This window comes from Lepus europaeus, chromosome 9 (genome assembly GCF_033115175.1).
Source record: "Lepus europaeus isolate LE1 chromosome 9, mLepTim1.pri, whole genome shotgun sequence".
Taxonomy (NCBI): domain Eukaryota; kingdom Metazoa; phylum Chordata; class Mammalia; order Lagomorpha; family Leporidae; genus Lepus; species Lepus europaeus.
In genome coordinates, this window is record NC_084835.1 from 95,402,410 (window position 1) to 95,506,225 (window position 103,816).

Here is a 103,816-nt window from a genome sequence, read left to right on the forward strand (position 1 = left end):
AAGCACTATGGTATATAAGCTTGGGTCAACTGACAGAATTAAGAGAACCAAAACAAAAATCGCAAACCCCGCCCCCACGCTCTACCAATCATCCCCTCTCGGTCTCCTGATTGGCCAGTGTCCTGCAAACGCTCTGGGTCCTACAAGTTTAGTTTTACATTGATTGGCAGGGTGAAGACTCCATCTGTGGCCGGTGATTGGCTGATCTGTCTAGGCTCTAGCCAATCCTGAAAGGGGCGGGCTGGTTGAGCGTCGGGTTTCCCGGAGCCGCTTTCCTCAGACATACTGGTCAAGAACTGACTCCCTTTCTACCTCCTCTCGAGCCCTAACACAGTGTCCGATGGAGCTTTCTTACCAGGCCCTGAAATTCACGCACCAGGCGCGGGAAGCGGTAAGGACAGTAGGAACTCCTCCCTCAGTAGCCGCCGGCCTGGTCGCACGTCCCCGGTTGCTATGGCGACGCAGTCGGCCGCCCGAATGGCGCAGGCGCAGTGAGAGGCCCTGGGTCCCCCCTGGGGCTGGGCTTGAGGCCGAGGTGACCGGAGGATAAATCTGGGACAGAGGCGGGTTTGGTGAGAGGGAAGACTCGGCCGGTTTGCGATGGAAGGGAAGGCGTAATCAGGCTGGATTTGGGTGGCTAAGTGGGTTTGAGGAGTGGTGACTACCGGCTTGTTGAAGGCGGCGGCTCAGACGCCCGCGACCCAAATCCGAGTGCCTGGGTTGAGTCCCAGCATCGCTCCCGATCCCACCCGCCTGGTCATGTGCACCCTGGGAGCCCTGCCATCCACGTGGGGAGATGTTGATTGGGTTCTGGGCTCCTGGCGGCCCTTTCCAGCTGCGACGGTTGTGGGCATTTGGGGAGTGAGCCAGAGGATAGGACATTCCACCTGTCACCCGCCTCCGAGTGTGTGTCCCTTTGCCTTCAAAATAATGAAGTGAAATAAAAGAATAGAGGGGAAAAAAGGCAGGAAAGCACTGAGCTGAGTTAGGATATGCTCTCCTGCTTCACCACTACCAAGGCGAGAGACCTTAGGCATTTAATTCCCCTCCTGTTTCTCAGCCCCCCCGCCCATGCCTTTCAGATGAAGATTATATGAACTTTACAATATACTCGCTAGTTCATTAGTTTCCTGCTGTCTGTGTCATCTGCTACTGGCCAGCAGTACTTCCCACAACAACAAACATGAACATGCTATATGCTGGGAAATTTAAAAAGAATTTAAACACACGGTACCAGCCCTGTGGTACCCTGGGTTAAGCCAAGGCTTGTGAACCCAGTATCCCATCTTGGAGTGCTGATTCAAGTTCTGGCTACTCCGCTTCTGATTCTGCTGCTTGCTAATGGGCCGGAAAAGCAGCAGATGATGGCCCTAGTATTAGGGACTCTGACATCCATGTGGGAGATCAGGATGGAGTTCCTGGCTCCTGGTTTCCACCTGGCCCAATCCTGGCCATTGCAGCCATTTAAGAAATGAACCAGCAGAGAGCAGATATCCCATCGCATCGCATCGCATCGCATCGCATCGCATCTCATCTCATCTCTCCCTTCCTTCCTCTCTCTTTCTGTCACTCTGCCTTTCAAATGACAAATAAATAGTTCTTTTCTAAAAATAATGCAGTAGCCGCAGCGGCCATTGGAGGGTGAACCAATGGCAAAAGGAAGACCTTTCTCTCTGTCTCTCTCTCTCACTGTCCACTCTGCCTGTCAAAATAAATAAATAAAAATAAAAAATAAAAATAATGCTGTAGGAAGGAATACATAGAATTAACATTTAAAAAATACTGATATCTGAGACTCAGTCCTAGAGATTCAGATTTATTGGTTTGGAATGGACCCTGTGCATTAGTAATTTTTTATAAGCTTAACAGGGGATTGCAATGTGAAGCCAAGGTTATGAACCACTGATCCAAATGTCCCCCACCTTTATAATAGTAATCATACAAAAAGATAACCCTGTATTTATTATCTAATTCCTCTCTACCTACTAACCTCTCTATATATCTCAGCTTTTATAAAAAGGTAGCTCTACCTACTGTGGCTACTACCTCGCCTCTGAATTCTAGTTACTTCCATTCCATCTGAGCTTGAGTTATCTGCATCAGAATCTTTTCAGGAGTCTCATCACCAAGCAGATACCTGGGTCTCCCTAAGATTTACCGAGCCAAAAACTCTTTACATTGTAAGCCTGCACTCCATGTTTGAAAACTGCAGCCCTAAATGGTTCAATGTTTTCATGGCTTCAGTACCATCTATAATACCATTTATAGTACCAGACTTCTGTAATACCATCTATGATACCAGACTTGTTTGTGGAGTCCCAGAAGATGGAATTTGGGGAGGACCATAAAACAGCAGATAGCTTGGCATATCCAGTGAGGTATCTCAGGGATCTGTATGGTTAACTTGTTTAATACCTTACTCTCCACCTTCCTTTGCAAAACAAAACAAAACAACTTTACCTGCTATCAGGAATGTGAAACCATCATCCACCCAACTGCTCAAATCAAAATTCTGAAAGTAGTACTTAGCTCTTTCTTCCTCTCAGGGTCTCCCCCTTGTCCTCTGTGTAAGGAGGACATCACAGATCTTGATTCTGCTTCTGTAGTGTGTCTTTAATAATACTTATCTCCATCTTGATCAAAGCCACTGTAATCTCACCTGAACCACTTCAATAGCCCCGGAGCTGTTCCCCTGTTGTTCTTTTGCTTCTCTTCAGTCTATTCTTCAAATAATCAGAGTGACCTTAAAATTGTGTCACTCTTGGGTCCTGTGCTGCAGTGCAGTGGATTAAGCCACTGCCTACAGCGCTGCATTCCATATGGGTGCCGGTTTGGGTCCTGACTGCTCCACTCCCAATCTAACTCTCTGCTGATACACCCGGGAAGATAGTGAAGGATGGCCCAAGTGTTTGGGCCTCTGCACTCACATGGAAGACTCCGAAGAAGCTCCTGGCTCCTAGCTGTGGCCTGGCCCAGCTCTGACTGTTGCATCCATTTGGAGAGTGAACAGCATATGGAAGATCTCTATCCTTCTCTCTCTCTCTCTTCTCTCTCTCTCTCTCTGTAATTTTGTCTTTCCAATAAATAAATCAATCTTTTTTTTAAATTGTGTCACTCTCTCATTGGGACCTTTTAGTGGCTTTCCACTACACTTGGGGAAGAAAAGAACCTTGACCATACCTATAAAGTACTGCAATGATACTGCCCAAATTCTGCACCAGGATCTCCCTCACCACCTTCTGCTTTGCCTCTTGCTGCTCCAACCACATTCCTTCTCTCTCTCTCTAAAATTATTTATTTATTTATTTAAAAGGCAGGGTGACAAAAGGAGATAGAGAGAGAGATCTATGCACTGGTTCACTCTCCAGATACCCACAGCAGTGATGGCTGGGCCAGGCTGAAGCCAGGAGCCCAGCTCTCCATTCAGGTCTCTCACCTGGGTGGCAGGGGCCCAATCACTTGAGCCATCATTTACTGCCTCCTAGGATGCATTAACAGGAAGCTGGATTGGAAATGGAGCATCTATTGGAAATGGTGTTCTGGTAGGGGATGCCAGCATCGCAAGTGGTGGCTTAGTTCCCTTCACCACAACGCTCGCCCCAGCCTCATTCTTGCCAATCTGACAATTCTGAGCTCCCTCTAGTCTGTACTATGTAATTGAATACTTACTTGTGATTCATTTATATTAAATCTGTTGCCTACATATTACATAGCCTCCTAACATTTCTTGTTCACTTCTAGGTAGAGACCCAAGTTTTATTTTTTGTTTTAGTCCCTAGATGGCGCTAGGGCAATATTTAGGTGTGCACACTGATGGCTTCATTTTCTTTGTGCGAGGAATTGTGCTGATTAGGGGTCTGGGGAAGGGATTAAGCTGGAGGTCAGGAAGGTGATCTGGTGAATTGGTTAAAGAGAATTGCAGGTCCACAGGAATTTGGATCATCTGCATCAGCTACTGTATTAGGACTTCCAGAATATTTCCTTTTCCTGTTTTTTATTTTTATTGTCTCAAATTGTGTATATATACACATATTTTCAATTAGATTTTTAGTTTTTTAGTAAAGTAATGTGAGCATGGCTTATAATTTTAAATCATTCAAAAGAACTGGGGCTGTGCACAGTGGGTTAACGCCCTGGCCTGAAGTGCTAGCATCCCATATGGGTGCTGATTCTAGTCCCAGCTGCTCCTCTTCCGATCCAGCTCTCTGCTATGGCCTGGGAAAGCAGTAGAAGATGGCCCAAGTCTTTGGGCCCCTGCACCCATGTGGGAGACCTGGAAGAAGCTCCTGGCTTCGGATCGGTGCAGCTCCAACCGTTGCAGCCATTTGGGGAGTAAACCATCGGATAGAAGACCCCACTCTCTCTCTCTTTGCCTCTCTTCTCTCTGTGTAACTCTCTGACTTTTGAATAAATAAATAAAATCCTTTAAAAAAAAAAAAGAACTTAGACTCCTGCTTTACTTCATCTGCCCTTAATCATTGCTCCCCCCAGAAGCAAGCACTTCGCCCCTTGCAGCAGCCTCCTCAGATAACACATTCACACTCCTGCAGCTTGGTTTTTCACCCTCAGATGTGAGGTACTCACTTTTAGGGAAAATGAGCATTTGGCTGTCTTCTACGTCACCCAACCCCTCCACTCCGCGCCCCCATCAGCACATTCATTTCTTCCCATATTCCAAGATGGAGAGAAATCCCATCACCGTTTTCACTGAGTCACTTTTCAGTGTTCAGAGGAATACTATTTACAACTAAGCCCTACAATATACTGAGGTTATACTTTGTTTTTTTATTTAACTTTTGGAATAAGACAGTCATATCTTAACAGATGTCTTATTTTTTGGCTTATTCTCAATGTATTTACATCACCTTTTTTTTTTTTAAAAGTTTTATTTATCTTGAAAGTTGGAGTTAGAGAAAGAGGGAGACACAGAGAGAAAGGGAGATATTCCATCTGCTGGTCCATTTCTCAGATGGCCACAGTGTCCAGTGCTGGGGCAGGGCAGGAGCCAGGAGCCAGGAGCCAGCAGCTTCTCAGGTTTCCATTTTTGTGGCAGGGACCCAGGCATTTGGGTCATCATCTGCTGCTTTTCCAGGCACTTAGCAGGAAGCTGGATGGGAAGTGGAGCAGCCGGGATCTGAGGGATGCCGGCATTGCAGGCAGGGGCTTTACTTGCCACACCACAATGCCGGCCCCAACACCACTTCCTTTCAAAACTTTCTGCCAGAACTGTAAAATTCTTCTAAATATGGTGATGTTCACCAATTTCTGAGCCCATGTTTGTTTATTTCCTGGTGGCATCCTTTCTACACTTCCCACCTACTCTGCTGTGTGACCCGGTTACTCTCTGGGTTTGCCACACAGTTTTCTTCTGAGAAATCCCAGTCCCTCTTGCCCATGTCAGAAATCCTATTTCCTGGAGCTGGTGTTGTGGCATAGTGGGTTAAGCCTCTACCTGCGATGCTGATATCCCATGTGGGCACCAAGTTGTGTCCCAGCTGCTCCACTTCTGATCTAGCTTCCTGCTAATGGCCTGTAAAAACAGTGGAGATGGCCCAAATGCTTGGGCACCTGTACCCATGTGGGAGACATGGATGAAGCTCTTGGCTTTGGCCTGGCTCAGCATCAACCATTGTGGGCATTTGCCGTAGCCATTGTGGCCATCTGGGGAGTGAACCAGAGGATCGAAGATCTCTGTCTCTGTCTCTCTTCCTGTCTTTCCCTTTCTCTCTGCAACTCTGCCTTTCAGAAAATAAAATAAATCTTAAAAAAATACATTGAGAATAAGCCAAAAAAATAAGGCATCTGATAAGATATGATTGTCTTATTCCAAAAGTTAAATAAAAAACGAAGTGTAACCTGGGATGCATCCATATTGTAGTGAAACACACCAGCTAATCATTTCTTGAGAAAAGGTACATGGATGGCAGGTAAAGTTTTTGAAACAGGGTATATATGAAGCTTTATTCTCCTTTCACTTTGATTGATAGCTTAGCCAAGATTAATATTCTAGAGTGGAATCGATTTCCTCTCAATTGAGAATATGTTGCTCCATTACCTTTTAGCTTCCCATAACTGTGAGAAATATGATTCTATTCTTTCTCTGAAAGCTTTTAAAATCATCTCTTTAACATTCCTAGGTTCTGAATTTCCATGAGCTGTTGCTTATTGAGAATCCTTTTCCATTGCTGGTATGGTGTTATGGGACATTTACATCAGGGAAGTCATGCTGTCGATTCTGGAAAAGAGTCTTGCATTATTTCTGTAGACAATTCTCTCTCTTTCTCTCTCTCTGAAGTCCTATTCTTAGAATATTTGACTTCAAAATTGAGCTTCTGGTTGTGTGTGTGTGTGTGTGTTTTACATATCTCAATTTTCTCTTAGTTTACTTGTCAAGAGATCGTCTCAACTTTTTATGCCATTCTATTTATTGAATTTTTAAAAAGATTTATTTATTTATTTGAAAGTCAGAGTTACACAGAGAGAGGAGAGGCAGAGAGAGAGAGAGAGAGAGAGAGAGAGAGGTCTTCCATCCAATGGTTCACTTCCTAGATGGCCACAATGGCCGGAGCTGTGCTGATCCGAAGCCAGGAGCCAGGAACCTCTTCCGGGTCTCCCACATGGATGCAGGGGCCCAAGCACTTGGGCCATCTTCTGCTTTCACAGGCCATAGCAGAGAGCTGGATCAGAAGTGGAGCACATGGGTCTCGAAGCGTCGCCCATATGAGATGCTGGCTGGGCCAAAACCTGGAGCCAGGAGCTTCATCCAGGTCTCCCACGTGGGTGCAGGAGACCAAACACTTGAGCCGTCCTCCCCTGCTTTCCCAGGCGCATTAGCAGGGAGTGGAGCATCCAGGACTCAAGCTGGTGCCCATATGGGATGCTGTGGTTGCAGGCAGAAGCTCAATCCTTTATGCCACAACATTGGCTCCATATTTATTGAATTTTTAATTTCTGATGTGATAATTTTATTTCCAGGTGCTTTCTTGTTCATTGTCTGAGTGTGTCTTTTTTCTTTCTTTCTTTCTTTTTTTTTTTTTCAATATCCTGTTCTTGCAAGAGGCCATGGTTCCTTTTGTTTTGCAGAGGAGGCTTCCTTCCTCCCTCCTTTCCTTCTTCTTCCCTCCCTTATTCCTTTTCTTTCCTTCTCTCATTCTCTTATTTTTAGACTTCTTTCATTCCCAGCCTTTTGTCTATTACCCCCCAAGTTCCTCTTTGCATTTTTTGCCTTGTGACTTTGTTTTTCATGTGGGAGATTCTCCTCAAAAGTAAGTGATCCTTGGCTGTTTGGTTTTAAGAATGAGGCCCTTGAAAGTGGCTTATAATCGTGTTTAATAAAGGTGGGTTTCTCTGTAGCCTGGGGCCTCTTCACTGGAGGATTACCAGAAATCTGCATCTGTAGGTCTTTTCTCTGTCTTCCACATGCCCTGGGAGAGATCCTCTACATTCTATTTTAGGGGACAAGAGCAGAGTAAGTTTGGTTGCAGTGTTGTTGGAGCTGAGCTGGGCAAGACAGTTGTGAAGCTGAACAGGTGCAATGGGCACTGGGATGTGGGGCTTTGGCTCCCTGTTCAGTGTATTTGATGACTTCCAGTTACTCCTTCCTAAAGGTAGGGTTGCCTTCCTCAACTGCAAAGTCTCTCTGCCTGAGTTTCCTCCGAGAGTCAGCTCCCAGTCTTCTGGCTGGGGTTGGGGGGGATTGGCACATGATTGGGTTTGGGGAGGAAGTCTGCCAGGCTGTGTCCATCTTGTCCCTCAGGTCTTCTTGCTGCCTTTGGTGGCACCTGGTGACTCCTGAGGACCCTGGTGCTCTCCTTTCCTACAAGTGTCCAGGGTTCTGTCATTGATATCTGTTTGCTTCTTGTTGGCTTCTTCCTCTGTAGCTGTTAGTTTTCATTATTTTTTATTTTATTTACTTTTGGCTTCTTCCTTTGGTTTCCTAAGTCAGCTGCCTTTTATCTGTTAAGCTTTCCATCTGTCAATTTTATTGGCATTATCTGTCCATCATCATCTCCCCTTCTGGATTCTTTATCCTTGACAGGCTGTAGATTTTTATTATTTTTGCCATCCTATTAATATGGTTTGGGGAGGGAGCAGAGACCAATGGCTGGCACTGGGAACAATGACTCATACCAGTTGCAGGTATGGGGGTAGTATCAGAAAAGTGAATATTAAAATACAGACTGATATATGATTCATACCTAAAAGTTAGCTTTATTTCTTGTTGATTTTGAGATAGACATTCATCATATGTATGTTTATATGTTCAAATTTAGTTTTTTTATATATTTATTTTATTTATTTGAAAGTCAGAGTTACACAGAGAGAGGAAAGGCAGAGAGAGAGAGAGAGAGAGGTCTTCCATCCGATGGTTCACTCCCCAGATGGCCGCAGTGGCCTCAGCTGTGCTGATCCAAAGCCAGGAGCAAGGAGCCAGAAGCTTCTTCCTGGTCTCCCACGTGAGTGCAGGGGCCCAAGGACTTGGGCCATCCTCCACTGCACTCCCAGGCCACAGCAGAGAGCTGGATCTGAAGAGGAGCAGCTGGGACTAGAACTGGCGCCCATATGGGATGCAGACGCCTCAGGCCAGGGCTTTAACCCACTGCACCACAACGCTGGCCTCCAAATTTAGTTTTAAATATGGATATTTCTTTGGATATGAAAACTGAAGCTGAGGATGAGTGTTAAATGCTTTTTTTTTTTTTTTTTTGACAGGCAGAGTGGACAGTGAGAGAGAGAGACAGAGAGAAAGGTCTTCCTTTTGCCATTGGTTCACCCTCCAATGGCCGCCGCGGTCGGCGTGCTGCAGCCGGCGCACCGCGCTGATCTGATGGCAGGAGCCAGGTGCTTCTCCTGGTCTCCCATGGGGGGCAGGGCCCAAGCACTTGGGCCATCCTCCACTGCACTCCCTGGCCACAGCAGAGAGCTGGCTTGGAAGAGGGGCAACCGGGACAGAATCCGGCGCCCCGACCAGGACTAGAACCCGGTGTGCTGGCGCCGCTAGGTGGGGGATTAGCCTATTGAGCCATGGCGCCGGCCGTTAAATGCTTCATATCCTGGTTTTCACTTGATTAGCACTTAGGTAAATATGCATTTATTCATTGACTCATATTAAACAATATTTAGTCCCCCAATCTATAAAACATGGTGCCAGTATATTGAGATATCTGTAAATAGAAGCACTGAAACTGCTGATTATTCTTAGGAACTCCCTCTTCTCTCTCTCTCACTCTCTCTTTTTAAGGATGTATTTATTTATTTATTTGAAAAAGCAGAGTTACAGAGAGGAGGGAGATCGTCCATCTGATGGTTCACTCCCTAAATGGCCACAACAACCAGGGCTGGAGCAGGCTGAAGCCAGGAGTCAGGAGCTTCTTCCAGGCCTCCCACATGGTGGCAGGGACTCAAGTCCCAGGGTCATCGTTCACTGCTTTCCCAGACGAATTATCAGGGAGCTGGATTGGAAGTGGAGCAGCTGGGACTGGAACCAGCTCCCATGTGGGAATGCAGGCACTGCAGGAGGTAATTTTACCCCCTGCACCACGCACTGGGCCCCCCTCTTCTTTTCTTTGCAGGATACTACAGTCGCCTGGCTTTTCTACTTTTCTTCCTGGTCTCCTTGATGAGCTTTTCTTTCCCTAACACTTAAATTCTTGCCAGTTTTTTAGGATCTAAATTTGTCTTTCTTTGCCAGCCCCCTTACCAGTGTGATAGAGTCCCTTCTTAGAGCAGTGAGTAAACATCACCACACCACCCTTTATCCCAGGAGATTGTAATTGGATATTTACTTGCTGGTTCTCCCCCCCCCCCCCCCACTAGAGCAGACTGCAACCTAGCTCCTGACTGATAAATTGATCATGTTTTTACTGTGCACACTAAACACGTGAAATGTTAGAAAACTCAGATTCTGGCCTAGTAGTTTAGAGGAATGGTACGAATTGTGATTGTTAATTTTACAGCTCAACTCAACTGGGCCAAAGGTGCCCAGAAATTTGATTAACACAATTGTCTGTGAGGTTGTCTGTGAGGGTGTTTCTGGGTGAGATCAGCATTTAAATCAATAGACTCACAAAAGCAGATGGCCCTTCCTACAGGGGGAGCCTCCATAGAACCAAATGGATGAGCCTCCTACAAGTAAGAGTGAATCCCTCCTGTCTTATTGCCTTCGAGCTGGAACTTGGATTACCCCCTGCCTTTGAACTCCATCTGAAATACTGACTTTTCCCGAGTCTTGAGCCTGTTAGCCTTAGACCACCTGCCCCGTCGGCTCTCCTGACTCCACTTCAGACTCCCCAGTCTGCAGTTCTCCTTCTTCATAATTTCATGAGTGAATTCCTTATAATAAATCTCTCTCCACATGTGAGGAAGGTCTTGAGAAAGTTCATAGAAATGCATATGATGAAAAAATGATACTTGGATTCCAAAATGTTCTTTGCATCAAAATACACTTTTCATGTCATTTTCTATGAACATTTCGGAGGTACCCTTGTGTAAATTCACGTACGCACATATATATACACAACTATGTAGGCACAAGTATGTATGTATGGGTGTATATTAGTATAGTTGGCGCTCTGGGTCTAAAAGTTCCAAATGCTCAGATTCAACCACACTTAGGTTAAAAATATGTTTGGGAAAAAAAGTGTCTGTGTACAGACTTTTTTCCTTGTCATTATTCCCTAAACAATACATTATAACAACTTTTTATGTAGCACTTACATTATATTAGTTGTTATAATTAATCTGGAGATGATTTAAACTATACAGGACATGTGAGTAGATTATATGCAAATACTACACCATTTTATATGAGAGACTTGAGCATCCAAGGATTTTGGTACCCATAGGGGTTTCTGGAACCAATCTGCCACAGACACTGAGGTATGATACACACACACACATACTCTCTGTCTCTTTCTCTTCAGATATTTTTATGCATTTTATGTTTTGCCTCTCTGGAGAATCCCAATAAACAAAGCTTGTGTCACAAGCTCCAGGGGAATATTGATGCTGATGCTGATCTTTGAGTAGCAAAGTTGTAAGAATGGAGAATTTTTACTTATTCTACTTAAAATTTAGTGTTTTATTAATGTGAGACTATCTAATCTGTTTATCATGCTATTTCCTTTTTTCAACCTGAATGCCAGAATCCTCTAAAATGCCCTAAAGTTAAGCAAGCTATGAGGAGCAATGGCCTCAGTGGGTTTTTTTTTTTAAGATTTATTTATTTATTTGAAAGGCAGAGTTACACACAGAGAGAAGGGGAGGCAGAGAGACAGAGACAGAGACAGAGTCTTTCATCCACTGGTTCACTCCCCAGTTGGCCATAATGCCTGGAGCTGCACCGATCCGAAGCCAGGAGCCAGGAGCTTCTTCCTGGTTTCCTATGCAGGTGCAGGGGCCCAAGGACTTAGGCCATCTTCTACTGCTTTCCCAGGCCAAAGCAGAGAGTTGGATCAGAAGTAGAGCAGCTGGGACTCGAACTGGTGCCCATATGGGATGCCAGCACTGCAGGCGGTGGCTTAACCCACTCTGCCACAGTGCCGGCCCTGACCTCAGTGTTTTAATTTGATCACACAATTAAAAACAAATAATATTTAGTATCAATGCATAGGGGTGTTTTTTAGAAAGCATTACTTTATCCACACCTTCATGTGTACACACAAAATCATCATAAAACAAAGTTACTTTTATTTATTCTCCAAGTCATTATATGGACTTCAGAAAAGTTGCTACTCTGCCCAGGTGATCATTTTATATTAAATGATACCTAGTGTAAGGGTTAGCCAAATAATGAGGCAGTTGACTAGTTTTTAAAATGAGCATAGTTAAATGCCTTAGCTTTTATTAATTGTTTGGGCCCCTAAAAAAACCAGAGTAATTGAAAATTTAATTACATCATTGTTTTTCTTCAAAGAACTGAAGCTTATTAAACTTTAAATGTTAAAAACATTTAAGTATCTATTGAAATACCAATAGCTATACACAATGTGCAGTTCTAAATACTAATTAAACAAACTCTAAATCACCATAAAGCTAAGCTGAATTTTAAGTAACTATTATGCTTTAAGTGCTCGGCTCTTACACAAGGAAGATTAACCATTTCACTACTGACCACTGCTGCAGCCTTATGCCTCTCTTTTAAAATGCTGTGGCTTTTTGTTGAACCACATTCTTCCCCAGCCTGGAAGAATGAAGACAGGGAAGCGAGGGAGACTGATTAGTAAACTGGAACACTATGCTAATGCCACATTGCTACTCATAGAGACCCCTCCTCATACCCCTCCGCTCCCCACCCTTACTCAGCCGTTCTATTCCCCAGCTCTCACGTCTCCATCCATGCCAGTAACTGGGATTTATTACAATATCCTTACTGCATTTCTTTTCTAAAAATTAAATTTTGTTAGTTCTTCATTTAAATACCAAAATTATAAATCTCATCACCATGATATATTTGTAACCATGCTTTTTAAGGGTGGTTTAGGTTTGAACTAGTGCATATATGGAATGCCAGCAAATAAGGAAGTAGCTTTACCAAGGGTACAAAGGCTGGCACAAGATGCAGGCTTTTACTTGAAAAATTCACTAGAAAAACATAGAAAGTGGATAAGTCATTGCATATGATGACATGAATGATGAGAAAAAATCCCCCCAGACTAGCTAGATTGAAACACACAAGAAAAGACTGCCAAAACCCTAAGAATTGGAGGTGACGGGAACCAGCTTCAAAACTGAACAGACCACGCTCCCGTGGAGTCGCACCCTTGGATAGAAGCCAAGGAATTGGGGCCTCCGTCTCCGTGGAGGGGCCTCCGTGGTGTGCCATGCACCGGATCAGCGCCTGAAGGCACAAGTCAGCCCCGTGGCCGGGAGGCCGCCGCCCCCCACCATCCCATGGTGGGAAACAGTGGGCCACGGAGCCATTCTTCTTGAGGGAAGGGATGGTCCTTCTCTTCTCTCAGATGACCTGAACCTTAGTCCTAGAGCCTGAGCCAGACCCCAGCATTCCCCTGCTCCTGTTGTAAGGGGCTTTAGCCCTCTGCTTTCCACTGGGAGGATGCCATGGGTACCATCCCGGCTCCCCTGCTGGGCGAAGCAGAACACGGCACTACATGTCGGGATCCACTGTTTGTTTCCCCTACGGGCTGCTGGATAGACTTGGAGCTTGTCATCATGAGAGAAGGCGCTCCACTGGGGGGTGGGACACGGATGGGGGTGAACCCGAGAGGAGCCTACGACGTTGCTGCTGTTGCTGCTGCTGATGATGACAGAGTTGGAAACCGGGGTGGTGGTGGGGGGGTGGAGGAGAGATTCAGGTGGTGAAGTTGGGCCAGGAAGGGCCAGAGAGCTGGGCTGGCGAGTTCAGCTGCTGCCTGAGCCATTGGCATCCCATTGGAACCCAGAGAAGGTCCAAGTCCTTCCCAAGGATCACAGAAGGCAGAGCAGGCAAGCGGAAGGGGCTGTGGGAGGCAAGAGCTCTAGGATTCCTCCGTGGGGGTTGCTGATCCTAAGCGCAGCCGCGTCAAGTCCGACGCGAAGCCGAGCACGACCCGGTACCTGGGAGCCCCGAGTGAGCTGCACGGCCACCCGTGTGCCGCTCACGCGGGGGGACGGTTCCTTCGGACCCGGCTGAGTGGAGCAATCGGATGGAAGAGCAGAGCCCTCAGCAGAGATGTGAGCAAGGCTGCGCCTTGAGAGCATGCCAAGTGAGCCCGAGAAGAAAGGCCGCTCGCCACGCCCCCTTCTCTCCTGGAGCTGAAAAGCAGCTGGGAGTGGATGCAGCTGATGTGCAGAGAAGCAAACCCTCAGCTTCAGCAAACAACCACCTCGTTCTTCTTGGCGAGGCTTCTTGTCTTTCTCGGACAGATGGTGACAGAGAAGACAGAGGGCTTGCAGCGGCTGGTCCCAGCGAGCAAACAGAATGGCCAGGGCAGGTCCAGACGGAAGCCAGGAGCCAGAAACTCCCTGGGAGTCTCTCGCCCTGTGCGGCAGGAAGCCAAAGACTTGGGCCATGTCCCGCCGCTTTCCCTGGCGTCACTGTAGGAAGCTGGGTCGGAAGCAGAGCAACTGGGATTGCACAGGGGCTTGGCTATGGGATCCCAGCCTCTCGAGTGGCAGCTTCACCCCCTGTGCCAGAATGTGTGTCCCGAAACACGACACCCATCCCAGAACACAGTCCAATGCAGGTCTTGCCAAGCTTGGCATCCGATGAGAAAGTGCTAAGCAACAGGAGCAGGTGACCCACCACACTGGGACAGTGGAAATCGATCGATCCGGAAGTGACCGAGAAGATGAGATGAGGAGACAGGACCTTGAAAAGGGGCGAGCCTAAAGATGCTTCAGGAGTTCCAGGAGAACAGGTGCACCAAGAGAAGAGACACAGAAGGGGTCATCAGAAGATCGAACCAGAAAAATGGGACTTGGACTCTAGAGAGATACAGTACACGTTTTCTTTTCTTCCTGCCTTCCTCCCTTCCTGCCTTCTTCCTCCCTCCTCCCTTCCTCCCTTTCCCCCCACCTTCCCCCCCCACCCCCAGCTCGCTCTCTCTCTCTCTCTCTCTCTCTCTTTTTCTCTTTCTTCAGATTTTGACTGGTTTATTTGGAAGTCCGAGTTCAGGTAGGGGGAGAGACCCAGCGGTCTTCCTTCTGCTTGTTCACTCCCCCGTTGGCTGCAGTGGCTAGCACTGGAGCAGGCTGAAGCCTGGAGCCGGGTGCTTCCTCCAGATGTGCCGTGTGGCTGCAGGGACCCAAGCCCTTGGGCCACCCTCCGCAGCGTTCTCCAGGTCTTTAGCAGGGATCCACATTGAAAGTGGAGCAGCCAGCACTTGAAAGACCGGGTTTGTTTCCAAGAAGGAGAAGGACAAATCTACTCTCAGGAGAAATCACACACATACACACACACACACACGCACACACACAGAGTGAGAAACACACAAAGGCACACACAGAAACGCACACACAGAAATACACAAGAGGTTCAGGTTGAGTGCTTTCTGTCTTTATTAGTCCATCCATGTCCAATCCAGGAATACGCATTCCCTTCAACCATTGCATACTGTACAAAGGAACCAGTGAAGAACTCGAGGCCAGTTGATCCTAATCGCCTCGGGGAATCTAAGGCATGCCACCCTCGGAATCCGAGTGTCCCCCAGACAGGATCCCAGGAGAGACTTTGAACTTGGCAGGATTCAGAGCCCACCCACCGTTGCCCCAGAGCGACTGACTGACTGACTGACTGACTGACGGTGGTTTCTCTTGGGAGTTGTGTGGCCCCACGCACACTGCCTTGACTTCCCCCACTCGCCGCACTCTGTGTCCGCGCCGAGTCCTGGCTTCACCTGCGGGAGAGTGTCTTCTTGTAGTGTCGGATGCTTTTAGCCATGAGAGGGGCGATTTTCTTGGGCGCCTGCTTTCTGGTGCTGCCCCCAGGCGCCCAGGGAGCAAGTGTTGTGCTTGGGCCCAGCTGGGCTGGCCTGTGCACTGGAGGGGGAGAGAGGCTGCAGTCCCCGTGCTGTGTGCTGCAGGAAGGAGCCCGGTCGCTTCCTGCGGGGCCCGGGGCACGCGGGGCACTCGCTCCTCCTGTTTGCAGCGCGTCCTGCCTCCCGGGAGCATCCCCAGCAGGCCCGGGCAGCCCGTGGAAATGGATCCTCTTGGCTGGCCGGCCTTTGGGCTTGCTGGCGTGTGTGGATGTGGATGGGCTGGTGGCTGTGAGCGCTTGCAGGCACCGCTCTCGGGCGCTCTGAAGGCGCAGGTCCATCTGCCGCCACGACTCCTGCCCCGCCGGTTGCTCACCCTGAAAGTCTCGGTGACAGTGCCTTTTCCATAAGGGATCTGTTTCTTCCAGGAGTTCGGGGTTGTCTCTCTCTCCAGGCTGCAGCTCTTCAGGCGTGTGCTGCTCCGGCAGAGGCCCGGGGAGGCTGGGAGGGACTCCTCTGCCAGCAGAGGGGGACGCGATGGGTTCCAGTCCCGGGATGCACATTGGGCTCTCCGGCATCCCTGGGGTTGCGTGCTTGGCACCGGCATAGACTTGCATCTTGGGATGGATTCTGCCACCCGACAATCCAGCGTCTTCCTCCTGCTGGGCTGCAGAGGGCGCTTCTGTCCTGGGTGGGCAGGAAGGCATCGGGTGAGAGGGCCAGTCCCTGGCCTGGGTGCTGGGCGCGGCGGCAGGGGCCGAGTCTTGCAGCGTGGCCGCATGGGCCCCAGCCGGCTGCAGCTTCCCTTGCTGGCCGTGGGTCCCCTCGGGGCATTTCTGAAGCCAGTGGGCTCCTGGACCGCGGCTTGGGGGCTCTGCTGGCTGAGGGCCTTTCCCTCGGAGGGCGGCGGCCCAAGGTCTCCCCGCCTTTCTCTGTGTCTTCTCCAGGTGGTCGTAGGTCATGTATGCTTCAAAGGACACGGTGGGCTGGTGCGGTAGCTCCTGCCCGCCGCCTCCACCGCCTCCGCAGGCGGGTTGCGCCTCAGCCTGCGGGAGGAGGCCTCCCGACCCCCTGGCCAAAGCAGCAGCTGCCAGGTGGGCGTGTGCGGCCTCGACGTGGGTGGAGATGTGTTGGAGCCCGGGCCGCGGGTCTTCTGGCCCGGGGCGCAGCTGGCTGCTCTGGGGGTGTTGCCGGGTCTTTTCTGCCCGGCTTGCCCGCGGCTCTTTGCGCTTGGCCTTGCCGGGCTCGTCTGCAGCCAGCTGCGGGAGGGACCAAAGTGGAGTGCGGGGGCGTCCCGAGGCTGGGGGCTTCCCCTTGGCGCCGTTTTCCTCGCGGGACACGCCTCTGGCTGAGAGCTGGCCGAGGGAGGCGGGAGGCGCCTCCCCTGCCTTGGCCCTCAGCGGGCCGTTCTCCCTGGGGGTCCACTTGTGGGTCTGGCCTTGGCTCAGCGCCGCTTTGCCCTGGGCTTCTTCCCGGGGTGCTTCGGGCAGGGGGCCGGCGCCGTGGTGCGGGGCCCTCGCGGGTCCGTGTGCGGGCTGGCGGAGGCCCGCGGCAGGGTCCGGGTCCGGGTCCTCCTCGTGCCAAGTGCAGGTGTCCGCCCACTCCTGGGCTGGGCGGGCAGAGCGCGGCAAGGCTTGGCGCGGGCGCCAAGGAGACTCGAGTGTCCGCGGCTGGAGCTCGGAGAGCCTCCTGGGCCTTTTGCGTCCGTGGGCAGGCTTGGCGGGCTGGCTGCCGACGGCCGTCCCGGGTTCTGGGGCGCCTCGGTCTGCTTGCTCCTCCTCCTCCTCCTCCTCGTCCTTGTCCTCCTCTTCCTCCTGGTCCTCCTTCTCCTGGTCCTCCTCCACGTTCTCCTCCTGGTCCTCTTCGTTCTCCTCCTGGTCCTCTTCGTTCTCCTCCTCCTCCTGGTCCTCCTCCTCCTCCTTCTCCTCCTCGTCCTCCTCCTCCTCCCTCTCGTCGTCCTGATCTTCATCAAGAGCAGCCCAAGGCCGCTTTCGCGAGTGGCTGGGTGGCGAGTCTTGCTGGGCCTGCCCAGGGCTTGGCTGCGCGAGAGCCAGCTTCTTCCACTGGGCCGCCAGGTCCCTGGCCACGCTGCCCACGATCTCGTATCTTCGCAAGGCCTTCACGGTCTTGCGCACGCGGGTGTGCGCCAGCAGGTCGGCGGTCATGGGCAGGGCCGAGAGTCTCCTGAGATACTTGTGGAGCTTCCGGGGCTTGGTGCTGGCGGCCAGGCGTGCCTGCAGCCGCCTGACCTCTTGCAGTGGCCAATCTGCATCCATGGCTGTGGGTGGCCCAGCTCGGGGAGCGGCTCGGGGCAGCGGCTGGCTGGATGCGGGGCGCTGGGGTCTTGCTGAGTGCCGCTGGGCTGGCCTGCTCCTGGGCCCTCGGGTGGCAGGGCCGCGGGTGCAGGTGGTGCGCTGTGGCTGGCGGCTCCAGCGCTCTGGCTTTGGCCCCTGGCCTTAAATAGCCCTAGGCTCCACCCCCTGCCAGCGCCAGCGGGCCACGCCCTGATTGAGGGATGCCGCCCCGGGCGGGGGTGGGGGTGGGGGGCATCAGGCTGCCCCGCCCACTGCCCGAGGCCCTCCCCGTGCCTGATTGATCCATTGGTGTAGCAGTCGGGACCACGGTGAAGGCCGAGCCTGCACAGGGTCCTGCTCCAGCAGTTCTGTGGTTCCCCCTCGGAGATGCGGCAAGGGGCTCTGGGTGGTCGGGGAAACGCGCGCCAAGTCCCCAAAGAGTGAGAGGCTTAGGGAAGGGAACCTGACACGAAACTCAACAGCCCAGGCCCCCTGGAGTCGCAGCCTTGGATAGAAGCCAAGGAATCGGGGCCTCCGTCTCCGTGGAGGGGCCTCTGTGGTGTGCCGTGCACCGGATCAGCGCCTGAGGGCACAAGTCGGCCCTGTGGCCAGGTGGTCGCCGCCCAACCCCGCCCCGCCCCATCCCATCGTGGGAGACCGGGGGCCACAGAGCCATTCTTCTTGAGGGAAGGGATGGTGCTTCTCTTCTCTCAGATGACCTGAACCTTAGTCCTAGAGCCTGAGCCAGACCCCAGCATTCCCCTGCTCCTGTTGTAAGGGGCTTTAGCCCTCTGCTTTCCACTGGGAGGATGCCATGGGTACCATCCCGGCTCCCCTGCTGGGCGAAGCAGAACACGGCACTACATGTCGGGATCCACTGTTTGTTTCCCCTACGGGCTGATGGATAGACTTGCAGCTTGTCATCATGAGAGAAGGCGCTCCACTGGGGGGTGGGACACGGATGGGGGTGAACCCGAGAGGAGCCTACGACGTTGCTGCTGTTGCTGCTGCTGATGATGACAGAGTTGGAAACCGGGGTGGTGGTGGGGGGGTGGAGGAGAGATTCAGGTGGTGAAGTTGGGCCAGGAAGGGCCAGAGAGCTGGGCTGGCGAGTTCAGCTGCTGCCTGAGCCATTGGCATCCCATTGGAACCCAGAGAAGGTCCACGTCCTTCCCAAGGAACGCAGAAGGCAGAGCAGGCAAGCGGAAGGGGCTGTGGGAGGCAAGAGCTCTAGGATTCCTCCGTGGGGGTTGCTGATCCTAAGCGCAGCCGCGTCAAGTCCGACGCGAAGCCGAGCACGACCCAGTACCTGGGAGCCCCGAGTGAGCTGCACGGCCACCCGTGTGCCGCTCACGCGGGGGGACGGTTCCTTCGGACCCGGCTGAGTGGAGCAATCGGATGGAAGAGCAGAGCCCTCAGCAGAGATCTGGGCAAGGCTGCGCCTTGAGAGCATGCCAAGCGAGCCCGAGAAGAAAGGCCGCTCGCCACGCCCCCTTCTCTCCTGGAGCTGAAAAGCAGCTGGGAGTGGATGCAGCTGATGTGCAGAGAAGCAAACCCTCAGCTTCAGCAAACAACCACCTCGTTCTTCTTGGCGAGGCTTCTTGTCTTTCTCGGACAGATGGTGACAGAGAAGACAGAGGGCTTGCAGCGGCTGGTCCCAGCGAGCAAACAGAATGGCCAGGGCAGGTCCAGACGGAAGCCAGGAGCCAGAACTCCCTGGGAGTCTCTCGCCCTGTGCGGCAGGAAGCCAAAGACTTGGGCCATGTCCCGCCGCTTTCCCTGGCGTCACTGTAGGAAGCTGGGTCGGAAGCAGAGCAACTGGGATTGCACAGGGGCTTGGCTATGGGATCCCAGCCTCTCGAGTGGCAGCTTCACCCCCTGTGCCAGAATGTGTGTCCCGAAACACGACACCCATCCCAGAACACAGTCCAATGCAGGTCTTGCCAAGCTTGGCATCCGATGAGAAAGTGCTAAGCAACAGGAGCAGGTGACCCACCACACTGGGACAGTGGAAATCGATCGATCCGGAAGTGACCGAGAAGATGAGATGAGGAGACAGGACCTTGAAAAGGGGCGAGCCTAAAGATGCTTCAGGAGTTCCAGGAGAACAGGTGCACCAAGAGAAGAGACACAGAAGGGGTCATCAGAAGATCGAACCAGAAAAATGGGACTTGGACTCTAGAGAGATACAGTACACGTTTTCTTTTCTTCCTGCCTTCCTCCCTTCCTGCCTTCTTCCTCCCTCCTCCCTTCCTCCCTTTCCCCCCACCTTCCCCCCCCCCACCCCCGGCTCTCTCTCTCTCTCTCTCTTTTTCTCTTTCTTCAGATTTTGACTGATTTATTTGGAAGTCCGAGTTCAGGTAGGGGGAGAGACCCAGCGGTCTTCCTTCTGCTTGTTCACTCCCCCGTTGGCTGCAGTGGCTAGCACTGGAGCAGGCTGAAGCCTGGAGCCGGGTGCTTCCTCCAGATGTGCCGTGTGGCTGCAGGGACCCAAGCCCTTGGGCCACCCTCCACAGCGTTCTCCAGGTCTTTAGCAGGGATCCACATTGAAAGTGGAGCAGCCAGCACTTGAAAGACCGGGTTTGTTTCCAAGAAGGAGAAGGACAAATCTACTCTCAGGAGAAATCACACACACACACACACACACACGCACACAGAGTGAGAAACACACAAAGGCACACACAGAAACGCACACACAGAAATACACAAGAGGTTCAGGTTGAGTGCTTTCTGTCTTTATTAGTCCATCCATGTCCAATCCAGGAATACGCATTCCCTTCAACCATTGCATACTGTACAAAGGAACCAGTGAAGAACTCGAGGCCAGTTGATCCTAATCGCCTCGGGGAATCTAAGGCATGCCACCCTCGGAATCCGAGTGTCCCCCAGACAGGATCCCAGGAGAGACTTTGAACTTGGCAGGATTCAGAGCCCACCCACCGTTGCCCCAGAGCGACTGACTGACTGACTGACTGACTGACGGTGGTTTCTCTTGGGAGTTGTGTGGCCCCACGCACACTGCCTTGACTTCCCCCACTCGCCGCACTCTGTGTCCGCGCCGAGTCCTGGCTTCACCTGCGGGAGAGTGTCTTCTTGTAGTGTCGGATGCTTTTAGCCATGAGAGGGGCGATTTTCTTGGGCGCCTGCTTTCTGGTGCTGCCCCCAGGCGGCACCTGCTTTCTGGTGGTGCCCCCAGGCGCCCAGGGAGCAAGTCTCGTGCTTGGGCCCAGCTGGGCTGGCCTGTGCGCTGGAGGGGGAGAGAGGCTGCTGTCACTGTGCTGGGTGCTGGAGGAAGGAGCCCGGTCGCTTCCTGCGGGGCCCGGGGCACGCGGGGCACTCGCTCCTCCTGTTTGCAGCGCGTCCTGCCTCCCGGGAGCATCCCCAGCAGGCCCGGGCAGCCCGTGGAAACAGATCCTCTTGGTTGGCCGGCCTTTGGGCTTGCTGGCGTGTGTGGATGGGCTGGCGGCTGTGAGCGCTTGCAGGCACCGCTCTCGGGCGCTCTGAAGGCGCAGGTCCATCTGCCGCCACGACTCCTGCCCCGCCGGTTGCTCACCCTGAAAGTCTCGGTGACAGTGCCTTTTCCATAAGGGATCTGTTTCTTCCAGGAGTTCGGGGTTGTCTCTCTCTCCACGCTGCAGCTCTTCAGGCGTGTGCTGCTCCGGCAGAGGCCCCGGGAGGCTGGGAGGGACTCCTCTGCCAGCAGAGGGGGACGCGATGGGTTCCAGTCCCGGGATGCACATTGGGCTCTCCGGCATCCCTGGGGTTGCGTGCTTGGCACCGGCATAGACTTGCATCTTGGGATGGATTCTGCCACCCGACAATCCAGCGTCTTCCTCCTGCTGGGCTGCAGAGGGCGCTTCTGTCCTGGGTGGGCAGGAAGGCATCGGGTGAGAGGGCCAGTCCCTGGCCTGGGTGCTGGGCGCGGCGGCAGGGGCCGAGTCTTGCAGCTTGGCCGCATGGGCCCCAGCCGGCTGCAGCTTCCCTTGCTGGCCGTGGGTCCCCTCGGGGCATTTCTGAAGCCAGTGGGCTCCTGGACCGCGGCTTGGGGGCTCTGCTGGCTGAGGGCCTTTCCCTCGGAGGGCGGCGGCCCAAGGTCTGCCCGCCTTTCTCTGTTTTTCTCCAGGTGGTCGTAGGTCATGTATGCTTCAAAGGACACGGTGGGCTGGTGCGGTAGCTCCTGCCCGCCGCCTCCACCGCCTCCGCAGGCGGGTTGCGCCTCAGCCTGCGGGAGGAGGCCTCCCGACCCCCTGGCCAAAGCAGCAGCTGCCAGGTGGGCGTGTGCGGCCTCGACGTGGGTGGAGATGTGTTGGAGCCCGGGCCGCGGGTCTTCTGGCCCGGGGCGCAGCTGGCAGCTCTGGGGGTGCTTTCGGGTCTTTTCTGCCCTGCTTGCCCGCGGCTCTTTGCGCTTGGCCTTGCCGGGCTCGTCTGCAGCCAGCTGCGGGAGGGACCAAAGTGGAGTGCGGGGGCGTCCCGAGGCTGGGGGCTTCCCCTTGGCGCCGTTTTCCTCGCGGGACACGCCTCTGGCTGAGAGCTGGCCGAGGGAGGCGGGAGGCGCCTCCCCTGCCTTGGCCCTCAGCGGGCCGTTCTCCCTGGGGGTCCACTTGTGGGTCTGGCCTTGGCTCAGCGCCGCTTTGCCCTGGGCTTCTTCCCGGGGTGCTTCGGGCAGGGGGCCGGCGCCGTGGTGCGGGGCCCTCGCGGGTCCGTGTGCGGGCTGGCGGAGGCCCGCGGCAGGGTCCGGGTCCGGGTCCTCCTCGTGCCAAGTGCAGGTGTCCGCCCACTCCTGGGCTGGGCGGGCAGAGCGCGGCAAGGCTTGGCGCGGGCGCCAAGGAGACTCGAGTGTCCGCGGCTGGAGCTCGGAGAGCCTCCTGGGCCTTTTGCGTCCGTGGGCAGGCTTGGCGGGCTGGCTGCCGACGGCCGTCCCGGGTTCTGGGGCGCCTCGGTCTGCTTGCTCCTCCTCCTCCTCCTCCTCGTCCTTGTCCTCCTCTTCCTCCTGGTCCTCCTTCTCCTGGTCCTCCTCCACGTTCTCCTCCTGGTCCTCTTCGTTCTCCTCCTGGTCCTCTTCGTTCTCCTCCTCCTCCTGGTCCTCCTCCTCCTCCTTCTCCTCCTCGTCCTCCTCCTCCTCCCTCTCGTCGTCCTGATCTTCATCAAGAGCAGCCCAAGGCCGCTTTCGCGAGTGGCTGGGTGGCGAGTCTTGCTGGGCCTGCCCAGGGCTTGGCTGCGCGAGAGCCAGCTTCTTCCACTGGGCCGCCAGGTCCCTGGCCACGCTGCCCACGATCTCGTATCTTCGCAAGGCCTTCACGGTCTTGCGCACGCGGGTGTGCGCCAGCAGGTCGGCGGTCATGGGCAGGGCCGAGAGTCTCCTGAGATACTTGTGGAGCTTCCGGGGCTTGGTGCTGGCGGCCAGGCGTGCCTGCAGCCGCCTGACCTCTTGCAGTGGCCAATCTGCATCCATGGCTGTGGGTGGCCCAGCTCGGGGAGCGGCTCGGGGCAGCGGCTGGCTGGATGCGGGGCGCTGGGGTCTTGCTGAGTGCCGCTGGGCTGGCCTGCTCCTGGGCCCTCGGGTGGCAGGGCCGCGGGTGCAGGTGGTGCGCTGTGGCTGGCGGCTCCAGCGCTCTGGCTTTGGCCCCTGGCCTTAAATAGCCCTAGGCTCCACCCCCTGCCAGCGCCAGCGGGCCACGCCCTGATTGAGGGATGCCGCCCCGGGCGGGGGTGGGGGTGGGGGGCATCAGGCTGCCCCGCCCACTGCCCGAGGCCCTCCCCGTGCCTGATTGATCCATTGGTGTAGCAGTCGGGACCACGGTGAAGGCCGAGCCTGCACAGGGTCCTGCTCCAGCAGTTCTGTGGTTCCCCCTCGGAGATGCGGCAAGGGGCTCTGGGTGGTCGGGGAAACGCGCGCCAAGTCCCCAAAGAGTGAGAGGCTTAGGGAAGGGAACCTGCCACGAAACTCAACAGCCCAGGCCCCCTGGAGTCGCAGCCTTGGATAGAAGCCAAGGAATCGGGGCCTCCGTCTCCGTGGAGGGGCCTCTGTGGTGTGCCGTGCACCGGATCAGCGCCTGAGGGCACAGGTCGGCCCCGTGGCCAGGTGGTCGCCGCCCAGCCCCGCCCCGCCCCATCCCATCGTGGGAGACAGTGGGCCACAGAGCCATTCTTCTTGAGGGAAGGGATGGTGCTTCTCTTCTCTCAGATGACCTGAACCTTAGTCCTAGAGCCTGAGCCAGACCCCAGCATTCCCCTGCTCCTGTTTGTAAGGGGCTTTAGCCCTCTGCTTTCCACTGGGAGGATGCCATGGGTACCATCCAGGCTCTTCTGCCACCATTCATTGTGGAGTTCTTTTGCAAGTGGTTCTTAGTGTGCTAGCATGTGCTTTGGTAACATAAAGACTAATTTACAACTCCTTAAGTTGTTTCAGTGCTTTAATAACTGGTCGTGTATGTGTACTGTGTTTTTTGTGCTGTACAGCCTGCTCTGAAATTCGAAATATATCTTGCAAATTCTATTTCTTTTTTCTTTCCTTCTTTTTTTTTTTTTTTTTTTTTTTTGGCGTCCCTGGGTGGACGCGAAGCAAATTCTATTTCTTATTTAAAATCAGCGCCCCTTTGTATCTGGCACTTGTCCCTATGTTGAAGACAGTTAACAAATTTTGACCCCTCTTTAATATGATAAATATTCTTCCTGGATATGTAGTCACTGTTTTTTGATACTTCTAGCGTTTTTTCAGGTTGTGCAGCGTTTGAAATTCAAGAAGTTTTGTGGGAGAATCCATAGAGAATCAGGCAACAAACAAAACAACAAATTAGAACCCACGGGTATATATGTATATTTTCAGGGTTTTAAGTGAATATTAGATGCAGGGACTGTAAAATAGAACTATAATAAAAACATTTGAAAGAAGAGATGTGTCCTTTTTAACTGTTTGTTTTTGAGATGGAAAGCTTAATGCAAAATTCAGATCTTATTACAGAAATTGAAACGAGCGCATGCAAATTAATCTCCATTGCACCCGTAAAAAGGAAATTAAAAGCACTAATGTTGCATGTGGTGTATATACAGTGACATTTCCTAAGTATCTTCTGGGCCTAAAACTGGGAATGATATTCAATGCTTCCTTTTCCTCAGGCTACAGTATCATAGGATTCAATTTTGAATCTGATAATGGAAGCATTCTTGTGGCACAATAGCCCACCAAGGAAATGAAGGAAGAAGAAAACAGCCCGATTATTGAAACAGGCAAATGAGACCCCTTGGATAGATGTTCACTTCGGAGCCTCCTTTCTTTGGTAGACAGAAATTAATTGAGCATCTTATTGTGTCCATTGTAGGGGCACGGGTTTTCTTACAGTTGAAATTGACCATTTGTGAGTGTCTCATTCATGGTTTTTTAATTCAGAAATCATTTTCAATGCTAATTTGAATGACATGGGCAGAAAGATGTTGTATATCTGGTGAACTTTACTCCTTTAATTAACAAGTTTTTAAGACCACATTCTGTGTTTCCGGTATCTTTATCCCATCTCACATATTTTTCACTTATGTGTTTGAGTAGTAGCTTCTTATCTCTATCTCTTTTCTACTCTCACTAAATTCTACATTTCCACCAAACTTGTCTCAAATTAAAAGGGACACTATTGTTCCAAGGGCTGGTGACCCCAAGTGCTAGCAGCCTCACGACTAGTGTGGTAGAAAACCAGTTTCGAAGTGGTCTGATCACCAAACAGAATTCTAACGGACTGAACCATCCTTTAATCTCATCTGTCATAGAGATAAGTGCTCTTTGGCAAACTTTGTGATTCTACTCACGAAGGCCATGGACAGACTTTTGATTGGAGTGGGAACAGCTATCCTTCTCCAGGAATGTTCTCAAAACTCTGCACAAGCCTCTTTGTTAGGCTGCTTATATTTTTGAAGAATACAGTCAACATTGCTCGAATTTATTTAGCATCCAAAGGTCCTTCCACCCCCCACACTGGAGTCCCATATGGGAGCATCTGCTTTTGTCCCAGCTATTCTGCTTCCAAGCTAGCTGTCTGTTAATGCGCCTTGGAAAGCAGCCGAAGATGGCCCCTGTACCTTGCCCCTGCCATCCACGTTGAAGACCTGGCTGGAACTCCTTTGAGTTTTGCTATGGTTTGGATACAGGTTTGGGTTTCCTATAAAGGTGGTTGTGTTAAATCGTTTATCTCCAAAGTCTTAAAGGAATGGATTAAGTGTTGTTAACCTATTCTAATTAAGGGTGGGGTGGTTGAGAATGGATTAAGTTGGTAGGGTGGGGCTTCTATAATGAATCCCATGATGGTTTTATAAGGAGAGACCATAGACATAGAGGACAAATATTTGCTCTCGCTCTTGCTGTCTCTCTCTCTTCCATGGTTTTGACCCATGTGATTATGAGACACTGCAATTAGATCCTCTAACTATGGAGAGATATGGAAATCATTAGAAATGGGGAAAGTCAGTGTCAAGTGTAGTCTCTTTTAAAATGTAGATAGTTTCTAAAGCCCTTAAGGTGCATTCCAATCCTTGTTTTTTCAAAGAGCTTTCATGCATGTGGGCTGGGTTAGGTTTATTTTCTGCAGTTTTGTGACTATTCAGCAATTAACATGCAGAATCTCCTATGATATACACTACTCTTGGTGCAGCAGGATGGTTAATTTATGGAAGGAAATCTAGCTGATAATTGCTTCCAAATGGTCACTAATACAGTGAGATATTAGACCTGAGAAATTTTGAGAGATATCATTTGTTACTATGTCAGGTCAGCTAATGAAGATTGGCAGTAACCACACTAATATGTTTTTGGCTAATGTGGCACACAGTTTTTGGCAAATTAAAATAGTGACTTCTCTCTGATCTGGAGTGAATGTGGAAGGGTGGGAGTGGAGAATGAAGAGAGGGAGTTGTTGAAGGAGATTGAAGAGTTGGCCCAGGGGTCAGGGTTCTGTTCCCAGATATTTGCAGGCTTTAGAGCAGATCCCTTAGCTCTTTGGATCCTGAAGGTCCTGAGACACAGGCTCTCCAGGCAGCTTCTTGACATCTATAATTCTGAACCTAAACCCCAAGCAAGAGCTTCAGAATTTGTATATTTATTATATTTATTTTCTTTTTTATTTAAAAACTATTTATCTGAAAGACAGAATAATGGAGAGGGAGGAGAGGGGAGAGGGCGAGTGAGGGGGAGAGGAGAGATATTGAGACCTTCCATCTGCTGGTTCACTCCCCAAATGACCCCAAAGGCCAGGGAAGGGTCAGTCTGAAGACAGGAGACTGGAACTTCATGAAGATTTCCAGCATGGGTGACAGCAGCCCAAGCACTTGGGTCATCCTCCACTGCATTCCCAGGAGCATTAGTAGAGAGCTGGATTGAAGGTAGAGTAACCAGGATTCAAACTGGGCTCATATATGGGATACCGTTGTCGCAGCTGGTAGCCTAACCTGCTATGCCACAAAGCCAACCTGAGAATTCATACATTTAGGAACATGGCCCATGCCTGTTTAATATTTATATTTTGCAAATTTGGTTTGGACTGAATTCTATGATGAGTGTCATCTTGGCTATGAGAAAGTAACTTTGGGACTACCTAAATTCCATGAAGTGCTTCCCCTCGTAATACACTAGATGGCACTGTAAGTGAGGCAAATCAAATTTAAAATTAAAAAAAATAAATAGAAGGAGGGAAAGACTACTAGTCAGTGCTAGTTTTGGCAAATTGGAAAATATTCCATTGTCACCAAGGGTTGTTTTGTCAATATCTTCAGAATGATGAGTGAAAATGGCCAGTGATGAATATCTTAATACCAGTTTGGATATTTGCTTTCAAACTTTGTTTTACAGTGGCCAGCTATAAACTTAAACTAGGATTTGGTACACAAACACCCACCCATGGCACATTCATATACACACAGGTAAATGCACAAAAGTTTCCTGAAGCAATAGAGTCTTCCTACCTGTTATGTATTCTGTGATAATTGCAGTTCACCAAACTATGCTGCTTGTAACCAATTAAACTTGGATCAGCATTGTGGTGTAGTGGGTAAAGCCACCTTCCCAGGATAATGGCATCCCATATGGGTGCTGGTTCAAGTCCTGGCTGCTCCTCTTCCCGTCCAGCTTCTTGCTAATGGTCTGTGAAAGTTGATGCAGATGTTCAGGCCCCTGGGCTTCTGCCACCCATGAGGGAGACATGGATGGAGCTCCTGGCTCCAGGTATTGACCTGGCCCAGCCCTGGCCAAAGCAAGCCATCTAGGAAGTGAACCAACAAATGGAAGATCTCTCTCTCTCTGTCTTTCCTTCTGCCTTCCTCTCTCTCTGTAACTATGAATTTCAATAAATAAATAAGTCTTAAAAAGGGGGGAGTTGTTGAATGAACCTGTCAAGAAGTATCAATAAGCATATTTTCTAATTTGTCCATTAAATCTCAATAAAGCTTGGGCAGAGGGAGGATTGAACAAAAAAGGAAATTGAGTAATCATCTGGCTGGGAAAAATGAAAATAATTAGTTTCTAATTAGCATTTGGCACTACGTCAAGTGTGGTGGGTGACTTGAAATATGTATTTAATGGTATTTGTTTTCTGGGAAGGAGAAGAATTACTTAGAGAAATATGAGAGAGCAATTCAATAAAATGCTGTGAAATTGTGCCCAAAGACCAGAAAAGCATGGAAGCAGGTCATTTAAGTGATTTTTTGAAAATATTTATTTATTTATTTGAAAGTCAGAGTTACACACAGAGAGAAGCAGAGAGTTAGAGAGAGAAGTCTTCCATCCGTTGGTTCACTCCCCAAATGGCCACAACGGCCGAAGCTGCGCCAATCCGGAGCCAGGAGCCAGGAGCTTCTTCTGGGTCTCCCACACGGGTGCAGGGGCCCAAGGGCTTGGGCCATCTTCTTACTGCTTTCCCAGGCCATAGCAGAGAGCTTGATTGGAAGTGGAGCAGCCAGGACTCGAACCAGTGCCCATAGGGGATGCCAGCGCTTTAGGCCAGGGTGTTAACCCTCTGTGCCACAGCGCCAGCCCCTTAAGTGATTTTTTTATGGAATATCTAAGCCTTTACTTTGATATGAACTTTCACTAGGAAAATTACATTTGGACAAAATGTAATTTGGACAAAACATATCAGATAAACGTAATCACAAAAATAAGTAAGTACATATTCCATATTGGAGGTAGAGCAGCTGGGACTTCACGACTCACATGGGATTCTGGCATTGCGGCTTAACCCGCTGCAGCACAATGCCACCTCCAACTTGATTCTTCATATTTGTAATTTGGGATTTGTTAACCCTCCCTGACGAAAAGAGTCTCCCAGAGCACAGGTAGGGATGTGCCCCATGGTAGTACAATGGCCCTTACACACTTTTAATGATCTCTTTCCTGTTATCAGTTCAGTCGTTGAGGATGAACTGGAATTCTAGAAGTAGTCAAATCTGTTACAAAATTTGTGCTGGGAAATTGGAAGAAGGATACTGTTATTATTTTTTTAAATCATAGTTTGGGTGTTCCTCAGAGATCCTTGTGTTGTGGGCTTGTTCCGCTGAGTCTTAGGTTAATGGATTAAGGATAGACTTGATCCAGGTGTGGTGTTTGAAGATGGGGCCCTGGGGAAGTGATTGGATTTGTTTACATTGTGAGGGTGGAGCACAGGATGGAATCACAGTGCTTTTTTATAAGGGGGAAGGGCGTGCTCCCTGTCTCCCTATCTTCCTTCTTCACCGTGTGATCCTTCCTCTGCACACATACCGTCCCCCCATCAGAGGACTGTGAAACTCCAAAACTGGGATCCAAAAAATCCCTTGTTATTTCATAAGCAGCTTCTCTTAGATATTTTAAAGTAGTAAAAATTTGGGGCCGGTGCCGTGGCTCATTAGATTAATCCTCCACCTGCGGTGCCAGCATCCCATATGGGTGCCGGGTTCTAGTCCCGGTTGCTCCTCTTCCAGTCCAGCTCTCTGCTGTGGCCTGGGAGGGCAGTGGAGGATGGTCCAGGTGCTTGGGCCCCTGAACCTGCGTGGGAGACCAGGAGGAAGCACCTGGCTCCTGGCTTCGGATTGGCACAGCGCAATGCTGGCCATAGCAGCCATTTGGGGAGTAAACCAACGGAAGGAAGACCTTTCTCTCTGTCTCTCTCTCTCTCTCACTGTCTATAACTCTACCTGTTAAATTAAAAAAAAAAAAGTAGTAACAATTTGATCAATACACCTTTAAGTAACAGGACTGGGGCTGGTGTTGTGGGGCACTAAGTTAAGCCACTGCCTAAAATGCAGGTATCCTATATTGGAACTCTGATTTGAGGACTGTCTGCTCGGCTTCCAAGCCAGCTTCCTGCTAATGAGCCTGGGAAGGCAGCAGAGGGTGGGTCCCTGCCACTCATGTGGGAGACCTGGATGGAATTCTTGGTTCCTGGTTTTGATCTGGCCCAGCCCTGTCCATTGTGGCCATTTGGGGAATGAACCAGCAGCTAAAAGATTCCCCCTACCCCTCACCTGCCTTTAAAATAAATAAAATAAATGTTTAAAAAAAAGACTGGGGCCAGTGCTGTGGTGTAGTGGGTGAAGCTGCCACCTACAATTACAGCATCACATATGGGTGCCAGTTCAAGTTCCAGCTGCTCCACTTCCAATCCAGCTCTTGCTATGGCCTGAGAAAGCAGTAGACTATAGTCCAAGTCCTTGGGTCCCTGCACCTGTGTGGAAGACCTGAAAGAAGCTCCTAGTTCCTGGTTTCAGACAGGCACAGTTCCGGCCATTGCAGCCATCTGGGAAGTGTACCAGCAAATGGAAGGACCCCCCCACACACACACACTCTGCTTCTCTGTAACTCTGCCTTTCAAATAAATAAATAAATCTTTAAAAAAAAAAAGGAAAGAAAAAATCTAGGTTTTTCAACCCACTCCACATTAAATCTTTGGTGGAAGATCTAAAGAGGGTGACCAAAGTGTTTTCCTTTTTCTTTTGCCTTTATGCATTGTCCCAATTTTTTATACTGGTCACACATTATTTTTGTAAACATAGGCTGAGGGAAGACTGTGTTCATTAATCTACATTGCAGACAATTTTAAAATAGACCTTTGAGAAGTGTTTTGAGCAATGGAATAAGAACATTACCTGCCTGGGGACTACTTTGAAGGGGTAAACATCCACTTAAATATAGAGTAAGCCTTCCGTTTCCATAGATTCTGCATCTGCAGAAGATCTTGTATCTTCAGATAAAAATATGCAGAAAAAACCTTCATCTAGACTGTGTGTATAGATTTTTCCCTTCATTGTTCCATAAACAACCCAGAACACCTCTGTATGGTAGCATTTACACTGCATTAGGTATTATGATAATCTAGAGATGGTTTAGCATGAACATGAGGATTGTGTAGATTATATGCAGGTACTACACCGTTTAGTATATACGGGACTTGGCATCTGTGAATTTTGGTATCTGAGGGGTCACCAAGGATGCTAAGGGAGGATGCTATTAGACCTGACATATTTGTTTAAGAGTCAGTCATTGCTTTTAAAAACTAGACTTTAGGGAACTTTCCTGCTCATAGCCAAATTGAGGAGGAGAATAGAGACTCCACACGTACCTCTGCCCTGACGCAGGCGCACTTTCTCCCACTGGCGACATCCCGCGCTAGAGCGGTACATTGGTTAAATCAATGAAGCTACACTGACACAGCATTATCACCCAAAGTCCATTTTACATTAGGGTTACTCTTGGCATTGCATACGCGGCGAAATTGCTTAATGGCATGTGTATTCGTCATTACAATATCATGTAGAATACTTTCATTGCCCGAAAATTCTAGCAGTCTGCCTATTCATCCCTCCCTCCCTCCCTCCCTCCCCCACAGCCTGGGCAACCCTTGCTCCTTCACTTGTCTCAAGAGTTTGGCCTTTTGCAGAGTGTCTTAGAGTTGGAATCCTACTGTGGGTAGCCTTTTCTGATTGGCTTCTGTCACTTAGTAAAATGCACCTAAATTTCCTACATGCTTTTTTATGTCCTGATAGCTGGGTGCTATCAGGAGTAATATTCCATGGTCAGAATCAGATACCACATTTACTTGTCCATTCCAACGACATGTTGTTTCTTCCAAGCTTTGGAAATTACTAATAAAATGAATAGTGCTGGTTTTTGTGGACATAAATTCATTTGGGTAAATTGGCTGCATCAAAAAGTAAGAATATATTTAGTGTTGCAAGAAACTTCCAAACCGTTTGTCCAAAGTGGCTTACATTCCCACCAGCAGTGAATGAGAGTTTATCTTGCTCGACATCTTAGCCACAATTTGGTTTTGTCCATGTTTTGGATTTTCACTATTCCAATATGTATGTAGTGGTATTTCATTGTTGTCTTAATTTGCCATTCCTTAATTTCATTTGCTTATTTTCAATTTGTATATCATCTTTTGTGAAGTGTGAGTTGAAGTTATTTGCCTTTTTAAACTTTTTTTAATTGTTAAATTTTAAGAGTTCTGTATATTTTGAATAGCAGTCTTTTATTAGATTTGACTTTTAAAATATTTTTTCCCAGTCTGAATCATTACTGTTTGTGTGATCTGTGCCATAAAATCAAGGGTTGTAATATTCCTTTCATCTGTTTTTCTTCTGTACTTTTGAGAACCCTAACATTTATTTTAGACTGAATTCAGAGCAGAAACTACCTTTTTTGTTTTAAAATGTTTATTTATTTAATTTATTTATTTATTTATTTATTTTTATTTTTGACAGGCAGAGTGGACAGTGAGAGAGAGACAGAGAGAAAGGTCTTCCTTTTTGCCATTGGTTCACCCTCCAATGGTTCGCTGATCCGAAGCCAGGAGCCAGGTGCTTCTCCTGGTCTCCCATGGGGTGCAGGGCCCAAGCACTTGGGCCATCCTCCACTGCACTCCCTGGCCACAGCAGAGAGCTGGCCTGGAAGAGGGACAACCGGGACAGGATCGGTGCCCCGACCGGGACTAGAACCCAGTGTGCCGGCGCCGCAAGGTGGAGGATTAGCCTAGTGAGCCGCGGTGCCGGCTTATTTATTTATTTGAAAGGCAGAGTTACAGAGGCAGGGAGAGAGGGAGGGAGAGAGAGAGAGAGGTCTTCCATCCTCTGGTTCACTCCTCAAATGGCCTCAATGGCTGGAGCTGAGATGATCCAAAGCCAGGAGTCAGGAGCTTCACCAGGGTCTCCCACTTGGGTTGCAGGGGCCCAAACACTTGGTTCACCTTCTGGTGCTTTTCCTGGGCCATTAGCAGGAAGCTGGATGGGAAGTGGAGCAGCCAGGACTCCAACCAGTGCCCATATGAGATGCCATATGGCATACTGCCTATGCCAGAACACCAGCTCCTATAATTTTGTCTTTTAACAGGAGAAAAAAAACACATCTGAAGCAAAGAATCAGGAATAGGAATGGCAATATTATACCCATTTAAATTACCAAATTTAAAATAGAATAAAGACTCTCTTTGGCATGTAAATTCTTCGTAACACTTATTTCTCATGAATCTTTACTCAAGAGAACATATGCTAGTAAAACAAGTTCCCAGAGGATCTGATACAGAAAGGTGTCGGCACATCTGACAGGTGTAAGAGTCAGCTGTCCATCGTGGAGCAGAGGGGCGGTGGCTCCAGGAAGGCCCCCTGGAGCACAAAGGTGTCACGAGCAACTTCTCTGATGTGCTTCGTGGTATGGAAAGTGGTTTGACATGTACCAGGGTCATAACTAGCAATAGTAACCTGAGGAAAGGAGCTAAGTATTCATGCCAAGAAAAATAAGATTGTACAGAGTGGAAAAGTAACCACTGGAGATTTTGTTTCTGCAGTGAGCAATATTTGATGGGCCTAATAACATATAATCACTGAATACTGATCTGACGTAAAGGAAGGATAGGGAGAGAAGAGTGTGAGTCAGTTTAATTCTCCGCCACCTGGGTGCATGTGAATGTTTACATCCCTACATCATGAAACTGGGATCTGTAATTTAGAAACCTGGAAGGAAATATCTGAATAAACAGGCACAATAATTGAGGTTGGCACCTCTAGGGAGTGAGACTGAGGCATGGGGTAGTGAAATGGAGTAGGTAACTATTGTGTTTCTTCTCAATGTTATTTTCAGTCTCAAAAAGGACTTTTTAAAAAAATAGTGACATGTTTTCTGACCTGGTGGTTATTTATTTATATTTTCATCTACTTGAAAGGCAGTGTGACAGAGGGAGGGAGAGAGAGAGAGAGAGAGAGAGAGAGAGAGAGAGAGAGAGAGGAGCTTCCATCTGCTGGTTCACTCCCCAAATAATCACAGCTGGGCCAAGCTGAAGCAGCCCAGAAGTCCATGCTGGTCTCCCGTGTGGTTGGCAGGGGCCCAAGCACTTGAACCATCATTCACTGCTTCTCAGGATGAAGTAACAGGAAGCTGGGTTGGAAGCAGAGTAGCAGGGTAACAGTCCTTGGGCCCCTGCACCCACGTGGGTGATCTGGGAGAAGCTCCTGGCTCCTGGCTTCGGACAGGTGCAGCTCTGGCCGTTACGGCCATCTGGGGAGTGAACCAGTGGATGGAAGACCTCTCTCTTTCTCTCTCTCCCTCTCTCTCTCTCTCTCTCTCTCCATTTGCCTCTATGTAACTCTGCCTTTCAAATACATAAATAAATCTTTTTTTTTTTAAAGAAAACTATGCATTGGCTTCAAAATTTTTTGCACCAAAATAAACTTACTTTTTAATTCTATTTTCCACAAACTTTTGGAAGCAGCCCCATCCATTTCAGGGGAAGTTGAGATCCCAGCCCACTAAATGTAGCACATTAACACTGGGAATAAAGGTACACATTGATCCAGTTTGAGTACAGGTCTTATTATGGCAAAATTTTCCTTTTAAGACCTCTTTATCCTCAGTGCTGGTCTGAGTGCCTGACTGTGGGTGGTTTATTGGCGCTCATCTCTGATTTTGTGCAGGGGCTGGGTGCAACTCAGCATGAATTAAAGACAGGAGAGCAAGTAAGTGCCTGTGCGGCCACAGCTGGTCTCTGGCTCGTGAGTTTATTTATTTATTTATTTATTTGAAAGGTAGAGTTACAGACAGTGAGAGAGAAAAAAAGGTCTTCCTTCCATTGGTTCACTCCCCAAATGGCTGCTATGGCTGGCGCACTGCGCTGATCTGAAGCCAGGAGCCAGGTGCTTCTCCTGGTCTCCCATGCGGGTGCAGGGCCCAAGGACTTGGGCCATCCTCCACTGCCTTCCCAGGCCACAGCAGAGAGCTGGACTGGAAGAGGAGCAACCGGGACAGAATCTGGCGCCCTGACCAGGACTAGAACCCGGTACTCGTATGGGATGCTAGCGCCGCAGGCGGAGGATTAGCCAAGTGAGCCACGGCACCAGGCCCTGTGAGTTTATTTTTGTAATCACTCTCCTTAACCTGGTCCAGACACCGCAGTATGACTATTTGTTGCTTCACGCTTCTGAAGAAGAAAAGCCCAAGGAATTTGGTGGTAAGAAGTCCAATAAAAAAGCGTGATCTTGATTCAAATCGTTATCCCTTAAATTTACTGTGGTGAAGGCAGCTTTAAGAAGAAAATAACAATGGAAAACAGCTTCATGTACACTCAGAGACTCCCAACTGCCTGCCCAGAGTTCACTGTTCTAAAAGCCTGGTGCTGTTTCTGCTTGTCCCAATTAAAGTTTTCTTTCTGTTCACAGTGCGAGATGAGGATGGAAGCACGCCGCAAAAACCTTCTCATCTTGATTTTGCATTATTTAACACAAGAAGGGTATGTTCCGCGAAGTTCTTCCCAGAGGCGATTCCTCTTTCTCCGCTCTCCACTTTTCCACACATATCCTTTCAAGAACAATGAATAAATTTCAATTTTTGGAGCAATTTTACATTTACAAAAAATTGAGCAGAATGTAGAGAATTTCCACTTAGTACAGTTTTCCTTATTCTTTTTTAAAAAAGATTTATTTATTTATTTGAAAGGCAGAGTTACAGAGAGGCAGAGGCGGAGAGAGAGAGAGAGAGAGAGAGAGAGAGAGAGAGAGAGAGAGAGTCTTCCATCTGCTGGCTCACTCCCCAGATGGCCGCAATGGCCAGAGCTATGCCCATCTGAAGTGAGGAGCTTCTTCCAGGTCGCCCATACAGGTGCAGGGGCAAGGACTTGGGCCATCTTCTATTGCTTTCCCAGGCTATAGCAGAGAGTGAGATCAGAAGTGGAGCAGCCGGGACTCGAACCAGCACCCATATGGGATACCGGCACTACAGGAGATAGCTTTACCTGCTACACCACAGCGCTGGCCCTCCTACTCTCCACCCCCCACCCCATTCTTAACATCTTGCACTCTTGCAGTCATTTGTGGTAATTGATCAGCCAATACTGGAGCCGGTGCTGTGACATAGCTGGTAAAGCCACCACCTGCAGCGCGGGTATCCCATATGGGTGCTGGTTCAAATCCCGGCTGTTTCACTTCTGATCCAGCTCTTTGCTATGGCCTGGGAAAGCAGTAGAAGATGGCTCAAGTCCTTGGGCTCCTGCACCATGTGGGAGACCTGGAAGAAGCTGCAGGCTCCTGGCTTCAGACTGGTGCAGCTTCGGCCATTGCAGCCAGTTGGGGAGTGAACCAGCAGATGGAAGATCTCTCTCTCTCTCTCTGTCTCTCCTTCTCTCTGTGTAACTCTGAGTTTCAAATAAATAAATAAATCTTAAAAAAATTGATGAGCCAATATTGATACATTATTATCAACAAAAGTCTAGTTGACGTTAGATTCACTCTTTTGTACAGTTCTGTGAATTTTGTTTAAAGACATTGTGGCAGGGGTGGGGTGGAGGGTGGCAGGCTGGGGAAGAGGCAGAGAGAGAGAAACAGACAGAGAGGGCTCCCATCTGCAATGGCTGGAGCTGGGCCAACCCAAAACTGGAGCCAGGAACCCAATCCGGGTCTCCCATCTGGAGCCAAGCATGGCTGCCTCCCAGGGGCCCCATCAGTGGAGAGCCGCAGTCAGGAGCCAGAGCTGGGAACTGACTCAGGCACTTGGATGTAGCACTTGAGAGTCCCAGTCAGTGTCTTAACCACCAGGCCAGATGCCTATCACAGCTCTGTGAGTGTGACAGATGCGTGATGACGTATGTACACCATTGTAGTGTCACACAGAACAGCTGTGTGCTCCCCAAAACCCTCCGGGGGCCACTCTTTGGTCCCCTCATTTATCTAAATGCTTTGCACATCATACCCTGGAAAACTTGAACAGACCTACCCAGTGCATAAAATACTTTCCCTGGTGCCTTCAGGCTTGAAGATAGCATGGAAATGAGATTTCCTAGAGACCCACTGCGGCCACACTAAGATAATTCTCTTCTCAGTGTTCCTACCTTCAAAACATTGGTCTTTCTTGGGAGGCAATTTAGCCTATTAAGATGCTCACATCTCGTATCGGAGTGCCTGGGTTTGATTCTAGGCAAAGGTGTAACTAGGTTTGAATAATGAATCTAGAGAATTTCCTCTTGGGGAAGAAAATGACTAAGTTTAAATGCCGTGCTAGCATTGTGGCTATTTTTAGTAGCCTTGATTCTGAGCTTTGTGGCTGAAAGTTTGACTACTCCCAGTTCTGCTTCCTGACTTCATCTACCCACCAGCGCAGACTCTCGGAGTTAGGAGTGATGGTTCGGGGCCAGCGCTATGGCGTAGCAGGTAAAGTCGCCACCAGCTGTGCCAGCATCCCATGTGGGCACCAGTTCAAGTCCCGGCTGCTCTCTGCTATGGCCTGGGAAAGCAGTGGAAGGTGGCCTAAGTCCTTGGACCCCTGCACTCATGTGGGAGACCTGGAAGAATCTCCTGGCTCCTGGCTTTGGTGGATTGGTGTAGATCCAGCCATTGCAGCCATCTGGGGAGTGAACCAGTGGATGGAAGACCTCTCTCTCCCTTTCTCTCTCTCTCTCTCTCTCTCTCTCTCTCTCTCTGTCTCTCTCTGTGTGTGTGTGTGTGTGCCTCTGCCTCTCTGTAACTCTGCCTTTCAAATAAATAAAAGAAATCTTTAAAAAAAAAAAAAAGAAGTGATGGCTCCTCCCACCCAGGTGAGAGACCTAGATTGCAATCCTCAGCCCGGCTTCAGCCCTGCCCAGCACTGGCCGTTGCAGGCATTTGGAAGGGAACCAGTGGACAGAAGCTTTTTCTGTCTGCTGTCTCTCTGTGCCTTTCAAAAAAATTCTAAAATTGGCACTTCTCATATCTATCACCTTAATATCAGAATTTTGGGAATGACTTTTTTCCCATGGTAACATCATTAACATAAAACATTCCCACACTTCACTTACAAAACACATGATTTTATAGCATGCCTCTCTTTTTGGTGTTGAGGGATTTGCATTTTATAGAGAGAATGGTTCATTCTTCCCACAATGCCAGCTGATGTGGTTCATGGGCAGGCCATCAGTTGATGCCCAATCGCTAACTCTCTGTAGCCACTCATCGCAGTAGGAATGGAAGCAAGAACCAGCATGGAGCAGGGCAGACTTTGGTCCTCTCTCTGCTCTGTTTCCCCACCTGCAGTAGGAAGGTGTCCTTGCGTTGACATGTCAGGCAGTCTGCTTGTGGGCAGTGGGTTGCTCTGCACTATCCACCGGCCACTAAGGCAAGGAACCCCCAGGCAGCATGCGAGCAGGTGCTGAGTGTCTACTCCTAGGCAGAGCTGCGAGGTTTGTTGTAGGAAGAAGGGCTTCCCCAGATAGGCAGATAGACTTAGAAGCCAGACTGTTCTCTTTTAAGTACCCACTCTACTCTTTGCTAACCTGTGACCTTGGACACGTTACTTGTTCTCTTTGTGATTCAATTCCCTTATCTATAAAGTAGGGTGATGGAGGATAGCTAAGTACTGAGTAGATACTGTTATTCTGAGGATTACATATGTGACCCGCTTAGAATAGTGCCTGACGGAGCAGTGATTAACGGGCCACTTGGGATGCCTGTGTTCAAGTCTCAGCTGCACTTCTGAGTCCAGCTTCCTGATAAGGTGCACTCAAATACTTGGGTCCTTGCCACCCACCTGGGATACTGGAATTGTGTTCCAGGCTCCTGACTGGAACAGCCCTGGGTGTTGCAAGCATTTTGGGAGTGAACCCATAGAAGGAAGATTTCAATGTCTATCTCTCACTGTTTCTCACTCCCTGTCAAATATAAATAAATAGGTAAAGATTTTTAAGGAATATTGCCTGACATCAAGTAAGCTTATAAGATTCAGTTCTATTCGTGTACCACCCAATCTGGCTCAGCAAAGGACGTAAAGATCTGGAATGTGAGGCTGGCCCATTTTATTTCATCCTGTGATCATGTAAAACTACCTCCAGGCAGTTTTCTGAGTTTTTGGAACAAACGTTTTGCACAATGTTAACAGGTGCTACTTGAGGAGTTTTGTGGTCAGATCAGCTTGGCAAACATTAGGCAAACTGCGGTAAGCAGGATACCTTATTTCAGGACCTTTCAGACCAACTAATTTGCTTCTGCAGCATGAGAAGCTGTGCTAAAGTCACAGTATCCGGGTTTTGCAAGCTAATTTGGCCAAGGAACGCCTTTTTTTCTGACTGGTTTTCCATGGGATGATTTTTGACTGATGCCTTCATAGATTATTTGGCCTAATGGCCCAGCATTGTGTGAATGATAGAGATAGATACCCAATAAATGGTATCTGAATAGCCGTTGAGGAACTTACTAGAATGTAGATGGGTGAGGTGATCAGAAAGCAAGACAAAGCCATTTACACAGACCCCTGATTTTTATTGCAGTGTATTTTTCCTTACAGAAATTGTGTCAGAAAGGAGAACAAAAAGAGAAACAAATAAAAGTGTCGTTGTTAATCCTTGTTAATCACTTGTTCTGTGGCCAAGAGTTTATTACTACTTTTGAAGCATGCATTTCCCCTTTCTGCCACAAGATGTCCCTTTGCATCTTGAGGCAATGCAAATTCCACTACAGTTGATCATCTTCCCGAGACCTGCTGGGAAAGGTAGATATGAGTGGAATATCCAGATGAATATTGAAACACATCTACTTTATTCTTTTTAAAGTTTACTTATTTATTTGAAAGGCAGAGTGACTGAGAAACAAAGGTTTTCTATCCAATGGCTCACTCCCCAATTACCTGCAACAGCAGGGTCTGGGCCAGGCCAAAGACGGGAGCCAGGGACAGCAACTGGTTTTCCCACATGAGTGGCAAGAACCCACATACTTGAGTGATCCTCTGCTGCCTCCCAGGTGCCTTAGCTGTAAGCTGGATCAAAGTGGAGGTGGGACTTGGTCTAACCCACTGTTCCACAATGCCTACCCCACTGTAGGTATTTTAAAGGTCATGTATCAAACAAGAGACCTCCCTTTAATGAAGTGTGAAGAATTCAGCCGAGAAGATACATGCTTGTGGGTTAGAATGAGAAGCAGAGAACGCTTTGTAGAGAAGGTGACGTGAGCTGGGCTTGAAAGATGTGTGGAACATTCCATCCAGACAAGCAGAGGAGGAAGGGGCATGACAAGCAGAACTAGGAAGTAAACAGCAAGACCAGAATTCAAATGTCTGAGAGAGAACTGGTGAGCAGACAGTGGACGGTCCTGGATGCCGGCTCTTCTAGTCCCACAGGATGATCTTGGGGGACCTCAGCGCTGTTATTACTCTTGCCCACTGCTCACGCTATTCTTCCTAAAGTCCCTTCTGTCACTTTGTTAACAGCCTCACCGTGGTGGCTTGTCCTGCCAATCATGTCTGGTTCGGGTCCCATTCAAGCTCTTAAAGTGTAAGAGCTACACACAGACTTCGCTTTGTTCTCTTTATCCATTAGTTTAGACAACACAGGGACTGGAAGTTCCCTATTTTAATCTTTAAGTCAAATTTCTGGATCCTGGAAAGAGCTCTCATCTGCATTTTCTAGTTTTTTTTTTTCTTAAATGAGTATGTGTTACACCACACTAACCAAACGTAATTTATTATAAAACTGATTTCGTTTTTTTCTCTATAAAATGGAGACTAAGACACAGTGTAGAAACCTGGTGAGACCTTAGTAAACTTTGGAGTGGACTGACTCCGGTCCATTAGTTGTGGTTTGGAAATTTTTTAAAATTAGCTGGGGAGAAAGAAATACTTTTCAAGGTCACTGGAAAGAATTATGAGACCCTTTTTTTTTAAAAAAAAAATTATTTATTTATTTGAAAGGCAGGGTTACAGAGAGAGTGAGAGAGAGAGAGAGATCTTCCGTCCGCTGGTTCACTCCCCAAATGACCACAACAGCTGGAGCTGGGCCAGGAGCCAGAAGCTTCTTCCAGGTCTCCCGAGTGGGTGCAGGGGCCCAAGGACTTGGGCCATCTTCCACCACCTTCCCAGGCATATTAACAGAGAGCTGGATGGGAAGTGGAACAGCCAGACTGGAACTGGTGCCCACGTGGGATGCTGGTGTCGCAGGTGTCAGCTTTACCCACTATGCCACAGTGTTGGCCCCTTACGACAGCTTCTTAAAGAAAGTTCAAATTTTCCAACTGGCCTGAATCTGAAGCAGAAAGAGGGCATAATAAAAAGGAAAGCTTTTGGGCTGGCACCGTGGCCCAACAGGCTAATCCTCTGCCTTGCGGCGCCGGCACACCGGGTTCTAGTCCTGGTTGGGGCGCCGGATTCTGTCCCGGTTGCCCCTCTTCCAGGCCAGCTCTCTGCTGTGGCCCGGGAGTGCAGTGGAGGATGGCCCAAGTCCTTGGGCCCTGCACCCACATGGGAGACCAGGAGAAGCACCTGGCTCCTGGCTTCGAATCAGCGCAATGCGCCGGCCGCAGCGGCCATTGGAGGGTGAACCAACGGCAAAAAGGAAGACCTTTCTCTCTGTCTCTCTCTCACTATCCACTCTGCCTGTCAAAAAAATTAAAATAAAATAAAATAAAATAAAATAAAATAAAAATTAAAAAAAAAAGGAAAGCTTTTCTTTTACTTTCTCAGGTTTGAGTCAAACAAGAATCCTTAATCTGAGGACCTTGAATAAACCCCGGCAATTGTATGCTAATTTGTACATATTTGCACATGTGCACACTTTTTAGGAGAGAGCCATTGGTTTTAACAAGAAGCTAACAACTAAAAATTAAGACCTAGAGAGTCTCTACCTTCAGGAGATTTTGAGACAAAGCCCTTATTTCCAGCACGAAAACCAGTTAAACTGAGCAGGCTTACTATTGACAAAATGACAGCGAAGGGGCAGGCTTTGTGGCACAGCAGGTTAAGCTGCTGCCTGTGCTGCCAGTGTCCCATATGAGCACAGACCCAGCTGCTCTGCTTCTGGTCCAGCTCCCTGCTAATGTGCCTGGGAAAGCAGCAGAAGATGGCCCACGGACGTGGGTCCCTACACCCATGTGGGAGATCTGGGTGGAGTTCCAGGCTCCTGGCTTTGGCCTGACTCAGCCCTGGCTATTGTGACCATTTTGGGGAAGAGCCAACAGATGGAAGATCTCCTTCTTCTCTCTGTCACTCTGCCTTTCAAATAAATACAGGTAAAATCTTTCAAAAAAAAAAGACAGTGAAGAACTGATGGTGAAGATGCTACTTACAGACACAAGAACCTCGCAGTATAAGTGTGAATGACTAACAACTTACCAAAAAATACTACAGCTAAGTGGGCACCATCTTCTCACACTCAATTTCCTTAGTGATTTTGTACAACACAGTTTTGTCATTTTTTAAAATGTATCTCTTTGAAAGGCAGAGAGACAGTGACAGACAGAAATCTTCCACCCACTGGTTTACTCCCCAGATGTCTGCAAGAGATGGGATCTGGCAGTCAGGAGCCGGGAACTCTGTCCAGGTCTCCCGAGTGTGGGTGGCAGGGGCTCAGCTCTGTGAACCAGCAGCTGCTGTCTGCTTGGATGCACAGTGGAAGGAAGCTAGAGTCAGGGAGAGGGCCGGGACTCCCACCCAGCCACCCCTGTCAGAGACATGGGCATCCCAAGTGATGTTTTTTTTTAAGATTTATTTTATTTATTTGAAAGTCAGAGTTACAGAGAGAGGAAGAGACAGAGAGAGAGGTCTTCCATCCGCTGGTTCACTCCCCAGATGGCCGCAACGGCCAGAGGTGCACCAATCTGAGGCCAGGAGCCGGAGTTTCTTCCGGGTCTCTCATGTGGGTGCAGGGGCCCAAGGATTTGGGCCATCTTCTGCTGCTTTCCCAGGTGCATTAGTAGGGAGCTGGATTGGAAGTGGAGCAGCCGGGTCTTGAACCGGCACCAAGTGATGTCTTAACAATTGTTTCAAATGCCTGCCTCTCAACACGGCTTTGGAATTTCCTTCTGAGCTCCTTACACATTGCTTGAATCGCCTCAGTGATGGCAATTCTTACTCTTTGGGGTTGAATTTGCATCGCATTAATTGCCGAGTGTTATCCAAAATGAATACTAGTGACTAAAGAGATAATTAAATTAGACAAATAACCATTTTTGGCTAAAATTAGTAAAAATAAATCATCAGTTTTTTTAGTTGCTTGATTTATTTGACTGTAAAGCAAGGCCAACAATGTTTTTGAACGATGGTGACATCATTAGAATAAGTGTGTAGCTTTCAGAGACAACTATTTTTAAATTTTGTTTGTCTTAAACATTCATTTTATTTATTTGAAAGGCAGAGATTACAGAGAAAGAGAGGAAGAGACAAAGAGAGAGAAATCTAGAACTGGCTCCCGTATGGGATGCCAGCATCAGAGGTAGCAGCTTTACCCACTATGCCACAGCACCAGCCCGAGACAACGGTTTTGAAAGGCAATATTTGGATATAGTCAACGTAGATGGGGTTCCTGATTCTGTAGGCAACCCTTGTATATACTAGTTTTTATCTAACGTACTTTCACATGGGCATACTCTTTGCATTGAGTCTTGTGGGACTTGTAATATTTGTTGGCCTTTATTTTTTTATCTGGAGTTCATCTTTCTTTTCTTCTGTGAAACTGGCAGTTACATTGAGGCAGCCAACGCTTTGGAGCAAGAAACTAAACTGGGGTTACGACGCTTTGAAGTGTGTGACAACATTGACCTTGAAACTATCTTGATGGAATATGAGAGCTACTATTTTGTTAAATTTCAGAAATATCCCAAAATTGTGAAAAAAGCTTCAGACACAGGTAGGTGGCTTTTCCAGGAAGCATGTTTCATCTCATCCTTGACAGTAGAGTTTCTTCCTCGTCTTGTCCCCAGACAGATGGTGATCTTCTCCCTACACTGAAAGAGTAGGCCAGAAAGATCGTGTCACCTCTCTGAGATCCAGAGTGCGGCCATTTATACGTGATCGTCTATATATTCATGCCCCTTTAGTCGGGTTGGTATTTGTTTAAGGAACATATCTTTGAGGGCAATGAAGCAAAACTCCAGCATAGCACAGTTACTTTTTAGAAGACCAACAACATTAATTTCTGCAGAGATGGAGGGAGCCGTTGGCAGGGGTAAGAGACAGAAGACTTTCTTGTTGGGAAGACCTCTTATCTATCTTGAAATTAGCATGAAAATGAGTATTGGTGAAGCTAATAGCTCATGTATAGATAATGAAATGCTTTTGAAAGCCATCAATCCAGATAAGGATCAATACAATGCAAAGACTCACTGTAGGTTAGCAGTCAAGGAAGCTGGCAGGAGGAGAGATCTAAAGGGAGGGCCGATGTTTTGCCCTAACATTGGCTTAGAAATCTGTAAGTGGGGGAAGTAGTTATAAACCAAGGAAGATCATTGTCCTATTTACAAGGCACTTGTTAAGCCACAGGACTTTAACATTTCATAGAGGGACCAGGAAACCAAGAGGAGCATCAATTAAAAATGGCCAGAGCCAATGGGGTCTGAGAGGGGCTTTAGCGGGGTTCCTTCCCGATGTGGGGTGAGAGCGAGCCTCCCTTGCCTGGCTGTTTGAGAGAAGACATTGACTCCTAACCACAGAGCTACCAGCACTGTTATTAACACGGTCTGATTTCCGGAAGGCGCCCTCTCATCTAGATTGGCGCCCGCGTGCTCCTGTGATCCTGGGCACACTGTCTCCACTTGAAGGTAAACTGGCAGAGTCTAACTGCCAAGTGTTCTCCGCTAGACTCGTGCAATCACCCTGGCAACCCACATCCTGTGGCGAGATGGTGTCAAGTTCATGAAGGTGTGATGAAACAAAACCTGCAAAGCTGGCCTGTATTGGAGTGGCCAGCAGGGTCACCACGTGGAGGATCGGAGGCCTCTGGGGGTCTCTCTCTGTGTGGAGACATTTAGGAAGCTCACTCCTTTCTCTTCAGTCACTGCTCCTCTCTCTAGATGAGAATAGCTCACAGCCTCAGGATTCCAAAAGGCTGCAGGACAAACTTTAAGAACAATGTACAAAAAAAAAAAAATCACCTTCTCTCTCTTAAATTCTTTTTTTCTTCCTTCCAATTTTGTTTTGCTATAGCAGAAAATAATTTACCACCAAGAAGTGGCGGGAAAACCAGAAGGTAAAGTGAATGGCTACTCCTCTCCCTCCGCTCAGCTCCAGGAGTCTGTGGGAGTCCTTTCCAGAAGTCTCTCCAGTGCAGCTCCATGACTGTTTCCCCCAGGGATCCCTGACGGGCATGTGGTCTTGAGCTGCCCTCCGACTATAACTGTCCAGGGGTTCAGCCAATGTCTGTCTGGTTTTTTTTTTTTTTTTTTTATTTTTTAAAAAAATCTTATTTGAAAGGGAGAGAGAGAGGGAGGGATGGAGGGAGAGAGAGAAACAGGGACAGACACAGATCTTCCATCTGTCTTGTTCACTTCTCAGATGCTTACAACAGGGCTGGGCCAGGCTTAGGTCAGGAGCCAAGAACTCGATCTGGGTCTCCCATGTGGGTGGCAAGGGCCCAAGTATCTGGGCCATCACTCGCTGCCTCCCAGGGAGGCATTAGCAAGAAGCTGGAATTGGAAGTGGAGGCGACTCGAAGCCAGGCATCTGATGTGGGTAGCAGGTGTCCCAAATGGCATCTTAACTGCTGCACCAAATGCCTCCCACTTTGTTCCAGTTTTACTACAAATTAGTGCATGTAAAATGCTCTCTCTTTCCAGGCCTTGTGCTATGAAACGTATGGACCTCGGAAATTCAAAGACCCTGGGCCAGTGCTTTGGCATAGTGGGTAAAGCCACCGCCTGCAGTGCCGGCATCCCATATGAACACCAGTTAGAGTCCCAGTGCTCCACTTCTGATCTAGCTCTCTGATATGGCCTGCAAAAGCAATAGAAGATGGTCCTAGTCCTTGGGCCCCTGCACCTGCATGAGAGACCCAGAGGAAGCTCCTGGTGCAGCTCTGGCTGTTGTGGCTATTTTGGGAATAAACCAGTGGATAGAAGACCTCTCTCTCTCTCTCTCTCTTCTCTCTCTGCCTCTGCAAGTCTGCCTTTCAAATAAAAAAAAAAAAAGAAAGAAAGAAAGAAATTCAAAGACCCAAATTCCATGCTTGGCTCTGCTATTTAGAAGCACTGAGCAACTTTTAAACACATAGTGAGTCCCTGGCTCGTAGTGAGCATCCGAGACATGGCCTCCTCCCTTTTTAACAGTCTGTGATTTCTTTGTGCACGCCCTGATCCTACGGCCTGATCAGCCTGATGATGGTGAGCCGGCGGTGGGGCGGAGCCCACGTTCTGCGTACCCCAGTGCCGGCCTTCGTAGACCTGGTCTTCTCTGGTTTTTCCTTCCTTTCCTCTTGTTCATCTTCCATTCCTTTCTCTGCTTTCTCAAATCTAAATCTCATTTGGGACTTTCAGCACCCAATGGGAGCCACTGTGTGTCTTGAGTATCCTGAGGTTACACATTCTCCCGCTCCTGGCTCCGGAACGCCCTGTCCTGTTCCTCCCACTCCCAGCCCACAGCCCCGTTGTCATGGCCTGACCTGAAGTACCCAGTAGTGCCAAGGGATGGCCGGCTGTGGGGCGGCAGGGCCTGCGAAGTTCTGCTCTTGCAATACATCCTGAACTTCAGGAGAAGGTAAAAACGGGTTCCTGGAGAGGCCGCACAGCCATTAAGGCAGCGGATAAAATTTTTAAAGACCCTAGGATGTGATTTTAAAAAAAGACTGAGCTCACACACAACTTAACCAGGCCCTCAAAGCGGGAATTCTGTGTGCTCCCATTAAGCTCCCCGCTCGTGCGAGTCCAGCCTAAGAAGGCGAGGACAAGGATGCTTCACGGGGCTGTTTGGCATTGCTCACAAAACTGCTCATGGAGCCGGGCATTCTTCAGGATAACGCTCATGGGTAATGCCCGCCTAAGGCAACCCCTGCTTTGTGTTGTTCTTCAGGAACACTTTTATGGTTTTGACAAAAGTGTTATTCCTTTATTTATAGTTCCCATAAAGCTAGGCAGACTCTAGTAATAAATGATAACTGCTCGTGAATACAGACAGTGAGGAGCATTTTAAGAGGCCGGCCTTGGAACATTCTCTCCTGGAACATCCTCCGCGTTCTTTACCTCGCAGGCGCTTTGTAAGCAAACAGTGTAGAGGTGCTTGGTTTCCCTTTAGGGGTGCTGCGTGCCGGCGCACTTACAGCTTAAGAGATCTCCAGCTCTCCTCCGAAGCTGTTTGTACCTGGCAAGCGTAAAGGTTGAGTAGCGAACGGTTGGCATGGGGGAGGAAGAGGAGGGAAGTGATAAATGGTGTTTTGTGCAAGGGTAGGCACTGAAGTGAGAGGCTGTGCCACGGGACTGGCCGTGACCATTCCGCATGTCTTTTCTGTATCTTGTGTCTCACGCCAGTGAGCATGCTCCCTGTTTACAGATCTGCTCATGACCCAAGGGAGGAAAAGCTATCTAGTGTGACGGATGACAGAAATAGGATCCCAAGAGGCCTTGACAGCGTGGAAGATGGGGCCAACATAAGATGAAAGTATAGGTTTTAAATTCTTTTTTTAATAAAAAATTATTTATTTTATTCAAAAGGCAGAGTTACAGAGACAGAGGGAGAGACAGGGACTGAGATATCTTCCATCTGCTGGTGCACTGGCCCCAGTGTTTAAATTCTTTTTTTTTTTTTTTTTTTTAAGGTTTACTTATTTACTTGAAAGGCAGAGTTACAGAGAGGCAGAGGCAGAGAGAGAGAGATCTTCCATCCACTGGTTCACTCCCCAAGATGGCTGGAATGGCCAGAACTGCACCGATCCGAAGCCAGGAGCCAGGAGCTTCTTCTGGGACTCCCATGCTGGTGCAAGAGCCCAAGGACTTGGGCCATCTTCTACTGCTTTTCTAGATCACAGCAGAGCGCTGTATTGGAAGTGGAGCAGCCAGGACTCGAACTGGCGCCCACATGGGATGCCAGCACTGCAGGCGGTGGCTTTACCGGCTATGCCACATCGCTGCCCACCCACCCCAGGTTTAAATTCTAATAAAAGATTCACAGCAAATCACTCCCCCATTACAAAGCAAGAGACCTAGACATCTGAGATAAGGACAGGTGAGTACGGGTGAGTCAGCAGTGTGCTATAATTGCCGATGTGGTCTTAGGCTTCATCAATAGAGATCCCATCTCCAAAAAGCAGGAGGTCATTCTGTTCTGGTAAGAATATGTGAACAGAGAAGGAACCAAGAGGAGGAAGGCTCTGGGAGCCAGGCAACTTTAGGAATGAATGGTTGTGGCACAGCGGGTTAAAGCCCTGGCCTGCAGCACTGGCATCCCATATGGGCGCTGGTTCAAGTCCCGGCTGCTCCGCTTCTGATCCATCTCTCTGCTATGGCCTGGGAAACCAGTAGAAGATGGCCTAAGTGCTTGGGCTCCTGCACCCGTGTGGGAGACCCAGAAGAAACTCCTGGCTCATGGCTTCAGATTGACTCAGCTCCAGCCATCGCAGCCATTTGGGGAGTGAACCAGCAGATGGGAGATCTCTCTGTGTGTCTCTACCTCTCTCTGTAATTCTGCCTTTCAAATAAATAAAGTAAATCTTTAAAAAAAATTTAAAAAAGGAATGAATGGAGCCATTGGAGATGCTCAGTTTGAACAGAAGCTTGGGGTCTTTGCCCTCAAAAGGGGAACTGGGCCCTTTCTGCAGAATTCTGCTGGGCACCCGGGATTCCGTTCCTTATTTAGAAGAATTTTACAAATTAAGACCCACGGGGCCAGCACTGTGGCGCAGCAGATTAACGCCCTGGCCTGAAGCGCCAGCATTCCTTATGGCGCCGGTTCAAGTCCCGGCTGCTCCACTTCCAATCCAGCTCTCTGCTATAGCCTGGGAAAGCAGTAGAAGATAGCCCAAGTCCTTGGGCCCCTGCACCCACGTGGGAGACCTGGAAGAAGCTCCTGGCTTCTGATCGGCGCAGCTCTGGCCGTTGCAGCCAATTGGGGAGTGAACCAGCGGATACATAATTTTGAAAAATACATTTTTATCAAACATTATTCACTTAGGGCAAAACCAACTGATGGGATTGAAAGTTGAATAGAAGCTAACTCTGGTGGAGGGGACAATTGTTGATTGGGAAGGGCACTGGGGCCCTGCTGCGGGACTGCAAGTGGTGGTGGCTACACGCATGCATGCGCTTCACTAAAGGGGAAATAAACGTGTTCCCATGTTGCAGTGGGAGATGCCATCCAGAGAAACAGGACGTGCTTGGGAGAAGAGTGTGTAAGCCGTTAGGTCTCCCAGTTTTCTGGCCTCTCTCTCTCTCTCTTTCTCTCTTTCTCCCTTTCCTCTTTCTGTGTAACTCTTTCATATAAATAAATAAATCTTTTAAAAAAGTTAGAGCTATGTTTTTTTTTTTTTTTGACAGGCAGAGTGGACAGTGAGAGAGAGAGACAGAGAGAAAGGTCTTCCTTTGCCGTTGGTTCACTCTCCAATGGCCGCCGCGGCCGGCGCGCTGCGGCCGGCACACCGTGCTGATCCGATGGCAGGAGCCAGGTGCTTCTCCTGGTCTCCCATGGGGTGCAGGGCCCAAGGACTTGGGCTATCCTCCACTGCACTCCCTGGCCACAGCAGAGAGCTGACCTGGAAGAGGGGCAACCGGGACAGAATCCGGTGCCCCGACCGGGACTAGAACCCAGTGTGCCAGCGCCGCAAGGCGGAGGATTAGCCTGTTGAGCCACGGCGCCGGCCTAATATTTATTTATTTATTTGAAAGGCAGAGTTGCAGAAGCAGGGACGGGGGAGAAAGAGAGAGAGGTCTTCCATCTGCTGGTTCACTCCCCAAATGGCATCAACGACCAGAGCTGGGCTGATCCAGAGCCAGGAGGCAGGAGCCAGGAGCTTCCTCCAAGTCTCCCACATGGGTGCAGGGGCCCAAGCACTTGGGCCATCTTTGACTGCATTCCCAGGCCATTAGCAGGGAGCTGGATCAGAAGTGGAGCAGCTGGGACTTGAACTGACGCCCATATGTGATGCCGGTGTTGCAGGTGGTGGCTTAACCCAATACGTCACAGCACCAGCCCCTGTTAGCACTATTTCAAAACCAATTGCATTGCTTTGTGTTAATGTTCTTGTTTTTGTTTTTGTTAATTGTTTTGTTAATTGTTCTTGTTTTGGCCATGTAGAAGCAGATCTTGTGGATCAGTTGTATCCAGTGGGAAATCAACATTGGAAAATAGAGTCTCAGTTTCCTGCCAGCTCCTCAATGATGATGCAGTAAATTTTACCAAAGATATTTGTGTATTATATTACAGTGATGCATAGAAAACATTTTATGCATACATACATACATGAGAGTACTTCAATCATTTATGGAAAATAGAATTAGAAGATAAATTTATTTTGGTGCAAAAAATATGAAATCTGGGGCTGTCATTGTGGTATAGCAGGTAAAGTCACCATCTGCAACACCGCCATCCCACATGGGCACCAATTCATGTCCCGGCTGCTCTACTTCCAATCCAGCTCCCTGCTAATGGCCTGGGAAAGCAGTGGAACATGGCCCAAGCCGCTGGGCCCCTGCACCCATGGGGGAGACCTGGAAGGAGCTCCTGGATCCTGGCTTTGGTCTGGCTCAGCCTGGGCCATTTTGGCCATTTGGGGAGTGAACCAGTGGATGGAAGATCTCTCTCTCTCTGTTTCTCCTTCTCTCTCTGTAACTCTGCCTTTCAAATAAATAAATCTAAAGAAAAAAAAGAAATGCAGTCGAGACAGCAGTTCTCTGAGGCCCAGAGATAGATGGCCAGGGACCTAGACCTAGCACAAAGGAAGGAACACTTCCAGGGAACCTCCCACAGATGCACCCTCGTGAAGGGACCAGAGAACTGGGAGACCTAACAGCTTACACACTCTTCCCCCAAGCACGTCCTGTTTCTCTGGATGGCATCTCCCACTGCAACATGGGAACACATTTATTTCCCCTTTAGTGAAACGCATGCATGTGTGTAATCACCACCACTAGCAGTGCCACAGCAGGGCCCCTGTGCCCTTCCCAATCAACAATCATCACCTCCACCAGAGTTAGCCTCTATCCGGACTTTCAAACCCATCCGTTGGTTTTGCCCTAAGTGAATAATGTTTGATGAAAATGTGTTTTGCAAAATTATGCATGGTCGGTGACAACAGAGATAGGGTCAGGGTTGCCTTCCTTCCAGAAGTCCCTCCTGAGGGTCACACAATGTGCTGAGAAGCCTTTTAAAGCTGGGGACATTCAGGAGGCTGCATTAAAAGCATAGAAAACCCCTAGATTTTCCTAATGTTCCTTAATTTGAGTGGGATGCTCATTCCTCCCCCACGCCTTTCCCCTAGTCTGATGCTCCAGTTAAAGAGGGTGGGAAGAAACAGGAATGGACGCTTGGAGAATGTGGTTGGGACTAAAGCTATCTGCAGAAAGACTGAAGCCATGTGACAGGAAGGAGAAATGAAAAGGGTGCATCAGGGGTCCCTTGCTCCAATTTGGAGGAACCCAGTGAGCAGCCTGGGGGAGGCAGGACAGGGAAGGGCAGGGTGCAGGGGTGGAGGGCAGATGGAGGGGTCCCAGTGTGGCCCATCTCCTTTCTTTTGAGAAGTTGTAAAGTGTGCTACACTAGTAGTTTGCTCCAAATTTAGTGGTTGGAATAATTTCCTGCAAGGTCTTTGTTCCCTCCCTTAGGATGCTGAGTGACAGCTGTCAAAACCTTCCCAAGATCAATCAGCAGAGGCCACGATCCAAGACCTCTGCGGGCAAGTCAGGGGACGCCAAATCTCTCGCAAAGGAGCGTCCGAGGCAGGTCAGGAGGCCTTTGCTCCACTTTCTTACTGTAGCTCGTGGCTGGGAAAGAACCTCAGGGATAAAGGACACCTTGATTTATTTTGCGAGGATCTGTGTTTGTAAACTGCTGTGTAGTCTAGTTGAATTGCAGATTTTCTCCCAGTGTGCTGCACCAAAACCACAGACAATGATCTAGATCTCTTAATGTTTCAGTTTCTCAGTTTGAGCAAAAGGCTTTCCTGCCCCTCAGACTCCCCTGCGTCTGGGAACTGGGTGAGGGGCCCAGGTGGGCAAGCCTGGGGCTCGCTCAGAGCGGCAGAGCCTGGTTTGGGCAGGACTCTGTCCTCCCATCAGAGGTAACTGCAGGGTCCAGGTAAGCTTGACCAGGTTCCCAAGTGTTGGCCAGGGATGGTCTCCAGTGTGACTGGATCTCAGACTCTCCTGTTGGGCTGCTGCAAAACACACATGGCTGGTGCTCCCCCAAGACCTCCACATCCCACTGTCATGGAAAAGACAGGGAGCAGCGAGTGGAGAGAGCCCTTCCGGTAGGTGAAATGCAAGCTCCTGACTTGGGCATTCTACGTCCAGAACCTTCTCACTCAGGATGAAATCTTCCTGGATTCAAAAGCAAGAGGACTAATAGAAACCTGAGAAAAGGAACGGAAAGAACAGTTGTCAGAGCCTCCTGGGGGGTACCCAGGAATGATCATGAAACTAATAGGTCAACAAGGAATCCCTCACTCTCCATGAGGGCCTGTGGTTCTGGCCATTGCAGCCTGCCTCAGGTGGGAAGCAGGCGACGGTGGGGCAGATGAGTGCCACAGGGGACTGGTTGACTTACTGTATCTCCATACTCAGCCACCCACACTGCTGGTCACAGGGGAAAAGAGAAGCCAGCGAGTGGGCATGGGTTCTGGCACTACAGAACCGCCATTGGAAAATCTGCTCAGAGCTTGTGGCCTGGTGTCTTCTGTCTCCCAGGGACTGCACCTGTTGAGTCTGCACGGACATGGGACTTCTCACTTGCTGGATGGATACCTCCCATGTGACTTTGCCCGAGGGACTAGGCAGTAGCACCCAGCATCTCTCTCCATTGCTTTCCACCTCCCACCTCCGACTTACTGTTTTTCCCTTTCTTCAGGAAGGTGTCAATAGCGCTCGTTTGCAGAGTGCTGACTTTGGCTTAAAAATATCAAGGATCAACAAAGACAGTGGAGAGGACAACGCCCACCCACGAAGAGTAAGTGGCACTCAGGAAGCCAGCTCTAAAGGGGGGAATTCCTTTTCTTTTGATAAATGAAAATGGAAAGCATTGTTGTTGTCAAGCCAGGAAGTGAACCTGCAATGATCAAAGGCTGGTTATGAGCAGTGGGCATTTGGTGCAGCAGCTGAGCTGCCTCTTGGGACACACTTGTCCCATGCTGGAGTGCCCAATTGAGTCCCAGCTCCTCTGCTTCAGATCCAGCTTCCTGCTAATGCATGCTGGGAGGCAGCAGATGATGGCTCCAGTGCTAGGACTCCTGCCACCCATGTGGTGAGCCCAGGTGGAATTCTGGGTTCCTGGCTTCCCTCTGCCCATTCCTGGCTTTTTTTTTTTTTTTTTAAAACATTTGGGGAGTGAACCAGCAAATGGAAAATGTGTGTGTGTGTGAGTGTGTGTGTCTACCTTTCAAGCATGAGAATAAATAAACATTTAAAAAATGAAAGAATGAGACCATGCAGGGGAAGTAGTCATACAAGAAGCAAATGGTATGTGTTAGAAATGGAAAGCTGTTCAAGAATTTTATTCAAATCAATTTCATTTTGAAGGATTTATTTATAATTTTTTTGTTTTAGATTTTAGAGTAAATCACTTTGTCCAGTGTTAGCACAGGTTCTTTTGAAAGTCTAACTATGAGGCCAGCACTGCGGTGCAGTGGGTTAAGCCATGGTCTACAGTGCCGTCATCCCATATGGGGTTATGGGCACTGGTTCAAGTTCCGGCTGTGCCACTTCCTATCCAGCTCCCTACTAATGGCCTGGGAGAGCACTGGAAGATGGCCCAAGTCCTTGGGCCCCGGCATCCTCATTGGAGACCCGGAAGACACTCCTGGCTTCAGCCTGGCCCCCTCCCAGTCATTGCGGCCATCTTGGGGGTGAACCAGCAGATGTAAGACATCACTGTGTCTCTTCTCTCCTCTCTCTCTCTGTAGCCCTGCTTTTTTTTTTTTTTTTAGACAGGCAGAGTGGACAGTGAGAGAGACAGACAGAGAGAAAGGTCTTCCTTTGCCATTGGTTCACCCTCCAATGGCTGCCGTGGCCAGCGCGCTGCAGCCGGTGCACCGCGCTGATCCGATGGCAGGAGCCAGGTGCTTCTCCTGGTCTCCCATGGGGTGCAGGGCCCAAGCACCTGGGCCATCCTCCACTGCACTCTCTGGCCACAGCAGAGAGCTGGCTTGGAAGAGGGGCAACCGGGACAGAATCCGGCACTCCGACTGGGACTAGAACCCGGTGTGCCGGCGCCGCAAGGCAGAGTATTAGCCTATTGAGCCACGGCGCCGGCCCCTGCCTTTAAAATAATACATAAATCTTTTAAAAAATCAAAAGAAAGCCTAACTGTAAGTCTGCCTGCATACCAGAACATCTGAGTGTGTCTTGAGTGAATGAGGCTGAGCTGCTAAGGGTGTCTCTCCGGTTTCAAGGGCATAAATAACCATTTCTCCCTTCCAGGGCCAGATCATTGACTTCCGGGGGCTGCTCTCAGATGCCATCAAAGGAGCCACCAGTGAATACGGCTTGAACACCTTCGACTGTAACCCAGACCCCTCTGTGAGTGGCTAAGAGGCAATACTCATCTCTCGAACAGCCAGGTGGACTTGAGGAGTACAGTTGTGAGCCCAGGGAAACCTTGCGTTCTAGTCAAGGGTCCTACCAGGCTGCCACCGTGGGTCTCCCGGAAGTCCAGGGCCCGTTTTCCTTCCCGAGCCAGGAAGCCACGTTGTAACATGAGCCTCTCCTTTGCCCTCAGGAACGGCTGCTGAAGCCTCTCAGCGCATTTATTGGCATGAACAGCGAGATGCGAGAACTGGCAGCCGTGGTGAGCCGGGTAAGATCCGCTACTCAATTCACAAATTTACGGAGGCGAATGGGGGCTCCTGGAGCATTGTGGGCTGCTTCTTTTATTAATACCAATAAATATGATCATTTATTTATAAAGTGCCCCCACTTGCAAAGGCACTCATATTGTTCAGAGGCACAATAATGCATGATAAATAAATTATGGAATCATAAAATCACAATATAAAAAGCTCACCATCTCACTACAGAGACCAAGAAAACCCAAACAAAAAGGCTTAGAAGGGAAGGGACAGGTGAAACATTTTCTAGCAGAGTCAAGAGTTAAGGAAAGAAAACCTCTTAGAGAAGGAGTGTAACTGCCTATTTTGTTTAAAAAAAGATAAAGCCTACAAATAGATCCGGAGTCTGATGCTCTCGTAAGTGAACATTTGCTTGAAAAAACAAGACTCATAGGAACGATTTTACCATCCTGACTCCTGATTTTTCAGGCTGGCACTCAGAATCTAAAGGAGATGAAGTGTATTGATCCAGGTGCTGGAATCAGATCCTTCTCTTTCTAGCTGTGTGGCTGTGGGTACGTTCCTTGGGCATGGAATAGATTCCCGAGTTACAGGGCACTTTTCTAGTTCTAATGATCTTGTATTTAATTAAAGTCTGAAACTCGGGCAGGCTCAGAGAAAGGTTTAGAATGATCCCCAGAATGCACAGCTACCCCACTTAACTCAGGGTTCCTCGGCTGCCTCAGATCAGTTGAGATCAGGTGCACGCTGGGGTCCGGGAACATGACGGAGACTCGGTCTTTGCATGCTAAGTTCCTTGTCTCATGACCAGAGTGACTTTAAAAGCATGGAGGAGGAAGATGACACACAGGAAATAGGCAAAAAGTAGAAAGGGAGAGTGAGAGGCCTTTGGGCAGAGGCGCATCTATGTGAAAAGGTAGCCTCTGTGCTTTTCTGGTGAGCCGAGCAAGAAGCAGAGAGTGGTGGGAAAGAGAGTAGCAGAGAGAGGCAGGGTCCCTAAGAGGGGCTCTGCGAGCAGACCCCAGGGCTGACAGTGGCTGCAGGAGATGGGGAGCCTTGCAGAGAACATGGAGACCCTGGGTGTGGGGTTTGGAGCAGTGAGAGGCCGTGAGGGACTGAGCGGAGCTGAGGGGATGAGGATGCGTAAGAGAGCAGAGCAGTTTTTTTCTACTCCACAAAATCTGTTTTCTCCTTGCCTTGTTTACCAAAGGATAACATGATTAGCGAGGACAGAACTGTCGAGTGGACGTGGTCTGAAATGATTGCATCTGGAATCCTTTCTGGAGTATCTCGGGAGACAACCATTCAGCCCCTGCCAGGACGCCTACAGTGACAGACAGCTCACCACCTGCTCTGGCAGCCCTGTTGGATAACTCTGGGTTGTTATAAAGAGTAATTGGGTTCCTGCCACCCATGTGGGAGACCTGGATTGCATTCCCAGGGCTGGCCATTGCAGGAATTTGGGGAGTAAGCCCATGGATTGGGCTCTTTTGCTCTTTCTCTCTCTCTCTCAGAAAAATAAATAAACAAACAAAATAAAACAAAATAAATAAAAGAAAGTGAATAGGTGGTGGGCCTGGGCCTGTGTAGACCCAGGTTCTTTTTTTTTTTTTTTAAGATTTATTTATTTATTTGAAATCAGAGTTACACAGAGAGAAGGAGAGGCAGAGAGAGAGAGATATCTTCCATCCGTTGGTTCACTCCCCAGATGGCCACAATGGCTGGAGCTGCGCCAATCCGAAGCCAGGAGCCAGGAGCTTCTTCCAGGTCTCCCACGAAGGTACAGGGGTCCAAGGACTTGGGCCATATTCTACTGCTTTCCCAGGCCATGATAGAGAGCTGGATCAGAAGTGGAGCAGCCAGGTCTCAAATCGATGTCCATATGGGATGCCAGAACTGCAGGCAGCAGCTTTACCCACTATGGCCCCAGACCCAGGTTCTGGTGCTGGCCCCAGACCCAGGTTCTAAGACCCTATGGATTCTCCCAAGATTTCTGAAAGACCGAATTCTCTGTTATCCCATGCAAGAGTGGAATCTGTATTTTGCACAACTCAAATCACTTGTATAAATAGTGTCAATAATCGAATTGGAACTCCTGTCGGGGAGGGAACTGGGTGGATGGAGGACAGGAGGGGGAACCAACCTTTCACCAGCATTTTAAAAATGTACTTTTATATTTTTGAGTCATGTGTGTATGCTACTCATTAAAATAATTAAATAAATACAAGAGTAGTTTCCAGCTTTGCTCTGTAGTCATCCAGAACGACTTTGGAAAGAGCAGTTTTGTTTTGTTTTGTTTTGTTTTTTGACAGGCAGAGTGAATAGTGAGAGAGACAGGGAGAAAGGTCTTCCTTTTGCCGTTGGTTCACCCTCCAATGGCCACTGCGGCCGGCGCATCTCGCTGATCCGAAGCCAGGAGCCAGGTGCTTCTCCTGGTCTCCCATGCGGGTGCAGGGCCCAAGCACTCGGGCCATCCTCCACTGCCTTCCCGGGCCATAGCAGAGAGCTGGCCTGGAAGAGGGGCAACCGGGATAGAATCCGGCGCCCCAACCGGGACTAGAAACGGTGCCAGCGCCACAAGGCGGAGGATTAGCCTGTTAAGCCACGGAGTGGGCCGAGGTTTTTTTTTTTTTTTTTTTTATGTAACATCCCAGATATTGTTTGCCCAAAATAGAGAAAGGCCCCTGAGTGAGTTCTGAGCCGTCTGGTGAAAGTGAAGTTTAGAATTTGTAAATTAGTTATCAGTAAAAGCTACCTTAATTGATTACCCTAGATGGTTGCTACAGGGCTCTCCTCTACGAGGGTAAAAAGGCGCTTGGGCTTGGCCGTCCCTGCCTTGAATTCTGTCAGAGAAATTGCTCTCGCTGAAGGTGGGGAGCGATCACTAGGGAACAAAGAAAAATTGGTTTCAGAGGAGCAGTATCTCCTGTATGCAACAAATTAAGACAGTGTTTGCAAGATCAAGGAGCAGGAGAGAGGCCCGGCACCTGCTAGCAACTGTGCTTCCCAGTCAAAGCTAGTGTAATTTGAAGGCATATTCTGTAGCTTCTGTGATTACGGCCATAAATCAGCATGGTTGGCTATTGACTGAAGACAGGTAGAGTCCATTGTTAGATTTTTTCCCCCCTAAAAGCACCATATCATATCATCAATATCTTCTTCAGGGAAAATCATTGAATATTTTCATGCAATCCCTTTGGTGAACTAATCCTAAATTACCATATATATATATATATATATAAATTATAAAATATATACACCTGTATATACGATACATATACATATATATAACTAATATGAAACATTTTTTGTCACCGTCACTTTATGTTCTATTGTAAGTCAAGCATTCTTTGCTCCTGTGTTTATTATTACAGCTACAGAGGGAAACATTAGTTTTAACAAAATGATCAAATGTGCATTGCAGGACATTTATCTCCATAATCCAAACATAAAGTGGAATGACATTATTGGACTGGATGCAGCGAAGCAGTTAGTCAAAGAAGCTGTTGTATATCCTATACGGGTGAGGATGGGCAGCCTCTCGGGGGTTGTTTCTGTTCATTATCCATTGGACAAGCTGTATGTCATGCACCCAGCAGGAAGGGAAGGGCAGGATGAATTTCTGTCTACAAATCAACTTGCTGCCTGTGTCACAACACCTTGTGAACACTGGAGCATCCAGATAGTCGATTTAAAATTGGATTACATATTGGTTCAAGGCAGGTGTTTGCTCTAAGTGATAATTTAAGATCTAAAAGTCTGTTGTATATATGAATTCTCAGCTGCTATAGATTGCCCCAAATTAGCCTGCCTCCCTACAAACATACTTATTATAGTAGAAATACTTCCCCTTGGACAGAGCCATTTTACTTTGTTTTCATATATTCTTCCCTCACCCCCACCCCCAGTGTTATGGGGGCTTTTCTTTAGTCTGGTTGTGAAGATCAGACGGCTCCTTCCAGGGTAGGGACAAGCTCAGCCAACATGTTATGACATGACTTATTCTTGACAAGCCTATGTGTGGTTCACAAAACGGGTAGAAAAATAGAAAACACTATGCTCCATGTTTGGCTTGTAACTGTGGTAATAAGGTTAGTGTATCAGTTAGCTTTTGCAGTGTAACACACCACCCTACAACTTAGTGCCTTAGAGCAACAATCATCTATTCTTCTGTAATTCTGTGGGTAGACACTTTAGGCTGAGCTCAGCTGGGCTGGTTCATCTCTTTTCCAAATGATGTTATTAGCCAGACTCAATCACATGTCTGGAGCATCAGCCAGAGTGGCTGGAAAAGTTGAAAGATCCAGGGAAGCTGAGATCTTCCTCTAAGTGGTCTCTCATCCTTTAGCAGGCATGCCCAGTCTGATCACAGACAGTTCTCAGAGACAAGAAAGGGCAAGTCCTAAGTCACGAACATTTTGCATGTTCTTGTTCTTGCCAGACTTATATTTTCAAATTGCTCTTTATATTTGCCAGCATTGGCTGAAGCTGCAAAGCTGGGCCCAGATTCAAGTGGGCCCAGAGACTCTACCTCTTAAAAGAAGGAGCTACCAACAACTTGTGGCCATTTTATGTAATCTCCTGCAGCCAGAATTACAAGTTTATTTTATTGAATAAAGTATTTATTCTCATCACTGAGCCCATGCAGCCCCTGATTTGGGGACAATTTTGTTCTGAGGATGCAAATATCGCTAGATTTTGATCATATTTCCCACCTCTGGCTTCCTGTGTTCAGACATGGAGATAAGAAATTATTGGTGTTAAGAATGAATAGACGTGGCCGGCACCACGGCTCAATAGACTAATCTTCCGCCTGCGGTGCTGGCACACCGGGTTCTAGTCCCAGTCGGGGCACTGGATTCTGTCCTGGTTGCTCCTCTTCCAGGACAGGCAGAGTGGACAGTGAGAGAGACATGGAGAAAGGTCTTCCTTTTGCCGTTGGTTCACCCTCCAATGGCCGCTGTGGCCGGCTCATTGCGCTGATCCGAAGCCAGGAGCCAGGTGCTTCTCCTGGTCTCCCATGGGGTGCAGGGCCCAAGCACTTGGGCCATCCTCCACTGCACTCTTGGGCCACAGCAGAGAGCTGGACTGGAAGAGAGGCAACCGAGACAGATTCCGGTGCTCCAACCGGGACTAGAACCCGGGGTGTCAGCGCCGCGAGGCGAAGGATTAGTCTATTGAGCCGCAGTGCTGGCCATGACTGACCTTTTCCTATAAGCAGAACTACAGCAGCAAACTCTCTGATTGGATAGAACAACTCTGGATGTGTTGTTGCTGTAGTATTACAAACTCTGTAGATGATGGTGTACTTGATTGGCATCAGCAAGAAACTAATAGCTAGTTATGATTTTACTATGGATTCTTCCGCCCCTCTTCTCTCCACCAACCCTGCCCACTCCCTAGCTTGTTTTAATTCCAACGACTTTGAGAGACTCACCAAAGTGTGGGCGTGTTCTGTTTGGAGTCAGCTTCTCATCATGCATTTGCCACTGAATGTTCCCGGCCTCTGAGACAGGCTTCAGCATAGCTTTGTACTCTGCTTACATACACCTATTTGTTGGTTCCAATATTTCTCTTCTAAAAATTTCAAAAGTTTTTTATTATTCTAAAGGCAGAGAGAGAGAGAGAGAGAGAGAGATCTTTCATTTCATGGTTCACTCCTCAAATGCCTTCAACACAGCCAGAGATAGGCCAGGCCAAAGCCAGGAGGCCAGAACCCAATCTGAGGTTCCCATTTGAGTGGCAAGGTCTCAAGTACTTGAGCCTCCACCTGCTTTCTCCCAGGGTGCACTAGCAGGGGGCTGGAATAGCAAGCAGAGCTGGGACTCAGATGTGAAATACAGGTGTTCCAAGTGCTGACTCAACCACTGGCATCAAACACCTGCCCCTGCAGTGCTTATCTTAAAGTTTTTACCTGCTTTACATCATTCAAAAGATTGCCAGATGTTCCATATACAGGACTCTGGGGGAAATGATGCGTGTAAGAAATAACCATTGTAATGGACAGGAAAAGTGCCTACAATTTTAAGAAAAATTATTCTCTTAGGAAGTTACACAAATTGCCGGGCATTTTTACCAAGTGTGAAAATCAAATTGGGAGCCATGAGACATCACAGACGCAGCCTTGAGTCTTAGAGCGGTGCCCTTTTCACTCAGGCATTACTTGCTTGCTTTTGCTAAGCGTGCACAGCTGACATACCGTGTCCAACCTCATCGTGGTTCCTTGTTCCCACAGTATCCACAGCTGTTCACCGGGGTTCTTTCTCCCTGGAAAGGACTACTGCTTTACGGCCCGCCAGGTAAACACGATCAAGCGCGTGGTCCTCTTAAGGCCTGGGGCACATGAGCGTGGAGGACCACTTCCGTCCGCCGTGTGAGGCGACTTCCGGCTTTGAGCGGAAGGCCACTGTCTTATCCACGTGTATCTCCAGGTACGGGAAAGACTCTGCTGGCCAAAGCCGTGGCCACTGAATGCAAAACCACCTTCTTTAACATCTCCGCGTCCACCATCGTCAGCAAGTGGAGAGGGGATTCAGAAAAACTCGTTCGGGTAGGAAGTCTTAATTTTGGTGTTTTTAAAAATGAGGTCTAGCAGAGAACGGGGCTACAAATGACACTGGAGCTGATTTGCTTTTAAGTGACGTTTGTGTTAGATTGTATTCTGGATATTTTTTTAAGTTTTTATTTAATGAATGCATTTTTTCATATATACAACTTTAGGGATACAGTGGTTCTTTCCCCCATACCCATCCTCCCCTCCCCCAAACTCCCATCACACCTTCCTCTCCATCTCCCTCTCCCATCCCCTTCTTCATTATGGTTCATTTTTAGTTTGACTTTGTGTTTGTGTTAAGCATAGACTTCATCAGTTTGCACCCATGCACACGCACAACATATAGAGTACATTTTGGGAACAAAATTTGCAGTTGATTCTCATAGTACAACTCATTAGGGACAGAGGTCCTACATGGGGAGTAAGTGTGCAGTGGCTTCTGTTATTGATTTAATAATTAACACTCTTATTTATGACACCAGTGATCACCCAAGGCTCTTGCCATGGGCTGCCAAAGCTATGGAAGCCTTTTGTGACCATAGACTCCAATAGTATTTGGACATGGCCATAAGCAAAGTGGATGGTCTCTCCTCCCTTCAGAGGAGTGCATCCGTCTTTGATGGCCCCTTCTTTCCACTGAGGTCTCACAGAGACCCTCCGTAGGATATTTTTTTGCCCAGGGTCCTGGATTTCCATGCCTGAAATGCTCTCACAGGCCTTTCAGCCAGACCAGGAAGCCTTAAGGATTGATTCTGAGGTCAGAGTGTTATTTACAGCAAATGTCATTCTAGGAGTCTGCAGTGTGGACTGTTTCCCATATTGGACTTTCCTTCCTTTTTAATTCTATTATTATTACCAGACACTTGATGTTATTCATATGATCACTTTTATACTTAAACCTATCTATGTGTTGACTTTAACATTTAATATGATCATTTTAACAGTTAAGATGGCATTTTTACCACCAATTTTTATGGGTTTGGAGTCCCTTGACAAGTTCTTAGGCTGTACCCTTACAAGTAAGTCTGTAGGACTGTCTGCAGAACTATACTGCCTTACAGTTATAGACTACCTCCTCCTCTCTTATTCCCCCTCTTATTTTTAACTGGGATCTTCTTCCAATTGACTTAAAAAAACATATGATCTTGATTCCCAAAAGCTTGGCAAAGGGATTGACTGTAACTTGTGGGTATTAATCATGCCTCCATCAGCAAGACATACTTCTCCCTTCCTTTGGGAATTAGACCAACAGCCCATTTCGATTCGTGTAGCTTAGGAATAGAAGCTGGGGAAAGTCTGTCTCTGAAGTAACCTATTGTTTTTCATCATTCAAGAAGCGCTCATTAGTCAGCATGTGCAGTCTATCCAGTTAACATTTATTGAAAGGCTATTACTCTGTGCTCCTTCCTGTACCAGCTACTCTAAGGAAGAATAAAGAAACTTAAAACTTAATTATTCTTTCTGATGCTCGGAGCAGCTTTTCCTCCATAGCTCCCATGCCCTGCCTTCCTTAAGAACCTGTTTCTGTCTTCACAATAACTTGTTCATAGTCTTCATGGTATAATTCATATTATAAAATTTCACTATATACTTAAGAGAACACCTGTGTATGATTTACGACTCACAATGAAGTGGATCCTTGTGAGAAATGCTGTCTTCAGTCTGTAGAATGATAAGTAATACTAACTAAATATAAAACACTATTTTTTAAAATAAATTACAATATTATCCTGAAGTTACATTCCTTTGGATGACTCATTTGCTAATGATTATGGCCTATTTGGAAGTTATAATAGAATATTTTAAAAGAATTGGTTCACCTAACCTATCATTTATTACTTTGATTTTTTTTTTTTTTTGACAGGCAGAGTGGACAGTAGAGAGAGACAGAGAGAAAGGTCTTCCTTTTTGCCGTTGGTTCACCCTCCAATGGCCGCCGTGGTAGGCGCGCTGCGGCCGGCGCACCGCGCTGATCCGATGGCAGGGCCAGGTGCTTCTCCTGGTCTCCCATGGGGTGCAGGGCCCAAGAACTTGGGCCATCCTCCACTACACTCCCTGGCCACAGCAGAGAGCTGGCCTGGAAGAGGGGCAACCGGGACAGGATCGGTGCCCCGACCGGGACTAGAACCCAGTGTGCTGGCGCCGCAAGGCGGAGGATTAGCCTAGTGAGCCGCGGCGCTGGCCTACTTTGATATTTTTCTCAAATTGTTTCAAGCACATAAGTTTTTATAGACTCTCATCACCTCTTCAAGCTTCTAACTTGTGGGAGTATTCATTGATGTCATCTATGTTTTTGTTCTTTGTCTTTGGTCTGACTCAGTGCCAGGTCCAAAAATGAGGCATGAATTTAGCTGCTGCTACATTTGTGGTTTTGTGTGATTCTAGTTAGCTGGATTTCAATGAACTAAGTGTCAGCCAACAAGAATTCTTAAAAAAAAAAAACCGCAAAGCTGGCCGGCACCACGGCTCACTTGGCTAATCCTCTGCCTGCAGCACCGGCACCCCAGGTTCTAGTCCTGGTTGGAGTGCCGGATTCTGTCCCGGTTGCCCCTTTTCCAGTCCAGCTCTCTGCTATGGCCTGGGAAGGCAGTGGAGGATGGCCCAAGTGCTTGGGCCCTGCACCCCATGGGAGACCAGGAGAAGCACCTGGCTCCTGGCTTCGGACCAGTGCAGCACGCCGGCCATAGCAGCCATTTGAGGGGTGAACCAACAGAAAAAGGAAGACCTTTGTCTCTCTCTCTCTCACTAACTCTGCCTGTCAAAAAAACAAACAAACTCAAAGCCTTTTTTTAAGCCTTCCATCTCGGTGTGGTGAATACAAATAAAACCCTTAAAGGGTGTCTCCCAGGATCACTGTAGATTTATCTCGTGTCTTGAGACTTGCTTAGATTCATGTTCAGAAGTCTTGCAAACTGCTCAAAGATGACCTTGCACTCCGTGAATAGGACTTACCTAGGCAGAAGAACAAGTTCAGATGTTTTATGAATATTTGGCACAAAGATTAAAGGGATTTTCTTGTTTAATGTTGAATAGCTGGAAAAATCAATTAATAAGAACTCTTTGTTCTGTTGAGCTCATTATTTAGCTAAGAGTTTCCTCTGCTTCAGTATTATTTTGTTAGAATTCTAACAGTGAGGGAATGACTTCTCTCTCATTTTCTTTCCTTCCTTTAGCATATATTTAAAAAGAAGCAAAGTGTGTTTTTTTTGGGGGGGGAGGGGGACTAAGAACACACAGGGTGTATATATGCTCCTGAGCCCTCTTCACCTTAATGACTTAACAGTTGGTGGTGGTTTCTTTTTCTTTTTTTAAAGATTTTTTTAAAATTTATTTGAAAGAGCAAGGGAGAGACAGAGACTGTGATCTTCCATCTGCGGGTTCCCTTCCCAAATGGCTGCAAAGGCCAGGGTTGAGTCAGGCCAAAGCCAGGAGCCAGGAACTTCACCCAGGTCTCTCATGTGGGTACAAAGACCCAAGGACCTGGGCCATCCTCTGCTGCTTTCCCAGGAGCATTAGCAGAGAGCTGGATCGGAAGTAGAGAAGCTGGGACTCAAACCAGCGCGCATAGGGGATGCTAGAGTCACAGGTGGCAGCTTTACCCACTACACCACAACACTGGCCCCATTCGTCTAGAACATTTGTCTGTATCTAAACCTACATCAACAACGGTGTCTGTGTCTCCCTTCCTTTTAAAGTAGAAGTAGGAACATACTATACATTTCCTTCTATTCTGTTTTTTTCCCCCGTTTAACACTCTTAGATACTGTTCCACACTATTCAAGATAGACGGAACATTTTATTTTATATATTTACATGGAATTGAATTGCATGGATGTACCAAAGTGGATTTACCCAATCTTTTTCTTGATGGGCATTTAGGTTGTTTCTAGTCTCTCACTATTTTGAATGAGGTAGAGGGGGGCGGTCTTCTACGTACATGTTTTTGCCTATGGAGTAGTGTGGCACGGCTTCTGTGAAGCAGAATTGCTGTGTCATGGGGAGTGAACGTCACTGATGCCGAGACGTCTGACGACAGGTGGTGCTAACTTACTCATCAATGATTCGTTAGCGTGTTTGCTTCCGCACATTCTGGCTCATTCTGTAGTAACCAAAACTTAAAAAAAATCTTTGCCAGTCTACTGGTGAAAAGCAAATTTCGGTGGTTGCACATACATTTCTTTGATTCAGAATGAACTTGAGCTTGTTTTTATACCCTTAGGAGATATGTGTGTTTCTTTTTTCCTGTGAAATGCATTTTTAGAAATGGAGATTTAGAAAAATCATTCAAGGAAAACACCCAACCTCTGCTAACTTGGAAGGATCTCGTCCCATTTCCCTTCAGAAATTATTTTCTCCATATTTTCTGAGCTCTTGGAAAGGTCGCTACCTGGAAAATCTTACACGTGATGTCGGGCTCCTCCCCAAGAAGCTTCCAGATGAAGAAAGCCCTTCAGGGCCATCCCCTGACTCAGAGAAGCTTTTTCTACCATTTGTTCTCTTTCCGTTCCAATTAGAGAGTTATTTATAGGGAACCTTTGGCTTATGTTCCTCCCTCCCCTCCTAATGTTCGTGTCTCTTAAGAGTTGAGCGCTCTTGAATAGTTGAGTGGTCTTTTTAGCAAATGCATACACCTGTTGATCTTTACATTTCTGAACGCCCCCCAACTGTATGATTTACCGTCCTCCATGTACCTCTGAAAATTTTAGTCTAATGCTTACAGAAGCACTTACCCAGGGTTCTATTTATTGTCTAAGAATGGAGAGAGCAGTGGCGTGGGAGACCTAGGCTCCACATACGGTCTGCCTTCCAACTGAATCTTTGGTCTAGTAGAGGCTCTTGGTCTTTCAGCTGCCAAGTGAGCACCTAAACAATGAGTGTGGCTCTGAGAGCGAGCTCTAGCGCCCTGTTTTTCACTGGGTAGATGGCTGCTGTTGTAATCACCGTTAATATGGCGTATGTTTGTGCTTTTCTTTTTGTGACAAGGAAGAAAAGTTACTGCTTCTAATTAGTTGCTCTCTGTTGAATTTAAAAGGCGTTTGTGATGAGTGTCCCTGCACTGTCATTGTTCCCTCAGTGTGTTAGACCCAGCCTGTCGTTCCAATGAAGCAGGATTCTGTGAAAAGAGTGAGCTGGCACGTGAGCTTGCATGCACGAGGAATTTCCCATTTTGGTGACATGAAACCTGCAAGGTATAACCTGCCACTACGAGTGACAGCCACAATCTGGCTTTTTTTTTTTTCTGAGCCTTCCCCTCGTGGTAATGCTTTGCTAGTGCCAAGTACCACGGAGAATAAATCCCCCACGCCTATCAAAGAACCTCGTTTTTTTTCTGCATTGCAACCGCTTTCTCTGCTCAAGCCGTGAAGAATTGTATATGATGCTCAAGAGATCAGTTTGAAGGTTAAAAAAAAAGAGGTTTAGGTTTTTATATTCTTTTCATCACCACCACATCTCCCTTCAGGGTTTTTTATTTTGCTTTTATATGTCTGTTCTTTTGCTGGTTACTTTCCTGTTCTTGCTCAGTCTATAATATTTTGTTCTGGAATAGAACATCTCACTCAATCAAGAATTGCCTTCAAGTACCTGAGCTAAGTGCACAGCAGTATGGAGGCGGCACGGGGACTCCAGGAAGCGGTTTGGGGAGCAGAAATTGGCAAAATTCTTCAGTCTTCAGTCTTGTTCTCCCTGCCTGGAGCCCAGGCTTTCTTATAGCTGTTCCTTCTAAGAATAACCCTGCCATCGTCCCCGAGGTGAAGGGGGAAATCGTCGAGGGACTAAAGCTATTCCCAGGCCTCGGTGTCCACCGGAACATGTGATTGGCAGGGTATCCCAGGGGCTAAGGTTGGGAACTGAGTTGTATCTTAAGCTCTCCCATGCCTGATTAGTAGCCTTGAACTAAGCACCTGTTCTCTCAGTGTGATTTTTATCAAGTGATAAATGGAAGTAATGGGACCATCCAACTTCGTGGGGTGGTGGCAGGGAGAAATAATGGTAAGGAATATAAAGTTATTGTAAAATAACCGATCGTAGCATAAATGCTTACTATTACACTCATTCTAAGCTTTTGATCTCCTAGGGCACCTGAGGACTTTGAGTGTATGAAATTGAACCTGCGCTTGCTTTTTCTTCACCCAGGTGCTGTTTGAACTTGCCCGCTATCACGCCCCCTCCACGATTTTCCTGGACGAGCTGGAGTCGGTGATGAGCCAGAGAGGCATGGCTCCTGGGTAACAGCCGGGGCGGTCGGGTCACCATTTCTCCCCACTTCTGGGTGTGTCTGATGGTCGGAAGCTCATCGACGTTTACCAGCAGAATGAGCCGATTAATAAGCCCACAGATTTTATGTAGACACACGGAAAGGTCTTTAAATCAGATCCTGTTAACTGAAGAGCCGATTGAAGTACTTCTTATAGCCGGAGGATGTGTCATCCTCCTTCCCCCCTTCCCCACAGAGTGGTTTTCAGGTCCGAAAATCACCCAGCCCCAGGGTCCCAGGCTGCCTTACCCATCCTGCTGGCTCAAAATAGCCATCTATGACCCCCTCCCCTGGAGCCAGAGGGGCTGCCCTGGGCCGTGGGGATTGCCCACTTAGGCAGGGCAGAGGCCACGCCCACGTTCCACTCCCCCAAGGCCATCCTTGCCATACGTGAGCCCCGGGAAGCTACCGCTTCTCAGTGACATCAGGTTGTGGCTCAGCATGCCTGATCTTAAATATGTCACGTGTGTGATCTCTAAAGATTAAGTGTCCACTGATGTCCCCAGCCGGAAGGAACACTTCTCAGACTGTGATGAGCTTCTGTTTGGGCTTGGGAAAGGCTGAAGGGTGTGAGTGTGTGTGTGTGTGTGTGTTTAAGATTTATTTATTTGAGAGACAGAGAGAGAGAGAGAGGAGTCTTCCATCTGCTGATTTACTCCCTAGATGGCCGTAATGGCTAGAGCTGGGCCAGGCTGAAGCCAGGAACTTCATCTCATGTGGGTGACAGGGGACCAAACTCTTAGGCCATCTTCTGCTGCTTTTCCAAGGCTATTTGCAGGGAGCTGGGTCACAATCAGTGCTCCCTGGTCTGCTGTGACACAATGCTGGCCCTGTTGTGTTTATTTTTTTTTTAAGATTTATTTATTTATTTAAAAGGCAGAGTTACAGAGAGAGAGAGAGAGAGAGAGAGAGATAGCTTCCATCCACTGGTTCACTCCCTAGATGACCACAATGGCTGGACTGTGTTATTTTTATTGTTTGTTTTTAAAAATGGCTGTCTTTTTTTAAGATTTATTTATTTATTTGAAAGAGTAACACAGGGAGAGAAGGAAGGCAGAGAGAGAGAGAGAGAGGTCTTCCCTTTGCTGGTTCACTCCCCAAATGGCTGCAACGACTGGAGCTGCCTGATCCCAAGCCAGCAGCCAGGAGCTTACTCTTGGTCTCCCACAAGGGTGCAGGGGCCCAAGGACTTGGGCCATCTTCCACTGCTTTCCCAGGCCACAGCAGAGAACTGGATCAGAAGTGGAGCAGCTGAGACTCGAACTGGTGCCCATATGGGATTCCAGCACTGCAGGCGGCGGCTTAACCCGCTACACCACAGCACCAGCCCCTGGCTTCCTGTCTTGATCCAAGATATTTTTCTTTGAAACTTGTCTCTAAAGCTGGTGCTGCTGGCTTGAAAAAGCAGCTCACGGGGAAATCATAGCACAGCTGTGTTTATTAATGACCTTTAATGGCCTCTCCTCCAGGCAGAACTAATAGCTATAAAAAGCAAATTATTGGAAGTGCTGTGTCACTAGAGTGTCATTAGGAAATTTTACTGCTTGGGAACCTTTTCCCAGGAGGGAAGGGCAAGCATGGAGGTGCACCTGAGTCGCAGGGCTTTCCGGCAAGTGCTTGCAGTGGGACATTTGCCATGGCTTTGTTGGTGTTTTCCCAACCGCAGGCTGGAGCCTCTGTGAGCAGATGACCCAGCTGGGACCAGCCCTGCCCACCCTCACAGCAGTGCCCTTGGCAAAGACAGCACCCCCGCGGCCTTGCCCTACCACCTGTGCGCTGGCTGTCACATTTGCTTTGTTCATCCCCATCCCCGGGGTTCCCCACAGCCTTGGTTGGGTGAATTTGCAAAACTCTTCATCTGTTATCCTTGAGTGTGCTCCAGGTTTTTGCCTTGAATGTCAGTTTTCTTGTCTGGAGCTTGAAGATTCTCTAACTAGTCTTCCAGGGTCAGGGGATAAGAGCAGGTGGGCTGAACACTTCTTGGATTGTGTTTATGTTAAAAGAATCATAGCCATGGGGCTGGCGCTGTGGCATAGCAGGTAAATCTGCCGCCTACAGTGCCGGCATCTCATATGGGCACTGGTTCGAGTCCTGGCTGCTCCACTTTCGATCCAGCTCTCTGCTATGGCCTGGGAGGGCAGTGGAGGGCAGTGGAGGAGGCTCCTGGCTCCTGGCTTCAGATTGGTGCAGCTGCGGCCATTGTAGCCATCTGGGGTATGAACCAGCAGATGGAAGACTCTCTCTCTCTCTCTTTCTCTCCCTCTCTCTCTCTGCCTCTGCCTCTCTGTAATTCTGCCTTTCAAATAAATAAAAATCTTAAAAAAAAAAATCATAGCCATGGGCTGATGTTCAATAGATAGAGAACTCTACTCTGAGAGTGTCTTCTCCATTAGGAAAAGGGAGTTGGGGAGGAAGGGGGAGCCACAAACTCAGCCTTGGTTTCCCCTGGGCTCTCCCAACAAGGATGACACTGGTGAGCGGGGCTCTTCCCCACTGGCCAGCCGGAGACTGTGGCGGACACCAGCTGGCAGCCCTCTCATTCCCCGCGGCTCCAACTCTGCCTAGACACAGCGTCACATCCCACTCTTGTACCTTTGGCATTTTTATGGAGGCCTTGCTGCACAGGCATGGTTGAAGCATGGACAGCCGTGCTGAGAAGTGACAGACTACATGGGGCAGCCCAGCCGGCCCATCTGTTTGCCCAGTGTTCCTTCTGCCCAGGTAGGGGCAGGATGTTTCTGCAGTGAGGGGGCTCTTATGACAAGGGTAGGTCTGAGCGTTTCCTTATGGCTGGCTAAGGCAGGGGTCTGGGGCTGGGGGTAGAAGACCTTCTGTGATCCACCTGGGCGTCAGAGGAGGGCCGCAGGTCAGAGGCAGAAGCTTTCTCTTGGAGGGTCTGGAGGGAGAGGTGACTGCAAAAGCTGCCTGCATCCGCCGTGCAGAGGGCACAGTTTCCCTGCCATCATCCTGTCCTGTGTCAGAAGAGCACGAGATAGATTCAGCGTAGTGGTTCGTTTCTCTTGAACAATTTACATCTATAAATTATTCTAAATGCAGTACTGTGTGTGAGAGTCCAGTCATGTATGCTGTGGAATGGAAGGGATTAGTGGGATCACACCATTTTTTAAGAGGGTAAATAATGCTTGCGGCAGACACGGGTGGGGTGCTACTGCTTACCCTTCAGCTTATTTTCTAGTTCACTGCCAACCTTGGGCTTCCTTTTCAATGCCATGATTCTAGTCGTTTGCTGCACCCAGATGGCTCATTTTCTCTAACTGTGGTGTGAGTGGCTCCGCTGGCTATCTGAGCAGAAGCCGCTGTGCAGTCCCTTGCTGGTGACCGTGAGTGCCACTGCTGTCATGAGGGTGACGGCTCTGCCCCGTGGCAGGACGCCGCCTCCTTGTCTCTCTGCAGGGGAGAACACGAGGGAAGCCTTCGGATGAAGACAGAGTTGCTGGTGCAGATGGATGGGCTGGCGCACTCGGAGGATCTAGTGTTTGTCCTAGCAGCTTCTAACCTGCCATGGTAAGAGACCAAGAGAGTACATTGTGGATGCGTTCCCATGAGTCACTAAGGTGCAGGTGCAGGTTTTAGATTCAGCACCTGGGGCACGGCCTCGTTGTGTGGCCCCAGCCCCGTGGGACACACTGGGAGGCTTTACTCTTCAGAGGCCCGACTCTTGTCCTTTGTACCATGAAAGAACCTACCCTAGTAGAGAGAACAGCCCGCAGCACCCACTGACAATATTTAAAGTAGATATTTTGAATTTAAGGCCAAATTGTATGTAATTGGTTCTCTGTATCCCCTGGTTCTGCACCTGCAGATTCAATCAACCTTGTTTCAAAAACATTGAGAAAAAGAATTGTATCTGTACTGGACATGGACAGGCTTTTTTTTGTTGTTGTTGTTATTCTTCCCCCAAAAATATAACAGCTCCCTAAATAGTACTTACTTTGTATAGGGTCTTATAAGTTATAGAGATGATTTAAAATGTGTGTGGGGGGTATATTTAGGATATATGTAAATGTTACACCATTTTTTATATAAGGGATTTGTGCATCCTCAAATTTCAGGATCCTCATGAACCCAGTTCACTGAGGATGCAAAGGGACACATGTGCTATGTGTGAATTAAGTAGGGCTTTGGTATGGAACTACGAAATGCTGTAACCTATCCAGAACACAAAGAATATTCCAGAAATAATATGTTTGGATTTTTTTGTCAGTATTAAAATTAAACTTTTTTAAGTTAGAAGGAAAAAAATTTTTAATGTTGCACAGCAAATATTGAGCTAAATAGTCTCTACTTGAAAATATAATCTACTCCCAGAGTGTTTGATTCAAACAGTCCCAGAGCAGTTCACAGACAATTCTAGAAGTGAATTGGGAAATAAGAGATATTGACCAGGGAAAAGCAATATCTACTTGGAGAAGATACCTTAAAAAGTAATTATAATCTCATTATAGTTCTAAGACTAGGTTCACACACATTATTTCTTTGAAGCTGCAGGTGAGGCAGTAGACAGCTAAAGACAAAGTAAGACACACTGCTCCTCCCACTCAGACAGGGACCAAGGGCGAGAGCGGTCCATCTTCCCAAGTCAGCAGCAGTGTTCTAGCAGCTGGGATCGCGACACCTTTCTCCACTTGCCATTTCTCCTTCCACACCTGAAGGCGAAAGCTCCCTTAGAGTGCGCCCTGCACAGCTGGGTCCCACACAAGAAGTTACCGAAAAGAAACCGTGATGCTCACGTGCATCTGTTGTTTCACATGGATTCATAACCTAAACTTGGCTCCACTTAGCCTGGAATTTACCAGGCTGTGTTCCACTGTGCTAGGGTGATCAGCGTTTTATGTTTTTCACATGTAGGTGTTTATATACACTATTATAGTGGAGTCCAAAGAGAGAAGCACTTAAATGTGTTAAATATTACACTTAGGCTTCTACACTAGGCCCCACCAGACCAGGCTAAAAATCAAAGCTAAAGTTCCTTGTCACCAAACCCAAACTGAGTTGTTATCTGACCTTCTTAAAAATCAGAAGAGAGAGGTAACAGCCAGAGTTCTCAAATAGGCCGGTTTTGATTGGCATGATAACGGAGTTCCCTCTGCTTTATTCCTTACAAAATAACAACAACAAAACCCAGTAACCTGTTGGTAGCCAATGGGTTATTTTTCCATTGTTCTGGCTGCTGGTCCCTGTCCTCCTAGGAAAGCCACCTGGATGTGACCGATCTGCCCTTTGTTCCCGCTTTCTTCAGGCCCCCTCTGTCCCTGAAGCCAACCTCTTCTGCTCGGCTCATCAGAGCACTCCCTCAATTCTATAGAATGAAATGTTGTTTGATTCGAGAATTGAAAGTGAAGTCAATTAGATCTTTAAACTAAATGCGCTGTAGTTTTGTCTTTTGACAAATGTGATTGTCAAATCCTTTAAGGTAGGCATCTCCTTTCCCTCATCTGCTTGAAACAGGATTGATGGGAGGCACTCTCCTTACAGCCCAGGGTAACGGGGAGTCAGCAGGGGTGGAGATGAGGCGGCCGAGTTTTAGGCGTGAGTGTGGGAAGATGCGTGCCCTGGGGACACCTTCACATTTTCTACCAGACTAAATGGCTCTCCACTCCCAGCAAATGTAGTGCTTTCTCCCTATCTTCTGTTCCCTTTTCAGGTTTTAGTTACCCAGGGTCAACCGTGATCTGAAAATATTAAACAAAAAAATTCCAAAAATAAACAGTTCATAAGTTTCAAATAACTTTTAGTATAGTATATCATTATCATTGTTCTATTTTTATGATTACTGTTTATCTCTTACTGTGCCTAATTTATAAATTAAACTTCATCATAGGTATGTATCTGTAGGAAAAAAATAGTATTTATAGGCTTTGGCGTTATCTTCTGTTTCAGGTATCCATGAAACATTTTGGAAGGTATCCTCAGGTGACCGGGGAAGATTACTGTGCCTGGGAATTTGTGGAGGAAGGGACTGTGCTGGCTTATTTCCATTGCCCCTCCAAAAAACTGGGCTACAGAGGAAAAATAGCAGAAACCCATTTAAAAAAAAAGCAAACAAACAATTAAGTCTAGAAAGGTTTTCCCAGAAAATTGCTTCTCAACATGTTGATCGGCAAATACACCTGTGCTTTTGAGCTTATGTTCCTTATATCATAGATTGCACAGTTTCAATGTACCTTGAAATCAGTGTGTTCTAACACATATCATTGAGTATTTCTGATAGTAAAAAAACCTCTATATTATGAAAAATTCCAAACAGTTAAGAAAGAAATAGGCACAGTGAACCAGCCATCTCCCAGTTTCAATAACTAACAGAATTTTGCCTGATTTCTTTAGTCTATTCCAATCACTTTTTTGGCTGTGATATCTTAAATCATATCCAAGTATCATATCATTTCTAAAATGTATATTTCAGCACACATCTAAAAAAGACATTTTCTTACATTACCACATGCCATTATCACTCCCAACAAAGTTAACAGTGATTCCTTAATATCATCTACTATGCAGTTTATATTCAGATTTCCCATAGTGTTTCAAAATGTCTTTTTTACAGTTGATTTACTCTAAGTCGATATCCAGACAAGGCTTGCACCTCGTAACTGTTTGTTCTCAAGATTTTTTTAATAGATATATTTATTTTATTTGAAATACAAAGTAACAGAGAGAGGGGAAGACAAAGAAAGAGAGAGATCTTCTGTCTACTGGTTGAATCCCCCAGTGGCCATAACAGCTGGGACTGGGCCAGGCACCAAAAACTCCATCCGGGTCTCCCAAGTGGATGGCAAGAGCTCAAGCACTTGGGCAATCTTTTAGTTCTTTGACTTGCTTTTTTTTTTTTTTTTTTTAAAGATTTATTTATTCATTTGAAAGGCAGAGTTACAAAGGGAGAGAGAGAGAGAGAGGACGGCGCTGTGGTGCAGCAGGTTAAAGCCCTGGCCTGCAGTCCTGGCATCCTCCATGGGCGCCGGTTCTAGTCCTGGCTGCTCCACTTCTGATCCAGCTCTCTGCTATGGCCTGGGAAAGCAGTAGAAGATGGCCCAAGTCCTTGGGCCCCTGCACCCACGTGGGAGACCCAGAAGAAGCTCCTGGCTCCTGGCTTCGGATTGGCACAGTTCCGGCCATTGCGGCCATCTGGGAGTGAACCAGTGGATGGAAGACCTCTCTACCTCTCTGTCTCTACCTCTCTCTGTAACTCTGTCTTTCAAATAAATAAAATAAATCTCAAAAACAAAAACAAAAAAAACAGATAGAGCTTCTGGTCAGAACTGTGCCAATCTGAAGCCAGGGGCTAGGAGCTTCTTCTGGGTCTCCCATGTGGGTGCAGGGGCCCAAGGACTTGGGCCATCTTCTGCTGCTTTCCAAGGTACATTAGCAGGGGCTGGATTGGAAGTGGAGTAGCCGGGTCTGGCACTGGCACCCAATATGAAAGCCAATGCAGCTTAACCCACTAGGCCACAATGGCAGCCCCAAGTTCCTTGACCTGTTGATTGCCAGGGAAACTGCCCTGCAAAATGTCCCATCTTTCTGGATTTGACTCAGTGTGTCCTCACGATAGTAGCTACCTTATCTTTCTTACCCCCAAATTGCTCTGTAGGAGTTATGTTGATTAGGTTCAGACCAATGGAACTTTCTCAGCAATGTACTGCATAAGTGATGCTGTGTGCATCCCACTGCATCATTGGCAGAGGTATACAGAATGTCCTGTTGTCCCATTTTTGTGATGCCAAGGTTGATTGGTGGGTTCAGGAGTGTCAGTCTGGTTCCTCCACTGTCTGGTTCCCGTCAATGGTTTTCCCATCCATTGATATTCTTTACCCGAGTAGTTATTTCACCATGGGTGTGATTCTATCGTTTCTTCTGACAGCTGGAATTATTCTACAATAGGAACTTTCCTTCATCCAATAGGCTTGATTGATTATCTTGAAATACAGTTCATACTGGCAGAGCAGATTCTTTGTCCTTGATTTCTAGTGCTAGGCAGTATCCCGTGAGCAGTCACCAACCTCGTCTCCATCACCAGCATCAATATGATTTCATGGCTTGTTTGGTGCAGCCCTATTAGTTTTAAGAAATTTTTAATGCTTTGTCGAGAAAAAACTCACAATTCACCCATTTAAAGTGTGCAAGTTGATGGTTTTAAGTAGTCGGGCATTGCTTAATGTTGGGGATTTGCTCTGAGAGACACATCGTTAGGAAATTTTATCATTGTGTGCACACATCGTAGAGTGCCCTTACACATCACAGTGTGAACACGTGTGAAGTATTGGTTAACACTGAAATGGAGTAAATACTTAAGTAACAGTCATTTATTCTCATTATCAAGTATTAGAAACTGGGCACAATTGTACGCACTATACCTTGACACAGCTATCAGCCTGGCAGGTTTGTTTACACCGGCAACATGGGAGTAAGGCATGATGTAAGTAAGTTGTGATGGCTGCACGTCACTGGGTGATGGCATCTTTTCAGCTGCAGTATGGTCTTATGGGACCCCTGTCACACAGGCAGTGTATGGTTGACAGAAGTGTCCCCATACGTGACTGTGTATAGGGCTTTACAGCCATGAGCACAATCAATTTTAGAACAATTTCTCTTTACCCTCAAATGAAACTCTGCCCATTAGCAGTCGCCCCTCTGCTCCATCTATCTCCAGCACTTGGCAACCAGAATCCGTTTTCTGTCTCTCTAGATCTGTCCCTTCTTCTACCTGTGAGTGGAATGATTGGGTCATGAAGTAACTCTGTGTTTAGTTATTTGAGGAACTACTAAGCTGTTTTCCAAAGTGGCTGTACCATTTTCCATTCCCACCAGCCAAGGATGAGGGTTCCAATTTCTTTTTTTTTTTTTAACTTTTATTTAATGAATATAAATTTCCAGTGTACAGCTTATGGATTACAATGGCTTCCCCCCCCCCATAACTTCCCTCCCACCCGCAACCCTCCCCTCTCCCGCTCCCTCTCCCTTTCCATTTGCATCAAGATTCATTTTCAATTCTCTTTATATACAGAAGATCAATTTAGTATAAAGATTTCAACAGTTTGCACCCACATAGAAACACAAAGTGAAACATACTGTTTGAGTACTAGTTATAGCATTAAATCACAATGTACAGCACATTAAGGACAGAGATCCCACATGAGGAGCAACTGCACAGTGGCTCCTGTTGTTGACCCAACAAATTGACACTCTAGTTTATGGCGCCAGTAACCATCCTAGGCTGTCGTCATGAGTTGCCAAGGCTATGGAAGCCTTCCAAGTTTGCTGACTCTGATCATATTTAGACAAGGTCATAAAAGACAGAGTGAGGATAGTAACCAATGATCCTAAGAGTGGCATTTACCAGGTTTGAACAATTATACAGCATTAAGTGGGGAAGAGGACCATCAGTACACACAGGTTGGGAGTAGAGCCATTGGTGGTAGAGTAGAGGTTATGATTACAAAGGAATGAGGCCCAAGTGCACTAGACAGGGCCTAGAACAAAGGACAGAGTCATTATTAGAGGAGCTAAGAAAGGTGCTGTCTAAGCTACAATTAAGTTTTCTGATTGAGAGGCAAATAGAACCTGATAGAAGGGGCTTGATAATAATCTGGTGGGCTTTAGGCCTTGTAAATTCAGAGGCCCAGACCTATCTATCTCTTCACATGGGGTATATTCTAAGGGAGGTGTGAACCTCCTAGGGGAAGGCACTCTGTTGACTTTCATTACTTGGCTGGCCTGGGAGGAGAGCTGGCCAGGTAAAGGCAGGTGGCATCTCTAACAAGAAATTTACAGTTCTGCCTGCAATGTTGCTGACCCTACTTGACCATACCCTCAGCTGCAGTGGTCACTTTGGAAGTTGGGCTGAGTGAAGGGCTTTTCAGCTTAGAGCCAATAAGATCTGTGGCTCTGACCTGGGCATCCTTCGACTCCAGGGCAGGTCCATTTCCAGTGATCCAACTCTTGGCAGAGCTGCCAGGGCTCTTCACAAGCTGACTTCTGCTGAAGCCCAGGCTTACCACAATGAAAGCCACTGCAGTGGACTGGCCTGTTGGGTCTCCTTGAGGGCAGATCACTGTACAGATCAGCCATTAATAGGCCTGCCACCCATTGCTTCTGATGCCGAGCTTTCTTTTCCTCCTGGTTTGTGTTAAAGCAGACCAGAGGATGCAAGTCAAGGGAGTGCCCGTTTCCCATCTCTAATCTTCGGTGGCCTGAACTACAAGTCTATAGTCACAGGCATGTTCTGTAGTAGTTTTTCTAAGGTAGACAATGCCCATGAGGAAAATTATATTCTCACTTTAAAACTTTCTTTCCCTTTGGTCTGAAAGGGAGGTTTTTTCTACTTACTGTATACTTCGCTGATGGCGAAGTGAATCTAGCTATGAGATTATTATTTAAGTTCTTATTTTGGCTATGCTATTGCAGAAAAATGTTAGCCATCTCTTTTATAAGGTCTAAAGATTAAATTGTGCATCCTACTGATTCCTTCATAATAGAATTAGTTTCCTACCTTGAAGAGAATAGAGAAATGAAAGAACAAGTTGGGCTTAGAATAGAGAAATGAGGGAGCAAGTCCTAGATCGCTTGCTGACAATAGCAATATCACATGAATACTTAGCAAACCGTTTCAACCATTAGATAACAACTTAAGAAAACATTTACCAGAAGGTCCAATGCCTTCTATAAATTTTAAGAATCATGTATTTGAAAACACCTCTTAAATATCTAACATGGTGTAGTTTGTTTAGCCAGTAAACTTAAGCACAACCATCTAAAATGTTTTTAGTTTCTTTCTACCAACAAGTCTAAAACATATGATACACAGATTCAGGTCCCACAAATTAAAATGTATCTTTGATTGATTTTAGCAGCTTAAATTTATGGACAATCTTATCTATAAGCCATTTAAAATAAAACTCTTAATAAAATTTCCCCTTGTGGACATACAATATGTACACACATATAATATAGCATAATAGACCAATATAGCAATTTTAATAATAGCTTTTAAAATCTTTAACTCTTTTTGTAGATTGCCAATTGATTTGAATTGCTTTTTCTTTTTAGTAACCTCAGTTAACCATACTTTCTCTCAGTTGGTACTGTTAATACATTATTGGCTTCATCTGTTTACAGAGCCATCCCAAAGTACTGAATACAATAAAAGTGGCTGGAAAAAGTCCATAGGAACCTATAGGAGGACAGCTAAACACAGGACCAACAACGCTTTAGTTTTATGAGCAGCAGATCATATATAACTGTGGATGACAAAAGACTTTAAGTCGCCATGTTTAAAATTATAAACTCATCAACCAACAAGAGGCACTTGCTTACTTCACAGTATTTTTGAAAGCACCTGTAGGATTTTACAAGTATTTAACCCTTTAAGCCTCTGGGGCTTTCTCATTAAGATAACTATCATGTCTAGTAACACAAGATCATTAGACTTTTTAATTCTCAAACATTTGTATTAATAGCATTTTCCATTATAGAAACTTAAAGTCTGGTACCACATCACATCTTGACAGTCCTTCTAATATACTCCAAATAGACTGATTAGTTGGTGTCTCTATAAGATGAGAGACATAGGTCCTTCGATTTTTTCAGTTGGGCCCAAACTGGAAAAACCAAAGTCCAGGATTTACTGGAAATTTTAGAGACCAGATTGTTTGAAACTTTGATTTTTTGAATGCCTGTCAAGAATGCCAAGAAGGCTCAAAATCCAAAATATCTGGTTGAAATAAGATTTCTTAAAATCATGACATAACATAGACCAAATTTGATCATTGTTACAAGGTGATTATTCAAATTTTTGAAAAAAGCACATATTTAAATAACCCATAGCTCTTAATAAAAGTTCAGCTGTTTTTGAACAATTAGAATTTAACAGACATCAAGAGAACATAATAGATTACTTTAACACATTGCTTTAACAGAGCATCAGAGTTTAATTCTATGTCAAAGAGAAATTGAGCTTCCTGTGATCTTTTGCTGTGAGGTTTCCTTCCTTTACCTTCTTTCATATTGGTGACCATGTTTCTGTGTTTCTGTGTGTAAGACATCTTTAAGCATCTTTTGCAGGGCAGGATGAGTGGCAACAAATTCTTTCAGTTTCTGTTTGCTATGAAAAGTCTTAATTTCACCTTCATTCACAAAGGAGAGCTTTGCAGGATATAGTATTCTGGGCTGGCAGTTTTTCTCTCTTAGTACCTGGGCTATGTCTCGCCATTCCCTTCTAGCTTGTAGGGTTTCTGATGAGAAGTCTGCTGTGAGTCTAATTGGAGATCCTCTAAGAGTGATCTGACGTTTCTCTCTTGCACCTTTTAGGATCTTTTCTTTATGTTTCACTGTGGTGAGTTTGATTACAACATGTCGTGGTGAGGATCTCTTTTGGTCATGTTTATTAGGGGTTCTATAAGCTTCCTGTACTAAGATGCCTCTGTCCTTCTCCAAACCTGGGAAATTTTCTGCTAGTATCTCACTGAAAATGCCTTCTAATCCTTTCTCCCTCTCCATGCCTTCAGGAACTCCTAGAACCCGAATGTTGGGTTTTTTAATAGTATCCTGTAGATTCCCGACAATATTTTTTAGATTTCTAATTTCTTCTTCTTTTCTTTGGTTTGCCTGTTTCCTTTCCTGTTCTCTGTCTTCTAAGTCTGATATTCTCTTTTCTGCTTCGCCCATTCTGTTTTTAAGGCTCTCTAATGTGTTTGTCATTTGATCTATTGAACTCTTCATTTCATTATGATTTCTAGTCACTATCAGAGTTTCTTGTTCCACTAGTTGTTTCATTTCATTTTGATTCCTCCTTAATATTTCACTTTCACGAGAGAGATTTTCTATCTTGTCCATGAAGGATTTCTGTAGTTCAAGAATTTGTTTTTGAAAACTTCTTAATGTTCTTATCAATTTTTTGAGATCTGCTTCTTGCATTTCTTCGATCTCATCATCTTCATAATCTTGAATTGGGGTGTCTTTTTCATTTGGGGGCGTCATAGTTTCTTCCTTGTTCTTGTTAGCTTGGTTTTTGCGTTTGTTGTTTGGCATGTTGGAGATATTTGGTTTCTTCACTGTGGTGTTTTTTCTTGTTACACTATGGCTCTATATTAAGTGGACTGCCTGCTTTCAGTGGAGCCTTAGAGGCTTGAGATGAGTGTGGACTGAGAGCTGTGTTTGGTTCCTCAGGGTTGAGGGTGTGTCAAGGATGACACTCCCAGGTTAGGTGTGGTAAATCTCTCTTTCTTTTTTTGATTTAAAAGGGAAGTAATTCCGCACAGCTGAACGTAATTGGAGGTAGTTAGCAGGCAAATGATATACCCACAGGAGCCAGAGATCGGAAGCTCTTTCCCAAGGACCACACAGGGAATCTCTGCTGCCCTCAGTGTGGGCTCCAATTCTCCTGCAGTCTCCCACTGGGTTGCCAAGTTAGATGCTAATCTCCTGTTATTTCACCCCGCCCCACAGAGTCAGGTTTTTCTGCTAGGCTCAGGGCTGGTGCAGACCTGAGGTCGCCCTGCTTATGACGTATGTCCAAAATGGCGCCTGCTCTGTCTTGCTTGCCTTTGAGAGGTGAGCAGAGAGAGAGAAACTTGTGTCCGTATCAGTCACTTTTTTTATTTTTTTTTTCTCTCTCTTCTAGTTAGCCTGGTGAACTTTTCCCCACGGAGTTTCAAGCCTCGTTCCCTCTAGCCTCCTCTTTCCGCTTGCCTGCTGGTATCTCGGGCTATGGAGGTTCGGCTCACCTCGCGTTCCAGCGCTGGTGCGTTGAGTCTGCCGCTGGTGTCCCGAACTTGGGCTCCCACGCTCTCCACGCAGGTCCACTGTGAATCACTAGTTCTGGAAGAGTTTCCTCTGCTGTTTCATCCCCTACTCTTCCTTGACCCTGCAGTATCTCCACTTATACTTTCTCTCCCCCCCGGACTAAGTGTGCTCCCTGCCTATTCCGCCATCTTGCCGATTCGAGGGTTCCAATTTCTCCACAGTCTTGCCAACACCTGGTATTATGTATCTTTTTGATTATGGCCTAGTTATCCAAGTGGATTGAGAAGTGGTGTCTTGTGATTTTAATTTGCACTATTTCTATGGTAACTAAAGACATTGAGCATCTTTTCATATAGTTGTTGGCTAATTGCATATATTCTTGGGAGAAATGTCTTTTCAAATCCTTTGCCCATTTAAAAAGTTCTTCGTGGTATTGAATTACAGAAGTTTAAAATATATTCTGGATATAAGCCTTCTACCAGATTTAGTATTCATAAACATTTTTTCACACTCTGTGGCCACTAGTTCTTCTGTCAACCTAAATATCATATCGCGAAAGACTCCTCAGAAATGAATGCTTATTAGGTAAACAGCACCCAACAGGAGTGCGCGTGCCTTAGTCAACTGTGCATGTTCAAAGGGGTTGAGGCAAGGGGAAAAATTTAAAGACAAAATGAGGAAGATTATGAACGTTACTTTTATACAATAATCCTTGGCCACAAAGACCGACAGCAAGGGTGGCATCTGCGTAAGGTCACACGGCGTGTTGCTAGGCAGACTTCCTATCTGGGCGGCTCTTGGGTGAACTTGTGGTGGCTTTTGTGTAAGATTGTGGTCTTTTGTGAATAGTTTTTTTTTTTAAGGTTTATTTATTTATTTGAGAGGCATAATTACAGAGAGAGGTCTTCCATTTGCTGGTTCGCTCTTCAAATGGCCGCAACAACCTGAGCTGCACTGATCTGAAGCCAGGAGCTCTCTCTGGGTCTCCCATGTGGGTGCAGGGGCCCAAGCACTTGGGCCATCCTCTACTGCTTTCCCAGGCCATAGCAGAGAGCTGGATCAGAAGTGGAGCAGCCAGGTCTCGAACCAGCACACATATGGGATGCTGGCGCTGCAGGTGTAGGCTTAACCTACCACGCCACAGAGTTGGCCCCCTGTGAATAGTTTGTGTTAGCAGGCATATATGTGTGCGATTCCTCTCCTTTGCAATCTCTCAGCTGTTTTATTCTGCTTTTGCTTAGGACTTGACACAAGTGACTTCATTTCAATTTGGACAATTTTCTCCCTCCCTCTCTGCCTCCTGCCTTCTTATTCTTTCTCTTCTCTCTTTTTCCCTATCCCCTTTTCCCTCCATTTCTTTCTTTTTCGTTCCTCTTTCTCTCTAAACTTTTCTGCTCATCTCACTCTCCAAGTCCGAAGCCTTTCAGAAGACCACGTACTTGTTCTTCAGTGGCAGCATTATTTAATGGAAACATAACGCAAAACACACGTAAACTGTCACATTTTCTAGCACTGAATCAAGAAAAGGCAAACAGAAATAGGGAAAATTAATTTTAATCATTTATTTTACTTAACCTAGGAGAGCCAAATGTCCTTTCAGTACATAATCATTATACAAACCACCCCACATTTTACTTTCTATTTTTCATACTAGAAATGAAACCCAGTGTGGATTTTGCCTTCACAGCACATTTCAGTTCAGGTTAACCACATGTCAAGTGCCCAGTAGTCACATGTGGTCAGTGGCTACTGTACTGGACAGTACAGATCCAGAGTCCAGCTTGTTAGGGCATAAATTCTTCATCCTTTCAATAGTCATTTTACTCTTCTAATGTAATAATATAAGCCCAACGTGGGGTTCTATTTCCTGGGCTAAACTTCCTTGTTATTTGTGCAAGGTGATCCGCGTTCAGCTGCACATTGTGCTATAGACCTGGAAGTGGTCCCTATTCCCAAGACCTTGGTCCCCTTTAATGGATACTTAACGATATTTAGAGATCACAGTCCCATGACCAAGGGTGCACCTTGCACATTGCTCCTTGGTCTTTTGATTGGATAGAGGTAGCAAACACATAGTTTTAAAAACGGGCAAATAATGAGTTCATGGTAGTATTTCCCATTCAAATTTAAGATTATGTGTTTTATTTAAGTCATTTGATCTTATATATATATATCCTTCATTGTGAAGATCTTAGTTCTTAACATTAACTAATACTCATTTTTGCCACTGCACATATATTTTATATTTGTGTTTATAAAGATGTTCTCAGTATTAATGCAAATACTATCGTGACAGTAATATTCTGATGAGGAAAATGGTCCAGCCTTAGTCTAACTTAGAAGAAAGGGTTAATATAAGGTTTCTCAACCTCAGTACTACTGTAATTTGGACCTGATAATTCTGTGTTATGGGGTCTGGGCTGTGCATTGTAGGACATTCAGCAGGATCCTCGATCGGGACTCATTAGATGCAAGGAGCATCGCTTGCCAGGTGGTGACAACCAAAATCTGTCTCCAGCTGTTGACAGATGGCCTTGGGTGTAAAACTTGGCAGCCTCTACCACAACTGTGTGCACAGCAGCCCTCTGGCCCAGCTAGTCTACTTTGAAGAACCTAGCCCCAAAGATACACCAGCAAACACACAAAGTGACGCAGTCTGTTACGCATTGCATCACTGTTTTTAATAGCTAAAGAGTAGGAATAACCCAAATGCCCACCACTAGATGATTGGTGGATAAATGATCGGTCACTGGACTCATGGAAGGAATTGACAGCCATTATATAGAGAGAAGCTGTCACGTGTTCTGCTGCTGAGCTCTCAAAGTTGTTTTTTTTTTTTTAAAGAACCTCATAGAAAAACTAAATTTGGTTTCTAACACAAATTACATAAAGTTGACAAATTACATAAATCGTTCCCTATCTTGACTTTTTTTTCTGTTAGCAAAATGTCCTTGAGCTCTTTCCAAGTAAGTCCATGAAGTTCTACCTTCCTCCCTTTAGAGTTGCCTACTGATCCATTTGGAGTCTGTGATCATTTACCCCACCAGTCACCTGGACAGGCATTTGGGTTGTTCTTACTCTTGCTACTAAGAATAGTGCTGCAATGAATAATAGTGTGTGTATGGTACCTCGGGCATTTATGAGGGTATCTTAGGAGTAGGTTGCCAGAGCAGAGCTGGTGGGTCAGAGGGTTCGTGTGCGTGAAATTGTGGTGGAGACTGCCAAATTTCCCTCCATAAAGGATCTATTGTTTTGTAGTGCCATTGGTGTCCGCCTTCCCTGACTTAGTATTACAGTACGAACACTCAATAATCCTTGAAAATTGAATTTTGTAATGGCTGGCCAAAGCTGTCACACGTGAATAGGCCATAATTAATCACTCCCTTTCTGTTGGGCATATACAATGCTCCCAAACTTCCTCTATTTTAAATAAAACAGAAATGAACTTCATTGCACAAACATCTTTGACTAGAATTCCAGTTATTTCCTAAGGACAGGTTTCTGGATGTCAGATTACCATCTCAAAGGGTTTAATGGCTTTTCAAGTCCCCCTGGTACACACTGCCAAGCCCTGTGAGGAGAGTGTGTTTTTATAAAGAGTATTTTTTTTAAATTTTATTTTTGAAAGGTCTTCCTTCTGTTGGTTCACCCCCCAAATGGCCACTACGGCCGGCGTGCTGCACCGATCCGAAGCCAGGAGCCAGGTGCCTCCCCCTGGTCTCTCACATAGGTGCAGGGCCCAAGTACCTGGGCCATCCTCCACTGACTTCCCAGGCCACAGCAGAGAGCTGGACTGGAAGAGGAGCAACCGGGACAGAACTGGCACCCTGACCAGGACTAGAACCCGGTGTGCTGGCGCCGCAGGCGGAGGATTAGCCCAGTGAGCCATAGCGCCGGCCTATCAAGATATTTGGTCAGACCTTTTCCTTGGCTTCTGAATCTTTAGATGAGGGGAGTAGACTTACCTGATTCAAGTAGTCTGTCCTGCTGGCGGAAGGGACGAAACCATGCCAACCTATGTGAAGACCGGATGCAAAGAAATTGTTTGTGGTTAGTGTAGTCTCGCTGATAGCATCAGAGCTGGTAGCTGGGGAGGATCCTTGACTGCGTGTGAACCCAGCAGTTTCCCTAGGGCCCTGCATTCTGCCGCAAGGGGGCAGTCACTCTCCCCGTACAGCAGTGGGGTGGCATGTAGCTGTGCACTCAGCACTCTCCTCCCAAGAGCACCTGCCCTGGTCCGTAGCATCTCCCAGAGGGCAAGTGGGAAGCAATAAATCACAGCCAAATTTGCCACGCCCCGGGGCACACGCTAACTCACCTGTCGTTCCATCCCCCATATAAACCGACTTCTTTCCATATGATCTCCCTCCCCTCTGGGTGATATTCCTGCAGAAATGTGTGCCTGAGATGGCAGAGATCAGCAGGCATAACCCCAGAGGTTTGCCACAGTGACTGCAAGCATTCCCGGGCTCCAGGGAGAAGCTGTGTTCTCTCAGGTCCTTCCTTTGAGCCTTGGGCCTTGGGCATTTCTCCAAAGGCAACCCGCCACGGGTCAGTAAGCCTTATGCAAAAACGGGACCTCCTGGTCTCATAGGTTCAAGAGAGACTAAGTTAAAGACAGTTCAGCTGGTTTGCCCCCCCGGCAGGGCTTCTCACTAAGACACTATTGTGCATCACGACTCTTAAAACATCAAAAAGATAAAGCATGGCTTTCCACACTCACCAGATCCCAGAGTCATTGACTCAAGGAGAATCTCACAAAACCAGTGTTTGATCTGAAAACCCTGCGGGAGACATTGGCTTACATTAACTCACTCCAGTCTGATGAATGCATCTTCTGTTGCAATTACATTCAGTCATATTTGCAGGCTTTTTATCTTTCTAAGTATTTTTGTGCCTACCGGTGGTCAAATCGTTTTGCTTGAAATTGATGCTTTCTGCACAGAGCTTCACCACCCCACACACGATGTCAAGCCATGACCTCCACATGCGGTTTACACCAGGAAGGAAATGTGTTCCGCAGGATCGGGTAGGTCCTGCGGGGCAGGTGCGTGGTGGCGACAGGAGGTTTGCTAAGTCGTCACCTTGTCCTAGGGTCATTCACACCTCACTCAGTCTGTTTGATTCCATCAGACATAAACAGCTTCCAACCTGGCCCACTTTGGCATTGCTTTTTCTTCTTCACAAGGTACAGGTTGATACACAAATCATAAACTTGGAACAAAAATTTTTTAAATTACAAAGTTATTATATCTTTTATAGAAAAATTTGAGAGCTAGAAAAATATGCATAATTCCAGCTCTGTGACACAAGTATTCTCCTTGGATCTACCCTTCCGAGGAAGATGGTTTGATTATTTGTTATTTGCTGCCTGTGAATTCTTCCCCAGTGATATTTTTTCTGCAAGAGGGAAAATATTTTACTGCCTGGCTCTTTGGCGAAGTCATACGTGTTCACTCTGAAAATCGTATTTCTTAGGCTTTACTATTGTTGGGAAGTGAATAGTCCCTTGTAAGTGCACTCTGAAAAATGATGGAAATCTCTTTTGCATGTGAGTGTGACACAGCGAAAAAAAGGTGTCCTGTGGCTATGTTCTATGGCCTGTTTTTAGTTCTTGGCTTACTTGGACGACTTTGAAATGCTACGCGCAGTTGCGCGCTGAATCCCATTGCATGAGTGTGCCATACCTTAGTTAACTTTCCTTTTTCCAGGGGGTTTTTGCTGTGGTGCTAGCTGTGGACCACGCCCCTTCCCACTGCCAGGATTCGGCTCCTAGCGCGGCCCCCTGGATACTCTGGGCAGGGAGGTGGTTCATTCTTTGGTGTTTGGCTGCAGTAGTTGGTGTTACCAAAGATCCTTCCCACTCCGATAGATTCCCTCTGCCCCGTCCACTGTGTGGAGTCAGCATGTTAGCAGCTGTGGAGCTGGACGGGAGGCTCAAAAGAAAGCCTGAGGGCTCCCGGCCGTGTCACTCCTCCAGGCCTGAGGTCGCCGGCCAGCCTGCCCTTCAGTGTCGCCCTACGTTTACCTGTTGTACTATATCCAGGGGATTTCAGTTGTGAGAGCGTGAAATAGAGAGGAACGGGCTACTGTGTCTTTGCCAGAAGTGAAACTGTCTTGGCCGGCGCCGCGGCTCACTAGGCTAATCCTCCGCCTTGCGGCGCCGGCACACCGGGTTCTAGTCCCGGTCGGGGCACCGATCCTGTCCCGGTTGCCCCTCTTCCAGGCCAGCTCTCTGCTGTGGCCCGGGAGTGTAGTGGAGGATGGCCCAAGTGCTTGGGCCCTGCACCCCATGGGAGACCAGAAGAAGCACCTGGCTCCTGCCATCGGATCAGCGCGGTGCGCCGGCAGCAGCGCGCCTACCGCGGCGGCCATTGGAGGGTGAACCAACGGCAAAAGGAAGACCTTTCTCTCTGTCTCTCTCTCACTGTCCACTCTGCCTATCAAAAAAAAAAAAAAAAAGAAGTGAAACTGTCTTGTGTGTGTGTGTGTGTATAATATTTATTTATTTATTTGAAAGGCAGAGAGAGAGAGAGAGACAGAGAGAGAGAGAGAGAGAGAGAGGTACAGCACCAGCCTCTTGTTTGTATTTTTTGGTTCCTTTTTTTCTTTCTTTTTAAAAAAGATTTATTTATTTATTTGAAAGAGTTACATACATAGAGAGAGGAAGACACAGAGAGAGGGCTCTTCCATCCGCTGGTTCACTCCCCAAATGACCACAACACCCAGGGCTGGACCAGGCTGAAGCCGTGAGCTTCGTCTGGGTCTCCCACGTGAGTACAGGGGCCCAAGCACTTGGGCTATCCTCTGCTGCTTTTCCTAGGCCAATAGCAGGGAGCTGCATTGGAAGTGGAGCAGCTGGAACTCGAACCAGCACCTGCTATGCCACAACACCTACCTCTCTTTTATTTCCTTATGCTTCTAAAACATAATCTATTTTGCGCCGTGTCAGTGGAGTCTATTTCTGGCGGCTGTGGTCTGGAATTTTAGGGGGTGAACTTACGGTTGTGAAGCACACTGTGTGTGTGTGTCTTGCGTGAGCTCCTCCGGAGAGACAGAAGCTTCACTGTGTCAGGATCTGGACCACATCGGGCTAAATTTTCAGCTTTGGATTTCTTGTCCCATGCCAATGAGAGTCAGCCCAAGGTTCTGAGTTATCAGAAACAACCGGCCCCAAGCCAAGCGGGAGGCAGATTTTTCTGGATGGCTTCCATTGCCACTGGACAGATTTCCTAACTGGCTCTTACACAGCGGGCAAGTGGCACTCAACAATACAGGGCTTTCTGCTTTGCCGGATGGGCCTCGACTCCACCTCTCATCTCAGATGGGCCCAAGGCCTGCTGCACTATCCCACCCATAGCCTTTTTATTTTTTAAGATTCATCGATTTTTACTTGAAAGTCAGAGTTACGCAGAGAGAGACAGAAAGGTCTTCCATCCACTGGTTCACTCCCCAGTTGGCCACAACGTCTGGAACTGCACTGATCCGAAGCCAGGAACCAGGAGCTTCTTCCGGGTCTCCCACACGGGTGCAGGGGCCCAAGGACCTGGACCATCTTCTACTGCTTTCCCAGGTTACAGCAGAGAGCTGGATCAGAAGTGGAGCAGCCAGGACTTGAACCGGCGCCCATATGGGATGCCGGCACTTCACGCCAGAGCATTAACCCGCTGCGCCTCTGCGCCAGCCCCAAGCCTTTAAAATCTGACCCTTTTTTTAACCAAGAGGCAGACACCCCCACATCAGCCGTAGCTTCAACTTCAACTGCTTGGTCCTGACACTTTCTTTTCATTTTTAGCTCTGTTTCCTTGCAGACTTGTTTGGACACTGTTGTCATAGGTCGAGCTTTCTTTTCTTTTTAAATAAAATATTGAAAGAGTGACAGAGAGGGAGAGATGGGGGGAGCAAGATAGATCTTTGGCCTCTAGTTCACTCCCCAGATGGCTGCAACAGCCTGGTCTGGGCCAGGCTGAAGCCAGGAGCCAGGAGCTCCATCTGAGCCTCTCATGTGGGCGCAGGGGTCCATGCACTGATCCATCTTTTGCTGCCTTCCCAGGCGCGTTAGCAGGGAGCTGGACCTGAGGCAGAGCAACTGGGACTCAAACGGCTTAACCTGGTGCACCACAACACGGGCCCCTCAATCAAGCTTTTAAAGGGGTTTTCCAAGCAGCAGAAAATGGCCCGAGTGCTTGGGCCCCTGCACCCACGTGGGAGACCCAGAAGAACTTTTTGGCTCCTGGCTTCGGATCAGCCCAGCTCCACTGCTGAGGCCATTTGGGGAGTGAACCAGCAGAGGGAAGGCCTCTCTCTGTGTCTCTCCTCCTTCCACACCCACCCTGTAACTGTGCCTTTCAAATAAATAAGTTAATTTGGGGAAAAAAAAAAAAAAACAAAACGAAGCTTTCTAACAAGAGAGTTCTGGGTAGCCAGTTACTCTTTTTAATGGAAACAGTTTTTTCCTTTTATTTATTTTTTAAAAATTAATTTATTTCAAAGAGTTACAGAGAGGGAGAGGCAGAGAGGGGGAGAGAGAGAGAGGTTGAATCTATCATCCGCTGGTTAACTCCCCACATGGCCACAACAGCCAGGGCTGGGCCAAGCCGAAGCCAGGAGCCAGGAGCTTCTTCCAGGTCTCCCACATGGGTGCACCTTCTGCTGCTTTCCCAGGCCATTAGCAGGGAGCTGGATCAGAAATGGAGCAGCCAGGACTGGAACTGGTGTCCATATGGGATAAGGTTTAACCCGCTGTGCCAGAGCACTGGCCCCTCCTAGTATTTATTTTTTCTCAATTATTGGTGACCTACTTCATGGGAAAATGTTAGAGAAAATACCCTCTCTGTAGTAATTAGAAGAAGTTTTCATTCTTCATTAAAAGAAATGATAGTTGGGGGACCGGCACTGTGGCCTTGTAGGTTAAGCCTCCACCTGCAGTGCCGGCATCCCATATGGGCACTGGTTCAAGTCCCGGCTGCTCCACTTCTAATCCAGCTCTCTGCTATGGCCTGGGAAAGCAGTGGAAGATGGTCCAAGTCCTTGGGCCCCTGCACCCCTGTGGGAGACCAGGAAAGAGCTCCTGGCTCCTGGCTTCAGACGAGCCTAGCTCCAGCCATTGCAGCCATTTGGGGAGTGAACCAGCAGACAAAGAGAAATCTTTGTCTCTCCCCCTATCTGTAACTCTGTCTCTCAAATAAATAAATAAATCTTAAAAATGGTTATGCTAATAATCCTTTCCCAAATTAAAAAAAAATGATACGCTTACCACAGGCATCAGTAGGACACAAAGTGCACTGACTGCCCAGACTCTCCTGCTGCTTCCTGCTCTCGTGCCTGTGAGCCCACGCCTCCGAGTGGGAGGCGCATGCCCTGCGGCTGCATTTTCCAAGTCGTCTTCAGAGGCACTGCCAGCCAGCTGGGTTGGGTGACATCGCTGCAACTCCTTGTTTCCGTGGTTTCCGTCACAGGGGAAAAAAGTTTTCTTTTTTTAAAAAGATTTCTTAAAATGAATTATTTTATTTGAAAATCAGACTTACAGAGAGGCAGAGGCAGAGAGAGAGAGAGAGATCCTCCATTCACTGGTTCACTTCCCAAATGGCTAGGCCAGGAGTCAGTTTTATTGGGGCCATCTTCCACCGCTTTCCCAGACGCGTTAGCAGGGAGCTGGGATTGGAAGTGGAGCAGCTGGGACTCGAACCCGTGTCCCTCTGGGATGCTGGCACTGTAGCCAGGCAGATTTTCCAGCTACGCCACAGCACCAGCCCCCAGAATACAGCGTTTTATTCCCATTGCGCAAGTTGATGTGGAATTAGTGATGTTGATTAGTTAAGTAGAATTAATAATGATTATAAAATGCTGATTTTCCACAACAGCCAGGCCTGGGCTAGGCTGAAGCAGGGAGCCAAGAACTCCATCCAGGTCTCCCACAGGGTGGCAGGGACCTAGGTACTCAGGCCACCTGCTGCCTCCAGGGTGTGCAGCAGCAGGAAGCTAGAGCTGGGAGCCGAGTCAGAGCTTGACCCCGGGCGCTTCAGTATGGGTTGTGGGAGTCCCGAGCAGCGGCTTAGCCAGAGTCAAACCCTGCCAGTAACTGCTGGCTTAAGAAAAGGCCATTTTACATGGAGCCAGGAGTTCCCCGCCTGAAGTGCCTTCCTCCATCCGAGCAGCATTGCTTGAGCACCTGTTTTGTTCTATGGAAAGGGAGAATGTAAGACTTACGATCTGTGATTCTTGGCCTCTGGAACTGGCAATCTGACAGACAGAGGCTGAGAAATAAACACAGATAGCTATGAGGAGATGGCCAGTGCCTGGTGGGTGGGATGGACAGTAAACAGGGCAGGGGCAGGCATTTGGCTCTGCTGTTGAGATGCGCACATCTCACATTCCAGTGCCTGCTTCTGAGTGGCCGCTCCAGTTCTGATCCAGCTTCCTGCTAATGAGCAGCCTGGGAGGCAGCAGGCGATGGCCCACGTATTTGGGTCCCTGCCATTTCCTGGACTGGATTCCAGCCTCCTGGCTTCAGCCTGGCCTGACCCTAGCTGTTCGGTGATAAGAGGACAGAATGACATCATGGAAAGTGCATGGTATAAAAAACTAGGCGGGCTCTAAAATTTTCTTGAACCAATAAACCTCTCTAAATTTACAATTTCCACGAGCGTTTGGAAGGAGCCTCCTAGAGAGGAGACGATTTCTGACGACAGATATGAAAAGAGACAAAGACAAGGCCTTTATGCGGTACTCGCTGTGGGCCTGTGGAAGTGGCTTGATTTTGACAGGCGTAGACGTTCCCTACAAAGAAATGGCCCGAGTGGAAACTCAGAATGAGGATGGTAACAGCAGATTCGGGGAATGGCAAGAGACTGATTTGTCCCAAGTGGGACTGTTGTAGGTAGGGGTCCGCTGAGGCGGGCTCACTGCGGAAGACAAAGGAACCTTCCATGTGTTAGCCATAGGCGCCCCTTTGTCTGCCCCCAAGTGGCCGTGCCCACTTACTCCACACTGCTGATGGATGGACTGCAATGACTTTGCTAGCAAAACTGAAGTGTGCTTTCTTCTCACTACCCCGATAGTCAGCATGATTTAGTGTAACTGTTGAAGGAATAAAGTTGGGTTACATTTGTTTTCCAAAATACTGTAAAATCTGGAGCGGTCTCTGTCCCAGGGACCACAGGGTCCAAAGAGAAAGAGTGGCCAGGGCCTTGGGAAGGTTAGCTGAAGGCTGACGCACGCAGGTGCAGGGCCTTGGAGCCCCTGTAAGCTGTGCTGGTGGCCAACAAGCGCTGCGCCCTTCATCCAGCAGTGGGCGCCAGTGCAGTGGGCCGAGCTCTGAGGTCCGGGAGCTTTCTCTGTGTTTCACATCTTGTCTCGCACGCGCGGGGTGTTCTGGCCTCTGGAGTGATGGAAGACACCAAATAACCAGAGGAAAGGCAACCTGAGAACAGAAAAACTGGGTTTAAGATCAAAGTGCGGGAGCTAGGGGCATCTTCTCTGGGTGCCACAGGTTAATTTTTTATATACATATATTGATATCAAGAGTGATTCTTGGGCACATTCCATTTGTCCCCTGTTTCCTCCCTTGTATGTCTCTATTATTATTGATGTCATTAAAAGGGCATCCATCAGGTCCGGCTGTCAGAGCTGCACTTACTCTGTGCCCACAAGCAGTTTGCAGGTGAATCTCTTGCTGTAGGGCATTAGCTGATCAATAGCGAAGTGTGCAGCGAGGGCTGGGCTCCCGGCTCCACTTCCTGGGCCGCTCGGGCTGCTTCTCAGAAGCAAGTCACTCTGCATGCGATGGTGACGACCAGAAGGGACCCCTACAGAGGAACCCTGCCTTCCCAGGAGGGGGGGCGGGGCCAAGGAACCGCCTGGGGAAGACAGCGCGAAGCTGCTCTAGCCCTGCTGTTCCTGTGAGTCCTGTTCCCTCCTGTCCTGGGCTCCAGGCTTGGGATCCGGTCTCGCCTTGTCTTTGACGTTTACAGGCTCAGCATTCCTGCACCCAGCCTCAGGCCCCAGCTTCCCCGTCCCTGCCTTTCGTTACTTAAGCAGGGAGCTTGCCTCACTCACTCCTGTGCACTGAGGGTTAACAGCCACGATACCCATAGCAGCAGTTGGCGAACAGCGAGGAACTGCATTCCCGAAAGGTGAGGGTCATGGTTTCACGTGTTTACTCAAAGAGCTCCCTCTCCCCTCTCCTTTTCTTCTCCCCTCCGTCTCTAATTCTCCTCCCGCTATCTCTGAAGATTGCCTAGTCAGTGCTCAATGCATGCCGACACACCATGCTGACTCCGACTTCCTGCAGCTGTGTGTTCTAGAACCTTCTTACCAGCTCCCTGCCGAGCTGCTTGTCCCCTGTGCTGGGCCTGAGGAGGAGACCCTGGGATCTCATCTGTCTGTCCTGGGGATTTCCTTCTCCCTCGCTGGCAGACCCTGTGTCCTGGGTCTCACAGAGCCTTTTGTTTGCTGTGCTCGCTCCTGTTGGACAAAGTTCTCCTCTGGGAATCATGTTTCCTCAAAACTGTGAAGACACTGCTCTGTTTGAAGATCTGACATCTCGTTGAGGGTCCTTAGCCTTGCTGTGTTGTGTATCACCTGCTTTCTTCCTTTCTGGAAGGTTTACGACCCTTCCTTCCTTCTCAGAGTTCTGGAATTTCACCGTGACATGGCGTGCGAGTCCACTCCGCAGCCCCTGGGCTGACGTGAGCGTGGTGCCTGCAGCACGACTCCAGAGCCTCCCATTTGCGTTCAGATCCTGCGCCACCACTCACTGCCTTCGGATCTCAGGAATTAATTGAACCCCTCTGTGCCTCAGTTTCCTGATTTTTTTTTAGAAGATTTATTTATTTATTTGAAAGTCAGAGTTGCACAGAGAGAGGAGAGGCAGAGAGAGAGAGAGAGGTCTTCCATTCGATGGTTCACTCCCCAACTGGCCGCAATGGCCGGAGCTACGCCAATCTGAAGCCAGGAGCCAGGAGCTTCCTCCAGGTCTCCCACACGGGCGCAGGGGCCCAAGGATTCGGGCCATCTTCTACTGCTTTCCCAGGCCATAGCAGAGAGCTGGATTGGAAGTGGAGTAGCCGGGTCTTGAACCAGTGCCTATATGGGATGCCAGTGCTTCAGGCCAGGGTGTTAACCTGCTACACCACAGCGCCAGCCCCCAGTTTCCTGATTTTCAAAAGTTAATAATAGGGGCCGACGCTGTGGCTTTCATGGTTAATCCTCCGCCTGCGGCGCTGGCATCCCATATGGGCGCTGGGTTCTAGTCCCGGCTGCTCCTCTTCCAGTCCAGCTCTTTGCTGTGGCCCGGGAAGGCAGTGGAGGATGGCCCAAGTGCCTGGGCCCCTGCACCTGCGTGGGAGACCAGGAAGAAGCACCTGGCTCCTGGGTTTGGATCGGCATAGTTCTGGCCATAATGGCTATTTGGGGGATGAACCAACAGAAGGAAGACCTTTCTCTTTGTCTCTCTCTCTCTCACTAACTCTATCTGTCAAATTAAAAAAAAAAAGTTAATAATAGTAGCTGTCTCATAGGATTGTTCTGAGAGTTAAATGAAATGTTTGAAATGGGGGCTGGTGCTCTGGCATAGTGGGTTCAACTGTCGCCTGCGGCACCAGCATCCCATATGGGTGCTGGTTTGAGTCCTGGCTGCTCCACCTCTGATCCAGCTCCCTGCTGATGCTCCTGGGAAAGCAGCAAAACACAGCCCAAATGCTCGGGCCCCTGCACCCACCTGGGAGACCCTGAGGAAGCTCCTGGCTTTGGATCAGCCCAGCTCCAGACGTTGTGGCCATTTGGGGAGGGAACCAGTGGATGGAAGCTCTCTTTCTGTCTCTCCTTCCCTCTTTGTAACTCTGCCTTTCAAATAAACAAATAACTCTTAAAAAAAAAAAAATGCCTGATAGAGTTCCTGCCTGCCACTTAGTAAGTGATACTTAAGAAGTAGTTTTTATTAATATTTCAAATGCGGAAAATTGTTTCCTGTAATTCTGGAAAGCTCCCTTGAATTATTTCATTGATTTCATTCTGTTTCCCTGTTCTTTTCTTTTGGAGCTCCTATTGTTTGTTGGTTGGTTCTCCTGGCATCATGTTATCAGTTTTAAAAAACTTTTTTTCTCCTTTCCTTATTTTTTAGTAATCTTTTATTTAAGGAATACAAACTTCATACATTTCATAAGTACAACTTTAGGAATATAGTGATTCTTCCCACCGTACCCACCCGCCCACCCATACTCCCACACCTTCTCCTCCCTCTCCCATTCCCAGTCCCATTCTCCACTAAGATCCATTTTTAATTAACTTTATGCACAGAAAACCAACTCCATACTAAGTAAAGAGTTAAACAATTTGTACACACACACACACACACACAAAACTGTTCCTCAACAGTCAAGACAAAGGCTGTTCAAAATCATTGCATCTCCAAGTTAATTTCACTTTTCTTTCTAGAAACGTAACTATAAAGAAGCACCCAAGAATGATACATCTTTTGCAAGCACTTAGACATAACTATAACTTGTGAGACATAAGAATATCTTCCACTTAATACATTAAAAGAAAGTCCTTGAGAATGAGTTTTATCATTAATTAAGGAAGCAACCTAAGAAAACAAGCAATGAAGTTGGACACTTAGCCATAACTAAAACTTATGAGACAAGAATATGATCCACATCATACACTAACATGAAATCAATCTTTTTTTTTTGACAGGCAGAGTGGACAGTGAGAGAGTGAGAGACAGAGAGAAAGGTCTTCCTTTGTCGTTGGTTCACCCTCCAATGGCTGCTGCGGCCGGCTCATTGCGCTGATCCGAAGCCAGGAGCCAGGTGCTTCTCCTGGTTTCCCATGGGGTGCAGGGCCCAAGCACTTGGGCCATCCTCCACTGCACTCCCTGGCCACAGCAGAGAGCTGGCCTGGAAGAGGGGCAACCGGGACAGAATTCAGCGCCCCGACCAGGACTAGACAAAATCAATCTTTGAGAACAAGTTTTACTGTTAACTCTCAGAATAAAACTCATTGAGTACAGAGGTCCTGCATGAGGAGTTAGTGCACAGTGACTCCTGTTGTTGATTTAACAATTGACACTCTTATGTATGATGTCAGTGATCACCCAAGGCTCTTGACATGAGCTGCCAAGGCTATGGAAGCCTCTTGAGTCCACAAACTCCATCAGTATTTAGACAGGGCCACAAGCAAAGTACAAGTTCTCTCCTCCCTTCACATAAAAGATGTACTGTTTCTTATCCTGTTCTCTGGGAGATTTCCTGATTTATCTTCTGAACTTTCCTTGTGTTTTAATTTCTTTGTTCATTTTTTTCTCAAGTCTTTGTAGTCTGTTTTTCTGTGACTGCTCTTTTTAAATGGCATCTTGTTCTTGTTGCGTGGATGTAGAATTTTCTCGTATGTCTCTGGGAATACTCATCTTCAAGTCTCATTTCACTGCAGAATCCTGTTCCCATCAAGATTTTCGCTTCCATTTGCTTGTTTCGGGCTCTGTAATCATCTTTCCACGGATGTAGGTTTCCTCGGCTGCCTGCTCAGGTTTACGAGAGGCATACTCCAGACCTCGCGGGAGGCTCTGTGTGCATGGGGACAGCTTGTCGACGGTGGGCTCCACGCGTGCGGACCCCTGTGTTGGGCAACTCCCAGCAGCAATGTCTTCAGGGCTGTCTTTGGTGGGTCAGGTCTTCGCCTGGAGACAAGAGCATGCTGCCGGTTTTCTAGGTGCAGAGAACGGTGTGTCGCCATTCGGTGAAGTAGACCTTGCACGTCATCACGCCATTTGCAGTGCGCCTGCTGTTTCCAGATCAGAGCCCCTTGGTTTTGCCCTGTGCCAGGGCGTGGGAGAGGTGGTGCCCTGACCACTAGAGGTGGGGAATTGTGTTGTTTCTTTTTGTTAAGATTTTTATTTGAAAGGCAGAGTTACAGAGCAAGGAGGAGAGACACACACGGAAGTCTTCCACCCACTGGTTCACTCCCCAAATGCCTGCAACAACCAGGGCTGGGCCAGGACAAAGCCAGGAGCCAGAAGCTTCTTCCAGGTCTCTTGCATGGGTGCAGGGCCCAAGGACGTGGCCCATCTTCCACTGCTTTCTCAGGCACATTAGCACAGAGCTGGATTGGAAGTGGAGTGGCCGGGTCCTGGACCAGTCAGTGCCCATATGGGATGCTGACATCACAGGCAGAAGCATAACCTGCTGTGCCACAATGCTAGCCCCAATCTGTGGCTTCTTCTACCAGCGTCAGCCTCTCCTTATCTTCAACCCAGCCTCATCCTCACCTGTAGAGAGATGAGATACCACAACTCCAAGTCTTGGGAGTTCTGCAAGTCAAATCATAGTTTCTTTACTGTGGACTTAGAGAGCAGCTCATCACTGTGCTGTCTAGCTTTTACACTTCTGTTGTTAATCAATTCTTCTACTCATGTCATTAAAAAAAAAAAAAAGCACCCAATAGTACCATTGTGGAAGGGTTTTTTTCCCCCCTTTTGTTTTTTATAAAGTAAGAGTTGTATGGGATTACATCAGCCCCAAAAATCAGGGGCAGAGGAACGATGATCTGTCTTTAGAGCTACTTCCTGCTGACATGGGGCGATGAGGTACTCTCTGCTGGTGTGGGGCAATGTCTCAACCACGATCTCCTGGGTGGGGAGCCAGGTATATCCCTGTGGCAGCATTTGATTGATTTCCTAGCTGGTGAAGGCCTTGGTTCGTTCCATTATCACCTGCTGTAAACACTTAAACAGATACTGTAGTATAAAAGGGTGAGAATAGCAACCATTGATCCTAAGAGTGGCATTAACCAAGTAATGAGAGGATTTCATAGAGGAGAGGAAATGAGGGGAGGTCTCTGGACCCTTGTGAAGACTGTTAGATGAATGTGGTTTAAAGCTGATCCCAACCAAGACTGGGAGAAAGGCCACTCATCTTTCACGGGTAGAGGGCTTTGTGGAGAAAATCCTGAACAATCATACAACATTAAGTGGGGGAGAGGACCATCAATACACACAGGTCAGGAGTAGAGCCACTGATGTAAGAGTAGAGGCTATGATTATAAAGAAATGAGGCCCCCAAGTGGGCTACACAGCATCTAGAACAAAGGATAGAGTCATTACTGGACAACCTAAGAGAGCTGCTGTCTAAACACAACTAAGTTCTCCAATTGAGAGGCAAATAGAAACTGACAGAAGGGGCTTGATAATAATCAGGTGGGCTTTAAGGCCTTGTCAATTATGAGCCCCAGACCTATCTATCTCTTCACATGGGGTACATCCTAAGGGAGGTGTGAACCTCCTTGGGGAAGGCACCCTGTTGACTTCCATTACCCAGCTGGCCTGGGAGGAGAGCTGGCCAGGTAAAGGCAGGTGGCATCTCTAACAGGAAATTTACAGTTCTGCCTGTAATGTTACTGACTCTACTTGGCCATCCCCTCAGCAGCAGTGGTCACCTTGGAAGCTGGGCCGAGTGAAGGACTCTTCAGCTTGGAGCCAGCAAGATCCGTGGCTCTGACCTGGGCGTCCTTCGACTCCAGGGCAGTTCCATTTCCGGTGACCCAACTCTTGGCTGGCAGAGCTGCCAGGGCTCTTCACAAGCCGACTTCTGCTGATGCCCTGGCTTTTGTGGAAGGGTTTTGGGAGTAAGCAGAGGTGACTGTTCATCCCCCAACTCTAAATGATGAAGGGTCTTTCATTTCATCCTTAGAAACACAAGTATCAGAACATCCCCTGGATATGAAAGGCAAGGTTTCCTTGTTATGTGCAGGGGGTGATTTTCCAAATATTGAACAACTGAGATGGCATCATCTCAGCACTGTGTGTGAGCGAGGGGGAAGCCACTTGAAGCACAGATGAGCCCACGTGGAGAACCACGGAAAGTGCTGCTGTGGGGTGCACTTTGTTTCTTGTCCTTGACCCCGCGCCTGGAATATAAATCATGGCCTTGAGAGGCATCATAGTTGTGCACAGGGAGAGACGGCTGAACCTGGGGTGTGAGATGCATCTCAACGAGGTGAGAGTGGTAAAGAACAAGGCAAATGCAAAAAGAAAAAAAAGGTAACTTTTTGTAGCTTGGCATCTCTGGACGATGGATTTATAATCAAAAGAGGAATAGTAGGTGAAGAAAATACAATCTTTGAAGAAATCTGCTCACTTGGATTTAGGATTCAGACGTTTCCTGGAAGGATGTTTCCACCTTTTCAGTTTCAAGGGAAATGCGGCCAAAATGAGGCCGAGTAGACACCTCGGATGTTCTCCATCTCCGTGAGAACTGCATCAACCCACAGGTGTCTCCTAATTTCTACACCAGAAAATCAAACGATGCTTCCCTCCCCTCTGAGAGCTTGAAATTCGAACCCTTAAAGAGCTCTAAGGAGCACACTCAGAACGTCCCACTGGCGATAGGTACAGTAATTCGGAGGTAGGAAACGCCCCGTGATGAAGGCAGTAAGGAAGCTCCGACGTTTGGTTGTGAGTTGTGTTTTTCTCCATGTATTTCCTCCCTGCCTCCTTCCCTCTAGTTCTTTCTTCTAATAACATGACGTCATCGTCCTATGCGCTTAGACATGGACGTAGAGTGACAGTTAAGTGCTCGAGTCTTCCTGCCATGCTAAATGCTTCTTCCAGTATCATGGCTGCTTCCGCAGTGCGTGCGCGGCCCCGCCCAGCTCCTTGGTTTCTGTTGTGACTGCAGGGAGCTGGACTGTGCGATGCTGCGCCGCCTGGAGAAGAGGATTCTGGTTGATCTCCCCAGCCTGGAGGCCAGGCACGCCATGATCCGCCACTGGCTGCCCCCTGTGAGCAAGAACAGAGCCCTGGAGCTGCGTGCAGAGCTGGAGTACAGTGTGCTGGGCCAGGCAAGCTGCCCCGGGGGAGGTGTGTGTGAGCCCAGGGTCCTGGCAGCGCATTCAGGGGCTGCTTCCATGAGACACGTAGACACACACCCAAGTCCCCCGGCAGCGCAGTGAACCTCTTCTTCATGGAAGAGTGCATGCCAGCAAACACCTGAGCTAATGGAAACAGCGTGGGGTTCGGATGCAGAGAACCAATGGCCACGTCACGGCCCTGACACTTACTGGCTGTGTGACCTCAGGGAAGTCACTGACTCTCAGAACCTCAGCTTCTCCATGTGTAAAATGGGTAGCGATGAGCCACAAAGGGTCACTGCGATCAAGTCAGTCTTTTACACACACAAACGCCCCGGGCAGCTCCTCTTTCGGCCTCAGGTTCCCAAAGGGAGGCATGGCCATATGTACGACAGGGACGCCCATCTGGTCTGATCACCCTCGGAGCTGGGCACCGGTGTCTTACGAGTTGGATGGTGGCAGGGAGCTGCTTGTCGTCCAGCTGCTTAGGTGCCCTGGATGTTAGCAGGATCACTTCCTTAAGCACTGTCTGGGAACCTTTGTAGTATTCATGGGTGACAGGCACAGGATCTAAGCCCTCGTGCTGATCCTGGGTCCTGCCTATGAGGATGTGAGGGCCTCCGGCATCCAGCGTGCTGAGCGGTGGCTGGGCTGTGGCTGTTTCAGGAGACTGAGGGCTACTCGGGCTCTGACATCAAGCTGGTGTGCAGGGAGGCGGCCATGCGGCCTGTGCGGAAGATCTTCAGTGCTCTGGAAAATCACCAGTCAGGTATGGTTGGGAGCACTGTGCGGGTGCTTAGGGGGAGAAACCCGTTTACAAATCCAACTCTCACCAGCAGGTGGAGCCTGGCGCCTGCGTTTGCTGGCCCTTTGCACTTGCAACAGGTTCTTTGGTCCAATCACCCCTCCCTCATGCACTCCACTCCTTCTTCACTTGGCCCACAAATGAGACCCTCCTTGGGGCTCAGCCTTTTATTTATCTGGCGCGCTCTGATGAGCTGGATCCATTAGAGGCACTATATAAATACTAAGTATTACTGTGATAACGACAGCAGTCACATTTTTCGTCTGGGCTTCGGAGGCCAACTCAGTTGCACATTAAATTTTTCCAAGCCCCCTTCAGTTTTGCCTCCTGCTGTGTTAACGATTACGCGGTGTCTTGAGAGACTGTCTAAGAGCATTCCAGCCGATTGCTGTGGTGTTGCCTTTGTGTTTTTCTCTAGAGAACAACAATTTAGCTGGGATCCAGCTGGACACAGTGACCACGGCTGACTTTCTGGACGTCCTAGCACACACCAAGCCGTCTGCAAAGAACCTGGCTCACAAGTACTCAGCCTGGCAGAGAGAGTTCGAGTCTGTTTAAAAACGCATCGCCCCTGACCTGGCCTCAGTTCCTCTGGAAGAGTGGATTCGTTTGGACCATGTCTTGTTTTGGAAATCGGAGATATTTTCATTAATCTTTCATGCTGTCAACAAAACACTTAAATTTCAGTTTTATGTACTCTTGCCCTCAGGCACACAGTGGAGATTTTCTCACCCTTGGGCCCCATAAAGTTCTGATGAAGTTCCCTGGAGTATTCCTTACTTGCGAGCCGGCCATCTTTGTTTGTTTCAGGGGAAGTTCTTGGGAACAGTTCTTTTTTTTTTTTTTTTTTTTTTTTTTTTTTTTGACAGGCAGAGTGGACAGTGAGAGAGAGACAGAGAGCAAGGTCTTCCTTTTGCCGTTGGTTCACCCTCCAATGGCCGCCGCGGCCGGCGCGCTGCGGCCGGTGCACCGCGCTGATCCGATGGCAGGAGCCAGGTGCTTCTCCTGGTCTCCCATGGGGTGCAGGGCCCAAGCACTTGGGCCATCCTCCACTGCACTCCCTGGCCACAGCAGAGAGCTGGCTTGGAAGAGGGGCAACCGGGACAGGATCGGTGCCCTGACCGGGACTAGAACCCGGTGTGCCGGCGCCGCAAGGCGGAGGATTAGCCTACTGAGCCACGGCACCGGCTTTGGAAACAGTTCTTTACTTTTGCAGTCCATCCTCAGATGTGACAGACACCCAGCAGGACTCTCCCCAGTGGCCAACCTGAGTTCCCACCCCAGCCTCTGGTCCCGGTGCTTTAAGGGACAGGGACCCAGGGATCCGTCGTAAGCAAATCTGCACCTCATCCATGTTTTCAGCTCTGCCCCTCCCCTTAGCCCACCGCCACGGCCAGTGTCCCCAGGCCGTCCTTCCATGGCTCCATCTTCCCTGAGAATACTGGGAAATCTCCCTGCTGCGGCTGGTGCTGGTCGTCGGCCACTCGGGGGAAAAAGTGCTGCTAGGGCGCCAGCCATCTGTTGACCGACTTCTAGTGACCTATCTCGTCAACCCTGCCTCACAGGCCTCCTGCTGCCTCCAAGCCTTGAGTCTATTTTTAAAAAAACAAACCATTGATTTCTCACTTTATTGGAGAGACAGAGAGAGAAAGAACTTCCATCTGCTGGTTCACTGAAGCCAGGAGCCAGGAATTACCCGACTACTTGAGTGATTGCCTGCCGCCTCTCGGGGTGCACAGTAGCACGAGGCTGGAATCAGAAGCAAAGCCAGGATTCAGATAAGGGACGCGGTGGCCCCAAGGGGCATCTCAGCGGTGGCACCAAGTGCCCGCCCCTGCCCCAGTCTTCGCCTGTTCCACAGGATGCGTTTGGGTTGCATTTTCTTGGTGCTGATTTTGTTATCTAACATTCTGTACACTTTCCGTCTTACAAATTATTCTATCTTCTTGTCCCCTGGGGTCTCCTCTACCATCGTGTGGATGTCCTTGCAGACTTGTAACTTCTTTCTTCTTTTTCTCTTAGTTTAGTGGGACGTTGAGAAAAAGAGAATTAATCTATATTTTGAGTTTCTAAAACTGTAGATCCAAAGTCTATTTAAATTCATACAGGAGGTTGGCCTGTTGGGGCAGGCAAACCTAACTTAATCTAATTATGAAGAACGAGGAACTTAGTATCCTTCAGGTGAGCTGGGGTTAGACACAGCAGGGATAAGGACATGGAGACCTGGAAAAGCCCAGACAGGACACAGCGGGGACTCAGCCCCAACTGAATGTGGAAATCAGACCCAACAGGTTGGATCTTCCAGAATTCCTAAAAACAAACAACAAAACAATAACTGATTTGCATTTGAATCTCCTAATTTTCAAATGTTGCCAATCAAGGTTAACCCTCCGCTGTAGGAATCACGACTTGGGCCTGGCGCTGTGGCGCAGTAGGCCAAGCCACAGCCTGCAGTGCCGGCATCCCATATGGGCACTGCTGTCCCGGCTGCTCTTCAGTGCCAGCTCTCTGCTGTGGCCTGGGAAGGCAATGGAAGATGGCCCAAGTCCTTGGGCCCCTGCACCCATGTAGGAAACCTGGAAGGAGCTCCTGGCTTCAGCCTGGCCCAGCCCTGGCTGTTGTGGCCATTTGGGGAGTGAACCAGCACATGGAAGCTCTCTCTTTCTCTCTGCCTTTCAAATAAATAATCCTTTTTTTTTTTAAAAAAAAAAAAAAAAAAAAAAGAAAGAAAGAAAGAAAGAAAGAAAGAATCACC

General features: G+C 47.9%; 1 protein-coding gene across 1 annotated transcript; it reads left to right on the forward strand.

Annotated features, from left to right (window-relative positions):
- Window positions 1–325: 325 nt before the first annotated feature.
- On the forward strand, window positions 326–101,811 carry KATNAL2 (katanin catalytic subunit A1 like 2). The gene is made up of 16 exons (XM_062200275.1): window positions 326–391; window positions 35,366–35,436; window positions 43,613–43,779; window positions 45,075–45,117; window positions 51,671–51,788; window positions 52,911–53,009; window positions 54,479–54,577; window positions 54,777–54,854; window positions 58,271–58,369; window positions 61,082–61,145; window positions 61,278–61,396; window positions 67,535–67,626; window positions 71,070–71,180; window positions 100,085–100,247; window positions 100,923–101,025; window positions 101,480–101,811. Exons 1-16 carry the CDS (start codon window positions 341–343, stop codon window positions 101,617–101,619), a joined length of 1,617 nt encoding a protein of 538 aa, XP_062056259.1. The 5' UTR covers window positions 326–340; the 3' UTR covers window positions 101,620–101,811.
- The last annotated feature ends 2,005 nt before the right edge of the window (window positions 101,812–103,816 follow it).

Bases quoted from the DNA above. Each gene is read 5' to 3' on its own strand.
- KATNAL2 (XM_062200275.1), top strand. From the start codon at position 341: ATGGAGCTTTCTTACCAGGCCCTGAAATTCACGCACCAGGCGCGGGAA. The intron at 53,010-54,478 runs GTAAGTGGCACT...TCTCCCTTCCAG, and splicing joins ACAACGCCCACCCACGAAGA to GGCCAGATCATTGACTTCCG. The intron at 61,397-67,534 runs GTAGGAAGTCTT...TTCTTCACCCAG, and splicing joins ATTCAGAAAAACTCGTTCGG to GTGCTGTTTGAACTTGCCCG.